At 33.1% G+C, this 144,179-nt stretch overlaps 6 protein-coding genes and 3 long non-coding RNA genes across 23 annotated transcripts; 6 read left to right on the forward strand and 3 right to left on the reverse strand.

The window, feature by feature from the left end:
- The first annotated feature begins 20,744 nt into the window (after window positions 1–20,744).
- LOC146922369 (protein SRG1-like) lies at window positions 20,745–42,236 on the forward strand. The gene is made up of 4 exons (XM_085715340.1): window positions 20,745–21,258; window positions 23,060–23,307; window positions 40,861–41,185; window positions 41,820–42,236. The coding sequence occupies exons 1-4, from the start codon at window positions 21,034–21,036 to the stop codon at window positions 42,057–42,059; spliced, it is 1,038 nt and encodes a 345-aa protein (XP_085571466.1). The 5' UTR covers window positions 20,745–21,033; the 3' UTR covers window positions 42,060–42,236.
- On the reverse strand, window positions 23,835–26,023 carry LOC146922370 (uncharacterized). Its single transcript, XR_015012427.1, has 2 exons — window positions 25,523–26,023; window positions 23,835–24,056 (listed from the first exon to the last, which is right to left on the reverse strand). It is a non-coding gene; the product is annotated as an uncharacterized LOC146922370 (long non-coding RNA).
- Window positions 42,237–43,404: 1,168 nt separating the features above from the next.
- Window positions 43,405–51,739, forward strand: LOC146922371 (uncharacterized). Of its 7 annotated transcripts, none has more exons than XR_015012430.1 (7): window positions 43,405–43,873; window positions 46,603–47,829; window positions 49,505–49,617; window positions 49,724–49,842; window positions 50,435–50,673; window positions 50,814–50,926; window positions 51,706–51,739. It is a non-coding gene; the product is annotated as an uncharacterized LOC146922371 (long non-coding RNA). The 7 variants fall into 7 exon arrangements; XR_015012433.1 differs by lacking the exons at window positions 49,724–49,842; window positions 51,706–51,739 and having other exon boundaries at window positions 43,413–43,873; window positions 46,603–46,783; window positions 47,123–47,225; window positions 47,705–47,829; window positions 50,814–51,643; XR_015012429.1 differs by lacking the exon at window positions 51,706–51,739 and having other exon boundaries at window positions 50,814–51,643.
- Window positions 51,740–55,477: 3,738 nt separating this feature from the next.
- LOC146922372 (uncharacterized) lies at window positions 55,478–56,961 on the forward strand. The gene is made up of 3 exons (XR_015012435.1): window positions 55,478–55,528; window positions 55,620–55,717; window positions 55,828–56,961. It is a non-coding gene; the product is annotated as an uncharacterized LOC146922372 (long non-coding RNA).
- A 34,009-nt stretch (window positions 56,962–90,970) lies between these two features.
- Window positions 90,971–92,781, reverse strand: LOC146922373 (protein SRG1-like). Its single transcript, XM_085715341.1, has 4 exons — window positions 92,399–92,781; window positions 92,072–92,319; window positions 91,583–91,907; window positions 90,971–91,386 (listed from the first exon to the last, which is right to left on the reverse strand). The coding sequence occupies exons 1-4, from the start codon at window positions 92,630–92,632 to the stop codon at window positions 91,126–91,128; spliced, it is 1,068 nt and encodes a 355-aa protein (XP_085571467.1). The 5' UTR covers window positions 92,633–92,781; the 3' UTR covers window positions 90,971–91,125.
- Window positions 92,782–95,732: 2,951 nt separating this feature from the next.
- Window positions 95,733–97,812, forward strand: LOC146922374 (general transcription and DNA repair factor IIH subunit TFB5-like). Of its 2 annotated transcripts, none has more exons than XM_085715342.1 (3): window positions 95,733–95,883; window positions 96,321–96,520; window positions 97,413–97,812. In XM_085715342.1, exons 2-3 carry the CDS (start codon window positions 96,486–96,488, stop codon window positions 97,588–97,590), a joined length of 213 nt encoding a protein of 70 aa, XP_085571468.1. In that variant the 5' UTR covers window positions 95,733–95,883; window positions 96,321–96,485; the 3' UTR covers window positions 97,591–97,812. The 2 variants fall into 2 exon arrangements, with proteins under 2 accessions (XP_085571468.1, XP_085571469.1); XM_085715343.1 differs by having other exon boundaries at window positions 95,757–95,883; window positions 96,346–96,520.
- Window positions 97,813–110,111: 12,299 nt separating this feature from the next.
- LOC146922375 (uncharacterized) lies at window positions 110,112–113,437 on the forward strand. Of its 8 annotated transcripts, XM_085715349.1 has the most exons (7): window positions 110,112–110,574; window positions 111,046–111,099; window positions 111,200–112,323; window positions 112,410–112,615; window positions 112,716–112,862; window positions 112,957–113,046; window positions 113,137–113,437. In XM_085715349.1, exons 4-7 carry the CDS (start codon window positions 112,597–112,599, stop codon window positions 113,355–113,357), a joined length of 477 nt encoding a protein of 158 aa, XP_085571475.1. In that variant the 5' UTR covers window positions 110,112–110,574; window positions 111,046–111,099; window positions 111,200–112,323; window positions 112,410–112,596; the 3' UTR covers window positions 113,358–113,437. The 8 variants fall into 8 exon arrangements, with proteins under 8 accessions (XP_085571475.1, XP_085571470.1, XP_085571471.1 ...); XM_085715344.1 differs by having other exon boundaries at window positions 110,112–111,900; window positions 112,001–112,323; XM_085715345.1 differs by having other exon boundaries at window positions 110,112–111,099.
- An 8,796-nt stretch (window positions 113,438–122,233) lies between these two features.
- Window positions 122,234–126,732, forward strand: LOC146922376 (subtilisin-like protease SBT5.3). The gene is made up of 11 exons (XM_085711522.1): window positions 122,234–122,314; window positions 122,518–122,627; window positions 122,709–122,806; window positions 122,922–123,083; window positions 123,674–123,788; window positions 124,334–124,907; window positions 124,981–125,078; window positions 125,213–125,458; window positions 125,548–125,662; window positions 125,753–125,966; window positions 126,052–126,732. The coding sequence occupies exons 1-11, from the start codon at window positions 122,234–122,236 to the stop codon at window positions 126,597–126,599; spliced, it is 2,361 nt and encodes a 786-aa protein (XP_085567648.1). The 3' UTR covers window positions 126,600–126,732.
- Window positions 126,733–128,723: 1,991 nt separating this feature from the next.
- LOC146922377 (glutamyl-tRNA(Gln) amidotransferase subunit B, chloroplastic/mitochondrial-like) lies at window positions 128,724–137,438 on the reverse strand. Its single transcript, XM_085715352.1, has 8 exons — window positions 136,615–137,438; window positions 134,739–134,948; window positions 134,497–134,637; window positions 134,183–134,386; window positions 130,597–130,794; window positions 129,994–130,062; window positions 129,158–129,274; window positions 128,724–129,068 (listed from the first exon to the last, which is right to left on the reverse strand). The coding sequence occupies exons 1-8, from the start codon at window positions 137,224–137,226 to the stop codon at window positions 128,994–128,996; spliced, it is 1,626 nt and encodes a 541-aa protein (XP_085571478.1). The 5' UTR covers window positions 137,227–137,438; the 3' UTR covers window positions 128,724–128,993.
- Window positions 137,439–144,179: the final 6,741 nt, after the last annotated feature.

Consider the following 144,179-nt stretch of genomic DNA (forward strand, 5'->3'; position numbering starts at 1 on the left):
GCAACATTACGATCTAACCTTCGATCTCGGTGTTAGATCTTGAATTCAAATGTCCTTTTATTTCTTGATTCTTGGTATGATTTAAACCTTGCTCTGTCTTAGTAAAACACTCAAGAGCACAAGTTAAATACCAAGGAAATAATCAAAGTCCATTAATTCTTTAATCATATTGGTTTATTATCTTTAAAATTAATTTAGGGATTTTGCCTCAACAACATTTTGTTATTCTTAGCATGTTTCTTGTTACGGACCACACACACGGCTACACGTGTGCAATAATACGCCGCTTTAAATATGTGCACTTGAAAAGAGCACACCTCATTGCCGATATCACGCTACACATGTCCTTCCCCGCACCTAATCATATGTTGCATAACCCGAGAGACGGTTATGCCATGAGCGCGCCTATATAAGGGTGAACTTGCTTTACCCTCAAGGTACACAACACTTTTAACAACACTTCTTAGACTTTCTCTCTCGGTTCCATTACCGACTTGATCGTCGAGTGCTAACGTGCTGCGGGCACCTTTCATTCCACCGCGAGAAGACGCTTCATCGCCGTACCGGAAGCCGTTACCGATCATCGGAGCCTTCTCTACAACCGTTGCAACTCAACCGTTCTCACTGAAAGATCATTTTTGAGTCATTTTCAGTAGGTTTTTCATCCGGAATATAGGACTATTAGAGAAATTGCTTATGATTTCGCGACATTTATAATGTTTTCTATATTTGAGTCATGTAATTCTAATTTTCTAAAACATAGAAATTCTAGGGTGTTTTGATGTTATTCACGAAAAAAATCATGCAAATCTGAAAAGTTGTGAAGACTTTGGGAATATCATGAATTAAGATTCAAGAGGCCTTGGAAGACATTATAAAGAGAGGAATTCTATTTGCAAGTCCCAAGAAATCTTATATGGAAGCAAACACCCAAAAAGACGAAGAAACAGACATTTACATGCAAGAAAATACCTTGGGGTGTTCGAAGCATGGATCATGCGCCCCGAGGATGGACCATTCGCACCAAGCATGCCCATGTGCCCCAAGTACGGGCTAAGCACCCCAAGTATGCAGAAAATTGCACTTGCCCATCCGCGCCCGAGCATGGGAAATGCGAGACATAACTACTTTTGCTACTATTAAGTGGAAAAGTCCGGTTTTTAAGCTCAAATTTAATGTGGAAACTCTCCCTATAAATATCACTCCTCTCATAATTTCTCATTCGGAACGAAGGGGTTCAAAGAGGAAGGCAAGCACTAGGAGCTTCAAGGGAGGAGTTTCTCACCTCACTCCAAGTCTCCGGGGTATGTTTTATTTCTTTTGTAATTTGTGTTTAGTTACAATGAGTAACTAAATATTTTTAGGCTAGGGTTCTAAGATGAACCTCTATTCTGTTTGTTGGATATTTTATTTAATTTAAAGTTTTTATTCAATTATTTTTTGAATCTTATTTAATTTCTTGTCATGCGTAAGATTTATCTCCTCTCGAAGTGAACCACCCCGAAATAATGGTACCTATGAAGGTGACATACCTAATATTGGTGCATACATGCCCTAATCGGGAAGTAACTAAGATAACGAGTCGGTAATTAGCGAAACACATTGACTTCATAACTTAAATCAGCCTAGTAACTTCATTCTTCTTTCATCCTTGGTAGGGTAGATGATATATGGCTGCCTCGTTTGTAGAACTACATAGTGTGTTGATGTCCTTCTAAGATTTAATAGAAGAGGGTACATTTAGGACACCGATAATTTTGGAACCCTAATATCCGTTATTGTTTCCAATACCTCCGAGAAAGTAAGAACCTACACGTACCTCTACGCTCGGATGTGTATCTCCCTTTAGAACAGACAACCTTAAACACCGAAACCCGTAGTAACTCTAGTGGAAGGTTGAAACCGACAATTTGGAGGGCGATGAACCCAAACCTCTAAGAGAGTAAGACCCCACATGTACGAATTTGTGTTATCAAAAGGTGCAACTTGACAGCTAGTAGGTAGTAAAACCCCACGAACTCATCACTTAGATAGAAAACGCTAAAAGCTGAATAAGGCTTTGTTAAATAATTCTAACAAATGAATATAGGGAATTCGAAGAATCCTAACCGCCGCTAACATTGTGCAATAAAAAACTATGTAAACTCTTAAATTCTTGCTCTACTACAAACATACTAAATTGCAAACCTCTTTACCCCCTTTATCTTTTGTTTTGTTTGTTTTATTTATTTTAATTGTTCCCAAATAAGTAACGTGAATTGCCTAGTTAGAACGAAAATCCATGTGTATACGATACTCTACTTACACTTTATTATTTGGTAAACGATGTATACTTGCCTAAATACGACCATCACTCGTCATATCATAAATACAATGAGGGCTTGGCGAGCAATTATTTGAGATCAAACTTTGGCCCATTATGGTGGGCACATCAACCAATTATACCACCTTAAGGACGCTTAGGGAAATGCCTTTCTACATACAAGCATAGTAGTAGGACGATCTGGTTGTTCAATCAATCTCCAACGGTCTTCATAATCCACTCCGGATTTCACGGAAACGATTACAACGAGCTCATATTCATAAGTGTGGAATCATCACTACGCCCGATTACTGTTTTGAAGGTATCTTCCCCCACCGTCAAAGGACCGCCTCCTCCGCTCGGGAACTCCTCCTATATCGTACCGGATTGTCACTAGCACGAGCATTGAGATCGCATCTTCCTAAGCTATGCTCTTAGACATATCAAATTTACAAGGCTCTGTAAAATATATATCATAACTTATGTTCTAGGTTAGTAAAACTTAAGTATTGATGGTTTAAACATCACAAAATATAAAAGAATTTATAAGAAGAGATAAGATCACTAAAAGGTCATACACTTGGTATATAACAACGGAAAAAAAGGAATCAAAACCCCTTTCAATCCTTTCATTTGTGATTTTCTTCTCAACTTTTTGAACTCTTGTTTTTGTCCATAGCGCTTTCACTTTACGACTCTTCGATATGTCCAAAAACATACCAATTGGTAATGGTGGGGTCCAAGGTGGTGAATCACAAAAACTAAGAATGATCTTGAGATCGAGAAAACATGGATCTTAAACCAATATTTCCAACAAACATCATGGGAATGGATCTACTAGTAAAAGGCTTATTCTAGATCTTGAGAGTAAGGAGGAAAACATGCGCAACAAAATTGTTGATAGGAACAAATGGGAAAAGGAGCAACAAAAATTAGGGTTTCCATCTACAACAGTGGTAGATGAGTATCATCAGAAGTTAAGGTCGGCAAAAGGGATATTGGAAAAAATTCACATTGAATTATCGAAAAGTGATATTGAGGAAGATCTTATCATAATGACGAGGTCAACCTCCATCGCGAAAGATGATCAAAAGGCCCAATGTTGTTCAAAATAGATTAAATGTAAGTTTTTTATGTTTTCTCGTAATCACCCATGCTTTTATATTTCAATAAATGCTCAAAATTGGATATGAATTCAGAAATGGATAGAGATATTCATATTTTTGTATCATAATCATCTCAAAACATCCCAGAATTAAGCCCATTTACAACTTCTGATTGATATTTTGATTACAGGATCTCTGAATTAAACCTAATTGATAACGATAGATAGGTTCCACATCGGCCTCAATTAAATACCTTGACTTAGATTCAATTAATATTGTTTAATTAGTCTTATTTGCCCATATTTTTTTGAGTGCAATTTTAAAATAGGGTTAATAGTGCTTTACCCCCTGTAAGTTTTCATTTATTTAGATTTCATCCTTGTAATTTGAAGATTCTTTGGTTTTGGACCTTATGGCATCAAATTACATGATTTATGGTACTTTCGTCTCTTGTAATTTAAGCAAATTTCAGTTTACCCATTGTCATATCATCGATTTTGTACAACCAAACCCAAAGAATCTTTAAATTACAAGAATGAAATCTAATTTTTTTTTATAGGGGGTAAACCGGAAATGACCTATATTGCGGGGGGATAAAACACTATTAACCCCGAAAAATATTATCATGGGTGTATGCCTATTTGATTAACTGAATAAATTTCATTTTCTTGTTGGAGTGTGTTATAATGTTTTGTTTAAATGAATAAAATGGTATTGGTATATAATGCTTTGTTCATGTTGATGTTTGAAAGCTTTGAGGTTTAATTATAATTTTCTCAAACAATAAAAATGATTAACTTCAAGATTTAATTCTTGTGTAGACCCTTTTTCCTGGTACATCATTGGCCAAGGTTACATCTGATTCATACAATGTACATGAATTCGCAGAGCCTCGTGCAACAAAGACAAAGACGAAGAAGTGCAAGAACAACATATAGGGATGGATGGATGAATGTTTTTCAGATTTTAATGTTGGTATAAAAGCATCTTGTTTATTCATATGTTGCCTTCAACTTTCATTTTAGTTTGTTATTTCATTCTCAAAAACAACTTTTTTTAGTTCATTTTTTTAAACTACTGTATTTTCTCGGTACTTTCTAGGTTAGACAAATGAATTATTGTTTGTGTTAAGCATAATAGCCGGTCTAGAGCTTTGTTGTTGAATTTATTTCAGATATTGTTTATTTGTTTTGTGCGACTGACTATATTTGAGAAATGTTTTCCGCAGCATGTAAGATGTATGTGCACATATTTTTATGGCTTGAGTTTTGTGAATTCAATTTTTTGTGAATACAATTTCTAGTGATTTTTGGTGATGACATACAAATATTCATATGTTGCTGAAATATTAGAGTTATGAGCGAAATTATACGTGTTTACTAAGAAATTTGGGAACCAAATTATTATTTGGTTTATTAATATTATATTAGTGAAAGTTTTTCAGAGGATTATATTAGTTTCATATGTGGTTAGAATTAAACCCATTATTATTTGAATGAAGACTTGGTGATCATGATTGAATAAATGCCTTAGATTAGAAGCGTACAAGAAGAATTGTGATCAAGTAGCTAGGAATGTAATGAAGCAAATAAAAGTCATTCCTTCCCTCTTTGAATCATTTGTAGCCTTTTTTTTTATCTAGTTTTTATTTTAAGGTAAATGTGAGTAATTAATTTTTAGATTAGTTTTTCTCCATGGCCTCCAACTTCTCTTCCTTAGTTCTGATTAAAATTTATCTTATTGAGAATTTTATATCATTTATTATTTAGAGAGAAAATGTTGTGCCACAAGATTTTAGAGTTGTGAGCGAAATGAGGTGTGTTTTCTTGCTTAGAAACTTGGCGACGAACATGTTAAGTCTAGGTGATCACGGTTGATTTATGGCTTAGATTAAAAGCGCATGGGAAGAGTTTTAATCATGTGGCTAGGAATTTAATCAAGCTAAGAAAAATTACTCCTCCCCTCTTTGAATCAGCCATAGCCTTACTCTCTCATTCTCTTTTATTTTCTAACTATTGGTTTTACGTGTTGGTGATTGTTGGAACACAAACATACACCTTATTTCCTATGTTATAAAAAGATACAAGTAGTGTTAGAACTTGTAACACCCTAAACCCTTAAAATGATAAATCACGCAAATAGTACAAATCATACAAAGGATTTAGATGCTACTTCTTCAATAAGTTTCAAACATGCATAAATAATGTTCTTCAAAACATCGCGGCGGAATATAATATCATCATATCTCATCAGCAGCTAATAAAAATCTCCATGTAGCCATTGCATATAAATCTCAATAGAGTACCAATATAAAACCTCACCTCAACATACCGAGTGATAAAAATCTCATCAAGTCAAAACATAACACATATATACACCCTAATCGAGCCAACACACTAAGACTCCGAAAACAAAAGATGGCGTAGCTCCAAAGCTAGCCTCTAGCATACTCACCAAGCAAAGCAACTACTCCTGCACGCTGTCTACCCATCCATATGAATAAGGTAGGCGGTCAACCAAACGTCCACTTTGGGGGTTCGTCCATATTCCACAATTAAAATATAATCAAATGAAAGTAAACGACATAATTAAATTCAAATGATTATTCAACAAATAATTAAATCATTCATAACAACTCAACATCATTAATATTCGTCAAGCATACAAGTATAATACAATCCACAAGTACAAACATTCACATCGTCATATATTCACCAAATTTCACCAAGTTCACCTATGCACATAACTCACCAAGTTACACCAAGCACATAATCAACTATGACACATTTAACCAATTATCAAATGTATGTAATGCGCCTAGACATGACTCTATATGCATGTGGTACCGGTCATCGTCAAGGTCGTCACCTCAAGATACAAATGTATCATAACCGTCGTCGTTGAATACAAAGTATTCTAGTCATCGTCGTTGGATGTAAACATCTTAGTCATCTTCACGGGATATAAATATCATACTTATGAATGCATGAACACATGACACAATAATGCATACGTTCACTAAAAAATCATCGTCATTAAACATCGTCATTTTTCAAACATCTTGTCATCATCAATATCATCGTCATTTGCATGTAAGAATTCATCATCATGAAAATAATCACCATGAACAATCATCATAATCATCATTAACAACTACCACCTTAAGGAAACATTATCGTTTCAAATTCACATTTCGCACAAAAATACATAAGCAACAATGTCAAGACATTCATCATTTTAAACTCCCAATTATCATTCATTCATTCATCATTATTCTATCATATAAACATGAATTACATTCCATTTACAAGTTTTGGTATCATCAAACTCAATTATGGTAAAGTTTGTCTATTTCGATAAAATTGTCGATTTTCAATTATTTCACCCAAAACAAAGTTTCAAGTATCAATCATGCAGTCAAGACACCCACACATATCACCTATCATTTTTGTTTCACAAAGTTACTTAAATTTCCAAAATTTCACAAGTTCGTCTAATTTTGAACATGCATTTAAATCAATACTTTCCCTCAAGATTAAGCCATGTAAAACCATTCATAAAACTCCAATTATACATCAATTAGACAGGGTTAGGTGTTTGGAATGCATAGGGATACTTAAAAAGTCGCAAATATGCGAAAAATCGAGGGTCCAGATACTGATTGATGCGCACGGTCGTGCGGCCATCTGCGCGGTCGTGCCGACCAAGTGCGATTGATATGCACGATGCGAGCCCCCAATACGCATGGCCATGCTCGACGTGCGGAGTCGAACTTCCGATTTTTCTCGTTTCGCGCGTAAAATTCTATCCGTTAATCCGATTTCGATTTCGTTTTCGTCAATGCGTTCCATTCACCGAGACATATCATATTCTATCATAAAAATAAATTTTCCCCATCGCAAAACAGATTAGTCAAAACCTCTCATAATCACTTATTTTCCAAAAACACTTAAAACAATTTTTCAATCAAATCCCAAGTTTTCTCCCAAACAACTTCATATTCAAAACTTATGATTTAAAACAGAAGTTCAATCAACCAAACTCAACACAACTACATCATAAATTCACCTCAATTCATCAAGAATCACAATTCATTATTCATGACCCATTTTCATCAAAACTCATTAAAACAACAACTTAATCATAACAACACATATAACAATACCCAAGGCATGAATTATCATCAATAACATAGCACAACATCATTCAAAACATAATTTCATAAGTTCATCAACAATCAACAACAACAACTTCATTTTCACCAATTTAAGCAAAAAAAATCATAAAAACGTTCATATTATCATACTTCAACCATGGAAAATCAACAACAACAACAACAACAACAAGCTTAGCATCAATTTAATGTACCCAAACTTATCATCAAATAAGGAGCACGAAAATTGACATTAAAATTCCCAAAAGTCACAATTCACAAATAAGCACTTATTCACATAAGTAGAAAAAGAGATTATAGCTTAATTGTGAGAAAGGATCTATCCCCCTTACCTCTAGCTTCAATGATCCTAGTTATGGCTTCAATTTAGCTCCTCTAACCTCAAGTCTCTAGCCTCCTTCTTCACTTCAAGCTTTTCTTCTCTCTAACCCTTTTCTCTATTCTTCTCCTCTTTCTCTCTCTGCCTCTCTCTAAATATTTTGTGAAGTGAATGGATGAATGAAAAACTTAGTTTTCTCTTGAGAGTTATGTTTATATGCCACCATCAATTGGGCTAGGTTTTTTAATTGTCATAATGGGTCTAACATCCTTACTAACTAATTATCAAAAGTTACTACACTTAAACCGTTAAAATACCGAATAATTACCATCTCTACCATCTCTAAACTCAACTCACTAGTAACTTGGTAAAAATAATCATTCTCACAAAAATACCAAAATAACCTTTTTAATAAAAATGACTAATTTACCCTTACTTGAGAAATGACCAAAATACCCCTTAGTCTAAAAATGACTAAAATACCCTTTTAGGCCAAAAATCTACTAATCCCGAATTAAATACACCTAGAGTCAATTAATCACACATAAACACACATAAACACATATAAAAACATATAATAAATAATTAAAATAATTGTAGCGAAAAACGGATTGTTACAAAACTCATATGAAAATACAAATACATAAATTCAACCACAATCTGATAGATTAGACCACCATTAATTTAGTTGATAACCAAAGTGTGCTGATTTTGCTTTGAGCTAAAAATCAAGTATGATTATTCACCTTGTCCATTATATGTGCCATAGACAACTCATTTTCGCAAAATAATCTACTATTACTTCTTTCCATAATGTGGAAACACAACTCAACCAAATGACTTAATATTTTTTAGCATGACAAGATAACAAAATTGGATAGTAGAATTATTAGCTTTGTTTTATAAAGCACTATAAATACCAAACCATCTTTTTCTCTCAATTTCAATCTAAATAAGTGATTTTCAAATAGATCTAGGTTTTTCTTCGTGATTTCGTCATCTGTGTGTGGTTTTGTGTTGTTCGTCGACTTGTGCAGCGATGTTTGATTTCCCGTTTTGTTGTGGTGTTCATTTGATTCATATTGAAAGATCGATTATTCAATCAAAGATTTGGGCGTCAACATTGTAGATTATGAGACGTGGGTATTATAGTCACTTTCATTTTATCATATATTTTTGTAGGCATTATGTTGTTATATTGTTAACTTGGATGTTGTGAGTTTGTTTGCGATTCATCCTTTACGTTATTAGCGGTGTTGAATGATGTACTCCATCAATTTGAATGAATGAATACAGTTTGTTTTTATAAAAAATGTACCCAACCATTTAGAATTGCAATCCAAATAACTTAAATATATCCACAATAAAAATATAAGTGATACAAATCTCTGTTTCATCCACAATCTTCCACGCAAGTTAGAGCACCATTGTTCAAAATATCGCGCCAAATTATCTTTAGTAAGTAACATTTTCTCCAATATTCTCCATCCACAGAGAGAAACTTTGTACTACGCGTGCATAAAAGTAGACATAGATCTCTTACGTTGCCTTTTTGTGAAGTACTTGTGGAAAAGGTGGGTTTTGCTTTTAATGTGGAGGTTCAATATGAATGGTTACTAGACTTTTGTACTCACTGCAAAAATATTGGCCACAACATTTCTAAATGTCGTTAGCTGCACCCTTAGCAAAATGGGAAGATCGACAATGAAACATTAGTGAAATTAGACAAAGGGAAACTACTACAAAATATTTAGAAGCAAATATTTCATGGTTGTCAAGAAAAGGAAAATCCTGCATGCATCAGTTCATCTTTTGAAAAACTGATTAATAGGAATGATGATGATGATGTGAACTCAGGTCATAGTTAATGATTGATAGGAATGTTTGGCAGGAAATTGTTGTGGTTCAACCTGCTACAGATGAACATCATGTCATAATTAATGCGCAACCTCAGGCTATTGTTAATGAGGATCCTAAAATTGCCACAATTGCGCGCATTATAAATGATGAAACAATAAAGATCCTCTATGAGGCTCTTTAGACTAAGAATGATATTGGGGAACAACAACAAGTTGTTATGATGAAAAGGACGCATTTGAGAAGAATCAAGATGCAGAGATTGTTCATGACACTGGTGCAGTGAATGGCATGCATGAGCTGTTGGAATATTTCAATATTTAATAATATTCCAATATCATTATGTGGGCAAATATCGTAATAATAATTATATTAGTTATTTATCAATTTAGAGCCTTAATTGATTAGTGATCAATTAAGTAATAAGGCTAATTAGATTTCTATTTTGGATAATTAATTATTTAATTAATTGATATGGACTCAACATGAGTGGATGTCCGGATGGCCCATTAACGGAATAATGGGAAACCCTAATGGCCATCCAATATAAAAGAGGCTATGGTCCCCAATACACCGTACACGGCAAACTCTCTCTTCTCCCCATCCGAAGAGAACTTGAGGCATAAAGGTACCGGTTGAGGAAGAACCAAATCAGCCGCCGCTAACCCTTCTTCGCTTGTTTCGAGATCACCTCCTCTCTTTTCGTTGTTGTTGAGAGGACTGCCATGAAAGCTCTATCCAGTATTCCTAACACCTAATTCTTAATATCCTTGATAAATCAAACATGTCGTAGATCCGATCATAATTCATGTTCAATGATCAATTTGCTTCCGCTATACTTTTATTTGTATTGAACATATTTTATGAATTAAGACCTAAATCTCCAACAAGTGGTATCGAGCCACTTCATGTTTGGTTTATTGGATTTTTTATTCAAATTATGTGTTTCGATTGATATGTATATATCATCGATTGATGAGTATTGCTTTATTTTTCCAATCGATGGCATTTATGTGGCCTGGCTTTATTTTTCCTTGGCATATTCATGTTTAATTGTATATTGTCATGCGCACTTGTCATTGATGGCGGCTGCATGTGTTGACGCATGTATATGGTCTTAGTTATTTATTTTTCTTCCATTGATGCCTATTTGTGAACTGCATAATCCATGTGACTTGGACTGAATTTCAATTATTGATACTGACATATAAATTTTTTTTATGAATCGGTGTTAATAATTTATTTATTTTTTCTGTTCGATAGCATCGTTGCTGGTTTTTTTTTAATTGAAACAAATTCAGAAAAAACCTTTTTCGGCATTTTTGTTTTGTTTTGTTTGTTTTATGGATATATATGATTTCATATCCTTTTAGAATAAAATATGTGAATATGAAACATGCTCGTATAAACAGATCAACTTTATAAGTTTTTTTTGAGTCCTCTTTTGGAATTCGGGACTGGCATATGTTTTCGGTGAAAATCGATTAATTTGGAAATAGATTGATTATGGTGTCATCAAATTTTATTTTCTGTTATTTTTCTTTCATTATCCCATTAATGGCTTTGTCTTGTTTCAAGTTTAATAATGAAGAAAACTCTTGTGTTCAATTGTTTTTTTCTTTTGTGCCATGCATATGCCATTGACACTATGTGAATTGTTTTCTCTGGCTTCTTCTGTTTGATATGTATATCCCACTTGGCATGATATCTGCTCATGATTATTTCTGTTGTTTTCCATGATCCAAGTATTTTAAGAAAAAGCCTCTGTTTGCATTTGTGAACATATCACGTATGGGTTTTTGACATCAAGCCGGTCTATATTTGATTGTTTGTGAGCATTGTGATTTCATCGATTTAGTATATATGATGAATAATTGTTGTAAATTTTCTGAAATTTTGTTACAATGATTCATTAAAAAAAAAAAAAGTCAATCCAGTATATGACGTTTGGAAAATTGAGATAAAAATTTTGAATTTTGATTTGGTTATTTGATTTTGAATCAAATAGTTTAGTTAATATAATTTTCAAATATCATCATCATATCTTGCAACTTAATTCCTATTTGAAATTAATTTTGATTCACATTCATTTTGTACTTTAAAGTTTATTTTGAGAAATAGGCAAATAAAGATTAAAATATACTTGTGATATATTTGTTGCCTTTTCATAATGAATCTCAAAATATTATGAACATTTTTTTTTTGTACATAAAGTAAGAAATTGATTCTTTAAATTTGGGAAATAGTAATTCTAGTTTTGTTTGTTTATTTATAGACATATAAAGTTTGTTTCCTTTGCCTAGGAAAACATTTATGCTAGAATTATGTTTTATTTTGTTTAAAGAATCATTCGGTATAGATGTGAATCAATTATAGCATGAATATTTTTGGGCATATAAAGATTCAATTATTATTTGATTTGAAATTGAATGTCCGGTTTATAGCATGATTATTATGTTTGAGTTTATTGTTATTAAGTTTTCTACAATAATATTTTGTCTTGATCATGCATTTTGAATATATTTCATGCTATGTTTGTTGTTGCTTTTATGCGATATATGTAAATGTATTGTCATACACGCATTGATGTGATTTGTGACTTGCATCTTCTTTCAAATTTGTGAATTTGTCTTCACACTTAAGAGTTGTTGAGTGGCCTTATGATTATTTAGCAACATAATGAACTAATTCAGCCTACATTATGTCAGGTAGTGCCTTGTAAATTTAAGACCATTCCCATTTAATTTACGGTGAAATGTCTAGTAATTGCGGTTGTTTTGGTTGAAACAACATGTTGCCAAAGTAACCTCTGTTGCGTAGGTTTGATTCAACTGAACTTACAAAAGACGTAGTATGAAATTATCCATGTGAGTTGTCGTCGGCCCCAAGGAAGGCACAACTTGACCGGATAGTTACATACATATGATAGTAAATGTGTGGTGATTATAAAGTAATTTTCCATGTGAATAATAGGATACTCGAAAGTGACTATTATTTGACAGGGATTTATCACCCCGTTTAATATATATTAAAATTGTCTAGTAAAATTAGTTGAGTCGGTTGAAACAATAATGTTGCCCAAGTAACCTCTGTTGTGTAAATTGATTTCAATTAAGCTTACAAAAGATGTAGTGTGTAATTATTTATGCGAGTTGTCGTCGGCCCCAAGGAAGGCACAACTTGGCCGAATACTTACATACCGTGATGGTAAATATGTGGTGATTATAACGTAATTATCCATGTGGATAATAGGACGCCCAAAGGTGACTATTATTTGACAGGGACTTATCACCAATGTTTGATCATTACGTTGAGAGTACCGCTTGCAGTTAATTCTTAGCAATCCAAAGATTGTGTTTTAATGGTGCGCTTGGTATCTTGTTAAGGTCTTTTATTTACAAATAAAGAAGCACATTTCTTTAATATTTTGCTGACATGTGTGATGATGTTGTGTTAGTGTAAACTTATTTAAATATTTAAGAGTTTACATTCACATACATTATGATAAACATATGACAATTATAAGCAATTATTCTTTGTCAAAGTAAATTGTCATTGTTTGATTAATATTGTAAAATACCGCTAGCAATTGATATTATCGTTTAAAGACTTCATATTGATGATGCACTAGGTATTTTGGTGAGTACATTTTGCTACTATTGTTCTCTTTAAACTAATATAGTTTATGTATCTGTTAATTTGAGTTAAATTTTAACTCTTAAAAGTTCTTTTAGGAATTAAAGAATAATATTAATATTGTTCTTGGATCTAGCCCTTAGATAAGGTTGGTGAAACTCACATTCTCTCACAAATTCAGCAACTAATGTGAGAATTAAGTTTGACAAGTGAGTATACACCAAATCCCATAGGTCACGTGAGATCATAAAGCTAAAATATCATATGTATTAGAGGTGTTATTTAAGATGACAAAATTTTTGTCATATTTTCTTTGCTTAAACTAAGGTGCTTTTAAAGCAATATAGAGAAAGACAAGCTCTCATTGGAGAGTGAGTATTTCATTAAGATTATTAGGCAAAGAAAATGTTAAGAGCACATTATGTAAACATTTAGTCTTGCTAAGACACTATAATTTCGACTATCATGTGACTTGTTCGAAAATTCGGTAATTTCGACTATCATATGACTTGTTCGAGAATTCAGTATTTAGTATTCTCTTTGCACAATTAAGTTTATAATCGTTACAGTTAGAAATGATCATTTAAATGATCAATTCATAAAGTGTGCAAATAAGGAAAGACTGAAGCAAGAGAAAATAAAATAGTGCTCATTCGGAAAATACCTCATAAGGGCAAATAAAGAAAGGTAGTTTTGACTGACTTATGTCCAATGATGTTGAAAGATATATCAATTTAGAATGGACAAAGTCGATAAAGATTGCTTTATTCATTTTTTTAACTATTTTTTATATTGTCATTAATGGATTATTTTTGTATTTAAAAGACTATTTGGTGAATCATCACTTGGATTTTTTGAATTATTTTTGTTTTAATTTCTTTTTAAGAAATCAAGATATTTTGAGTTTTATTTTCAAATGATGATTCAATGTGTCTTTTAAGTTCAATTATTAGAGTCAGTTTAGTTATGACTTGTGACATTCTATATTGTTTAAGGTTTTGAATACTATTAGTTTTTCGTCCCACAAATTAAAAAAAAAAATTGAGACATAAATTGTTAAGCTTTCTTGAGGATATTGAGTTTGGGGGAGAGATATGGTTTTAGAACAAAACTGAATGAGGAAGAATTAGTTCTAAACTAATTCATATAATTACTGTTATTATAGTATATTTGGATTCTCATGAGGACATATTGTTCTTCCTCTCAATCAAGTTAAGAAATTATTTCATATAGATCAAACTCAACACCCTCAAGAACTAGGGATTCTAGTGTCATTAAGAATTGACTGAAAAGAGAAATTCTATTTAGTTTAATTGAATGACTCTATTAGGACAGTCATGATACTAGTTTGCTTACTATAATTTTGGAGCTGCACAAGATGGATTTCAATATAGTGTTTCTTAATGGTGACATTAATGATGCAATATGGTGCAACCGAATCAAACTTGTGTCAATTGATACAAAATAGATGGTTTGCAAAGTCATGAAATCCACTTATAAGTTAAGAAATTTGTCTCTTTAATGTTACCACAAATTCTCATAAAGTAATTGTCTCATTTGGTTTTGAGATAACATTATGGAGAATTGTGGTTTTATTAAGCTCGGTGGGAGTAAATTTATAGTTCAAGTTTAATGTGTCAATTATATTTTGTTTAGTCAACATTGATATATTAGTTATGTGAAACCAAGAATATCTCTAATGAAAGTTTAGCGATGAAAGATCTTGGGGACACTTCTTTTGTATTAAGTTTTAAATGTTTAGAGATTACTCTCAAAGTATCCTTCAGATGTCACAAAAGGTTTATATCAATAAAGTTGAAAATAAATTGACATAATAAATTATATGTGACATTCACCGAGAGAAACTTTCAGTCTCAAATATTGCCAATTAGAAAATTTATAAAATTAAGTATTTTCCTACGCTTTGACTATAGGATTTTTTATGTATGATCTTATTTATATGCATTTGGAAATAGCATATATAATCAGATTGTTTGCAGATACTTGAGCAATTCAAAGTTTGAATTGTTGAAAAGCAACCTTAAGGATTATTAAAGAGAACAAGAGAGCTTATGCTCACATCGAGATCCGACAATTTGGAGATCATTTGTGTGTCGGACTCGACTTTTGGATGTCAAGATATAACACACATCCTAACTCAAGAAATGATTTGTAAGTATTTATGTCACTTGGTTGCATATAGTAAAAGGTAATGAAAGACCACTCAAGATATATAGTGACATAATTTAGTCATAGAGTTATTCAACAACTTTCATAAAGTTTATTGCCTTATAGATTATTGTTGTTGAAAGATAGAACAAGTTGAGACAAATTTTATGCTAGCTGATCCACTAATCAAAGACATGACACATAAGGTCTTTCATATGGTTGTTGTCATTAAGGATGTCTTGGATTAGTGGGAGTCTCTTTAATTTTATGTTCTATACTTTTGTTTTGGTATTGATACGGACTTTATGCTATGATTTTCTGCGAAATAAAGTTCATGAGGTTATATTTATTATAACCATTTATGTATCATTTTGTGCAAATATTGAATTTGCAAACTTCGGTTTTTGATCTCACTAAAGTTTTCAGTTGGATCAGTTGGAAATAGGCATGATTTAGAGATCACATTACATGAAATTTCCATGCCACTCATCCATATCAATCTATGTCATCAAGTGCATTGATATGGTGGTCGTCGGGGTTCCGTCACGTTATATGTCGGTGACGACGGCCGCGGTGGTCCCATTATTAATGTGTAAGGTGGACCAGATTGTACGGTTGAAATCTAAAGATAAATAACATTCGGACGCGCGCCTAAAGAATTCGGTATAATTATTAAGATATGTAGCCCAAGTGGGAGATTGTTGGAATATTTCAATATTTAATAATATTCCAATATCATTATGTGGGCAAATATCGTAATAATAATTATATTAGTTATTTATCAATTTAGAGCCTTAATTGATTAGTGATCAATTAAGTAATAAGGCTAATTAGATTTCTATTTTGGATAATTAATTATTTAATTAATTGATATGGACTCAACATGAGTGGATGTCCGGATGGCCCATTAACGGAATAATGGGAAACCCTAATGGCCATCCAATATAAAAGAGGCTATGGTCCCCAATACACCGTACACGGCAAACTCTCTCTTCTCCCCATCCGAAGAGAACTTGAGGCATAAAGGTACCGGTTGAGGAAGAACCAAATCAGCCGCCACTAACCCTTGTCGCTTGTTTCGGATCACCTCCTCTCTTTTCGTTGTTGTTGAGAGGACTGCCATGAAAGCTCTATCCAGGTATTCCTAACACCTAATTCTTAATATCCTTGATAAATCAAACATGTCGTAGATCCGATCATAATTCATGTTCAATGATCAATTTGCTTCCGCTATACTTTTATTTGTATTGAACATATTTTATGAATTAAGACCTAAATCTCCAACATGAGCATCTTGTTGCTAATGTTTCTAATGATAGTGAGCATGAACAAGAACCTTTATCGGAGACGCCGCTTGTAGTATAGCCATCACATCCAATTTTGAGTAACGTTGCTAAAAAAGATCTTGCAATTATTTAGAAAGTTTTTGACTCTAGAGATGCCGAAGAAAATGTTGATAATATAAGTTTCTCTACTTGTATTTGAAAAGTCATAAAAAGAAGATGTCGTCCAAAATTGGGAATATCAAATATAATACTTGATACAAGGGTGAGCATAACAAGCATTACTCATAAGTTTCTCTTTTGGAGTATTAGCAGTGTTGGCGTTCAACATCATTACTTCTTCTCTGACTGCAAGTGTTATGGTTTTGAAAAATCGATAAAAGAGGAAATTCCTTTGTTTTTAAGAGATATATTTTTTATGGATCGACTAGGATGACCTAAATATACTTAAATATTCCTTTGTGTTTGATTATAGCTACAAATAAACTTAATTTGAATGAATGAATGAATTGCAAATTAATAATACACATTATTTTGATTTTAATTTGTTTTGTTGAATTTTTGTTGTTGATAGATGTGTGTGTTTGATCTAACTTGTCTATTTACTTTTTATTTTTCTCAAGTAATAAGTGTTTGATTTAGAATACATAATAAAAGAAAATATTATCTTACATCCCAACAATTATATTCATACCTCTACAAATAATCCCCATAAATTGGAGGCTCGGCTCCGTAAAACTCATTGCACATGCCAAAGAATGGCGCAGTTAAATATGGAATTGCAATGAGTTATATCATTCTATGTAATGGTCTCTTGCTCCTCTCATGACCGACTCTATCAATAAAGACCCACTCTATCAATAAAATGATATGCATGTGATGTGACTGTCCATTATGTCTTGCAGCTAGTACATCAAGGACTCTATCAATAATTTTGGTTTCATCCTTTCTTATGTTAATGTGTCAGATTTTGAACGTGAAAATGTAAATAATATTTGTACACAACTCATTTTCAAACACTCATTTAATATTTCATTTTTTCATTTAACGTTTTTTGACATAGGATAAAAGATTTATTGTGCTAAAGGAGACGCGTGAAAAGATTAAAACGTAACGAAAATTAATTATAAGATCAATATAAAACATCATAAATAGTTAAGAGATTAATTATCTAATCTATCCTAAGGTTTTGTTTGAGAGTTTGGAGGTAGGGGAAGACTTTGAAGGGTTAAAAATATAAGAGAAAATGGTAAAAAAAATTACATTTTTAGAAAGAATAATTTTTTGGAGAATGACAAATTAATTTACGAATAATATATTTTTAATTTGAAGAATTTAGGTAAACCCTCCAAAACTCTTCCCCAATACAATTTTTTGATTCCCCAAATGAGGAGGATTTTGTATTATAAAGAAACATTAACCCCCAAAACATTTTCCTCTCAATGTCATCTATTGCTTCCATTTGCTCCTTTTTTTTTTTTTTCCAAACTCCTCCTCTTCCTTTCTTTCCAAACTCGAAAACAAAAGCTAATATAATTATCCCCTCTTCCTTTATGGAATTGCTATGAGTTCTATCATTCTATGTAATGGAATGAAAAAAATAAAAGAAAAAAAACCACAAACTTCACTTGAAAAAAAAAAGTACCGTATTACGCACACATGTATCAGTTACACAACTGTTAGAATATGTGTGGAAATTAAGTTAAAAGAATAAACACAAATTTTTACGTTGGGTAGAACTAGTGTAGGGTGAATTGAAAAGAGTGGAAGTCTCACATTGGATAAATCAGACATGCACATTAGTAGTCACTAGAGAAAAAAATATACATTATTAATTTTGGACGAAGTAATCACTAGCAAAAATAATATACATTATATATTTTATTATTTGAAAATGTTAAAGTAAATGATTAATTCAATTCACTATTAGTCCCCAAGTTTTGTTAAAATATTTTGAAACACAATCTGAAATATTTTGATATGCAATCTGAAATATTTTGGTATGCAAATTATTTGTTTTCAAAGTTTCACACATATTAGTTGTGAATTTTCTCTATAACTAGAGAGTTCACATAGTTCATTCCACACACCGAAAAATATTCTTAAACTGCGAATTCATTTCTTCTCTCTTCTCTCTCTCTCTCTCTCTCTCTCTCTCTCTCTCTCTCTCTCTCTCTCTCTCTCTCTCTCTCTCACTTGTGTTAATGAGTCTTTATTCTCTTAATCTTTTTTTTTCTTCGGAATTAAGAGTGTTCTTAAGACCATAGTCATTTTTGGAATAATGTTCCTTCGAAATTAAGAATTGTTTTAAGAGCATAGTCCCTCGATAATCTATGTCCCTCTAGAATAAAGAATATTTTTAAGATCATAGTCCCTTTTAAGGAATAATGTCCTTTCGAAGTTAAAAATGATCTTAAAAGTATAGTATCTCTTGATATATCTTCCCTTGGAGAAGTTATATGTTAGAATGGTGAAAACACCATACGAATGGTTGAAATACCATATTGAAATATGGAGATGTTAAATGTTAGAATGATAGTAACACCATATTTCAGTTGATCCCAATATCATAGTAGAGTGGTCATAATACCATAACTTATTGGTTTCAACATTAAAATATGAGAGGTCTTAGTACTAGGGGTGTTCGCGGTGCGGTTTGGTTCGGTTTTGAGGCTAAAAGTCATCCAAACAGGCAAAATAAAAAAGCATGCGGTTTGGTTTGGTTCGGTTGACATTTAAAATAAAATCCGAACCAAACCAAATCAAACCAATGTGGTTTGGGTTGGATCGGTTGGTGCGTTTTTTTTAAGACAATACGAGTTTTTTGTTTCCAACATTAAAAAGAGTTAAAAAGGTAAAACACATCATATTTTCATCAATGTTTTCGACAATGTTTTGGATTTCATTCCACATTACAATTTCATTTTCACCAAACAACATAAACCAAATTAAAACGTGGACAAAAAGCAATTCTATTATGTAAGAAATGTAAAAAAAACTAACATTTTATGATCCTATAAAAGTTCAAGTAGCACATAAATACATTTTTGAAATAAAAAAAGCAAAGAAGAAACTTAACAAGAGAAAAAAATATGTCATTTTATAAAAATTTCCATTGAGTTTCTATGATTATTGGTCTAGGTAACATAGATTTAATTACTGTTTTTCTTATGTTGCGGTTTGGTTCGGTAGATAAAATGAAAACCGCAAACCAAACCAAACCAAACCATGCGGTTGAGAAAAAAGTGATCCGAATACATCCGAATCAATTGCGGTTTTTTGTGGTTTCGGTTTGCAGTTTTTCTATTGGATTAGTTCGGTTTTGAACACCCTTACGCTTAGTACCATATTGAAGGTGTAATTCTCGAACGATTTTTCTATAATGCATTAGTTAATCGCACAATTGTGGTTGTGCTTGTTTTATCCTATAGGCGACGTAGTTGATAGTCTGTCTTGCACAACTTTTAACAATGCCATGAAATGTTTTAAAGATAGCAATCTGATTGTAAGTCAATCTAGTAACAACTTCGGTAGATAAAAATTCATTTTCAAATAGACCTTAAAAATCCAAATACAAAAGCTTAAAAATCTAAAAACAACAATTTTAATTAAGATGGAACAATTACAACTCCAACAACAAACTTGATTGTTTTACAAGTACCACAAACCACTCTATCAATAATATGATTTGCATCTGGGTTGCAAATAAGAGATAGAAATCATACACCGTTTAAAAAAATGGAGAACGTATACTTTGGATAAAAGTGTAATGGCACACTCATTTTTGGAATTGCTATGAGTCTCTGGCTCCTCTCATGACCCACCACTCTATCAATAAAATTATAGCATGTGATGGACTGTCCATTATGTCTTGCAGGTAGTACCTCAACCCCTCTTATCAGTAATTTCGGTTTCCTCCTTTCTTCTTTGAATGTGTCCGAATTTTAAACGTGAAATTTGTACACAACTCATTTTCAAACACTCATTTAACGATATTTTGCAGAGGATAAAAGATTTATTTTGTTATAGGAGACGAGTTAAAGAATCAAATCGTAACGAAAATTAATTATGCGATCAGTTTAAAACCTCATGAATAGTTAAGAGAGTAACTATTTAATTTATCCTAAGATAATTTTCCCCCTTCTTTACTATTTAAATCCATCCAAACACACAATCAGTCTCATCAAATGGCTGGCACTTCTGTTGTCCTGGCACCTTCAGTCCAACAGTTGGAAAAGGAAGGCATTGAAAAAGTTCCAAAACAATATCTTCAACCAAATCAAGACCCTATTCTTGTATCTAACACTTCCTTACCACAACTCCCAGTAATCGATCTTAGTAAACTGTTATGTGAAGATTCAATTGAGTTAGAGAAGCTAGATCATGCTTGTAAGGAATGGGGCTTCTTCCAGGTTTGGTCCGATTATCTTAATTTTCCTTTTTTTAGGGTTAAATGCACTTTTCACCCCTATATTTCAAAAGTTGCGATTTTCGTCCCCATTAAAAAATGGATATTTTGACCCCTAACTTTTGGCCCTCTTTTGATTAGCTGATTTTATGTCAATTTCTCAATCTCCGATGGTGTAACCGACATGGAGATAGAAGGATGCCGATAAGTGGCGTCCAAACTTGTATGGTGTCCAAACCGACATGATAAGTGGAGTCCAAACCGATAAGTGGATCCTTCTTTAAGGGGGCCAAAAGTTACACCATGTCGGTTTGGACTCCACTTATCGGCATCCTCCTATCCCCATGTCAGCTTACACCATCGAGACCGAGAAATTGTCATAATCTCCATCAAAATCGGCTAATCAAAAGAGGACCAAAAGTTAGGGGTCAAAATATCCATTTTTTTTAAAGGGGCCAAAATCGCAACTTTTTAAAACATAGCGGGTGAAAAGTGCATTTAAGCCTTTTTTTTTATGGCTAAAAATTTAAGGTGAAAATATTTTGTCTTACAGATAATGAAGGCCTTAAGATTAAAAAAAATATTCAATGGCTAAAAATTTAAGGTGAAAAGATTTTGTCTTACATATAAAGGGAATTAGTCACTTTAGTCCCCGAATAGAAAAATAGCAGTCATTTTAGTCCCCGAATGCGAGAGAAATTACAAAACGGTCCCCGAATGTAGACTCGTTGGTCAATTTCGGGGACTAAAGTGACTAACGGAGTCTACATTCGGGGACTAAATTGACTAGCGGAGTATTCATTCAGGACTAAATTGACTAACGTAATTTACATTCATGGACTATTTTACAATTTATCTACATTCGGGACTAAAGTGACGACTTCTTTCCTATTCAAGGACTAAAGTGATTAATCTCCTTATAGATAATGAAGGCCTTAAGGTTAAAAAAAATACTTTGTTTACAAATTAGAAATTAATATTTACTTTTTTCAAGGGCCACCGGCAAGGTTCGAGCTCTGAAACTCGAGATACAAGGCTGAGTTTTATCACTAGACCAAATCCTTAAAAATGTAGTAATTTAATAATTTTTTCCTAAAGTTTGTTTGTTTTAGATTCTTTAAAAAAAAATTAATTAAAGTAATTTTTTTTGAAAGATTAATTAAAGTAATTTGAATATTACTCTTCAGAGACTTTTAAAAAAAATTTAAATCATGGTTGAAAAAACATTCAAGTTGTATGCATGTTATTTTTTTATTTTTTTTGTTTTAATTTCATTGAAAAAACGTAAACACAATATATAAACTATAGTTTTCTCTCCCTTCTGTAAAAATAATTTTCTTCAAAAGCTAATTAAAATGGTTATTTCATTTTCAACATAAAACTCATTTTTCTTGTTCAAAAAAAAAAACATAAAACTCATTTTTGAAAAAAATGATTTTTGAGAATACCATATAAACATAACTAGAAAATCAAAATTGGTTTTTAAAAAATCTGCAACAAACGGCCTCCCTTCTTTAATTTATTACTACATTTTACAAACTTCAAAACAAGTGAGATTTAATGAAATTCCTTACTTAGACGTGGGCTACCATTTAGTATGTATTATAAAAGTGTATTTTAGACTTTGAATGATCTCTACACTTATGCTGAGGACATATACCATTTAGGAATTAAGACAGTATGGTAGATAACCAGTTATTACAATTAGAACTATTTATGAAGGAAACATATTCTTTCAAAAAAAATGAAGGAAACATATTAAGCATTATTTTCCCTAATAAAATTTTCATGGAAATAAATTACAGCTAATCAACTATGGAGTCAACCCTTCACTAGTAGAAAATGTGAAAATTGGTATTCAACAATTCTTCAACCTTCCAATAGAAGAGAAAAGGAAGCTTTGGCAAACACAAGAGGAAATGCAGGGGTTTGGACAGGCTTATGTTTCTTCAGAGGATGAAAAGCTAAGATGGGGAGATATGTTCTTCGTCAGAACTTTCCCTTTGCACATAAGGCACCCCAATCTAATTCCTTTGATCCCACAACCATTGAGGTATTTATTCCATTTTGACAAAATAATATTTGTGGTTTTTTATGTTTGATCCATCAGTGTGTCTAATTAATATGTAATAGACCCTTTACCATTTTTAGTAAGAAATAAATTTTATAATAATAAAAAATCAGAACAAAAATGATATTTTTTTAATGATATTACATTAAAAACAAAAATTAAGAAAAAATGATATTTTTTCTCTTTCCGAAATGATACTTTAGGATTATTTAACTTAAACTTCATGTTAAAAATTTGACTCATCCCTCTTAATATAAGAAAGGAATATGTTGTGGAAAACTTATTATTACCCTAACCTCATTGGCTGCCACATCCCACAATTAGGGGTAAAACATGTCTAAAAATTACTTTATGTAACTAAATGACCTCACTTAACTAATGTGATGTCATGTAACCGAAAACAACTAATAGTCTAGCTTATTTGCTCATGAGACTAATGTTTCCATTACATGCCAACTAAACAAAATGAAAAAAAAATTCTTTTGTAACAAAGGACTAAAAGTCAGATCTACATCAATCAAATACCTTACTCTTATTACATTTCCCAATGTCACTTCAAATTCAAATTTTTGTTTCCCTCCCTTCACTTATTTCAAATTTTCTATTCCTATAAGATACTCTCTTCTCACATAAAATATGTGGGAAGCTATCTTCTCTCCCACTTTTCATTATTTAACTTTTGTCTCTTTTCAACTTCTTGTCTTCAATATCTTTTCTTGTCTTCAATACCTCTACAAAAAGTAAAACGGGGTAAGTAAATGATGAAAAACGAGTAAGTAATTGATGAAAAAAACACGGGTAAGTGAATGATCCTTTTATTTTATTTGTTTTCATTTCTATTGGATTTAAGCAATGTTGTTTTCAAAAATCTATGTAACAAGTAATTTGTCAAAAAAAAATTGAAAGAAAATCTACACAAAATACATGTTTTGACATATTTCTACTTTCTTTCATATACATACTTTCTTGTGTTAAAAAACCAAATCAATAGTACACAAACACACAAATTCCTTACTGCACTTTTTCTTTTTTGTTAATCTCATTATTTGTCATTTTCATCTTCAACTTCATTTTTGTGATCATGGAAATGTTGTTTTTTCCAGGAAAGTTGAACGATGTTTTTATCTCACCAACAAACATCAAAGAAATATATGGATAAATAAATGATGAAAAAATAACTAGAAGAGTTTGATTATGAAGTTTTCTATGTAGTTATATATGTGTTTTTAACTTCTATCAGTTTGTAACAACGGTTGTTAATAAGAAAATAAATATATATGCAAAAGGAAGAAAATAGTTCGGTTATAGTTGTGCCACTTCCAAAGGTAATCCACAATGGATGGAAAACTAATTTTTAAAAATGATAAATTTTAAAGGTAACTCCTTTTGAAAATTTGATTTGAAATACAAATAGAGGAGAATGAGATGATGAGTAATGTGCAATTTTTTTTTTTAAGTCACATGAAGGAGACTGGTTGTGGGTGAAAGGTGGTCGGTGTTGGTAGTACATGGTGGAGATGAAGAAGAAAAAGAAAACTAGAGAGGTTAAGTTGTTTTGGGTTCAGAGAGATTGAAAATGATAATGACTTTGTTTGGTTAAAAAAATTACTATTAATTATTATTAAATAATAACATTAGATAAAAAGTTTGTGTATTTTTTAAGAAAAAGTTGATGTTTGGTAAAGAATATCGGTATATCACGTGTGAACAGTTGATAAATGTGATGATAAAAAAAATTAAATTAAGCAATAGAATGTAATTTTTTTGTGTATAAGGAGTGGTCGAAAAAATTGTTGCAATGAAAGATGAAGTGGGAGATAAATCAATGCCACTATCGCCTTGTGATGTCTAACGAGAGGGAGAATAAAAAATTTAAAAGTTTCAGATTTAAATTTAAATTTATGCCATAATTATAATAGCTGCAATGCCTCTAAAAATATAATAACTGCAATGAAGGGTAATAAATCAACAATAGATACAATGCCTTTAAAAAATTGTGCACACCCGAAGAAGAAAATAGAAAACATGCATGTTCCAAACAAAATAAACAAAAAGAAGGAATATAAGATTTGTCTCATTTCGAGACAAAGTTAATAGTTTAACCAAATAAATGAAGGATCTAAAAAAATGCATATTTACCAAAAAAAAAATGCATATTTTAAAAATAGAGAAGGAAAAAAACAAGACCAAATTCGACCTAGATTTGGACCAAAACATACAAGATGGGAGAAAAGCTCTTTTCCGGCATGGTGGTTGCAAGCTCCGGCGCGGTGGTCAACGACGAAGGTAGTCCGATCTTGATTTTTCTTAATGGGTTTTGTAGAGGAGATGGAGGGGACTCTTTTTATGATGATGATTTTTCAAAATCTTGTATGTGGTTGTCGAGATCTAGCCAAAAAGATGGTTGTAGGGATATTTAAAAACATCTTTGACCTGAAAATAAATTTGATAGAATAAAACTATAGATGAAAAGGAGAGGATGAAGATGGTAGAACAACAAAACGAGGCCGGAAAACACATTGAGGGAGGCCGTAAAATTTGTTGCGGCGGCTAGGGTTTGATAGAGGGTTGGGAGAGTTTTCCGAACTTCTTTGATGAAGAGAGAGAAAAATAACATTGAAATGAATATTGTGTGTGTTGGATAAAGTTAAATGAAAAATAATAATAATAATAAAAAGAAAATTATAAAAAAAAGACTCTTTGAACCGAGATAGAGAGGAGTATATGCTTTTTTGTTTGAAAATTTGAGAAATTAGTGTAACATAATAATAATAATAATAATAATAATAATAATAATAATAATAATAATAATAATAATAATAATAATAATAATAATTCAATTTACCTAAAAAAATAGTTTAATTAATGATATTTTACACATATGTCTAACTTTTTTTTTAAGGAACACATATATGGAGTGATTAAGGTTAATTGCGACTCCAATCTTCGGATCAAAGGCTGGTGGGGTTTAGGGGCGATTTGCCGTAATGAGGAAGGGCTGGTGATGGTTGCATTGCAGCAGCTTGGAAACGACAAGGAAATGATGAAGTCATCGTCGCTGAAGCTTTTGCTATGTTGGCTTCGCTAACGTTAGCTTTAGATCGTGGATTCAGGAAAGTCATCTGCGAGGGAGACAACGAAAGAGTTACTTCCGATGATCTAAAATGAGAAAAAGGAGATTAGATCTTATCTTGGTGAGATTATAAAGGAATTCCGTCAAAGGAACTTCCCTAAAATGCTTAAAAAATGTCACGGGGACTAAAAAGTGTGATTTTATTTTATAGGGACTAAAAACAAAATTGTGAATATTTATAGGGACTAAAAACTTAATTAACCCTTTAAAATATCAGCTCACTTCAATTTTGTAAAGATATTGAATCTTCGACAACTAAAATGTACGGGATACATGGGGTTTGTACGAAGTTTTCTAAATAACTTAAATGCATGTCGAATTGTGCATTGACAAAATTTTCAAACGTAACTCAAATACACGGGATACGTTGTCACCGACTAAACTAACTTTGTAACACGGGACAAGTTGATATTTACGAAAAAATTGTTCTTGCAAAAACGTTTATATTATTTAGAATATCACCGGCTTTAATTTTACAATTATATCGAACCTTCATCAACTAAAATGTGCGGGATAAGTTTTCATTGACTAAACTAACCTTGATTTACATGACAAGTTGTCATTTATAAACTATTGTTATTGCTAACACATTTAAACCATTTAGAATATCATCGCCTCACTTTAATTCTATAATGATATACAACACTTATCAACTAAAATGCACGGGATCGATGGACATTGACTAAAATTTCGTAGATAACCGAAATGCATGAAAGAAGTGGGCATTGGTCGACATTTTTAAAGGAACGTAAATGTATGGGATAAGTTGTCACCGACTAAACTAACTTTGATACACGGAATAAATTGTTATTTATAAAACTTTGTTCATGTGAAAACATTCCGGCTATTTTTAATATCACCCCACTTCAATTCTATAATGATAATGAACCCTCATAAACTAAAATGAACGGGATAAATGGGCATTGACTAAAATTTCAAAAATAAATCAAATTCACGGGATAAGTTTTTCATGCTAAATCGTTTAAATTATTTAGAATATCATCACTTCAATTCAATTCTACAATGATATTACACACTTATAAACAAAAATGCATGAGACTTGTCGACATTGATTAAAAATGCATGTTAATGTCAAGTCAAACTAATTTTGATACACGAGACAAGTTGATATTTACGAAAAAAATTGTTCTTGCTAAAACGTTTATACTATTTAGAATATCACGTGGCTTTAATTCTACAATTATATCGAACCTTCATAGACTAAAATGCACGGGGATAAATTTTCATTGACTAAACTAACCTTGATTTACAGGACAAGTTGTCATTTCTAAAAAATTGTTCTAGCTAAAACGTTTAAACTATTTACAATAGCATCGCCTCACTTTAATTCTAGAATGATATTGAACACTTATCAACTAATGATATTGAACTCTCATAAACTAAAATGCACGTGATAAACGAGCATTGATTAACATTTCAAAAATAAATCAAATTCACGGGGTAAGTTTTTCTTGCTAAAATGTTTAAACTATTTAGAATATCATCACTTCAAATCAATTCTACAATGATACTACACACTTATCAATTAAAGTACACAAGATAAGTCGACATTGATTAAAAATGTGTGGGAGAAGTGAGCATCGACAAAAATTTCAGAAGTAACATAAATACACGGGAGAAGTTGTCATTGACTAAACAAACTTCGATACACATAACAAATTGTTATTTATAAAAAAATTGTTCCTTTTAAACCGTCATGCTATTTATAATATCACCTCTTTAAATAATTATTATGCACATGACAAGTAGTCACCGCTAAAAAGTTAAAAGTAATTGCTATACACGGGACATGTTTTTTGAAGGAAAAAACTAAAAAAAACAAAAATACACGGGTCATGTTACTAATATAAATTTTAAAATAATTATGATTCACGGGATAATTCATCGCCGATACATATTATAAAATTATTGTTATATACGATTAAAACTCTATAAATTAATAATGTGAGGACCGGAGAAATTTATTAATTTAGAGAGTTATTAATTTATCGATAAATTAATAATTATTAATTTAAAGAGTTTTTAAGTAATTATATTGTACATACCAAACAAAAGGGCAAATTAGTCTATGCCTCTTAGAATTACGTTGCGGCGAACCTTGGGACTCAACGTAAATTAGTAACTACCGTGTTCATATGCATTAGAAATCAATAATGACTTTTGAAGTACGGTAAATGTAAACAAGAGGAACAAATGTGTTCAATGTATTCTTGATATATTTTTTTCAGTTTCTTTGAATTATTAATTTATGATTTTCTTGAGACCGAAAATTATAAAGGGATCTCCCGAAATATTAGTATCTTATTATTTTATCAAGTTTTTCAATTTTTTACACTGGCCCAAGTCGGGACCGGACAAATTTATTATTTTAGAGAGTTTATTAATTTACCGAGTATTAATTTAAAGAGTTTCTCTTGTATATAATTATTATACAACATGTGACAAGTCATCGCTAATACATATGATAAAATTTATTATACACGGGACAAATTATCACTTCTTGAAAGTTAAAAATAATAATTATAACCGGAAAATGTTGTCATTGATAAACTTTTAAAATGATTATTGTACACATCCTTGAAAAAAATGATTATTGTACACATGACAAGTTGACAAACATATTTTAAATTTTTATAAGTCGATGTATTTTTCAAGGAAAATTAGATAAATTGATATTATTATTGTTTAAACCTGCAAATAATTTTTTTTTTGAAATTATATAAATCGTTCGCACCGTGAATAATACCGACAAGTTAAGAAATAAATAATAAACGGTAAAAATTAATAATAATAATAATAATATCGACATTTAAATGGTATAAATATATATATATATATATATATTATAAAATTAGTAATAATTAACTTTTAAATGGTATAAATTTAAACTATTTACAAATATTTAATGACGAGTTCAAACTATTAAAAATCATCCCCGATCAACTAGCATTCGCGTGCGGATGCACGGGTATTTTACTAGTACCTACAAAAATAATATTCACAATGGATAGGAATTAAATCCATAAAAAGTAAATTAGAAGTATCTTTCGGCTGGTGGAAGTACGATTGCGATTCCAAGCTTTTGAAACCAATCATAATAACAACATGCGATTGCGATTGCGGTTAATTGAAACTTCATGCGATTGAAATTCTTCAGGTTGCGATTGCGTTAAGCATACAAACGCGTTGCTTCTATCACTTCTGTGTTGCTTTAAGTGCTTCTTCTTCCTACTTCCCAACATGCGATTTGCGGTTGCGATGGGTTCGATTGAAAAGAAATTGAATTAACAAACACAGCTAGTCTTGCAATTGGTCACTCACGATTTGCAATTGTTTCTGCAATTTGTTGCGATTCAACTACCTGAGTTTTCATTACCGTAAGTCACCGCTTACATGAAAGCGATTTGCGATTAAAAGTAAACACAGCTTCTGCGTTTTGCTTCTCGACCTGCGACTCCCTTACATGAAATCGTTTTGCCATTAAAAGTAAGCACCACTGCGATTTGCTATTCAATTGCTTTTTCTGCGATACTGCTTCTGTGATTTGCGATATCAATAAAATTAACAATTCACTCTTCTGTGATGTGATGTGCGATTAACAAACGTAAGCGACTGAGCGATACTGGTTTTCTGTGATGTGCGATTAACAATACTGAGCGATACTGGTTTTCTGCAATTGGTTCCAATTGCTGAAGGTTTTCTCTCCTTTGTTGTGAGAGCTTTTGTGTTTATCTTCTTGTAAGAGTTTGTGGTGCTGGTACAATGACAGAAGTGAGTTTGGAAGACTTATCATTAAGTGACGATGAAGGACTGTGTTTTGACATTGAGGAGGAAGAGAATTCTGAACATGATCCTCGCCTATGTTTGGTGGGCCGTTTTCTTGTCAATCGTCCTATTCGACTTAAGGAGATGAAGACACGGATGTCCGAGCGGTGTGGCGACCGGTGAAGGGGTGACGGTGAAGGAAGCCCAACTAGGACTATTCTTGTTCCAATTCTTTCACAACCGGATATGGAGGAGGTACGAAAGCGGTCCGTGGACATATGACAACCATTCTTTGGTTTTGGAAAAGTTGCGAATAGGGGTGTCGTTGAAGGATATACGGTTGAACTTTGGGTTAGGGTTTACAATTTGCCAACCGGTATGATGAAGGAGAAAGTCGGAATGGGGCTAGGAAACTATATTGATGAGTTTTTGGAGTATGATGGAAATAACAATTCTAGCTTCGGCGTGAGTACATGAGGTTGAAGGTGAGGTTTGATATCGACAACCATTGAAGATAGAGAAGAAGATCAAGGCAAATGAGGGAGAATGGTGTGTGGTGAATTTCAAGTATGAGAAGTTAGGAACCTTCGCTTTGTGTGTGGGGTGCTAGGACATAGTGAGAATAAGTGTGAGGTTAGGTTCTATCGGCCAGGATGTTACGATTCCAAAACGGTGGTCAAACACTATTAGGGCAAATCCAAGGAAGCCCGGGGGGAAGGCGTCATCACGGTGGTTGCGGGAAGATGGAGGTTCTAAGGCCGATGTGGTAAAGGAGGGAGGGAGGAGAGCCGAAACGGATGGACGGTGCGAGTCCACTAGGCGGCATGCATGTCCGACTTCGTGGAGAGAGTGACCACGTGTCGGGTTACGGCGGGTAAACAAATTGGTTCTACGCTTATGTCAAGTGGGGCCATCATTGGTGTGAAGGAGTTAAGGCATGCAAATGCTCCTTTATTGACTTTTACTAAAGATATAAGCTCGGGTACATCATGTTCGATCATTTCCTTAACTATTGATAACCAAAATCGAGTGTACAATACTAGTGAGAAGGAAAATAATGCGGACATGGAATATCGAGTTTCGTAGAAAACGTATGCGAGAGGACAAACAACTGTCGAGGATTCCACAAATCGGACAAACCGGCATTTTTTATCGGCACGTCCCGGCAGCCGGGATGCCGGGACCAATGATTATTTTGAGTTGGAACTGTCGTGGATTGGGCAGCCCGAGTGCGGTTCCAAATCTACGAAACCGGCCGGGGACACAAACCGGACATTCTTTTCCTCTGCGAAACGTTGGCTAATACACGAAGCATGGAAAATATTCGTGTCATGTTGGGATATGACTCATGCTTAGCAGTTGATGTGGAAGATAGGAGCGGTGTAATGGAGTGTTTTGGAAAGATGTTTATAATTGTCGTGTGTTAAATTACTCTCGAAATTTCATTAATATGATTGTGGAGGATAAAGAAGATGGTGATTGGAGATTAACTTGTTATTATGGCTTTCCCGAACGTGCTCGTCGACGTGATGCTTGGGATTTACTTCGGGAGTTGCGGGATATGTCATCTCTTCCGTGGTGTATCATTGGGGACTTTAATGACTTGTTGTCTCAACAAGATAAGGCCGGTATTCATCCTCATCCTAATTGGTTGTGTATGGGTTTTCGTGAAGCGGTTGATGATTGTGCCTTATTCGATATTAAATTGCATGGTCACCCATTTACGTGGATCAAGAGTCCGGGTACTAATCGAGTGCTAGAAGAAAGATTGGATATGGCTATGGGAAACTCTTAATGGCTGCAACGTTTTCCGAAGTCAAACTTACAAACTTGCTTACTTCTCACTTAGATCACACTCCAATACTTCTTGATATTGTCCATACGATTCGTCGAGGTATAATTATTCTTTTAAATTTGAAAACGAGTTGGCTCTTAGAGGAAGATATTGAGGAGGTGGTGGTGGATGGTTGGGGTGGGACTATGAGGTTAGAGCTCGGTGATAGAGTTGTGAATTGTTCTACAAAGTTGCAAAGTTGGGGTAGGAGGAAGAGAGTTCGGTTTAAAGAAGAAATCAACTTTGTGTTCGTATTTTAGAGGATCTTCGTGCCCAACCGAATGGTATGATCCATACGCAATACGTTGCAACGCGCGAGAAGCATGCTCGACTACTTGTACGGGAGGAGGCCTTTTGGTAGCAAAGAGCAAAAATGCACTTTGGTTGAAGGAAGGGGATATGAATACTAAGTTCTTCCATACATCGGCGATAGCGCGCGGCAAAGTGAAGAAGGCTAGTAAGCTCCGCACGGATGATGGGAGGACGGCTACGTCGCAAGAGGATATGTGTAATGTAGCTCAAGGTTATTTTGAGCAATTATTTTCTCGCGAATACGGAGTCCATGAACCGGTGGCCGGAATTGATGAGCCGGTGTGTTTCGATGGATGACAATATAATGTTTACAACACCTATTACAAAGGAAGAATTACGTCATGTCCTTTTTTAGATGCAACCGGACAAGTCCCCGAGTCCGAGATGGCTTCAACCCGGCATTTTATCGTAGATTCGGCATGTGTGTGGTGATGATATTTTTCGGGCGGTGGTTACTTGGTTGGATCGTGGTTACTTTCCTTCAAACCTTACGAAACAAATATTTGTTTGATCCCGATGTGCGACGACTAGGATAATATGAAGGATCTTAGACCTATATCTCTTTGTAATAGGTTGTATAAGATGGTGTCAAAGTTGCTCGCCAATCGGCTGAAACGATGTTTGGATAAATGTGTGTCAAAGGAGCAGTCATCGTTTGTCGAGGGCCGCTCTATATTGGATAACACGTTAATAGCTACCGAGATAATGCACTCAATGTAGAGGAAGACGAAGGGTTGGAGAGAGGAATTGGCTCTCAAGATTGATATTAGCAAGGCTTATGATAGAGTGGATTGGGGGTTTCTTCGTGGTGTGCTTATGCGAACGGGGTTCGGTGAAAAATGGATCCAGGTGGATGATGATGTGTGTTAGTTCTGTTACTTATTCGGTGCTTATGAACTTTGACAAGGTGGGGCCTATTGTACCCGGCCGAGGGTTGCGCCAAGGTGACCCATTATCACCATATTTATTCATATTAGTGGTCGAGGGCCTCTCGACTCTTATACATAAGGCGAGTTAACGAGAGGTGATATTCATAGGGTACAAGTATGTCGCGGCGCACCGGTGGTGTCCCATCTATTGTTTGCGTACGATTGTTTCTTGTTTTGCGGGGCCAATGTGGTGGAAGCACAACATTTACTTGATATTCTTAAAACTTATGAGACATCGTACGGACAAGAAATTAACTTATCAAAGTACGAAGTGTTTTTCGGTCGCAATATGAGTGGGGCGGCGCGAAAGGATTTGTCACGCATTATTGGTGTCCGACATGTGATAGGTACCGGAAAGTATTTGGGTTTACCTTCGATGATTAGTCGAGATAATAGGTCTGTTTTTTCTTTTATCAAGGATCATATTTGGAAACGAATAAATGCATGGAGGGGACGAGCATTATCGAAGGCGGGCAAGGAAGTTATGACCAAATCTGTATTACAATCTATTCCTTCTTACATAATGAGTATTTATCTTCTCGCCGAATTCAATTCTAGATGATATTGAGAAGATGATCAATGAATTTTGGTGGGGAGGAAGGAGTAACAACCGAAGGATTAAATGGATGGCATGGGAACGCATGGCATGCCCCAAAGAATTTGGTGGAATGGGGTTTCGGAATTTCAAAGTTTTTAATCTCGCTATGGTAGCTAAGCAAGGATGGAGCTTTACGTTTAAACATGAATCACTTTGGTTGCTAGATTCTTTAAATCGAGGTACTTTCCCCATTCTTCTTTTTTGGGTGCTAAACTCGGATATAACCCGTGCTTTGCTTGGAGGAGTATTTGGAATTCGCGTCGGTTACTTTTATATGGATGTAGATGGACAATTGGAAATGGGCAACAGGTCGGCGTGATGAATGATCCCCGGGTTCGAGGTACTCATGGAAACCGGATTCAATCCCCTCAAGGCCATGGTGTCCATAATTTACGTGTGTCCGATTTGATAGTTGACGAGGAACGGGTTTAGGATATTGATAAGCTTGAATCTTTGTTTCCGGATGATATGGTGCAAGCTATTCTCGACACACCACTATTTGTGGAAGTTCATAATGATAAAATAGCGTGGATGATGGAACGTCGTGGGAGGTATACTTTTAAGAGTGGTTATAAACCGACTATGATGGAGTTGTTCCATACCGATCGGTTTCATGTTGAAGGAGAATGGCATAGAATACGGAAGGTGAACTCCCCTCATAAAGCACGTAATTCTAGCATACAATCACGACATGTACAATGTGAGATGTTATGTCCATGGTGTGATATGGTTGTTGAAGATGATTGGCATGCTTTTATAGGTTGTACGGCGGCGCGTGAGAGTTGGTATTGGGCGGGGCTTTCGACCGTGTGTTGCACTCACGAGTTGGCACCGCAAGTAGTTTGGCGATTTTATTTTTGACATATGTTGTTCCGAAAATCGAGATGTTGCTGGTCGGGTGGCTTTACTTCTTTGGTAAATTTGGGCTGCACGTAATGACGTCATTTGGAATGACGCTCATCACACTTCAACAAGCCTTGGGAGGACAACACTAGATGCATGGCAGCAATGGCGGGAGGTTCATAAACAACCCTCATCATTGGTTGTGCATCACGGGCGAGAATAGAGTGCAAACTAACAACTCGGTTTGGGAGAAACCGCGTGAGACGTGGTTGAAGTGCAATGTGGATGCCGCGTTTCATGACCATCAACATATTACATCATTCGCGTGTTGTGTTAGAGACTCCCGTGGGCAATTCATTCGAGCTCAAACGAAATGACAACGAGCAAATACGGTTTTGGAGGGGGAGGCGGTTGCCTTACTCGATGCCATTCACTTTGCCTGTTGGGAACAGATGGGACCGGGTTGTCTTCGAGTCCGACTCGCCTACTCTAGTGGAAGCGCTACCGTCTCCGGGCCATGGTGATTCAGAATTTTATGCTATTGTTTCTAGTATTATTTTTCGGTTATCTTTAGATTCCAACTTCGAGGTGAAGTTTGTTAGGAGACAAGCAAACATGGTTGCTCATAGCTTAGCTAGGGCGGCCTGTTCTTGGGCTAGTCACCGTATTTTTGATTCTTATCCTTCTTGTATTGAACACTGGTTGATTAATGATAATAGTTAACTTTGCTTTGGTCAAAAAAAAAAACTTATACTTCATGTTTTTTTTTCCTTTTAAATTGATCATTTATGTCTTAAAACGTGCTTGCCATGATATATTGTTTTGAACTTATGTTAAATGTTGGTTTTTTAATAAGCACTCTAGATCTCCATGTTCCCATTACGAGTGGGTTGTGGAACCGGTCCTTTGTTGGAGTCGATAATCTCTTTGTGGGGGCCTTGCTTGGACGCCTTTGAGTGAGGTCTTTGGAATCTTTCCCGATCTTCGTATCTTCCGTCTTTGGTGTTGTAGGCTTGGTTCTTCACTGTCCTTTTGTTGTTTGGGTCCTTGGTGTTTTGGTTGGTGTTGTTTCTACCTGGTGGTTTTGTTGTGTGGTGATTTTTTTTTGCTTTTTATTGGTGTTGTAGACGGTTTTTTCGTTTTTTGTTTCCTCTTTGTCCGGCGATGTTCTACATTCGGCTAGCTTTTCTCTTGTGTGTTTTGAACTGAGCTAAGGCCAAATCCGGTTAGACTCAAGGGAAGTAGAGTTGGTGTCCTCCGAGAAAGCAAGGAAGGACTGATCATACAAGTATCTTTGACCTTCAACTTCACCACTACAAGCAACCGGTTAGAGTACAAAGCTTACCTTGCAAGACCGAGACTCGTGGAAGAGTTGGGTTCCCAAGAAGTGACCATGCAATCAGATTTTCAAGTGGTGATATCCTAGATTAACGGAGAAACAGAAGCTAAGGTGTGAGCGATGTAGAAATACATGACCTTTGTTAGAATAACAACAACAAATTTTTCGGACATCCACTTTGAACATATTGCCCGATAACAAAACATTAAGGCAAACACCCTTTTGAAATTTGAAAGTTATAAAGACAAGGGAGGAAAGAAAGGTACAATCCACAAAATCTTATCCATTCCAAGTTATGAAGTGGAAATAAACAAAATACCGACAACAAGGGCTCTAATCAAAGATGGGATGACACCCATTGTAAAATACCTACGAGACGAGAAGTTCCCAAAAGAGAAAAATGAATACACCAAAGTCCAATGGACGATATAGTCCTACTAATTGATAAGGGGTAAGTAATACAAGAGAGGATATTCCGCCCCACTCTTGAAGTGCATGACAAAGGAGGAAGGAACGAATGTGTTAAGATAAATCCATGAAGGCATGGACGCATACCCGAAGAGAAAGCCGTAAGAGTCGGATATTACGGGCTCACAATGAACCAAGATGCAAAAATGAACGTCTTAACATGCAAGAAGTTTAAAAAATACGGATACAAGCACATTCCCCCCCAAGTGAGTTAAACGTGTTATTACCCCCATGGCCGTTTGCGCAATGGGTCATGGACATCCTAGGTACCCAAAAGCCTTGGGATGAGTCAAAAACCTCATAGTATAAGTGTAATATTTTCCCAAAATAGAACGAAGTGAAGGCCTTAACAAAGATTACAACAATGGAAGAACATCCTCATAAGATTTAGAATCCCCTACAGGACACAATTCACCGATTAAAGATTCAGAGAGCTAATGAGAGTCCTCAACTTTAAACACCATTATACGTCGGTCGAGAACCCCCAAACAAATAGGCAAGCTAGATATACTAATAGGGTGATGCTAAGTGGAATTTGAAGAGGACTCTTTAAAGCTATGGGAAATGGGTCGAGCAGCTCCCCCACATGTTATGGGTGTACAAGACAACACGCTACTCAAACACCGGGGAATCCCCCTTTAGGTTGACATACCGGGCCGAAGCAATCTTCAAAGTAGAAATTAAAGAACTAAGCTAGAGGATGACTTACCTACAAATCCCCAAATAAAACAAGCAATTGCAAAGAGGGGAACTAGATTCCTTAGAAAAAAGGCAAGACCGCCACCCTCGGCGAAGCCATCGTCAAGCAAAGGATGGCCATCAAATACGAAAAGAAAAGTCATACAAAGAGACTTCGAGATATGAAATTTGGTTCTTTGAAGGGCGAACATCAAGAAAGACAACACATCCTAAGGGAAGCCGGTTCCCGGTGGGGAGGAGCCACGTAAAGTAAACACCGAGCCGAGAACTTGAGAAAAAAATAGCATAAAGCCCATGGAAAAACCATAACAAGGGAAACTAAACACATCTAATGATGTATGAGCCTGGATCATGTTCGAGGCAGGAAATCGAGCATATCCCTTGCGAACAAAAAAATGCTTGCTACATAAGAAAAAGCCCAAATAGAGTCCCATGTATAAAGTTGAGCATAACCCTAATAGAAACATAAGTGATGTAACAAGTTGCAAGCGCAAAAATTTTTTTTGAGGCAAAACTAAGCGCAACCTTAACAAAGTACTATGTCTCTTTAACGAAACAATACATATGCACGAGTTGGCACAACATGATAACTACCAAGCATGGACATGATTGAGCTTATGAGCTAAATGAATTCAAATTGCAAGCAATAAGCATCTAAGGCAACAAAATCTTGTTAGATGGTCCGGGTAAAATGCATGTCGCACCATTAGTAAAACAAAAGCTAATAAAGTAGGAAATTACAAAAACAAAAAAACAAAAAAAAAGGCAAATATGCCCCTATTTCAGCATCATGACACAAAATACGACTCCTTAGAAGGCTCCTTATGAACAAAGATGCCATTCGCACTTCGGAACATGTCTACACGTGTCTTGTCCAAGATTGTCCCCCTAAAGAACTCAGATGAAAGCCCACTTTGAGTCTCTTATTCTCATATTTCAAGGCCTCGTTCCATTTCTTTAAGGCCAACAACTACATAAGGAGAACGCAATTCGAAGCTACCGAAAGCTTGGAGCACCCGATAGCTACGGTTGAGCCTAGCAAGAGCCCGACAAGATTAAGTCCGCAAATGAATGGGATTATTACACTCCTCAATCACAACTTCCTTTTCAACTTCCTTATCTTGCGTGTTCCTCTCACCGTTCCCCACCCACGCAATGGTGTTCTCCCGAATTTTGCCTCCTATACAATGTTCTAATCCAACAACTTGTCGTCATCTATACTAAATTCTTGGTCCACCATCAACAAAGAAGAACTCAACAAAACTAGTTTTAAGACATGGGGAACACAATAAGCAATTGTTGAATGACTAGATGAAGTCTCTAGACTAGAGATACAATGAGCGTCGGATTCGTTGAATGTGTTCCTAAGGGAAATAGTAATTGAAGGATTCGAACGAGAAGAGAAGGGTTCAAACTTACCATAACGCAAGTCATCTCACAACCCATCTACCAATTGTTGTAGCATGACCTTCTATAAAGCCACCTTCCTCTTATTCAACTTAGGACCAACGAGAAGAAGATCCATAAGACTCCCTTTCATCATCCTGCGGAGAAACCGAAGAGTACGAAGAGGTCATCCAAACATATACTCTAGAGTCCAAAGGCTTTCGCCCTTCCTCAAATAAGAAGTCTGGGGCGTACGAGATTAAATAATGCATACAAAAAAGGTCTAAAAACTACCAAAGAAATAAAAAGAAAGGCAAACAAGTATGTTCAAGGGAAAAACAAACCTAAAAAGACGAAGATTCATAAACAATACGACATTTGATAAGGCGAGGAGTGTCAATTCCCTTATTCGTCTCGTAAATCACTCCGAGCTTTTCTTACTCATCACTTGGAAAAGAGAAAAAGTCTCGACAACTTTTTCTTCTTAGTAAAGAAAGGTGGTTGAGCAGGGGCAAAGCGCCACCCATGCAACGGGAATATGATCATTACTATTTACAAATGGCTCATCGTACGAGTAACATCATAAAGGTCGAGGCTCGAGACCATCATCTCCCATAGTGTTAACACAAACATCGAGTGGGCCGTAGGGTAGCTGTGGAGTCACGACCGTGTACTTGTACTTAAAGTTCTTTATCAATTCCTCGTTAGGTGCCCACAATGGTTGAAACCCTTGATGATATCCTTGTGAAGCCGAAACATAAAGAATGTCCCTAATTCGGTAATGATGAAGCATCATATATTTTAGGCTATGTTTTATTAGTTTTCTTTGCATTTGAAGACAAATAAGATGTAATTTAGAGGAGTTGTCAATGGTTTGAGGAACATATTGTATTGTTTTCATTCGAGTCGTTGTAATTCACTTTTATCCTAAATAATGAAATTCCATAGGTGTTTTGTGCGTTGGTAAAATGAGGCTAGGAATAAAAACATCGGGCTTGATATGTGGTTAGTTTGACATTCCGTAATTTGGAGGGAGAGAAATGATAGAATTTTTAATAACCGTACAAAGGAGGTGAATGAAATTGTGGATACTATAAAGATGGTATCTTGGTGGTGTGGTTTAAGTCGTCGTAAGACTGTGGCATTCTTATACTACGGGCGGTGCTAGAATCCAAGGGACTACCTATCTAGGTACTAGGTGAGGGTTCTTGCCATATGGGTTCGTTTTGTTTGTTACTGTGATGGTTTTTTCTTGTTTTCGTGTACGGTCGTGATTGGGTTTATGTCAATGACGTCAATCTGTGGTGGGGTTTGTTTTGTTATAGTGGTGTGTGTGTGTTTTTAGAGCCACTTCGTTAATCTGTTGTGTGTTGTGGTTGTCTTGTTCCAACATGTTTGTATCGAGAGGCAGAGCTAGGTGGGGATTGGGGAGGGTCATGACCTCCCCAATTTGAAATTTTCTCACGTATCGAATGAATTCAATAACATATCCAAAAAATTCTTGTGGATTTCTAACAATTAGAATGGTTGGTCGTGGGTTTTATTTGAAGGCCCACTCAACCTTAAAATAATATTTAATAAATTATTTTCGATCACTAATTTGGTTAAGACGAATTTTACATTTGACTAGGCAGTGAGTTTGTCAAAATTACAATGACATCGTAATTCTTTTGGAAGCTTTAAAGTGTAGCTTTACCAAAATCACGGTAACACATTGATTTTACCGTCAATCATAATACACACTAGTAAAAGAAAAATTATACTTATGTTTGGAAGTTGGAATCATTTTTTTGTCACAACAAGAGATTTTGAAACAAGGGTTTGCTTAATATATATGAGTGTCATAAAAAGAGGTCAAATGTGGACATTTACTACCTTTAGACTCTTTTTTAGAGGTTCATATTAGATGGATACTTAAAATAAAAGATATCGAGGTTATAATGAAAATGTCTCCTAAAAAAAATTATAAAGTTTAACCAATAAATCATCTTTTAGATCTGTTAAGTTATGTATTCTATGGTTATGCATATTAAATATTTGTATATCAATGGTAAACTATATTTTAAAATATATTATTTTTACAAATCATTATATCAATGGTAAAATAAAGTATTTGTATATTGTGCATCCTAAAAAGACAACTTCTAAAAGTATGCCTTGCATAAATATAACATCGTTATTAATAATGTAATTTGTAAAACATTGCAGAGATAATTTAGAGAGCTATTATCTAGAACTGAAAAGATTGTATGTCACACTCATTGAGTATATGACTAAAGCTCTAAAGCTTCAACCAAATGAATTGCTAGATTTATTTGAAGAGATGGATCAGTCAATAAGGATGAATTACTATCCTCCATGTCCCCAACCAGAACAAGTGATTGGACTTAATCCTCACTCTGATGGTGTTGCCCTTACCATCCTTCTTGAAGTAAATGAAATTCAAGGACTTCAAATCAAAAAAGATGGAATATGGATTCCCATCAAACCCCTTTCTAATGCTTTTGTGGTCAATATTGGAGATATGTTGGAGGTAACCAACACAATTACTTACAAATCGTTTTATCATTTGGATTTAGATAGTTTTCAACAAAGTATACTAGAACTTTGAGTTTAATTTTGATATAGTCTTAGTGTAAAAAGTTTTACTCTATAATCATCTTAACTAACTAAGCATTTATTATATATGCAACTTTAAAAGTAGTCATTATAAAAGTTAAAGATTTTAAAAGACCGTAATTGATAGACACTTTAAGCAAATTTTTTTTTTTAAGAAATGATATGTATGACGATTTTGTGACAATTTTTTTACAACTATTCATCTCATACTCACATTACGTTGTTATTCTTTATTTATTTTTATCTTTCTATTATTTTTGATCAATAAGAAGAGAGTAAAAAAAGATTGTCACAAATGGTTGTACAAATATCACAATTCTTTTTTTTCAATGACTAAGGATTTTATTAAAAATGTCTAAACTGATATATCAAGAATAATATATTTTTTCTTGTACATTTTTCCCTTTTTTTAATAAAATTTTCTGAACTAGGTAATAGAGTGAAAGGGAAAATTTTCAATCCAGTTGGGATGTCAAGATACCCTCTGATGCCTTCCTTTGCTCTTAGATTCAGAAAAATAAATAAATATTTTAAATTTTGTGTGGCAGATTCTAAGCAATGGAACATACCAGAGCATCGAACATAGAGCAACAGTAAATTCAGAGAAGGAGAGGATCTCATTTGCTGCATTTCACAGTCCTCATAGGGGTGATATAGGTCCAGCACCAAGTCTTGTTACTCCTAAAAGTCCTGCATTATTTAAAACCATTTCAATTGCAGATTACGTCAATGGATACCTCTCAAGCAAGGTAAATGGGAAATCATACTTAGATGTTGTTAGGATTTAAAATTCGTGAATAATATTGTAAGTCCATGGCTTTAAATATACTGTTATATATTTTATGAAATAAGAGGACTTAGGCTTTGGTCATTGTAAAGAATTAACTTGGTTAGTTGGTTATCATCACTTTAAAATTTGTAGTAATTGTGTACGGTTCCTTTCATCATACACGTAATTTTGCTTATGAATTTTTTTATCAAACTAACTTGTGTTTTAAGGACACATGTTAACAATGACGGTAAAAATTTTGAATAGTAGGAACAATATTTTACATATATAATATTAAAAATATAATATAGTTTTAAATAGTATAAATATACATATTGTTAAAAAATACCGCGACAACAAAATGATTAAGGGAACACGCCTCGATTCACCGACTACACCCCGCTGAAATAGTCACGGAAGATTATCCTTCAAAAATTCATCAACACGGAGTTCAAAGGAGGCACGCATCAAACAACCTCAATCATCGAAAGAATCTCGCCAAGACGGATAGGTCCAAATTCTTCTATTTCCATTGATGCCACGGTCATGACACCAATGATTGCTACCGGCTCGTGGACGCAATCGAAGAGTTGATCAAGAGGGGGAAGTTGAACCGCTTCACGAGGTACTCCGGCCGAAAATATGAGAAACGAAAGATGGATTCACCATGGAAAACCTCCCGGTGAAGTGAATCCCCTAAGAAGAGGTGTTCCCCCGGACGGGAAGAGTCACGCCCGAGGAAGGTAATAAGCGTCGTGGACAGAGGGGACAAGGAGCCATCATGGGAGGATTCGCCACTCCGCGGAACTTCACTAATGGCACGACCAGGAGGAAATGTGCCCAACTCATGGCAAGACACGCTGCTACGGCGAGACCAAAGGGCGGGACAACTAGACCCATCCTAGGTTTCACCGAAGCGAAGAAAAGGTGAACGAGAGGCTCCAATGAAATGTTCCCGCATTTCATCATCACGAGAACCTTAGGGCATGACGTACTGTGTGCATAATTTACGAGGGAAGTTCCGTGGACATCTTGTATCGGGATGCATTCGAGAAATTAAGCCTAAAGAGGGTGGATTTGAAATCATATGATGAAACAGAACTAAATGGATTCAATGGGACGAGCACCCACCCATGGAGATACATCAACCTAAACGTGACCTTTGGCGAAGGGACCGAAGAACGAACAGTGGAAACATCCTTCCTAGTCGTTCATGTAATGTCCCTATACAACCGCATAATGGGGCGCCGTGTAACAACCCGTTTTTTGCTAGAATTATTTTAATAATTTATTATGTGTTTATGTGTGTTTATATGTGATTATCTTCTTATGTGTGTATTTGATTTGTGATTGGTGGATTTTTGGCCTATAAGGGTATTTTAGTCATTTTGAGACAAAGAGAATATTGGTAATTTATTAAGCAAGGATATTTTAGTAATCTTAAAATTTAGATTATTTAAGTATTTTGAGGTGAATATTTTTTTTAATATTAGAGGTAACTGGCGGTAATTATTTTCGAGATGGTAATAATTAGACGTTTCACTAAGTGGAGTGAGTAGTAACATTTCTAATTAGTTGGTTAAAGAGAGTTAGGCCCAATATGAGAGTTAACCTAACCCACTTGGTGATATAAATGGATACTCTTGTGAGAAAATTAGGTTAACATCATTCATTCATTCACGTCACAAAACATTTTGAGAGTGGTAGAGAGAGAAAGGGGAGAAGAATAAAAAAGGGTTAGAGAGAAGAAAAGCTTGAAGAGAAGAAGGAGGCTAGAGATTTGAGGTTAGAGGAGCTAAATGGAAGCCATAACTAGGATCTTTGAAGCTTGAGGTAAGGGTGGTTAGACTTTCTCACAAATAAGCTAAAACATTCATATTTTCAATTATAGGTATAAGTGATTATTTATGAATTATGACTTTTGTAAAATTTGATATCAATTTTCATGCTCCTTAATTGATGCTAAGCTTATGTATGTTAAATTGAAGGAAAATTGTTGTTTTTGTTTTTTATTGTTGAAGCATGTTAACACTTAGTGATTTTTGTTTAAAATAATGAAAAGTGATGTTGTTGACGTTGATTGTTGATGAACTCATGAATTATGCTATGAATGTAGTTGGGTATATGTTTGTGATGATAATTCATGCATTGGGTGATGATAAATGTGTTGTTGTGGTTAAGTTGTTGTGTTTTTATGATTTTTGTGAAAATGAGTATGATTATGATTTTGGATGTGAAATTGATGATTTGAAGTCGTGAAAGTGTTTATTACAAGTGTTATGATCATGGACAACGTTTTGAATTGATTTTGGAGTGTTGTAATTGAGTTTAGTGATTTAAAAGTGATTATTGGGTAAAAAACATATTTTGAAACTGATTTTTGAACTATCTGTTAACCTAAAATCGGACCCCAAAATGCTAAAATCTACCCCCGATTTTGAGCGGCTTTTCACACTTTTGGTTCAACAAAAATCGGGCCCCGAATTTTGAAATTCGGCCCCGTTTTTTGTCGGGCATGGAAGTTATCTTTCTAATGAATTTGGTTTGACTTTCATATGATTTCTATATTTTGAGTTATGATGAAAATACTACAGTAGGTATTGATGCATTTTTAAGTGAACCCAAAAGTTATGCTTTGGTCCCAAACCCCAAAAATTGATTACTAGGAGTTTAATTCAGATCCGTAGGTTTAATTAACTCGCGATATGATGGATCAAAATTGGTTTTGAAAATGATCAAAAATAGACGAACTTTACCGAAATTGAGTTTTATGGTTTTCAAAACTTGTGAATGGTTTGTAATCATGTTTATATGATGGAATGGTGACGAATCAATGTTGAATAGGTGTTTTATATGATAGATATCATGGTGTTTTAATCTCTAATAGGGATAGTTTGCGTGAGAAAACAACTTTTTATTTTGTTGGAAAATGTGGACCCATTTAACCTGAATGGAGATTGTTAGCAAGGCAAAGAACACAAAATTGCTTCTTATGGTGGTGTCGAATGTAGGTCACCTGAGAAATTTCAGCATCTTAACCCCATAAAAATGTCATTTATTAAAGATAAAACGAATGATGTTCCTATACTATTAAGACACTAAAATTTCTCAGTTGAACCTCATTCAACACCATCATTAGAAGCACTTTTGCGTCCTTTTCCTTGCTACCTACCTCCTTATTTAGTTTGAGAATGTCCACATTTCACAAAAAATTAAGTAGTCTTCTCACAAAAACAATCAATGATTAAAACCTCAATAATTAAAGACAATTTAAATCATTATCTTTCAAAGAGTGATCTTTCGCAAACTGTTGCCAACGATAAAGTGAACAATATCATCTCTAGGTGTCAGCCCTATATAAACAAAACCCAAATACATCATCACTAAGCGTATAGATATCAAAGAGTAATGATATTTTGACATCATTTGATGACAACTTTGTTGACAACCTTGTTTTTCTCACTTCTTATTGGTCAAAAACAATGGAGAGAGAAAAAGGAAGAGAGAGTAACAACATCATGTGAGTATGAGAGAGAAAGTTGTCCAAAAGTTGTCAAAAGTGGTTGTCAAAATATCATTTCTCGATATCAAAATATTCAACCGAGTGATCTAAAAAACATCATCTTTTTTCTCTTGAGGGGTCCTATTGATTCTCATTACTTGGAGCTAAAAAATGACATCTTTGAATAAGGAAATGAATTTGAAGAAAATATTGCAGAAATTTCGTTTTTTTTTTTTTTCAGTTTGAAGAAAACAATTTTTTTTTTCTCTTGAGGGGTCCTATTGAATTTGACTTTTATTAATATATACATACATTTTTTAAGACAGCTACTTTTATTAATTATACATAATTTTTTTCCTCAAAAAATTATTTATATAATTTTTCTAAGTAAATCTTATAATAAGAGATAAGTATTATCTCCGGCCTTTAATGTTAACAACAAGTCAAATGTATTTCTACTAAAAAAAGTCAAATGTATTTAGTCCAATTTAAAAATCAAATACATTTTCCTTTTTAATTATATTTAAGAAATGTGTGTTTTCTTTAGTTTTTTTTGTTGCAGCACATTAGAATGATAATCACATTTACTTAGCAGGTTGTGTGTGCAAAGTACAATGATAAGCTAGGAAACAACACTAAAACAAAAAAATAAAACCAACACAAAGTTCTCTCTCTCTCTTACTGTCACCTTGTTGTCTATGAACGTTCACTAAACTAAGTTGTTTTCTCATTAGGTTATAAACAAAAAATATATCAAATTTTTAACTGAAAATTAAACATCATTCTTTTGTGATCTCATTTTTTTGTTGAGGGTCATTTCATTCTCATCAATTGGATCTGAAAATATGGAATCTTTGAACAAAGAATTGGTGCAACTCCTTCTTCAATTTCTTGAGGAAGAATAGTTTGAAGGAAATCATGTCTAAGCAAAGATAATTTTTTTTTTATTGTTTAAAATATTGTTCTTTTTTGTTTCAGTTATTTTTTACATGTATGGTGTAATTAACAAGAGTGGTAAATTAATATTGGAAAAATGTGTTTTTTGTGTGCATGTGTCTAGGTTGGAGCAAGAATCTGGTCTCTTGTTCAATTTGAAGTATTTTAAAGAGAAGATCCTTACTGGGATTGAGATGAGTGTGAGAAATATCTCAATGGCCTTACAAAAAAATTAATGATAATCAACATTCGATCGATATGTTCTTTGAGATTAGGACGCATAAGTATTTTGAAGCCTTGGACAGGTAGTTCTCTACATCTTTATCATCATCATCTTGAAATCATTATATATCATTAATATTTTAAATTACAGTCACAATAAGGATAGTGTTCTTATGCCTCGATCCTTGATATTATGGAGAATCACAGTAAAAAGCGGCCTGAATTGAACTGTTGTTTTAGTTTTAACAACATCAAAAAACTGTTGTGTGGTGGCATAGATCTCAGTCGCACAACTCTATTTAAAATCTAAATTAAAATTAGGATTTTAAATACTAGTTACAATAATGGTTGCTGTCAATTCTTGATATTGTGGAGAATCGTACTCAAACGCAGCTTTAATTGATGCTATGATGTGGTTTCAGCAACATCAAATACCATTTTGGTTAGGATTGACAAACAAAGAGCTCTTTCTTGATTCTATGGGTGGTGGTGCATGACCGGTTAGTTGGTGGAGCGATTTGTCAGGTTAATTTCGTTAACAAACGAAACCTCAGCCTGTTAAATAGCTATTTAAAATACTAACTATGATCATTGTTAGTACAATTATTTTTGTTATTACGGTCTTATTAATCACTGCTTGAATCATAAACAATAGGTTTCTAGTTATACACCTAATGCTTTTTTATACAAGTATTTGTTCAAGTGTATTAGAATATTTTATTCCACTGAACTTTCATTGCTTGGATTTTGGTATAGTACCTGCACCACAATAGTTGTAACTTTCTTTTTATTTTTTTTATATTAATAATGTCTGTAAAATATTATATGGTTGTTGTGTTTTCTAATGTTCAAATGATCTCGTTTGTGCTCAAGAATGACAGAGCGACCACAGTTAAAATTATGGTGAAAGATTTGAAATCTTTTCAACATTTAATGAGGGTTTGTACAGTTAAATTTATCACAGTTTGTAGATGGTAAAACATCTAGAATCCTATTGATTGCAGAGCCCAAGAAATTTACTGACATGAATCCTTGCTTCAATGATGAATTACATGAATCCTTGCTTCAATGATGAATTGAGGTCTCCTTCGTTGAATTCCTTGCGGCTGCGACAACTAATTAATCAGAGGTAAATAAAGTTTGAGCTAGAATAGCAATTGTAGTTCAAAATAAACACATGAAAATGCAAATGGAGATCACACGAGATTGGGATTTGACGAGTGTTTTGTCGAATTGTACTGTCTACTTCTTTGACTGCATATCAGCTTTAGTACCTTTCTATTATGTTAAGAGTTATAAATTACAACTTTCTATTATATTTTCTAATGTGATTGTTCTTTTGACACATTGCTTTAACTCTACACAATAAAATATTTAGGTTAGGTTTTGATGCAGTTGAATGTAGTCAAAACTGTAACATTATACAAGAAATTGTAAAAAAAAAAAAAAAATCTTGATAGTTTAAACGGTTGTGATAATGTCACACAAAATATACATTATACATACACGTTATAGTTTTGACTACATTCAATTGCATCAAAACCTAACTTAAATCCTTTCAAATACATTCCTTCATAGATTGTTCTGATCGAACAACGATGAAGCGAAAGAAAAACTCTCTCAAATCCTCACAACAAATTGTTTCTCCCACAAAAACAATTGTAGATTTAAATGTACTAGACGAGTGTTGGGAATCGATCTTTAAATTTCCCATCCACGCTCACCAGCGCTACCTTGAGCTTCTCTCAGTTGTCTCAAATCAGTTCCTCTCTATCACTAACTGTCTTTGATTTTCTCACAATATCTGATGCAACCCTCCCATTCTTCCCTCACCTATTTGACATGTTCCCAAACCTTATCTCCCAGCAGATGTTGCCAATTCAAAGATGATATTTTTATTTTTTATTTGAAATATTGTTCTTTTTTTGTTTCAGTTTTTTTACATGCATGGTGAATAATTACCAAGAATGGTAAATTAATATTGGAAAAATATATTTTTGTTTGTGTTTTTTGTGTGCATGTGTCTAGGTTGGAGCAAGAATCTGGTCTCTTGTTCAATTTGAAGTATTTTGAAGAGAATATCCTTGATGGGGATTGGGATGAGTGAGAGAAATATCTCAATGGCTTTACAAAAATTAATGATAATCGACATTCGATGAATATATTCTTTGAGATTAGGTAGCAAAAGTATTTTGAAGCCTTGGACAAGTAGTTCTCTTTATCTTTATCATCATCATCATCATGAAATCATTACATATCATTAGCATTTTAAATAATAGTCACAGTAAGAATAGTGTTCTCGTTCATCAATCCGATATAATGGAGAGTCGCAATCAAATGTGGCCTCGATTGAACTTTCGTTTCAGTTTCAACAACATAAAAAAATGTTGTGTTGTGTTGCCCAGATCTCAGTCGCGTAAATCTTTTTAAAATCTTAATTATAATTAGGATTTTCAATAGCAGTAACAAAAACGGTTGCAGACACAATTCTTGATATTGTGGAAATTGTAGTCAATTATCCAATTTCATTTGATGTTGCAATGAGGTTTCAACAACATCAAATACCATTTTGTTTTGGCCCAGATCCTTGTTGCATCACTCTATCTAAAATCCTAACTATGATCATCGTTATTACAAGTATTTGTTTAAGTGTACCCGCACCGCAATAGCTATAACTTCCATTTCATTTTTGCTTATTAATAATGTTTGTAGAGTGTTATAATCTTGTTTTTTAAAAATATTTTAGGATATTTTATGCTTGCTGTTGGTTTTCTAATGTTCAAATAATCTTGTTTGTGCTCAAGAATGGCAGAGCGACAGCAGTTGAAATTCTGGTGAAAGATTTGAAAATCTTTTCAACATTTAAAGAGGGTTTGTACAAGGAATTTGCAAATCTTGTCCCCTTCGAAAATATTAGGTAAAGATTTGCTTTCTAAATTTTTTGTATGATGCTATTGACTTTTTCGATTGAAGATATATTAAAATTTGGTTACATATTAAATATGGAGTTGGTTTAAATGTAGGGAGAATGAACATTTATCACATAGCTCAAGAAATTTATTAACACCAATCCTTGCTTCAATGATAAATTAAGGTCTCCCTCATTGAATTCCTCACGGTTTCGAAAACTAACTAATCAAAGGTAAATAAAGTTTTTGCTAGAATAGCAATCATAGTTCAAAACTAAACACATGAAAAATGCAAATGGAGAATACACGAGATTTGGATTTGATCAGTGTTTTGGCCAATTGCGTTTACGTCTTTAACTGCAAATCGACTTTAGTACCATTCTATTATGTTAGGGGTTATAAATTACCACTTTGTGTTTATATTTTTTAATGTGATTGTTCCTTTCACACATTGCTTTAATTCTACACAATAATGTACTCCCTCCGTTTCAAAATACATGTCCAAGTCAACCACTTCACATATGCCAAAACACAGTTTTGACCGTTAATATCTTTAATTATCTAAAGTAAAAAATTATAAAAATTTAATATTTTGAAAATATTTGTCGAGACAAATCAAACAACATCATACATGCTAATATTTGTATTTATACATTAGTAAAAAAGTATGATCAAAGTAAGTCAAGTGAATAGTGCACATTGCAAAAATTGGACATGTATTTTGAAACGGAGGGAGTAATTAATATTATTTCTTTTAATGTAATTAATATTATTTGTAGCTTCATTAATCATCAACTAAAATTTTTGACAATGTCCTCTATCCAGTTTGAATTGGCAGCCTCGTTTGTGCGTGAATCCAAAGCAAGATCCAGACATCAAAACTTTGTTAACCGACCATACTTGTTCCCCGTCTTAAAACGGACCTCACACACCTACTGTAGAGGCCACAAATCATCCATCTTGTACCACTGAAGCAGCGCAGATGGTAAATAGAAATCCTTCGTCATCTTCTCAATCACTTTATGCGTTCTCAGCTTCCTCGCTACTTGGACCTTCCGATCGAGGTATATCATGACATAAACTTTGAGAAGTATTGATGCTATTTCTACAACTTCAACCTTCTATTGTCAATTGATGGGATTTTCGTTTGTATGTCAAGTGTCAACTCCATTTCAAACTCACATGTTATTTTAATTTTTTGCAGTCCCTATTTCCAAGCATTCAAGAAAGCTAAATACTCATCCACCGATGGATCACCAAAGTAAGGACCTTGATCAAGAAATGAGACGGTTTCAAAATCGACAATCATGTGAAAAGGTACATGAAAAATTAGTTTGCCATGTTTTAATTTTCTATTTATTCGCTAGAATTTCTATACTCACAACTCTTTACAAGCTTAGTAGGTCGCAGATACCGTTACTTCTCAACCTGCGCCTTGGTTGTTTGATGGACTTCATAGAACTGTTGTTTGTAAATTACGTCAGGGATCAATTGTGACAAGTATGGAGTTTCATCCGTTCATAAATTCTACCCTTGTCGGTAGATTAAAATATCAACGACGTGTCTAGTTCGTATTTTCACAGAAACTTAATTAGTCTTTTGTTTTTACTGACCTAGAAAATTTCATTAAAACAGTTTGTAGTACAAATGGTGAACACTTTGGGAAACAAGGCTGAGAAAGAGGTTACAAATATCAGAGTCGTCCAAAATATGGAATATTTCTAAATGTTCGGTCAAATTTCAGGTTTATTCGCAATTATTAAACGACACAATTGCATATATGGATCATGCACATATGTTCCAAGAATAATCTTCACAAAAATTAAATTTAGTGCTATAAAAAAAACTTGATTCTTGTCGAGTATGAAATGATGAATGCACTGCTAAGGCATTAATACAAAGTAAATTTGTTTTTATATTATGTAATGCTAGAGTTTTGTAACATGATCTTTTGTACTGGATACAAATTTGAAAGAATTGTGAATATCCGTCAATCATGTATCATGGAGCCCGGACTCAAGTTTTATTTGTAAATGTTGTAATTTCTTTTTCTATTTTGGTGTTCGATTATTAGTTTATAATATATTTCTTTTCAGGTGTTACTTTTTCAAAGTATTTGATTCATTTGTAGGCCAAGGCTTCCGTGAGAGAGCAAATCAAGTCCCTTACCGTGAGAGACCTTCATTATACCACAAGATATATTACTTTTTAATTGGATGTCCAAGATTAAAGAAAGGCAACCTTTTGCAACAGTGCTACAATGGTTTTAGCATATTATAAGGTTATTATTAGATGAATATTCAAATATTGGATTTTTTTTCTTTTTTGGTAATAAAAGGAATGAATATGTTTTTGTATTTCACCTAGTAAAGATTCGAAAACGTTGTGGGGGAAATTGCAACCCAGAAATGAAAATGTAACACTTAATTCTTTATAGAATTTTTTTTCTTTTTTCCTTTCAAGTTTCATAATTAATAAAAATAATAATTTCTACATCCCCGTAAGTTTAGCTCAATTGATAGGGATATTGCATATTATATGCGGGCGGGTGGTCCAAACACCGGACATTCCACCTCTCCACATTTTAATGTGTGGGCTCTAACCACTACGTTATTTGACAAAAAAAAATATCAATTGATTTTTTTTAACAAAAAGAAACGATATTCATTCATTCAAATTGATAAAGTACATCAATACAATACAATCCAAATTCGTTAAAAACAATATGGATGAATCTCGTGAACAAACTCACAACATCCATGTTAATAGCATAAAACGGCAAAGTACATATGCATACAAATATGACTAATATGACTATATTTATGTCTCCGGATTCTGTAACGTTGACGGTGCCAAAGTCATTGTCATTGATCGGATCTGCAATTGCTCAAAGCTAATCTTTCAACCCGAATCAAATAAACATCGCACTAAGACGGGAAATCAAAAACACACCGCACAAAGACAGGAAATCAAAACAAACATAGTCGTTCAGAGACCACGAAATCACAAAAACAAAAGAAAGAAAACGAGAAAATATGTGAAATCACTTATTCAATTAGGATAGAAGGAAAATCAAGTCTCCCGTGGTGAGAGAGCTTGATTCTACCATAAGATATAGGGTTAAATATGTTTATGGTCCCTATAAAATGGCGACCTTCTAAGTTTAGTCCTTACTTAATTCTAATAGCTTTTTTAATCCCTACAAAAAAAAATTACTTATAATTTTAGTCCCTGCTAAAATAAATTTTGTTTAATTATCCTTAAACTCTTAAAAATTTTAACGATTCTTTTTATACAAGTTTAGAACACTATGAAAGGTTTATTTACTAAAATCTATAATTTTTTAACATGAAATAAATTAAATATGAATTTTTTAAAACGACAAAAGTTTAAGATATAAGTAACAAAAATATGGACGTAGAAATCAAATTTTTGCGATATTTTTTTCGGAGGACCTTTTAATAACGTTTTTAACACGCTGTAAAAAATTGTTGAAAAACTTAAAAGTTTAAGCATAAATTAAACAAATTTGAATTGAGTAAGGACTAATATTGAGTGCAGAAATTTTTTGTAGGGATTAAAAATACTATTAAAATTAAGTAAGGACTAAACTTACAAGGCCTCAATTTTGTAGGGACCAAAAACATAATTAACCCTAAGATATATTGATTTTTAATTCAATGGGCCAGACTTGAGAAGGGAAACTTGTTTCAACAGTGGTAGACGGCTTTTATCACATTTATCACATAATAAGGTTATTAACGTGTTAATATTTAATCTCTTCAAAAAAAATGTTAATATTTAATACTGTTCTTCTCTAAAAAAAAATAGTTAACCGTGTTCTCATAAAAAAAAACTGATTATTTTTTGTCATATTTCATAATTGATTAAAATGTTTTTTTAGGAATAATTTATAAAAAATATTAATCCAATTAATTTAATACCTTTTTTATTAAATTTAAATACTTGTCCTATTAAATTCATAACTGAACAACCTTTAATTGAATAACCTTTTTAGAATTATTCATCATTTATTAGTGGTTAATTCCTGGATTTTTCAATTATGTTCCACGAAGAACATACTTCTTCGAGGGAAAAAAACACTCATAATTAGGTTCAAACTTTAATCTTCATTGTAGTTCCCAAGAATCGTAATACAAAAATAGTTCCGAGTAAACCATTCAACACTCTTGCATCATTGATTTCAACACTCATAAACACCAATCAAGGTGACCTATTAAGCCTTTTAAATGAATTGTAGTTATACTTATACTTATACTTAAACTTTTCATGTCCATCTTTAAAATATCACCGATGCCATTTATGACTATAGCATTCCCATTAGACTTGGATGAATCGCTACTCGCTTCTAAATCTCCATCACACTCATTAGCCCCATTGTCATCCATATTATCTCCTTCGTCCGAAGCTTCGTCCATTTCCTCGATGTTAATATTGTCATTACCGCTACCTGAACTTTCGTTACCTCCTCCATAACCTACAATAGAAGCATAATTTTAACAATCATAAATTTGAAACCTCGCTTCAAATGTAAATACCTAATAATCACTTTTTACTTACTTCCTCATCATCCATGCATCCATTCATATCCGATGAATTTAGAGACCGATCACTTCCTTCTACTCCCCGAATCAACAATACATATGATTCAATAATTATTAATCACTAACACTATTTAGTAAAAAAAAAATCAATTTTGAAATTTCATCTACTCTGTAAATCTTAATGTTGAAAATGTGTCTAAGGAGATCAAACTAGGTGCCACAACATTGAGGTAGTTGCAAATCGTGTCATCTATAATATCATCGGTAGGAAAAGGAATGAAAAAGGTTAATGGGAAAACAAACGAGTTTTAGAGATAAAATTATCTCTTTTTAATTAATGTGGGAGACAAATAGTCTGCGAAAATACTTTACCAATACCACATTTTCAATATATACACGGTGAACTGTCACATGGATGAAGGAATATGCACACGAGTGAGCAAAACAAAATTTGTCTTTACTAAACACCAATAATTAGCATCAATTTATTTTTTTTAGAATCAATAAGATGGGTTCTCATAACACAGTAGTCTCTTTGTTACGGTGTTTTTAAGAGATAAAAATTTAGAAGTTTGTCTTTATTTGTTACACATTTTTTTTAAAATGGTGAGAATTGGAAGAAAAATAATAAAAAGCTGTTTAAAATTATATAAGTTGTTTTGAGTGTCTTCAAAAAAAATTGCGCTTAGTACTAGTTACATCTAAGAACAGATTCCGACACATAAATAAGCACCGCACACACATATGGCCATCAATGTCAAATATAATGGTGAAAAATCATGAATTTAGACTTAAATTTCAAAAACAAAGATACAAAAACATAAATAACGAGAAGAATTCAGTTTGAAGGAACATAAAAAAAAATAAAAATAAAACTTAATTTTGGTAAGTACCTAACAACACAAAGAGTCCCTTAGCTTTGCTTGGTTTGGATCTCGGGATGCTACTTTCATTTGAACTCGGTTTGAAAGACAACAGGAACATATTTGTTCATAAGGAATGTGTTGCATATTTGTTTGTAAGAAGATGGAACAGATCTTGATTTTTGTAATTAATATATGTTTTTTTTCTTAAAACTCAATTTTGGTTGTTGAATGAGAAGAGGATAAGGACGTGTGTGTTGTTTTTGGACAAAAGTTATGGATGTATGTAATGAAGATTTAAGTGTTAATTTTAATTTTCATTAAATAAAAGTAAAAATGGGAAAATATATATTATAAACCTATTGAACTTGTAATTGTCGGTAAAAATCTACTTGCTCACCATAGGGGATTTGTAACCCTCTCTCACGGTAGAAGGCGCCTCATTTGTATACCTATGAAGTGTCTTATGGCCTACAACAACATAATTGGAGGTATTTTGATATCAATTTTTTGACATAAATCTGATAAATTTTTATTTATTTTTATAATTCCTGATTAATAATGTCTTTGTTTCATTATTAGAGACTCGTGCTCATGATGGTGGTGTTAATGACTTGGCATTTTCATATCCAAAAAATCAGTTATGTGTTGTAACTTGTGGAGATGACAAGCAAATTAAGGTGACATGAAGTTTCCTAGTCTATAATAGATTGTAATATTTTTTTCTTTAAATATTAATAATGAAAGAGTGATACATATATGTAACCAAAAAAAAGAGTGATACATATAGGTATGGGATTTAAATGGGGAGAAGATATTTAGCTTTGAAGGTCATGTAGCTCCTGCTTGTTCGATTCTTTCTCACTCGAAGGGAAATATCCAGGTTAAATTCTTCACATTGTGTATTTTTTGTTTGATTATGAGGCATCTTCTAATGTTGAATTTTTTAGCATTACATTTGATTAACGGCGTGATTGTTTTCATTTTCAATATACATCGAAGAGTCAATGTGTGTCTCTTTAACATGCTACCTTTAAACTGATGTGAGATTTTTTAACAAGGATCGAGTGAATGTTACAAAGAAAGAGTAAAATAACTTTACTCGCCTAAAAAGCTAGATCAAAAGCTCCACCATGAATCAACTTTGAAACTTTTCTTGAGATTTTACTTGTATCATGTTATAACGTAAGGATACAGTGTTTGTTTGAGTTCCAACACTTACCAACACATAAAACCAAGAGTAAGAAAAGCAAAGAAAATGAACTAGTAAGGTAGAGAGAAAGGCTATGTCTGGTTCAAAGACGGAAGGAGTGCCTTTTGTTACCTTGATTATATTCTACCGATGCGCTTTTAATCTTAGCCATAAATTCAAACGTGGTCACCGAGACTTAACATGTTGGTCGCCAAGTTTCTAAGGAAGCAAACACGTCACATTTTGCTCACAACTCTAAAATTCTTGCGGCACAACATTTTCTCTCAAAATAATAAATGATATAAAATCCTCAATAAATTAAATTTTAATCAAAACTAAGGAAGAGAAATTGGAGGTCTTGGATCCAAACCAAAGTGAAGAAAAAAAAAAACTAATCTAACAATTAATTACTAACATTTACCTTAAAATAAAAGATAGATAAAAAAGGCTACGACTGATTCAAAGAGGGAAGGAGTGACTTTTATTTGCTTCATTAAATTCCTAGCTACTTGATCACAAATTGTCTGATACACTTCTAATCTAAGGCATTTATTCAACCGTGATTACCAAGACTTAATTAAATTAATAATGGGTTCAATTCTAACCACAACTCTCACTGATATAATCCTCTAAAAAAAAAACTCTCACTAATATTAATAAACCAAGTAATATATTGGTCCCCAAGTTTCTTTGTAAACATGTATTATTTTGCTCACAACTCTAAAATTATCACCAAGATACTTTCTCAAAATAATGAAATGATATAAATTACTTAATAAAATAAATTTTGATATTTCGTGACATTTATTTTCTCCGACTATGATTTTGATCTATAAGTTTTACCATCATAACAAATTAAGATTATGACTACAAATGATGTATAAAAAATAAATATTTTGTGATTAGTAAGTATTCAAAATAGAAAAGGAAATGAAAGTTAAATACGGAAATGGTTGAATCAAAATAATTCCCTTTCAAGTTATATATATATATATATATATATATATATATATATATATATATAGAGAGAGAGAGAGAGAGAGAGAGAGAGAGAGAGAGAGAGAGAGAGAGGATAATATGAATGTTCTATTATGTTATATCAACACAATAAACAAATTCTATGATATACCTACCGTCGAAGTAGGTCAACATTTCTATCGGCAAATAGGGGATTTTGAACTGCATGCTCAAGTACATATTACCTCTTGGGTTGCTTATTTAAATTTTAGTGACCAACATAGGTTTGTAAAATTTAAGAAACAATTAAATATTTGTCTGTTGTCACCAAAAATCACCGAAATTATTTTCGGACGGAAAATTAATTCACACAACTCAAGCCATAAAAACATGTGTACATACATCTTATATGCCGAGGAAAACATTTTTCAAATATAGCCAAGATCGTGCAGAACAAATAAACAATATCTAAAATAAATTCAACAACAAAGCTCTAGAGCAACTACTATGCTTAACACAAACAATAATCATATGTGCCTAAGCCGGAAAATACCAAGAAAATACACTAGTTTAAACAAAAAATAAAAAAAGAACTTAAAAAAGTTGTTTTTGAGAATGAAATAACAAACTAAAATGAAAGTTGAAGGTAAAAGTTGAACAAACAAGATGCTTTCATGCAACCTTAAAATCTGAAAATCATTCATCTATCCATCCCTATATGTTGGTCTTGCGCTTCTTCGCCTTTGTCTTTGTCAAATGAGGCTCGAGAGAATTCACGAACGTATGAATTTGATGTAACCTTGGCCAATGATGAACCAGGAAAAAGGCTGTACAAAAGAATTAAGTCTTAGAGTTAAAACTTTCTTTTGGTTGAGAAATTTATAATTAAACCTCAAAGCTTTCAAACATCAACATAAACAACAAATCATTTTTGAGCAAGTGAACAACAAACCTTATATCAACACCATTATATACTTCTAAACAAAACATTATAACACACTCTAACAAGATAATGAAATTTATTCGGTCAAACAAATAAGCATACACCCACGATAATATTTTTAAATTGCACTCGCAGAAAATTTTGAACAAATAAGACTAATGGATATTAATTGATTCTCAATTATGATATTAAATTGAGGCCGATGTGGAACCTATTTATTGTTATCAGTTAGGTTTTAAATCAAAGAAGATGTAATTAAAATTGTGATATGAACTTGTAAATGCGCTTAAATTTGGGGTGTTTTGAGATGATTCGATATATAAATCTGAATATCTCGGTCCAAATACAAATTCATATCCAAATTTGACCATTTATTGAAATTTAAAACAACGGATGATTGCAAGAAAAAATTAAAATACTTACTTTCAATCGATTTTGAACAACATTGGGCCTCTTGATCGGCTTTCGCGGTGGAGGATGACTTGTCATTAAGATGAGATCTTCCTCAATCTCACTATGTGATAATTCAATGTGAATTTTTTCCTAATATCTCTTTTTATACATTTGATCTTGACCTTAATTTCTAAAGATACTCATCTACCACACAGTTGGAGATAGAAGCCCTAATTCATGTTGGTCTTTTTCCTATTTGTTATCATCGGCAATTTTGTTGCACATGTTTTCTTGCTTAGTCTCAAGATCAAGCATAAGTCTCTTCCTAGTAGATCCATTCCCACAATTTTTGTTGGAATCTTCGGTCCTAGATCCATGTATTATCGATCTCAAGATCATTATTAGTTTTGGTGATTCATCGCTGGAACCCCACCATTTCTAGTTGGTATGTTTATGGACATATCGAGAGTCGTAAAGTGAAAGTGTTAGACACAAAAAACAGAGAAAAAAAGTTGAGATGAAAATCACAAATTAAAGGATTGAAAGGGGTTTTGATTCCCTTTTTGTTGTTATAGACAAAATGCATGACCTTTTAGTGATCTTATCTCTTCGGTGAAATTCTTTAATTTCTTATGAGATTTAAAAACATAAATTACTTTAGGTTGACTAACCTAGAACATAAGATATAATATTTCTTGTAAAAACATATTATTTAGGTTGACCAATCTGGAGGATATTGTCACTAGCACGAGTGTCAAGATCACAACATCTTAGGCTCTGTTCTCGGGCATATTAAATATCACATATACAAGTGTTTTTAAATCTCATAGGAATTCAATGAGGAGATAAGATCACTTAAAGGTCATGCACTTTATATATAACAACAAAAATGGAATCAAAACCCCTTTCAATCCTTTAATTTGTCATTTTCATCTCAACTTTTTCTCTCTCTTTTTTGTGCCTAACGCTTTCACTTTACGACTCTCCGATATGTCCATAAACGTACCAACCGGAAATGGTGGGGTTCCAGGCGATGAATCACCAAAACTAAGAATGATCTTGAGATCGATAATACATGGATCTCAGACCGACGATTCCAACGAAAATTGTGGGATTGGGTCTACTAGGAAGAGACTTATGCTTGATCTTGAGACTAAGCAAGAAAACATGTGCAACAAAATGGTTGATGATAACAAATGGGAAAAATACCAACGTGAATTAGGGCTTCCATCTGCAATCGTGGTAGATTAGTATCTTTAGAAATTAAGGTCAAGATCAAATATAGAAAAAGGGATATTAGAAAAAATTCGCATCGAATTATCGAATAGTGAGATTGAGGAAGATCTTATCATAATGACAAGTCATCCTCCACCGTGAAAGCCGATCAAGAGGCCCAATGTTGTTCAAAATCGATTGAAAGTAAGTATTTTAATTTTTTTTCTTGTAATCATCCATTGTTTTAAATTTTAATAAATGTTCAAAATTGGATATGAATTTCTATTTGGATTGAGATATTCAGATTTATATATCAGAATCATCTCAAAGCACCCTAATTTAAGTGCATTTACAACTTCGATAGCAATTTTAATTACATCATCTTTGATTTAAAACCTAACCGAAACAATAAATAGGTTCCACATCGGCCTCAATTTAATATCATAATTGATAATCAATTAATATCCATTAGTCTTATTTGTTCAAAATTTTCTCGCGAGTGCAATTTAAAAATATTATCATGGGTGTATGCCTATTTGTTTGACCGAATAAATTTCATCATCTTGTTGGAGTGTGTTTTAATGTTTTGTTTAGATGTATATAATGGGGTTGATATATGATTTGTTGTTCACTTGCTCAAAAATGATTTGTTGTTTATGTTGATTTTGGAGCTTTGATGCTTAATTATAAATTTCTCAACCAAAAGAAAGTTTTAACTAAGACTTAATTCTTTTGTACAACGTTCATCATTGGTCGGGGTTACATCAAATTCATACAAAGTTCGTGAATTCTCTAAGCTCATTTGACAAAGACAAAGGCAAAGAAGCATAGGAACAACATATAGGGATGGATAGATGAATGATTTTCAGATTTTAAGGTTGCATAAAAGCATCTTGTTTGTTCATCTATTGATTTATTAAGTTTTTTTTTAACTAGTGTATTTTTTTTTTTATATTTTCTAGGTGAGACACATATGATTATAGTCTATGTTAAGCATAGCAGTTGGTATAGAGCTTTGTTGTTGAATTTATTTAAGATATTGTTTATTTGTTTAGCGCGACCGGCTATATTTGAAAATTGTTTTCCTCAACATATAAGATGCATCCGCACATGTTTTTATGGCTTGAGCCGTGTGAATTATTTTTCGACCGAAAATAATTTCATTGATTTTTGGTCACAACAAACAAATATTCAAATGTGGACCGGGAAAACCCGGATCAAAAACATTACACCCTTCATAAGGACTCAAATGAGAGTAAGCGCCCCTCCCAAGGTTTGAAATAGGCTAAGGCGACGGCTTTATAGGCACCACCTATGAGCGCATTCTAGAATCATCCTTATCCCCGTAACTACACGCCTAAAATAGAGGGTCTATCCGACCCTATACCGACTATAAATACCAACCTTAAGAGCATTATCAAGAACTTAAAAAAGTTGTATTTGAGAATTAAATAGCAAACTAAAATGAAAGTTGAAGGCAAAAGTTGAACAAACAAGATGCTTTCATGAAACGATAAAATCTGAAAATCATTCATCTATCCATCCCTATATGTTGTTCTTGCGCTTCTTCGCCTTTGTCTTTGTCAAATGAGGCACAGGGAATTCACGAACGTATGAATTTGATGTAACCGTGGCCAATGATGAACCAGGAAAAAGGCTTTACAAATGAATTAAGTCTTAGAGTTAAAACTTTCTTTTGGTTGAGAAATTTATAATTAAACCTCAAAGCTTTCAAACATCCCCATAAATAATAAATCATTTTTGAGCAAGTGAACAACAAATCATATACCAACAACATTATATACTTCTAAACAAAACATTATAACACACTCTAACAAGAAAACAGAATTTATTTGGTCAAACAAATAGTCATACACCTGCGATAATATTTTTAAATTGCACTCGTAGAAAATTATGAACAAATAAGACTAATGGATATTAATTGATTCTCAATTATGATATTAAATTGAGGCCGATGTGGAACCTATTTATTGTTATCAATTAGGTTGTAAATCAAAGATGATGTAATTAAAATTGTGATCGAAGTTGTAAATGCACTTAAATCGGGGGTGCTTCGAGATGATTATGATATATAAATCTAAATATCTCTATCCAAATACAAATTCATATCCAATTTTGACCATTTATTGAAATTTTAAACCATGGGTGATTACAAGTAAACATTAAAACACTTACTTTCAATCGATTTTGAACAACATTGGACCTCTTGATCGGCTTTCATAGTGGAGGATGACTTGTCATTATGATGAGAACTTCCTCAATCTCACTATTTGATAATTCAATGTGAATTTTTCCAATATCACTTTTTCTATATTTGATCTTGACCTTAATTTACGAAGATGCTCATCTACCATCCTTTGCGAGATGGAAGCCCTAATTCTTGTTGGTCTTTTTTCCATTTGTTATCATCAACAATTTCGTTGCACATGTTTTCTTGCTTAGTCTCAAGATCAAACATAAGTCTCTTCCAACGAACATCAACAATTTCGTTGCACATGTTTTCTTGCTTAGTCTCAAGATCAAGCATAAGTCTCTTCCAACGAAAATTATGGGAATGGATCTACCGGGGAAGAGACTTATGCTTGATATTGAGACTAAGTAAGAAAACGTGTACAACAACATTCTTGATGATAACAAATGGGAAAAATACCAACATGAATTAGGGCTTCCATGTGCAACGGTGGTAGATGGGTATCTTCGAAATTACGATCAAGATCAAATTTAGAAAAAGGGATACCGGATAAAATTCGCATTGAATTAACAAATAGTGAGATTGAGGAAGATCTCATCATAATGACAGGTCATCCTACACCACGAAAGAGGATAAAGAGACCGAATGTTGTTCAAAATTGATTGAAAGTAAGTGTTTTAATGTTTTCTTGTAATCACCCATGATTTTAAATTTCAATAAATGGTCAAAATTGGATATAAATTTTTATTTGCATAGAGATATTTAGATTGATATATCGAATCGTCTCAAAGCACCCTCGATTTAAGCTCATTTACAATTTATGATCGCAATTTTAATTACATCATCTTTGATTTAAAACCTAATTGATAACAATAAATAAGTTCCACATCGGCCTCAATTTAATATCATAATTGAGAATCAATTAATATCCATTACTCTTATTTGTTCATAATTTTCTTCGAGTGAAATTTAAAAATATTACCATGGGTGTATGCCTATTTGTTTGACCGAATACATTTCATTTTCTTGTTAGAGTGTGTTATAATATTTTGTTTAGAAGTATATAATGATGTTGATACATGATTCTTTGTTCACTTGCTATAAATGATTTGTTGTTTATGTTGATGTTTGAAAGCTTTGAGGTTTAATTATAAATTTCTCAACCAAAAAAAAGTTTTAACTTTAAGACTTAATTCTTTTGTAGAGCCTTTTTCCCGGTTCATCATTGGCCGTGGTTACATCAAATTCATACAAAGTTCATGAATTCCATGAGCCTCATTTGACAAAGACAAAGACAAAGAAGCATAAGAACAACATATAGGGATGGATAGATGAATGATTTTCAGTATTTTAAGTTTGCATAAAAGCATCTTGTTTGTTCATCTATTGCCTTCAACTTTTATTTTAGTTTGTTATTTCATTCTCAAAAACCATAGTAGTTAATAGCGGCGCTATAGCGGCCAATAGCGGCCGCGCGGTGCGGTGCGGTCCAGGACCGCTATGCAATAAGCCAAGGCGTAGCGTTATGAGATAGCGGCGCAATAGCGGCCGCAACACCGCATAGCGGTTTTGCACTCTTGCACCGCTATTTCATTTTACGTGAAAATACAAGATTCTCCTTGGTTTTAAATAAAAAACAAGGGTATTTTTGTCAAACCCTAATTAATAACTTCAGTTTCTCTCTTCTTTCATTCTTACGGCGCCTTTCGGATACGTACGCATCTGCTCTCTCAAAAAACTTCCTCTCTTCATTAAATCTTCTCTCAAAAGCATCAGATATGTACCTAAAAAGCATCTTCTCTCAAAAAAAAAATTTTTGAGAGAAGTTTATAGTATTATTTATATAATTTGTCCAAAAAGTTATATGAAATAGCGGTCATAGCGCTAGGCGCTATCCCGCTATAGCATTTTTGGGGTCGGCCGCTACGCGCCGCTATCCGCTATTAACTACTATGACAAAAACAACTTTTTTATGTTTTTTTTTTTAAATTAGTGTATTTTCTTGGTATTTTTCGGGTTAGACACATATGATTATTGTTTGTGTTAAGCATAGTAGTTGGTATAGAGCTTTTTTGTTGAATTTATTTCGGATATTTTTATTTGTTCGCGCGATCGGCTATATTTGAAAAATGTTTTTCCTCAACATATAAGATGTACGTGCACATGTTTTTATGGCTAGAGCTGTGTGAATTAATTTTCTGTTTGAAAATAATTTTATTGATTTTTGGTGACATTAGACAAATATTCAAATGTTTCTTAAATTTTACGAACCTATGTTGGTCACTAAAATTTAAGCAAGGACTTTATACATCATTTGTAGTCATAATCTTAATTTGTTATGATGGTAAAAGTTATAAATCAAAATCTCGGTCGGAGAAAATAAATGTCGTGAAATATCAAAATGTATTTTATGAAGAAATTTATATCATTTTATTATTTTGAGAAAGTATTTTGGTTAGAAGTTTAGAGTTGTGTGCGAAATGATACTGTTCACTAAGAAACTTGGGGACCAATATATTATTTGGTTTATTAATATTAGTGTGAGAGGTTTTTTAGAGGATTATATTAGTGAGAGTTGTGGTTAGAATTGAACCCATTATTTATTTAGTTAAGTCTTGGTAATCACAGTTGAATAAATGCCTTAGATTAGAAGCGTACGAGACGAATTGTGATCAAGTAGCTAGGAATATAATGAAGCAAATAAAAGTCACTCTCCTTCCCTCTTTGAATCAGTCATAGCCTTTTTTTTTATCTATCTTTTATTTTAAGGTAAATGTTAACAATTAATTGTTAGATTAGTTTTTTTCCTTTCATTTTGGTTTGAATCCAAACCTCCAAATTCTCTTCCTTAATTTTGATTAAAATTTAATTTATTGAAGATTTTATATCATTTATTTTTTTGAGAGAAAATGGTGTGACGCAAGAATTTTAGAGATGTGAGCAAAATGAGACATGTTTGCTTGATTAGAAACTTGGCAACCAACATGTTAAGTCTCAGTGATCACGTTTGAATTTATGGCTTAGATTAAAAACGCATTGGTAGAATATAATCAAGCTAAGAAAAGACACTCCTTCCCTCTTTGAATCAGCCATAGCCTTTCTCTCTACCTTATAAGTTCATTTTCTTTGCTTTTCTTACTCTTGGTTTTATATGTTGGAACTCAAACATACACCTTATCCCTACGTTATAAAGAGAAACAAGTTGCGTTGGAACTCAAACACCGTTTTAAATAGATACGAGTAAAATCTCAAGGAAAGTTTCAAAGTTGATTCATGGCGGAGCTTTTGATCTAGCTTTTAAGGCGAATAAATTTATCTACTATTTCTTTGTAATATTCGCTCGATCCTTGTTAAAATATCTCACATCGGTTGAAATCTTCGATATGTTCATTTACATGTGCTATGACGTGTCTTAGTTATAACCGCCAATAAATTTAATTAACCGAGATATAACTTAGGGGGAGCATACATACCTCATGTTAGGAAATATCAGATGAGACTTGAGGGGAGCTTGTAAACCTCTCCTTATTGGATCATAGGGGGAGCTTACAAACCTCGTAACACGAGACCGTCGGACTCGGGGAAGCTTGCAAACCTCGGACCACGAAGTCTACCTCGTTAATTAGGTTAACAAAAATTGTTTCAAATACTTGTGTTTGTCGTCATCAAAAAGGGGGAGATTGTTGGAACAAGAAGGGTCTTGTACAATTCCTCTAAGGTTTTGATGATAATAAAGTATTGAATAACAATTGGACATACTAATATTTTTTTCAAGTGTGCGGGATCATAGACTATATCCATCAAGTATTAAACAAGTATGAAAGTATTAGAAGCACAATAGAAGCTCAAAGACTTTGGTAGAAGATCTGAAGAAAGGTAAACCGAAGTCAACACACTAGATCGAGAAGATAAGGACACCTCTTCATAAGCCGAAGAGATAATCGGACTTAGAAGTACCCGGCGGGACAAGTACCGGCGGGACACATAAGACCTCATGAGACTTGTGAAGTAGCAATAAACGTCACAAGAAAGGGGGTTTGAATTGTGACCCTTGTAAAAATTATTCCCGAAAGTTAAGTTTGGATTTATATACTCAAGAATGTTCTTGGTGTACGTTAGTTCAACAAGTTTAGAGTATATAACAATTTAATCAAAACGGAATGTTCTAAAGAATGATTATAAGCGAGAATGAGAAAAATGATGTTAAGTTAAAATATAAGTTTATTTTAACAAAGACTAGAATGTTACTGGAGAATGATGACGAGAATGATAAAACAATATTATATGCTGATTTTAAACCTTAGTTAAATATTTAAGTAAATGTTTTATCTTGGACCAATGTTACGGAGATTAATGTAAGTGTGATAAAGTGTGTGTGTTGTGTAACTTTAAATAAAGAGAGAGAGAAAGAAGAATAACACGGGAGAGTTATCTGGTTCACCAAACCCGGCTACTTCCGGTCCCCACACCTCGTGTGAGATTATCCACTATAGTTTTCTTGCTAACGTAAACTTCGACTAGCACTATAAGATCTTGATCACACCGGATCGATCCGTTACACTGTATTATCAACCTCGGCGGGCTTCTACAATTCTTTGCGCACTAGCAAAAGAAAGGTTGGAATTTTCTACCTCAAACTATTAAGCCCAATAGACTTGAGAAGAATACAACACACTTTGTATAATGAGATTTGTGTGGATCAAATAAAATACTCAACTCGTAGTTTGAGTTTTACAATAGCAAATTCGAAAGAGAAGATCCAAGAGATATAGTGAGAGAGCTTGGAATTTTCTTTGTTTGCGAAGAGCTTTGTTTGTAGTGATGATTTTCACTTAGAAAGATATTAGCTTGCAAAACTCTTGCTTATAACCTTCAAAGGCCCTTGTATTTATAGGTGAGGAGTGTCTTGGTGATCAAGGGAGAAAATAGAGCCGTTGGACACGTTTTTGATAGCTTGTCCAAAGACTCAATTGATTTCTCTTTTCTTCTTTAAAATAGCCGAACGTTCTCGAATGTTCTGTATGAATAGCCTGGCTTTTACAAAGATCATTGTTGCTTGCTTGCGCATGAGATAACCAACATTGTTATGAAATTTGTATAACTTGTTGCCCAATGCGAGATGATGTCATTGTCCTTTGTTTTAGTGATGTCATGCTTTTAAGCCATGTGCATTTATTCTTTAACGGGCTTCTTGGATCCAAATGGGTCGAACCCTTTTCCTAAGGCCCAAGAGACATTTATTAAATGCTATTTTGCCATGCTTTCTTGCTTTGCGTGAGACTTGTTCACTTTTGATGTCTTGTTTCATTTTCATCGTATTTGCCGAACGTTCTCGCATTGTTCTCATGAAACAAATTCTCACAAAATGAATTAGTAGATAACAAGATTAAATAAATATAATATGTTTGTAATCTTTAAAACATCAAATAAGGATTTTGTCTCAACAATCTCCCCTTTTTGATGATGACAAACATTTATAATTTATTTTGATTTTGATTTGAGTTTTTTGAAAATTTGTTAAAAACTCCCCCTCAACTTTAGCAACTAAAATTTTGTGCCATTTTGAGAGTATTTCAATTTGTTTATGGCAATTGAGTTTGATAATTTTATCAAAGAACTCCCCTCAATTCATGCATTCAAGATTCATATGCAAACATGAGAATATATAACATAACCAACATATTCATTTAGATAAAAAGATCATAAAGATCAATACAAGGATTCATATCAAAACATCGAGAGATTCACCAAAATGCAATGTTCACTGCGCATATACTAGCGAGCGGTTTTGATCCTTGTTCGGACATATTTAAACGCATAAATAGAGAAATAAAAACGAGTTTTTAAAACATCAAAATAACATAATAAAACAGCATAAGAAGCAATCTATTCTTCCCTAGATCCTAGGTTGTTTTCTGGTCCTCCTAATTGGTATTCCCCTAACTCCCCTAAATCATCTCCCCTTTGTCATCATGAAAAGGGGCAGCGGCAACAGAGCAAGATGCAGCGGGTGGAATGGTTGGTGAGGAAGCATCGGATGATGAAGAGATGGTAGGCATAAACATGGGATACATGGGAACGGGAAAGGGATTCTGTTCTCGAGGTTTAGGTACCTCATTCTTGTCACTCATGGTGTTCTTCCATTTCCTTGACGAGTAGCTTCATAAGTCGGCCAAGACGAGATAATGCAAAATAGCATTATTCCCTTCAATAACCCTAGTTAGATCATTGCGTGTCTTGCTGCAATCTTTCTCAACTTTAGACCTTTTAGTTGGCCTTTCATTGTTCTCAACAATCCTTTGTGCCATAGAAGGAGACTCGGTAAACCTTGAAGGAAAAGTGAGATTGGTTTGAAGAGATTTGAAAGAATCCATACGGACAGATGTATCAAAACCTTGTGGAGCAAAGAGTTTGTCCACGGAGTCGAGTTGGAATAAAGCGAATATTCATGCTTTTGTGGAGAGATAAACAAGTTTGATGATTTTGTGACCGGGGGTTTTTCTCGTGAGGCTTTGAAGGATCTCGAAGCCTTGACATTCGAGAAAGACGCATTGTTGCCAAAATTAGCAAGCAATTCCTGATCCTCCTCCATCACGGGAGAACGTTACGGAGAACGTTCGGAGGGATGCAGTGTTCATCGAGGCATTTTCTCGGAACGAGATTTTGCAGAGCGATTCATCTTCCCTCTTTCTTTTGAGGTCGGTTGAGGCTCAACATCGGGTTCTGCTTCATGTGACTCGCATTCTTTGGGGTGAATTGAGAATACTCAAATAGAGATTGTTCACCCTCAAAAGGAACATGATTTTTGATGAAGATTTTAGTGAGAGCCATTCCATATGGCAGACATGACTTTTTGTTTCGAGATTGAATGACATTGATCATGTTATGAATTATGATATGAGTGCGAGACTCAATTTTTCTTTCATGTAGAGATGATACATGACTAAAAGATCATTTGGACTTACATTTTGAAAATTGCCATTTCTAGGTAAGACACGAGTGTTGACTTATACCATGGAACATTTTTGGTTTAGGCGAAGGTTCGAAGAAACAAACTCGGTGACATTTGGTTTGAAAAGGAGTTTGAGAACATTCTCGAATCTACTTCGAGTTTTTCAAACCAATCATCACCAAAAACAAGACGACCGGTATTAGAGATACCAAGAGTGTCAGAGATTACTGTGGAGTGAGACGAATCTCAACATCCTTGATCCTAGACAACATCGAGGCTTTCCTCGGGGTATGCTTCTCGCCATGAAGTAGAAAGCTTGAATAAGCTTTGGGTAGTGTCTCTCACGAAGTTGAAGAAATTTGGTCCAGCCTTGCTCATCCACATATTCCTTAAGATCAACTTTGTCTTTTTCAAGTTTGACAAAGTCATAATACCTTCCAATTCCAATAGACTGTTTTCCCATTTCTTCTTGAAATCCTTTTTCAATGTTGGATCAAACAGGGGTACCTTCTTTCCTTGAGAGATTTTAATGTTCTTTGGTTTTGAGGTAGTTTTACGCTTTGGAGAACATTCTGGAGAATAATGCGAAGACAAGCTTTGTCATCTTCATCCGAAGAGCTTTTACGAAGAACCTTCGGAGAACGATGCGGTTCAGCAGTTTGCTTCGTTTTCCTTTGTCCTTCACGGTTGGTTTAGGCTTTGGTTTTGGTACGAAGTCTTAACAGAAGGTTTTGAGACCTTTTTGCTACTCTTAGGCTTAGGCTTAAGAGGAGAAGGAGTTTTCTCAACCAAAGGGGTAGGTGGTTCGGTTTCTTCATCCGAATCGGAGATTTCATGGACGGTTGTGTCCACACCGTTGGTTTTCCTTGTTCCAACTGCAGAGCGAAGCCTTAGAGATTTTCTAGGTCTTGGATTAGGAGCGATTTAGCCTTCTTTGGAGGCATCTTCCTTTTGGTGGCGTTCCCGAGATGAGGAGCCATTTTGTTCGAGTTTGGAGGTTCCCGAGGAGCGGTTTGTTGTTCTTCAACCGCTTCTGTTGGTGGGTTGAGATTGAGGTTGACAAATGTTGGTTGTGGTTCAACATACACAACCATCGCAAGTGGATGGAAAGATTACGGGTCGGGGATGAAAGGAAGTTCTTCATCATTCTTCGATGGAGTTTTTTCGGTGTGGTTTCGGTGGTGAGATAACCATCTTGCATGGTTTGTTCAACGGTGTTTTTGAGCGGAGATTGTGGTGGAGTTTCGAATGGAGTAGTTTCTTTGGTTGGTGGTGGAGTTAAATCAAAACGTGGTGATGTGGGGGATGACGGTGGTTTCGTCGGAGGAGACGGTGGAGAAGGAGAACGAGTTGGAGATGGTGAAAGCGGAGATGAGTTGTCGGGGTTAGTGCTTCCGGCACCTTTGGTTCGAGCCATGTGAGGTGAAGGAAGTGGTGTACGGTGGTGGTTTGAGAGAAGAAGATGAGACGGTTCGAGAGAAAGAAGAGAGTGGGAAGTTTTAGAGAGAGAAAGTAGAAACCGGTTTTGGGAGAGGGAAAAAGGTGAGAAGTGACTTTTAGTGGTTTAATGATGAGAGAGGGAACAAGAGCATTAATGAGTTGTAATTTTTCTTGATATTGGTAATTTCTTTTCTACCTAGAGACTAGGTTAAATAGAAGAAACTATTTTGAAAGGACATGGTTGAGACGTGTCCCACAAGTCTGTCTTGGAGGGTGTTTCTTTCAAGAATGTTTTTAGAACATTCGATGAAGAGAAGACTCTTCCTATTTGGACCTTTTGCAAGGATTTTGAATAATGTGTAATTTTTCTTTAATAAAATTAAAGTGATCCTCAACTAAAGGTTTAGTAAAGATATCAGGCCTAATTGATTTTTTGTATCAACAAAAATTAATTCAAGTTCCTTTTTATTAACATGATCTCTAATGAAATGATGTTTAATTTCAATATGTTTTGATCTTGAATGTTGAATGGGATTCTTTGATAAATTTATTGCACTTGTATTGTCACAAAATACTGGAATATTTGTGTACCTTATAGAGAAATCCTCAAGTTGATTTTTAATCCAAAGAACTTGAGAACAACGGTTATTTCTTGACACATATTACGCTTACGTAGTTGACAGAGCAATAGTGTTTTGCTTTACGCATGACCAACTTATAAGTGCGTTCCCAAGAAACCGACATGCTCCACTTTGTGCTTTTTCTTTCTATTTTGTCTCCAGCATAGTCGGCATCACGGTATGCTATAAGATCAAAACAAGAACCTTTGCTATACCAAAGGCCAAGATCAGTAGTACCTACTAGGTATCTAAAAATTCTTTTTACGAGCGGTTAAATGGGATTCTCTTGGAGAAGTTTGAAAACGTGCACATAAACCAACAGCAAAAACAATATACGGTCTCTGGCGTTAAGTACAACAGAGATCCAATCATTCCTCTGTATTCTTTTTCGAAATAGTTTTTCCATTTTCATCTTTATCTAGGTTAGATGTTGGATGCATGGGAGTTGCCATTATTTTGGCTTCATTCATTTTATATTTTTTGAGAAGATCTTTTATATATTTTTCTTGACAAATAAAAATGCCATTTGATTCTTGCTTAATTTGTAAGCCAAGAAAGAATCTTAATTCTCCCGTCATACTCATTTCAAATTCACTTTGCATGAGATTGGAAAAATCATCGCACATTTTTTCATTTGTTGAACCAAATATAATGTCATCAACATAAATTTGAACAATTAAAAAATTTGTGTTGTCATCTTTTCTAAAAAGAGTTGTATCTATTTTTCCTCTAGAAAAATTATTTTTGATTAAGAATGTACTTAACCTTTCATACCAAGCTCGAGGAGCTTGTTTGAGACCATATAGTGCTTTTGTGAGTTTAAGCACATGATTAGGTTTATTTGCGTTCTCAAAACCAGGAGGTTGATGAACATAAACTTCCTCATTTAAAAATCCATTTAAAAAGGCACTTTTGACATCCATTTGAAATAACTTAATATTTTTATGAGATGCATATGCAAGAAGAATTCTAATTGCTTCTAACACAGCTACGGAGCAAAAGTTTCATCGTAATCAATACCTTCTTGTTGATTATACCCTTGTGCTACCAATCTAGCTTTATTTCTGATAACTTTTCCTTCTTCATTTAGTTTATTTCTAAATACCCATCTTGTTCCAATGATGGATTGATTTTGAGGTTTAGGAACAAGGTTCCATACTTCATTTTCTCAAATTGAGAGAGTTCTTCTTCCATGGCTTTTACCCATGATTCTTCACATATTGCTTCTTGTATGTTCTTTGGTTCAATGTGAGAGATCATTGCCATGTTGACATCATTATTTATGAATGATCGTCTTGTTCTTATTCCATCAGATGTATCTCCAATGATTTGTTCGGGAGGGTGATCACCAATGGTTCTCCGGCTTCTTGGAAGAACTTGTGGAGAATGTTCTTGAATGTTATCATCTTCCTTTTGAGAGATTTCTTCTTCATCTTCTTTGTTGATTATTAAATCATCGAACTCATCAAAAATAACATGCATGCTAATTTCCATGGTTTGATTTTTCAAATTATAAATTCTATATCCTTTGGAATTTGTTGCATATCCCAAAAATATTCCTTTATCGATTTTGAATCAAACTTTCCTAGATTTTCTTTATCATTTAAAATATAACAATAACATCCAAAAATGTGGAAATATGAAATGTTAGGTTTTATATTTTTCCAGAGTTCATATGGGGTTTTGTTTAGAATTTTTCTAATTGAAACCCTGTTTATGATATAGCAAGAAGTATTTATAGCTTCGGCCCAAAAGTATTTTTCACGTTGGACTCATTTAGCATTGTTCTTGCCATTTCTGAAGAGTTCTATTTTTTCTTTCAACAACTCCATTTTGTTGTGGAGTTCTTGCACATGAGAAGTTATGAAAAATTCCTTTTTCATCAAAGAAGTCTTTAAAGAATGCATTTTCAAATTCTCCTCCATGATCACTTCTTATTTGAAATGATTTTGGATTCTTTTTCATTTTGAACTAATGTACAAAAAGTTTTGAATGCTTCAAATGCTTCATCTTTATGTTTTAAAAATAGAACCCAAGTATATCTGGAAAAATCATCAACAATAACAAAACCATATTGTTTTCCACTTAAAGCGGCGGTTCTAACGGGACCAAATAGATCTATGTGAAGTAGTTCAAGAGGTCTTTTGGTTGAAATAAAATCATTTGTTTTAAAACTGCTTTTAACTTGTTTACCTCTTGTACAAGCTTCGCATATCCTATCTTTTTCAAAATCAATTTTTGGAAGTCCTCTTACAAGATCGTTTAGATATTTTTGAAATAGTTTTCATACTTATATGTCCAGCTCTTTTGTGCCAAATCCATTTATCTTTTTCAAGAGTCATAAAACGAGTTTCAATTTGGAATATCATCTAAGTATAAAGCATATAGGTTTTTCTTTCTAGATGCGGTAAAGAAAATCTTACCCGAGGATGTATGTTTTACTATACATATGTTAGGTTTAAAAACAACTTCAAATCCACTATCACATAATTGACTTATGCTTAATAGATTGTGTTTTAAACCTTCAACATATTGAACATCCTCAATTTTTGCGAGTCTTTCTTACCAATAATACCTTTACCTTTAATTTGTCCTTTGTCATTATTTCCAAAGGTTACTAGACCTCCTTCCTTTTTTACGAAGGAGATGAAGCATTGTTTATCCCCGGTCATGTGTCTAGAATGACCCTTTGTCCAAGTACCATGGCTTTGTTCTTGCATCTTGTGAGGATCCCTGCATTTTGAGTTAGTGGTTCCTTAGGTACCCATGAAGATGTGGGTCCTTTTTGGTTAGCTTCACAAATCTCAAGGTGTTTAATCTTGAGAAAACGGTTTACTTCTAGATGACCTAATCTTTTGCAATATGAGCATTCTTTTCTTTTACCGAAGAAGAATGTTCTTGAGAATGTTACGAGATAGTCGATCTATTTTTATTTCTTGTTTTCTCTTTTTATGAAAACAAATAGATTCATGATGTCCTTGTTTCTTACAGAATGAACATTTTAATTTTTGTGGTATAAGACACTTTTCATAAATTTGATTAAAACCTAAACCGAGTTTTTGTCAAATTCGCCATTTGTGAACCTACAATTTTTTGAAATGTTTACTGTTGATTTTATAAGCTGTGAAAGATCATTTCTAAGTTCTTTGACTTCTCTTTTAAGAACAATATTTTCATTCCTAGAGTTTTCGGGAAGTTTGGTTTTTCCAAAGGCTTTTATTTTTTCAGTTGCTTGAAAATAAGAATCTTGTAAACTTTGAATAGTTTTCTTTTGATCATTATTCAAAGTTTGAAGCTTTTCTTTTTCTTCCTTTAAATCGAAATTTCTTTTTGTAAAGAGTGACATTTGTTTGTTAAAAAATTTGAATCAAATAGAAGACTATCAAATTTATTTTCTAACTCTTTGTATACTTGAGGTTGGTCAAAAAGAATTACCTCTTCGTTTTCCGAATTCGCCATTAGAACCATGTTGGCTTCGGTGTCTTCATCTTTTGGTTCTTCAAGATCATCCCATGTAAACATCGATTTTGAGTAGGGAGATTTCTTCGAGTCTTCTTGTTTAATGGACATTCATTTTTGTAATGCCCTAGTTTGTTGCATCCGAAGCGGTTACTTGACTTTTGTCAATTTCTCCTTTTGAGTTGTCTTTCTTGTTAGGAAAGTATTTCTTTATCCGATCTCTTCTTCTCATCATTCTTTGAATCTTCTTTGTGATGAGAGCTAGTTCGTCTTCTGCTTCTCCTTGGATGTTTTCTTCTTCATTGGATTCTTTGATTCCTTCGCTTTGTGTAATGGCATCTTCTTGTTCGCTTTGAGATGCTTTGAGAGCAACCATCTTTCCTTTCCTTGATGGTTTATCATCTTGAAGTAACGTCTCATGAGCCTTTAATGATCCAATGAGATCTTCAAGGGCTAAAGAGTTTAAGTCTTTAGCTTGTGTGATTGCAGTTACCATGGGTCTCCATGTGCTTGGAAGACATCTTAATATTTTTCTTATCCGATCATGAGTGGTATAAGTTTTTCCAAGTGATCTTAATTCATTCACAATGGATGTGAATGCGGAGTACATTTCATCAATGTTCTCATCTTCGTTCATTTCAAAGATTTCAAATTTTCTTACACCAATGTCTATTCTTGTTTCTTTTACGTGACTAGTTCCTTCATGATGGATTTTTAGAGTGTCCCAAACCTTTTTTGCGGTATCACATTCATCAACTCTTTCACTTTCTTCCATGCTTAGTGTGCATGATAGAAAGAGTCGAGCTTTAGAGTTTAGGAGTATTTTTTTCTTTATCTTCTTTTGACCATGATGCTTCTGGTGTAATTGTTTCCACCTTTGTTGTTGCATCGGTTGTCATGGGTACATGATTCCCATTTGTGATTATTTTCCACATATCCACATCTTGGGATATGAGGAATAGTTCCATTTTTCCTTTCCGAAATAATAGTTCTTTCCATTGAAGAATGGTGGTCTTGTGCATGATAGACCTTACGGTATATACTTTTCTTTTGACATTGCCTTCTTCTGAGATCTTTTCCTCCAACACTTGTTAGGTGTTTTTGTAGAGCCCGGGCTACGATGCCAATTGAAGTAGCAATAAACGTCACAAGAAAGGGGGGTTTGAATTGTGACCCTTGTAAAAATTATTCTGAAAGTTAAGTTTGGATTTATATACTCAAGAATGTTCTTGGTGTACGTTAGTTCAACAAGTTTAGAGTATATAACAATTTAATCAAAACAGAATGTTCTAAAGAATGATTATAAGCTTAATGAGAAAAATGATGTTAAGTTAAAATATAAGTTTATTTTAACAAAGACTAGAATGTTACTGGAGAATGATGACGAGAATGATAAAACAATATTATATGCTGATTTTAAACCTTAGTTAAATATTTAAGTAAATGTTTTATCTTGGACCGAGAATGTTACGGAGATTAATGTAAGTGTGATAAAGTGTGTGTGTTGTGTAACTTTAAATAAAGAGAGAGAGAAAGAAGAATAACACGGGAGAGTTATCTGGTTCACCAAACCCGGCTACTTCCGGTCCCCACACCTCGTGTGAGATTATCCACTATAGTTTTCTTGCTAACGAAACTTCGACTAGCACTATAAGATCTTGATCACACCGAGATCGAGTCCGTTACACTGTATTATCAACCTCGGCAGTTTCTACAATTCTTTGCGCACTAGCAAAAGAAAGGTTGGAATTTTCTACCTCAAACTATTAAGCCCAATAGACTTGAGAAGAATACAACACACTTTGTATAATGAGATTTGTGTGGATCAAATAAAATACTCAACTCGTAGTTTGAGTTTTACAATAGCAAATTCGAAAGAGAAGATCCAAGAGATATAGTGAGAGAGCTTGGAATTTGCTTTGTTTGCGAAGAGCTTTGTTTGTAGTGATGATTTTCACTTAGAGAGATATTAGCTTGCAAAACTCTTGCTTATAACCTTCAAAGGCCCTTGTATTTATAGGTGAGGAGTGTCTTGGTGATCAAGGGAGAAAATAGAGCTGTTGGACACATTTTTGATAGCTTGTCCAAAGACTCAATTGATTTCTCTTTTCTTCTTTAAAATAGCGAACGTTCTCGAATGTTCTGTATGAATAGCACGGCTTTTACAAAGACTTGTTGCTTGCTTGCGCATGAGATAACCATTTGTTATGAAATTTTGTATAACTTGTTGCCCAATGCAGATGATGTCATTGTCCTTTGTTTTAGTGATGTCATGCTTTTAAGCCATGTGCATTTATTCTTTAATGGGCTTCTTGGATCCAAATGGGTCGAACCCTTTTCCTAAGGCCCAAGAGACATTTATTAAATGCTATTTTGCCATGCTTTCTTGCTGTGCAGACTTGTTCACTTTTGATGTCTTGTTTCATTTTCATCGTATTTGCCGAACGTTCTCGGAGTTGTTCTCATGAAACAAATTCTCACAAAATGAATTAGTAGATAACAAGATTAAATAAATATAATATGTTTGTAATCTTTAAAACATCAAATAAGGATTTTGTCTCAACAACTTGAACGACCTTCGACTACGAAGCATACGAGGGACCCATAATCTAATTCAACTTTGTCATCTTCTGTAGTTGTCCACATCAAAGGATACGAGCATAGTTTTATCTTCTTCGACCATTCACACTTAGGATTTTAGTTTTATCTTGTGTAATCTTAGAAATCCTAGAATTTTTAAACAATTTGTTCACTTTGTTCGGTCTACACCATAAATTGTTAAATCCGGTGTAGGAACAAGTTTTTTATATTTCTTGTTAACAAACATAAGTCTCTTCCTTGTTAAGTGATGGTCGGATTAGTGGCAAGTGTACCAATCGTTAACCAAGTAATAAAGTGATAAGTAAAGTATCGTATTCACATGGATTGTCATTTCGTCCGAACAATTTTTGTTACTTATTTTTGTAAGTTTGACGGTATAAAATTTATGTTGCAATTTTAATCTGTTTGCAACGAGCAAGTTTACTGTTTTGGTTGCGAGAAAAGTAAGCAGCGGTTAGGATTCTTCGAATCCCCACCGTATATATGTTGTTGGATAATAAATAATATAAATGTCGCGTTTATTTATCACGGAGGTAGACTATACAAGTGATGAGGTCGTTGGGAGTTCCTACTTAGGTAAGGCACCGCCCGACTCAATGGGCATCATCCACGAGTACCCTTAGGTCTATCCCTCCGATAGCTAACTACACCCGCTGATCGCACGGTGATCCTTACGTGTGGGGTCTTGTTATTTCAAAGGTAATTGAAATATAAACTTTATATTGACTTTCCAAGTGTTTCCCAAGGCAATGAAGGCCAAGGTTCCTTTAGGTACGCCCATCTATGAATCTTAGGACACTCATAGCACACTTTATCTATGCGTTCTTAGTAGTTCTACAAACGAGTAGCCCTAATCTACGTATACCTTACTAAGGGTTTCAAGAGAATGGTCTTATTAGGTTATAGCTTTAAGTCGGACAAGCTAGGTGCTTGTTTCCCTAATTACTAATCGGTTAATTCCTAGATTTGGTAAGGCACCACTGACTCAATTGGCATCATCCACTAAGTACCTACGTCTACGGTCAACAATTCCTATGGTATATTTGGCTAGTTAACAATCACTTACTTCCTAGACATATAGTTATCGGTAAAGGGATATAAATATCAAGATATAAGCATTCGGTTAGTGATAGCAATATTAGGACTGTCATAACCTAAGTACCTAATCTAGGGTTGCACCTATCACGAAATAAAACTACTATTCCTAATAAAACTTAATAGTGAACAAAAGAATAAATAAATAAATAAATGACATATTAAATTCAATAAATATCCAATAAAAATATACGAGAGGTTCATCTTAGAACTCTAACTTAAAAAGATTTAATTACACATGGTAACTAAAAATAAATTACTAAAGATAAAATCGTACCCTAGAAAATCAAGGAGAAGATAGATTCTCTCTCGAAGCTCCAAAGTAGCCTTCCTCTTGAACTGCCACAATTACGAACGAGAAATTCTAAATGATGAAGGCTAGTATTTATAGTGGAGATTTCTAACTGGGTCTAGGCTAAAAACGCGGGTTAAACCCACAAAAACGAATAAAATTACATTTGCAACCTCGCATTTTAGGATGCTTGAGGCGCATGCAATATGCTTGAGATGCATATTGCCTCTTTGCCATGCTTGTGGCATACTCTTGATGTCGTAGGTGCATGGTAATGTAATTACATGCCCTAGGCGCATTTGATTGTGCTTCGGGACCCAATTTCTTCAATCTTCGTCTTCAAATAACTTGCCTCGGAACTTGGAACCATAATTTATTTCCTATGTAAAGTCTCCCGAGGCCTCTTGAATCTCCATTTTTGTCTTCCCAAAGTCTTGACAATTTTTCTTTTTTGGTAAATAGAGATATATTTCATTAACCAAAATAAATATTACAAACTTCATGGAAACTAGAAACCCAAAACAAGGAAACTCTATTCTAAGTTCTATGAGAACAAACAAAAAAGACAATAAGAAAAGCCTACAACCTTACAAACTTAACACTAGACTCTTTAGTTTCTTAAATTGCAGCCCTCTAATGTAGACAATCATTTTGATCCGGCAAAGGAGCTCTGCACCGACCGATACAAGTTACGAAATCTTCTGCTATTTCTCTCTTTCCAAATCAAATTCGAGTCACACTCACAACCATTCTCGCTTAACCGATGCATACCACTATTCCCATTGTATTGCCTTAGGATACATTGTATCACTAACTGCCAGTTGGTAGTATTAATGCTTACCTTACTCCACCGCAAGATACCAGTCAAAAACGGCTTCGGCATATTCACACTAGAAGAAAAGGTGAGGATGAGTTTCATTCTCCTTTTTACACAAAATACACAATTGGTCACAATGAATACCAACTTTATTTAACCTGTCACAAGTTGGCAATCTAGCATGAATAGCTAACCAAGTACCAAACAAACGGTTTGGAGGGGCGAGGTTATTGCAAATCATTTTCCTCCAACAAACTTTTGTAAAATCTCCTCTCAAGACATGATACATTTTCTTAATAGAAAATTTTGGTTGTTAAAGAACATTGTCATAAGCATTTACAAAATTTTTGCCGCTTCGAAGACTTTTTTCACTACCCATGAAGCTTGGGGAGGGACTTCAATAAGTAGTGCATTCCTCCCTTTTATGTAATATTCATGAACCCATTTTACCCATAAAACATCCTTCTTGTTAGCCAAGTTCCAGAATTGTTTACTAATAGGAGCTTGGTTCCAACATTTCAAATCAATGACAGTCACCCACCAGTTGTCTTAGGCAAACAAATATACTCCCAAGCAACAAGAGCTCTTTTGGAAACACACGATCTTCGGTCCGGAGTAACACTCTACACGCGGTTTGAATTAATTTGAGTACTTTTTGAGGAAGAGCAAATACTTGGCTCCAATAAGTTTGTACTCCAAACAACACCGACTTTATAAGTTGCATTCTACCAACATAAGATAACAACTTTGAGGACCAGTTTTCAATCCTACTAATTATTTTCTTCACTAAAGGCTAACACCGCATAACAGTTAGTTTTTGGAGGATAAAGGTACCCCAAGGTATCTAAAAGGGAGCTCTCCTTCGACAAGATTAAATTTAGTGAGAATAGCCTCTTGAACACTCGGTGCTACTCCACCAAAGTAGATTGAGCTTTTAGCCTGGTTAGCTTTGAGTCCAGACACAATAGAGAACTGTTCAAAAGCTTCAAATAACCGAGTGACAGATCCCAAATCACCTCTAGAAAACAACGGTAAGTCATCGGCAAAGCAAACATGAGTTAGGTCTAGTTTCTTACACCTAGGGTGATACCTATACTACGAAATGTTCTTGAGGAGCGAAGACATCTGTTCAAATATTCCATACATTACAAAAGGTAAGGAGATATGGGGTCTCCTTGTCTAAGTCCTTTCTTCGTTGGAAAAGAACTAGTCGGATCACCATTTACATTGAAGGTATAAGATGCGGTGGTAATAACGGCCATCACCCAATTCACAAACTTGTTTGGGAAACCAAACTCAAGCATTAGATACTTAATAAAAGGCCATTCAACGAGAATCATAGGCCTTTTGCAAGTCAATTTTCGGCATACATCTTGGAGAGATACCTTTCCTACCATAACTTTTGACAAGTTCATGACTTATATGATATTATCAAAGATAACTCTTCCTTTAACAAAAGCAGATTGATTCTCACAAACAATGCTACTCAAAACACCTTGCATTCTATTTGTGATAACTTTTGAGATAATCTTATAAAGCACAGACGGCAAGCTATAGGTCTAAAGTTCTTAATAGAAGTAGCATTTGGTACTTTAGCAATCAATGTCACATAAGTATTATTGATAATTCTAGGCATAAATCCAATCCTAAAGAACTCACCAATTGCATCAATGACACTATCTCCTATAATATTCTAAGTAGTTTTGAAAAAATGAACATTGAAACCATCAATACTGAAGCTTTAGCAGAATCCATACCAAACAAAGCATTTTTAACTTCAATGCTTGTGACCTGCGAACAAAGGAAATCCCGTTGATGTTGAGTTAGAATTGGTCCTCTTAGGATAGCATTCCTATCCAACACAAGCAAAGAATCAGCTGCGGTACCCATCAACTTCATATAAAACCCCCTAACCTCCTCTTTTTATGTGTTCATGACTTTGGATTTGTTCCCTTCTTCGAGATAAGATATTTGATGCGGTCTTGACAATTCTTCGGTTGTTCTTGATTTGCCGATTTGCATGATTTCTTCGTCAATTACTTCAAAAACCCTCTAAAATTGCTATGTTTTAGGAAAACTAGAATTACATACTAACATATAGAAAACATTACCAAAATCTCGAAATTATAGGCAATCGTTCTAATACTCCTCCTTTTTCTTGCTAAAACATACCGAAAATGACCGAAAAACATGCTAAGAATAATGTAAGATGACTTGTCATCATTAAGTTTGAGCATATAAGCCTCTTGGTGAAAACTTGAGCATCAAAGTCTCCACCGGTTGTGATTGAGCACCGAAGTCTTAATCGGTTGCAATTAAGCATAGAAGTCTCTTAGTGAAGCCACTTTGAGCAAAAGAAGTCTCTTGCATGCGTGCTTGAGAAAAGGAAGTCTCTTGGAGTTGTCCTTGAGCATTAGAAGTCTCTTGGTAGTGACCTTGAGCAAAGAAGTCTCTTGCAAGTGTGCTTGGGCATAGCGAAGTCTCGGAACAGTCCTTGAGCATTTGTAATCTACGAGGTTATAATGAAATCACTTGAAAGTGTAAAAAGACTGGACTACTCTGTGTTGTGGGAGGAACCAATATAAAATTGCTTGTGTTCCGTCTCTCTCTCTCTCTCTCTCTCTCTCTCTCTCTCTCTCTCTCTCTCTCTCTCTCTCTCTCTATACACACACACACGGACATATATTTTATCGTTGTGTTACGTATTTTAACAACTTTTTAGTTATATCTTTCTTAAAACACACCTTAATAAAAACTAGTGGGTGTATCCTAGCAAACTACATATATATATATATATATATATATATATATATATATATATATATATATATATATATATATATATAGAGGACATATCAAGTGAGAGGAGTGGTTATAATGAGAGATGAGAGGCTTAAATAATAACCATTAGATCATAATCAATGGTTAGGATTAAAGTAGTCATAAAAATTGCAAATGCACGGGATCACTTATCTCCAACTATCTTCTTCCCTCTCCTCTGCCTGTTTCCATTGTTGAAGATTAATGTTGAAAAATCAATTGGAATTCTGAATTTGGAAACCCAATTCGCCACTTCCCCATTGTTTACAAGCACATAAAAAGCATTATAATGCTCAAGAATCATCTCATAAAAAAGAACTATCAGCGACCAAAAAATACCGAGATACCGTTACGACGGTGCTGCAAATGGCTTCCTGAACAGGGTCCGCCCCTCTTTTCTTGATTCAATGGAAATAGCACACACCATAAATGGTTCATTAAGCTGTTTTCCTTTAATTCTTTTAAATTTATTAAAAAGAAAAAGAAATGGGTCTTAACCATTCCACTATCTCGTCAAAAAGAAATGGTTCATCAAAAATTAAGAAATTCAAAGGACGTAGCTTTTTCATTTTAATCACTGTTTCATACCAATATAGTTCTGGATCCAAAATCTGAGATGTAATTGTACAGGAACATTTAAATCAAAGCTTTTGTTTATTTGATTTAGGAAATTGTGTGAGTATTTAGGTAAGTTAAATCTATCTATGAATTTTGAAGAAAAATATGTGTGGAAATCGATGGAAGAACGAGAGAGAGAAGACGAAGAGTCCACCCAAAATCGCAGAAGACGACAGGATGAAGATGCAAGAGGAGAATGGATGGAGGTGTGTAAAAATTCAGCTGCTGTTATTAAAATTAGATATCACCATAAGGATTGATCCAAGGGTTATTATTTAACCCTCTCACCTCTCACAATAAAAACCCTCTCACTTGATATGCCCTCTATATATATATATATATATATATATATATATATATATATATATATATATATATATATATATATATGGTAACTTACACCCACCTAAAAACACTAAGGTGCAAGTTAGCAAGCCGCACCCACTTATAATTTACTAAAACACCCTTTTGTTTATATTCTAATTAATTTTAAATAGAAGGGAAATTTTGTAACTAGCTTAAAAAAGATCCTTAAAAAAAGAAACAAAAAAGACAATGACATGCTTAAGGTACAAAACATGTAATAAAGACAAACTTTTAAGGAAACAATATTTGGAATGATGAAAGTGGGTGTAAATTAGTGAAGGTTGCTAACTTGCACCTTAATAATACTTATAAAAATGATTGTAAATAATCAAGTGGGTGTAGGTTGCTAACTTGCACCTTAATAATTTTAGGTGGGTGTAGCTTGCTAACTTGTACCTTAGTGTTTTTAGGTGGGTGTAAGTTAGCAGTGCCGATTCAGTACCTTCTTTTCCTTTACTTACTCTAATTGTAATGACAATTAGAGGATAAACTATTGTTATGGTATAGTTAAATACTTAGTTAAAACTAAGTATTTGAAACAATGTCATGATTATATTACCTTTTGATTAAAACAAAAAGAAGTTTGGGACGAATGCGGTGTTCTTGTTCATGACCGTAAACTCTTTTTTCGGGGAGGAAGTATTATGAGTTAGGTTTCTTTTGAACGAGAATTTTTGTCGGATTAACGTTCGAAGTCTTACCGAGAGCTTTTCTCTTCTATCCCTACAGGTTGATAGGTTTAAAGACTTTTAGAAAAATTTTAATGTTTTAAATACTTGGTGATAAGATCATGAGAAAGTATCATATACTGTTTTTACTTCGTTGTTTAACTAACCATAACACCGTTTTTACGTCTTCTTTATGGAAGAAAATTATGAAGAACGGAGGATCGAATAGTACGATCAAAAATCAAGAATTAGTCGAATATCCAAAAAATTTGGAAAAATTAAACAAATAAAATTTAGAATCTTTTAAAAAATATAATTTTATTCATGTTGGGTTAATACAAATTGCTATTAAGCCCCTAACTTTACTCGGATTAAATACCGGTCTCATGGCGTATGTCACGGATGGTAGATGTAATAATTTTCAACAATCTCTTGCTTTGTGATTGAAACTAGTCTTTGTCATGGTGCAGTTTATTTTAAAATAGCTCCAATTTGAGCCTATCTTTAACCGATAAGCATTTATTTGATGCTTTACAAATGAATATTCATACGAATAGGTATGATTTTAAAGCTGGCAAGTGAAGTTATGGCGGTTTGTTATAGGGTTTATTATAAAATTTTAAATACCCTAAATCCTAAAGCAAAACAAATAAGTTTTCGTGGACATACCACTCTTGTTCAAACAAATTTGTTGACTTCTAATATTGCAACTAATAGGTTGATAAAATGGAACGACATAACTTTTCTGAAACGTGGACTTTGCCACATGCGATTGAACCCGAACCTATTATTAATAGAGAAATAGGTCAAATAACCCGGACATTGAAGGGGAAGTTGAGATTAAATTTAATTCTCAAAGAAGTTTTAAGATACCCGAAGTATATCTTCCGGGTATTCTTCCAATGATTTTTATTACGCATCTAGCAATTTACTTAGACCTTCAACTTCTAGATCTTCAATTTGAACATATCTAAAAATAGTGAGGATTTAGAATCCGTTGAGCACATAATAATAAGTGAAAATAAAATTCCCCGGGGTATATATTACGGTACTAATGAAGGTAGGAAATCACCTACGAATGCGAAATGAGTTTTCATGGATTTAAGACCGGGGAGTGAATGGAGAAAACTCGTCAACGATGAGTTTATGACTAATAGATATTCTGAATTTCGAAAATGGTATTTCAATAAGTTTGCTGTGGGAATTAGCCCAATTCAAAGAGGATTATTATAACAATCTTGTTATTACGCAAAATTATATTCCTTTTGTTAATTGGTTCGTAAAATATTTTCTTGAAAAAACTAAAACTGAAATCGTGATTTTAAAATCTAAACCTTGGAATATTTTGGGAGGAGATTCTATTAACCATCCTTTTTCCCCACTTTGAACGAATTATTAATTTAGGAAAAAATGCGGAAATTTGTGGCGTATAATAGTACGTACCTTGGTCAAAGAGTTGAGGATGCTCATATAACTATTCAAGAGTTAAACTCAATTATTAGATCTCAAAATTTTACTAATGCCTATTTAACTTGTATAGGAGATCATTTTTTCTCTTGATAAGGAAATTACCGATCTAAAAATTTGTATGGATAAGCAAATTGCTAACCAAAACTTGATTTTAGAAAAAATTGAGAAAAATACTTCTCAAAGTTGTAAAAATATCTCTACTCCTATTGCTAAGGAAGCTCCTATTATTCAACCTCCTACTAATATAGAAGGATTTAAACTTGATAGTGATTCTAATGAATTTATCTCTATTCTTGAAGAGAAACTTAAGAAAATAAATCTTAATGTTCTTACTCATAAAAATGATTCGATAATTCTAATAATTCGAAGATTTTGATAGTTACGAAAGTGAGAAAGAAATTGATCAATTAACTTGCCATGTTTGCTAATCGGGACATTAATAGAGAAAATGCTGAAATAAACCCGAGTTTATACCAAGAGGTACGTTGACAAATATTATTACGAAAGACCTTCACCTCAAGATTTACTTTATGAAGAAAATGTTTTTTTATCAAAACTCTTATTCGGGAAGATCCATTTATGAATGGAACATAGATGGGTTAAATGAAAAACAAATTGTTGATGTTACACAAAAAATGCTCATGTATTCTACTATATGTAAACAACATGGCAATTCGATAGCGCTATAGTTGCTTTTATCACCACGGGATTTGTTGGCCAACTTAGAGGATGGTGGGATCATTATCTTACTTGATTCTCAAAGGAAAGAAATTCTTTCCCATAAAAAAATTGTTAAAATTGAATCCTCCAATAGTGATAATCCTATTTATAGTACTAATGAGGAAGATGCGGTGTATACACTTTGTGCCTATCTATTTTACAAAATTTTGTCGGAACTAGTATTCCAAAGAGGAGAAAGAATTAACACTTTACTCCAAAATCTTAGGTGTCCTTCTTTAACACATTTTAGATGGTATAAAGATACCTTTTTATCCAGACTTTTTATGATAGATAACTCCAATAGTAGCCATTGGAAAGCTAAATTTGTAGATGGCTTACCCCATCTCTTTGCCGAAAGAATTAGGCAAACCTTGAGAACTAAAAATGATGGTATTAATATTAATTATGATAATCTTACCTATGGTCGGATAACAAATACATTTGTATTCGGGAAGGATTAGCTTTATGTAATAACATAAAGCTTAAAAACCAATTAAAAAAGCAAAGGTTAACCGAGAAACACCAATTAGGTGAATTTTGTGAACAATTTGCTTTCGATCTTGGAAAACCACCTGGTAATAAAGCCAAGGGTAAAGAAAAGCGTTCTAAAAATAAAGCTTATAAACATCGAGAAATTCTCGAGGGAACTTCTAAAAGCAAGAAACATAGAAAGGATTATTCTAAAAAAAAACCTAGAGAAAAAATTCCTAAATCGATAGGAAAAGGAAAGCTAATAAGTTTTCTAAAGAGATTGTCAATGTAATAATTGTCAATGTAATAATGAGATTGATTACTGGAAATCAATTGTTGAAATGAATGGTCTAAATGTTCTTCTTGAAGAACATGATAAAACCTTAAAAATATTAGAATCTATTCCAGATAATAATCTGAAGAGAAAAATGATTGAGTTTCTCATAAAAGAAAATTCTAAAAAAGAAGCTCCTCAAATTATAGAAGCTCCCTATCAAATTAGTGAAGTTTTATCTAGATTCCAAGAATCTAATATTAGAGAAAATCCTTGTTTCTACTAATGACTTAAAAAGAGAAATAAATCTCTTAAAATCTGAAATATCTCGGATTAAAAAGGATAATAATATATTATCTTCTAGACTTAGTATTTTGGAAAAAACTAAATCAAAAGAAATTGATACTTGTAAGGAAGATAGTCCTTCTAGCTGCGAAACTTATTTAAATGCTCTTCAAAGAGTAACTTCTCAAAAGTGGTTTATAAAAATCACCTTAGTTGTTAATAAAAAATTTATATTAAAAGATGAAATTGCTTTGGTTGATAGCGGTGCAGATCTTAGCTGCATTCAAGAAGGGATTATCCCTACTAAATATTTTTCAAAAACCACTCAATCTCTTACTCAAGCTGGAGGAGATAAACTCCAAGTAAAATATAAACTTCATAATACTTATATTTGTAATCAAAATATTTGTTTACCTACTCATTTTATTTTAGTTAAAAATTTAACTCATAGAATTATTTTAGGCACTCCTATTTTGCAAAATATTATGCCTATCACTAATATTGATCAAAGGGGTATCACTACCTCTATTAATAATCAAAAAATTATTTTTGAATTTATTTCGAATCCTCATACTAGAATGTTAAATGAGGTAAAAGACCTTCTTCTTAAAAAGGAAAAATAATTATGTTTTCTTAAAGAAGAAGTTAATATTTTAAATATTAATGATCAACTTAATAAAGAAGAAATCAAAAGACAAATTAAGTCTTTAGAACTACAATTTCGTAATGAAATTTGCAATGATTTGCCCAATGCTTTTTGGGAAAGAAAGAAACATGTTATTTCTTTACCTTATGAGGATGATTTTGATGAAAAACATATCCCCACTAAAGCCAGGCCGGCTCAAATGAATCAAGATTATACTGATTTATGTAGAAAAGAAATTCAAAGTCTCCTTGATAAGGGTCTTATTAGAAAATCTAAGTCTCCTTGGAGCTGCACCGCATTTTACGTAAACAATGCTTTAAAAGGAACGAGGAGTTCCTAGACTTGTTATAAATTATAAACCCCTTAATAAGGTGTTAAAATGGATTAGATATCCTATTCCTAATAAAAAGGAATTACTTGATAGATTATCTACTTCCTTAATATTTTCAAAATTTGATATGAAATCCGGTTATTGGCAAATTCAAATTAAAGAATCTAACGGCTATAAAGCTGCTTTACTTGTCCCTTTTGGGCAATACGAATGGATTGTCTTGCCTTTTGTGCTAAAAAATGCCCCTTCGAATTTCGAAATATTATGAATGAAATATTTAATTCATGTTCTCGATTTTATAATAGTTTATATTGATGATGTTTTACTCTTTTCTAAAACCATTGAGCAACATTTTAAACATTTAAAAATATTTAAAGACATTATTAAAAGAAATGGTTTGGTGGTTTTGCTCCAAAAATGAAATTATTTCAAACTAGAGTTAGATTTCTTGGTCATGAAATTGATAAAGGAACTATTATTCCTATTCATAGAAGTATTGAATTTGCTTCTAAATTTCCCGATGTTATTACGGATAAAAAACAATTACAAAGATTTTTGGGTAGTCTAAATTATATTTCGGATTACTATAAATACTTATCTAAGGACACAACTATTTTACATAATAGACTAAAAACTAATCCTAAACCTTGGACAGATGAACATACTCACGTTGTTCAAAGAATTAAAAACAAAGTAAAATGTTTACCTTGTTTATCTTTAGCCAATCCTAAATATTTCAAAATTGTTGAAACTGATGCTTCTAATTTAGGATATGGAGGAATATTAAAACAAGTGATTCACCGATAATAATAAAGAAGTTTTAGTTCGTTTTACTTCCGGAAAGTGGAATTCCACTCAATCTAAATATTCTACTATTAAGAAACAAATGCTTTCTATTATAAAGTGCATCTCTAAATTCCAGAGTGATTTATTGAACCAAAAGTTCTTACTTAGAATTGATTGTAGTTCCGCTAAGTCAATTATTGAAAAAGATGTAAAAAATTTAGTTTCAAAGAAAATTTTTGCTGGATGGCAAGCTCAATTATCTTCCTTTGAATTCGATATTCAGGTATATTAAAGGTGAAAATAATTCACTTGCCGATTATTTAACCCGTGAATTTTTGCAGGGAGAATGACAACCCCTTATTGGGGTAGAGGAGGCCACGGACAATATGGTCGTGGTCGTGGATTTGGGAGTAGCAATAGGATACCTCAACTTGAAACCAACATTCCTCTAATAGGGGATTGGACAACGGTTCATTACAATAAAGGAAGGCAAATGCCATTACCTTCTAAGAAAGAAGAAGCATCTTCTTCTTCTTCCACAAGTAAGATAATATCTTACAAACAAATTAAAGTTGAGGAATCTCCTCAAGAAAAGATTTACTGAATTTTTTGAAAATCCCGTTACGAAGATGTCATGTATATTAATGATGAAGATTTAGATTTGACCTATAATGATAGCTGGTCAATCAAAGAAAGATATCTTGAATCCAGAGGATATCTGGTCTCTTTGGTAAATCCGGACCAAATCTAGAGATTTTCTTGATAGTCACCGGATCGATGACAATTACTCACAATTACCATAACAAAGATCCAGGAAGCTTTATAAGCTTCTCAAAATGTCATATTAATAAAATATTATCACCAAAAGATTGGGATCTTAATCCAAATAATGAAAAGGCCATAAAAATTGAAGAAGGTAAAAATATTTACTTCAATTGCTGGGATTATATTGATGCCTTTACCCGAGGCTTTTTATTATCAAAACCCAAAAAATAAGCATTCATGGTTCTTTTCTATTAGTCTGAAATTGTGGAAAATCCCATACCAAATTGGTTCTTTGATTGGTGGTTAAAATTTGGACCATCTTTAGAAATTCTACCGGAAGAATTGCAAAATTTGTACACTTCCCGGTGTGATAAAAGCCCCTTAATTACTAAAGTGGAATCCGGTAAAATGATTTTTGGACAATGTCCATGTCTTTATTTTAGTAAATTCCAAATACCTTGGATTTGGAGATGGTCTATCATCATCTCAAAGAATAAGTATAATATTCCTATTATCCAAAGAAACTTTTTCTTTAAATGGTGGACAAATATGAGTCTTGAAGACATTAAAGCAATAGCTTCAAATGTTTCAACCACCAACAAAATTGATGAGAAAAGTTCCACTAAAGAACAAAGCTCTCAGAGCTTTTCTTTAGATGAAATGAAAAAATATTATCGAAGAAATATCCTCGGGAAAATGAAGATCAAATTAGAATGCTGAATTTTGGATTACATGAAAAAACAATTTTTTAATTCTTTCCCAACAAAGGCTTCATCCAATGAAGATGAAATGTCTACTTCCTCATTAGGATCAAAAGATTATTTTGAAGAAGATTTAGCGAAGAATCTCAACTTGAAGAAGAACCAATTACGGAAGAATTTTGGGATTCATTAAAAGCTCATGTAGCAAAATAATTCCAACAATAATAAGAATTCTATGTCATGGATTATGTCACCTAGAGACAATCTCTGCACCACCACCAATTTTCAAAAGGGAATCTTTCTTTAGTCAAAAGATAATTATGGTGAAGACATCGAAGTGGTATGAGTCACCAAGACAATTATTATGGTGTATAACTATGTCACCAATAATGGTGAAGACATAACTTTGGTGTCACCAATTATTGTGGACAATAAGTCACCGAAGTGTCTTTTCTTTTTGAATTTTGTAAAAGTTTTTTGTTTTGTTGTGATCATTGTGAAAGTGTCGATGGGGCCCACAAGCGTACCCGGCTTAAACGATGATTTTGTCATGTTGTAATAATTTAGTTAACCGGTTACCGGATTATTCGTATCTTTTTACGGGTTCAAATAGTGAACCATTTTTCCCTATACAAAGGGAGTTAGTTTTCATTTTTAAGTACGCTTTTCTTTTCTCAGTTTTAATATCTCAGTTGTAATCCCTCTCTTCTATAATAAAATCTCTTGTTTAAATACTCTGCATATTTATATATATATAATTGGCTTCTTAAAAAAAAAACAAATACTTATATAACACCACACATATAATGATTTTTTTCCAATAATTAGGGAACTTAATTTGGGAATATAAATTTCGATTCCCGTCATATTTATAAATCCATACTATTGAATTGTTGCACCTTAGCCACCACATATGGTAACTATTTTATGAGAGCATGTTTATTTTTATAACCCAAATAGTCCTCCTATGGTACTATTATCACTTACAATTCTCTTTTTGAATTCTCATAAGATCAAGACATGATTTCCCCTCTAGCTGGAGGGAAATCCTTACTTTGTAGTAATCTTCCACAGTAACTGTTTTGAACAATGCAGGCCTTTCAGGGGTTACAAGTCTTGGTGTTGGACCTATAACTGTGTTCATTTGAGGTCTGTGAAAAGCTCCAATGGAAATCCTCTCTTTCATTGAGTTAACCGTAGCTCGATGTTCAATACTTCGATAAATTCCATTGGTCATTATCTACACAACCATTTCAGATGAAGTTATAAGTTCTTAAATTTCATAAAGTATTGTTACTTTTATCTGTTATGCCTACAAATCCATACTTTGCGACATTGTGAATGTTGTTAACGAGTGAATCACCATTCTTGGTTCTTCACACTCATAAAATTTGTAAAATAATAAGAGGATATATGACTAATTTTCTATCCATTACCTCTAAAATGTCTCCAACATTTATGACAAAAGCATTGGGGAGTGGTTTAATAGAAATCCACTGTCCATCTTTTCTGATTTGAAGACCTTCAGTGTCATTGGCTTGTAGAAGGATAGTTAAGGCATTTGCATCAGAATGAGGATTCAATCCAATGACATTTTCTGGCAGGGGACAAGGAGGATAGTAATTCATCCTCATTGATTGAGTTATATCATCAATTAAGTCTAGCATTTCATTTGGTTCAACTTTAAGAGCTTTGGACATGTTTTTGATGATTGTGATGCAAATATTTTTCAATCCTAAACAATAGGTATCTAAATTATCTCTGCAACATGAAACAATATGTTAGACATAAGAGTAATGTATCTATAACCACTCAATATGTTAGACGTAATAGAATTTGAACAAAGATTTATTTTTGACGATCGATGATTGACAACATTGAGGTTAATTATCAAACAAATATGTAGCGAGAACAAGATATAAAACCTGAATGGTTGAGGAATGTTTGGAAATAAGCGGGGATTCCTTGCATAAGAAGGAAAAGTTGTAGTGAAGAATACATCTGCCCATTCTAACTTTTGATTTTCAGATACAACAAACAATTGACCAAACCCCTCCATATCTTCCGGCGTTTGCCACAATTTCTTCTTCTCTTCCACCGGAAGACTAAAGAACTCTTGAACACCTATCTTCACATTTTCCACCAATAAAGGATCGACTCCGTGATTAATCAACTGTAATCATTTTGAATTTTAGAAACCTTACAAAGTTGATAAAATTAAAGTATAATAAAGGAGGAGTAATAGTTAAAACCTGGAAGAACCCCCATTCTTTACATGCATGGTCTAGCTTCTCTAGCTCAGTTGCATCTTCAGATAACAATTTACTTAGGTCAATGACCGGAACTTGTTGTAAGGGATTTGTATTTGACACATTAATAGGGTCTTGATTTGGATGAAGATATTGTTCTGGAATTTCTTCTATGTTTGGCTGCTTTGCAAGCTCTTGGACAGAAGGCACCAATAATGAGGTTCCAAACTTAAACATTTTTCTTCAATTGATGAATCCTCTCTCTTAGCTTGATAATATTGTACTGACCTATAAAATGTTTAAAGTATAAAGGAATTTAATTCCAGCGATGCATTATTACTCGTATATGAAGTGAAACGCTTGAATGAAACTATTCAAGTTGACTTGAAAGTGAAGAAGTTATTATTGGTTATGATTAAGAGAGATTATTCCTTAAAAAAAAAAAAAAAAAAGATTAAGAAGACTTCTTCAACGTCGGTGTGAAGAACAGAAATGCCACCAACTCAATTAAAAATGCATATTATGTACATTATTATTGTTTGATAGCTCACTTGTTAAATCAATTGATCTTTTTCTTTACAAGTTGCCGGCCTTAATTTTTATTTTTCTTTATTATCAAGTAACCTCGTAGCTAAATTCACACACTTAACTATGAAAAGTGAGAAATTCGAGGTTCGAATTTTGATCTTTGTCGTGACGCTTTGTGGAAGAACTCATAAGAAAGTGTGATAGAACTCAAAAGAAAGTGTGTGGAAAGTTGTGAAATTATGATCGTATCTTGGTCATGACGCTTTGTGACTCCTTAAATCCCAAAATAATTTATTTACTATTTAGAGGTGTTTATGTCTCTGAAAACTATTAATTAAAATTGTGGATTTTCAACAAAAAAAATTGAGACAAGAATTTTTTTTTTTTTGGTTACTCTTGCTGAGACAAGAATATTTAATATCACAACTCATAGATACAACTCATACTTGATTATTTGAAAAATTTAGAATAATAAAAATTTGGTTTCCCACCTAACATTAGAAAACTCTAAATAATTTACAAGTTTGATTTTAATTACAAATGAAAATTATAATACATTACTTAACCCAATGTCACCTATCAGAGTGTTTACTAGTATTTTAGGTAAATAATCATTGGTTTTAAATTAATTATTTGCATGATCAAACTAGTAAATCATGACATATTTGTGCAATATTTCTCAAAAAAGTTCGAATGTTCATCATGTTCATATGTTTGAATGTAAAAAACATGAAGATGACTGCTTATTTGGACTGGGTCAAAATACTTTCAAGTAAAAACAAAACAAAACAAAAAAAAACTTAAAAGTATAGGTAAACAACTTTAAAGAAAGCATTTGATTGAATAAATGAAGAAAGTTGGTACATCAAATTTTACATATATTTTCCTGAGACTCTTTTCTCGTTGTAACTTGGATAATTTAAGTGTTAATGTTTTCTCTAAATGATTTGTGACCCTTATTTCCTATACATAACCACTATATATACTAAGAAAATAACTTAAAGTAATAGTCACAAATAAAGCCTTCGACGCGTGTCTTGATGTGCTCTCAAATTTCTTGACAAGCTCCCACGTGCCTTCGACCTTTTGATACTGTCTTTTCTTCATAAACAATTTGAATTTCTTCGGTCAAAAGCCGGGATGTCTTGGCAATCTCAAATATGTCAAGTATTTCCAAATCTGTTGAACCAACAATCATACGGAACATAATCAAATTACCAATCCCAATTTGACATATTCTTTCTTGTCGAATAAGGGTGTCGAAAATATAGTCTAACTGTTAGCTTTGTATTTTCGACATATTACAATAAATATGGTCAATAAAGTTTGACCTAGATTTCGAAGAGAATGAATCGAGTTCAACTCTCAAGTTCGGCTTGTTGAAGCGAAGTCCGGAAGATATGTTGATCGAGAGGATGGTTCGATAGAGTGAAGAAGATGTCGAAGGAAGATTGGCGTCGAAAAGAGGAGCTAAATAGCGGTTTCTTGTCGAAGAGACATTATTTGAAATTCAAATAAGTCTGGAATTTTCCAAGTTAATTCGGATTAATAGTAGTAATTAAGGCGTGTTGAGATTTTTTCGAAAATAATTTAAACAATTTCAAATAATTTAAAAAATCTGATAATTAATTTTCGAAAATAAAAAAAATCATAATAAACAATATATTTTCGAAAAAAACGAATTTTCTAAAATAAAATTTAAAATTTTGGAATTTAATTTTTAAAATAAAAAATACAAAATTTAGAAAAAAATTTGAAATTAAAAAAAGTTCAGATTTTTTCGAAATAAAAAAGTTTTTTAAATTTTTTTCTACCAAAAATTAAAATTCTGGAATTATTTTTATTTTTTAAAATCTGAATATAATTTTTTTATAATTCAGATTAAAATATGAAAATAAAATTTTGAAAATTATATAATTTGAAAAAAAATCGATTTTATTTAATTTTCAAAATCTTAATTTCAGATTTGTTTTTATTTTTGAAAATAAATCTTTTTTTGGTAACAAAAGGGAAGAAAAAAAAACTAAAAAGGACCCATACTAGGGTCGAACAAACTCAACACCCATGACATCTCGCTAAGAGGATAGAGGTAATATCGGGAGGGGCTTCATTCAAAATAACAAAACTACCACCACTAAGAGCACCCTTTTTAGCTAGAAAATCATTTAACGGCGTTACCCTCACGCAAAGTATGTCGTAAACTAACCACCCAATTTCGGATTTTTGAAAATAAATGCGAACTTGTTTACGATTTTTCGAATTTTTTAAATTTCGATTTTTTCAATTTTGAAAAAAATAATCTAAATTTTTTTTCTATTTTTAAAATTAATTTTCAGTTTTTTTATTTTTAAATTAATATAAATTAAAATAAAAAATTAAAAACAAAATTAATTATACGGTCGTAGCGCCACATCATCCAAAAATGCCGACTCGAGTGTGCTACGTCATCATGTTTGCACGGTCGGATGACTTCGGGGTCAAAAACGAAAGAATCTTCAAATTACGTCTATTTCAAAAGATTTTCAAATTAATGGGTTGGAATCTAATTTTTTTTTTTTTAGAGTGGAGTAAACCGGAACTCCTCAAATTACGGGGTAAAGACATACTTCCTCCGGTCACATTTATAAGCAAAAAACAACTTTTGAGATACATTAAATAACTAATGTATCTAATATATAAATGTGATCGATACATTAATTATTCATGAACCTAAAAAGTAATTTTTGCTTTATAGATGTAATGGCCGTTGGGAGTATTAACCATAGAGATATGGACAAGAACTTGTTCAACCATTTAAAAAAAATACACCAATACCTCTGTATTTCATATTTTATTTTGAACCCCTGGTTTTTATTTTTGCATCACTCTTCTCCTTCCTTCCCTCTGGCGGGAGGCGCAAGTGCAACCACTCTCACCCCTTCTCTCTCTGCGCGCGAATTCAACGTTGAAACAACATCAAGGTAATTGATTTTGTAAATCAAATTTTGATTTGGGAAAATTCTGCAATTGTTTGTTTCTTGAAATCTGAATTGTTTTTTTTTTTTTAATGTGCAAGTGTGAATTGGGTTAATCATATTTGGTAAAGTGATTTTTAAATTTAATCTAGTAACCTAAGAAAACTAATGGTAATTATGTGCTTAATGAAGAAAAATTAGGGAACAAAGAACAATTAAGGGTTGCAGCAGTAGGTATGGATAAGTTTGTGAAGAACTTGTTTATAGAACCGACACGAAAAATTTGTTCGTTTTGATATGAGAATACATGCTTTGATTAAAATCTAGTCATGGTTTCTATTGGGTTAGTGTTCTTAAAGTGTGAGCTTTTGTAGTAGCTTGTTAAAACATCATACATGCTAAATTATGTAACTTACACTTTGATTTATTAAAACATATTTTAGTTCCACTTTGGTAATGAGGAATCAGAAACAAGTTGGAGTTGCACTGATCTGATCTCCATCTAGCCGGAATAATCGCGATAACCGCCACTTCAAAAGGAATTTTGTTGCAGCAGAGCTTCTCACTAACTCGATTCACAAACTTGTCTTCCTTTCCAGACATCCATAATGGTCAATGCAACTAAAGGCGTCTTTATTTCCTGGTTTGTAATCGTAACACCCTCTTTTCCTTTCATTTCTTCATATGCATTCTTATTCCAACTGATTTCAAAAAATAATTTGTAAGTTTTGTCCTCAAAAAACCGCGAGTGGTTTAGGCTTATGACCTCGGAATGTGATCCTCTATTGGGTCTGTTCATACAGGCTTTTGTTCAGGCTTCAATTGAACCCTCTAGTGGAATGTAGGATTGATACTCGGTCCCTAGGCCGGATACCGAGTTTTTAAAAAATAAATAAAAAAAATTAGTCCTCGACTGTGTAAAGCCTTAACACTTAGTTAACCTTAATTACAGAGATATTCTCGACTGTGTCTCTCGTTAGTTGTTATGATCTCGAATGTTATTTTTTACAGTTAATTTGGTCTTCAATATACCTTTCATTAATCAGTTCAGTCCATCAAATTACTAACCGGAGATGCGCTCAATGATGTTTTTGTCATTCTGACACCTTCAAGAAATATAATGACACCGCCTCACACATTTAAGTACCTAAAGATACATTCTTGTTGCATCCTTATTCCCATTTTCTATTATGAAGGAATAAATGACTACTGCTATGTTGAATAGTGAATTTCAAAACATCTTGCAATTGTTTTATAGCATAAACAAATAAATTATTAATTGCTAGTTGTTTTACAATTTTTGGATCATTTACAACAATTGAAGGACTGATTAACCTTTCATTCTTTATTGGAAAGACAAGAGTAATGGTTTCTTCATTTTTGGTTCAGAATTTCTTAATTTTTTATATTTACAATTGAATATGCAAACAGCTGTCACAAATTCTTTCCACATAAAAAAGTCAGTGGTAATAGACATCATGCTATAATCCTTTTTTTTTTTGTTCTTTGAATTTTGTATTCCTTTTGATGTGCAGTGATATACCAATGGCTCAATATATCATCAATATGAATGCTTCACTGCCTGCTTCTGACAAATTCATAATACATGTATTGGATAGTACTCACATGTTTGTTCAACCCCATGTCGAGCAAATGATTCGAAGTCAAATTGCAAAGTTTCGAGAGGACAACACATATGTCAAACCTTCTTGATTCATTCTCAGGACTATATGTTTCTTGTATCTGCTGAATTTCATCTTTAGAATACATTTGATATTAGTTGTTAATTATGTTTCTGTTCTATTATATGTCAAGAGTGATTCGCCGTTTGAAAAGTTCTATAGACACATAATACAACTATTTTGATTAAATTGACGAGGAACTGGTGCTTTGTTAACATGGTCAAGTTGCTAAATAAATACCATATTTTGTCAATTTTTGCAAGCCAAAAATTTGGTGGAATGTGTAGTGTGAAACTTCAGTATATTGTATTCAAATTGATCCCACTAAATCATGTAGCGTGTGTGTGTGTTGAGAAGAGTGTGTTAACTAGCAGAGTTCATTTACTATAAGGAGTGTTAGCAACACACTCACTAACATACTGTTCTCAATACACATTCAAATATTGTTAGATTTTATAGTGTCATAAATTGTGTTCTTTCACTGTGTATACATTGTAATGTGTATGTATAGTTGAAGTCGAAAAAATGGGTACAAGTTATTTTGGTGGAATCATAGACCTAACACATATATAGAGCAGTTAATGTCTACTTTCTCTTCTGATAGCTCTAATTCTTTAACAGGTTATTAATAATAAAGCCTTTCTGCTATTTAATTTTATAAAAGTATGTATGTTGACAGCATCTTTGTTTATCATGAGTGGATATACTTCAATTCATTGAACAGTGATTCTATGGTGTGTTGTACCTTATACAAGATGTTAGCCATTTTCACTTCCATTTTGTGTTAAATCTGTCACTGCTTGGCGAGATTGTCTCAGGCATTTCCTGGCAGAAGGAGATGAAATGGTAGAGAAATGTAAATAGAGAAGTTTTGGTAGTTAAAACGATTGGAAAGAGAGGCTAACTAATTAAAAAGTGTCTTCTAGAATTCTAGTTTTATGCATTTCAGCTATTATAATTAATTTCTTAGAACCAACTTGATTGTAAACTACTGTTCAACATGGTGTTGTGTTCATAGAAGATGCCTACAAAGAGAATCATGTCCGGAAAATTGACAACATGCTTTAACAACTTGTCAGCAAGAGTAGTTCGCCTATCTATATAAATTCCTTTACATGAAATTTTGTTTTCTCTGTCATTCTGAATTTTAAGCTATTTATTATTATGATTGTTGTATTCTTTCTATGCTGGTGTGCATCCAAATGCTGGATAGAAATAGAATAAAGAATTATTCTGTAATATTGCCTTGTTAAAGGTCATTACCAGATATTATTTCTATCTTCTATTGATATAACTTAGTTTGTTAACTGTATATAGAAAAATTACACATGCTTGGTATACAACATTTTCACTTTGCTCTTTTAATTATCTACGCCTAGTAAAGATTACTGGTTTATGATACTTTATCATTTATTTTTGCTCCGCTATTTATAGGGCTTATATTTGTCATTTCATTACAATATGAATAGTGATTGATTAAGCTTGTTTATTGACACCTTGATTATATAGATGTCTTAAAATCTTTGAGTTAACTGATATAGGATTTTAGTTGCCCCTTTGATTGTAAGTTACTGTTTAATATGGTGTTGTGTTCATAGAAGATACTTACAAAGTGAATCTAGCAGCTTGGGGGTGACTTATAAAGGTTTTGGAATGAAAAAGAAAGCCAAAAGTTTATTACAATGGATAACTTATGTTTTTCGCTGGAGTTTATAGCTATAACACCATCAACTGAATATTTAAATCTTCAAGGGCATGGTGTACTTTTATGTGTTTCATTCGGTCCTTTACATTTAGGTTAAAGGAACACTGTGTCTGTATATATGATGCATCCCGGATTTCAAATGGGATCCATACCTCGTATGCCATTAGACAATCCCTAGGCAGCATCTTTAGTTTTTTATAAGGTCGCATGCACGTGTTTTTTTCTTTCCTTTACATTTTTATTGATCATTTACTTTGCTTATACTGGCTTGAAGTTTAGATTATAATTGTCTCTTTTTTTGAAAGTCCAAGGTTATTCCTCTTATTTTTAGTATAAGGCAATTATGTTAGTTAATACTTTGTTTTTCCTAAGACATGCATCTCTTACTTTCAATAACCTACTTTAAAGCTGTTCAAAAGGAGGCCCCGGCCTCAGAGGAAAGATTTGGCAATGATTCTGGGTTAGATCATGATTTATTTGTACTGAAATTGATGACAAAATGATGATCACAGGACTGGCCGTTACATCTTCTCGTGCTAAAATATTATCAGGTATGTATGTATATCATACTATCAGGTATGTATGTATATCATACTTTATTCACATCAGACTCTTCTGTTATTTCATTAAAAACTACATAGGTTTAATAATGACTTTTATGCCCAAAATTAATTACCAAGCTTGTGACTATCTGTCAGATCTTGTAATCAAGCAATTTGATTAGATTTTCGGTAGACTAGTAACCAATGTGTAGATAGGTCCATACCATAGTCATGCAGCAAATTTGTTGAAGAACTAAAACCTAGCTTGAGGTCATACACTAAGCAGCACTGAAGATCTGCAAATAATACCAATGATGCTATCAGAGTGCATCCAATTTTACATATCCAATAAAACAGTTTGCTAGATAAGCCAAATTATGTCCTCATGTACACAGTAGTTAGAATTCACACCATATTTTTGTCAATTATCTCACGAAAATCTGTATAGTTGTGCATAACTGTTTACAAAAAGTTATATTTCCAAGTTAAGCTTTACATATAAAGGGTCAAGTCATTAGACAAGTCTTAATCGAATTGGACCTCAGAATTCAAAATACACAAATTAGAAACCAAAGTAGGATTACAACAACAACCACCAAAGTAGGATTGTTTGTAGAAAATATAGCTAGGAGCAGAATTTGATCTAGAGATATAACACACAATATTGAATGTATTTCGGTTCAGTTTTCATATTTACGTTGGCCTAATAGTTAAGATCCACAAGAATGAATACTTGAATGTATTTCAGTTCTTTCTTACAATCGTCTTGAATACGAGTTTGAGATTTTAGCTTCTTTTTAGGTTCAACTTAAGTCATGTGGTTTAGAAGTTTCCTCTCTTAGGCGAGCTTCTTCTCAAGGTTTTGATTTTATTTCTTGTCAACTAGCTTACCTATAAATACATCAAGATTATGTTTGGATAAGCATTTCCACGGCTTGGTTCATGTCCCAATTCCATATTATGTGAGAAGCAACTACTTGCATTGTGTTATTTCTTCCTTTTGGCAATTACTTTGATAGGATTTTTATTTTTCTTTGAATGAAAGATGATTGTGCATTTGACAAATACATGGACTCAAAATGAAATAAGCTATATATGATAAGGAATGGAACGAGAAGTTATGTCTCTGTTGGCAGAATTTATCTATTGAAGTTTTGTCCACGTGCCTGTCATGCAAAGAAACTAATACGTGCCTGTCATGCAAAGAAACTAATTATTGGAATGTGCTATCATGCAAAGAATGGAATTTGAAACTGAGCGCGAGTTAACTCACGCAACTTACGCGAGGTGTTAATTCTAGCGCGAGTTAACTCACGCGAAATTAACACATGCGTGAGTTAACTCACGCCGCGTGACTTAAGTTGTGCATATTTTTACACTTGCGTTAGTTAACTAGCGCGAGAGGTATTTTGGTCGGTTTGGCCGGATGCGAGCGAAAAGTGCGGCGGGAAGAGCGGGAATTCGGATCTCAATCATGAACATGTACTAAATTATATGTGCCTAAAACATGGGTTTGTATTATTTTATTTCCCCATGTTTAACAGATCATTTGGTGTTGGCTAAAGATGTTTGCTCTTCCCCCGGCACATTTCGCTCCCGGCCAGTGAAAATACTATAATGCCCCCGCGTTAGTTAACTAACGCAAGAGCAAAAATTTGTGCAAGTTAGTCATTCTCGCGTGACTTAAGTCACGCAGTGCACTCACATTTTTTTTATTTATTTACTATATTTAAATTATTTTATTTACGTTATTCTAATTTATTTATTTATTTACTTTATTCTAATTTATTTTTTCACTTTATTCTAATTTATTTGTTCACTTTATTCTAATGTATTTATTTTCTAAATTATTTGTTCACTTTATTCTAATTTATTTATGTTATTCTAAATCATTTATTTACTTTATTCAAATTTATTTATGCACTTAAAATAAATATTTATTCGAATTATTCATTAAATAATTGATACATATAACAAAATTCATTAAATACAAAATTAGAAAATAAAAGCAAATATAAATAAAAAAAAATGAACAAAATTAATACATTAACAACATCTCATTTTATTAATCAACTTCATACAATAATTGATACATTGATACATTTATTCGAATTCAATAAATAATCTTGCTTATTTTCTTTTTACCATCTTGAGGTAAAAAGTTTTTTACCCTCGAGGTAAATAGTGATCACCTTGGGCTAAATAGTGAGCAGCCTTCTTGGAGGAAATACATCATCAACCATTAGGCTAAATTTAAATCTGGTTCTTTTTATACCCCAAGAAGATTCTTTTTACCCACGGTAAAAAGTTTTTGGGGTAAAAAGAAGCGAATTTAAATTTTAAATCTGGTTCTTTTTATACCCCAAGAAGATTCTTTTTACCCACGGTAAAAGTTTTTGGGGTAAAAAGAAACGAATTTAAATTTATCCCAAGGGTTGATCACTTCCTCCAAATTGGCTACTCACCGTTTAGCTCAATATTGACCATCATTTACCGCAAGTGACTAGAGATGTTGAAAAAAAAAGTAGAGAAGTAGACGGATAGAGTGAGGAGGGAGAGAAAGTGATATGGTGTGAGGAAATAGGGAAGTATGGAGGGGTATTTATAGGTGTGAATGGTAGTATAGGTTATAACCACCATAAATGTGGTCAAAAAACATGTAAAATTTGGTAAAAAAATGTGTGGATTGAAGGTTGAAAACTCGACCACCGTCCAAAAAACTTTTGTTCTTCGGTTTTGACCACCGGCCAACGTGCGTAAGTTAACTCGCGCACGGGCCGGTGGTGCGTGACTTAAAGCACGCAGATGTTATAGGGTGCGTTAGTTTAACTAACGCAGGGGCATTTTGGACAAGGTTGCGGGTGGCGCGAGTGTTTTGTGTCTTTGGGTGAAGAGCAGAAATCTTTGCGTAATCGAGAAACATGTTGTTGGAGAGGTTTGGGGTATATGTTGTTGGCTTGTCATGGGATTAAGTTTGTCCGAATGGTGGAATTCCAAAGCATTCAATATGGAAGTGATGAATCATTGGAAATGATGAATCATTTCTTAATGTTGCCGCATGTGATTTTGATTTTGAATTGATTCATCCTGTTTTCATATAATTTTAAAATAAAATACCATGCTTATCCAAATAAAAAATTATGATCATTTTGATTATAAAAAGGTTATTTTATCATGGAGAAAAAAGATAAAAAAATAATGTAACTTTCTTTTGAGTTATTTTGGGGAAAAAAAATCAACATGTTGTGTCGATCCGCAAGCCAAACCAAGCACAGGAAATTCTAGAGTCAAAATATAAAGAACTCAAGTGTAACCCACCCAAACCAAGTTACTATCCCCAAACCCACACACATTCTCCCTGTACTGTTAATGCTTAGAATATTGCTCTTCTCCAATCCAAAATTGTTCACTCCCATACAAACTTACGAAAATATCTCCACATGACTTAAGTCACGCAAGTGCTATAACCCGTGACTTTAATGTGACTTAACTCACGGCCGATTACGAGTCAACATAAGTTAACTCACTGCGAGTATCTTGGTATAGTAGCGAGAACATCATTAATTGCATGCAACCAAACCATTAATGATCCGTAATCATATTTTAACGCTCATAATCACATAATCACACATAATCAATCTAAATTACACAAATTCATCGTTAATCGCACAAATCACACAAAAACGATCCAAATTACACTAATTCGTCGTTAATCATGCATAATCACTTAATCAAACTTAATGACACATAAACGATCCAAATTGCACAAATTCGTCGTTAAATACACAAAATCACATAATCACACATAAACGATTCAAATTAAACAAATTCATCGTTAAATACACAATACAAAAGTTCATTAAAATGCAACATTACGGACACACAATTCGAACACATTACACTATTACACGTTAATAAATATTACACTTTAATGGATCAGTACACGGATGTAAAATGTTTTCAACCATTAACCTAAACATGTAATCAATGTCGTTATCATCACGAATAACTTGTGGAAAATACACGGTCTTCCAACTGTCTTCATCCTTATCCTCCTCTAGGTTCACGCATGGCATCTATACAAATACATGAGATGTTCTTTGATTTTCACCAATATGGACAAAGCATACGGTAAGTTGTGCCTTCAACTTGTCCAAATTGTCCGTGGGAGTTAAAAAAGACCTTAATTGTCTTCGTCGTGATGCAATATCGGACATGACTTTCAACTTCAACTTGTGCATCTTCATACATGTTTCACTTCACAAAATTTAATGGAATAACAAGTATTAGAATAAAACTAAATGAAAGATAAAATAAATAGTTGAATAATTAGAGACAAAAAAGTGCGAGCAATAATTAGCGTGACATAACCTACCACCAAAAAAATAATATATATAATGTTAGTTACATATTGGCCACAAATATCGGTGTAGCAAATTCAACCAAATATTTTCAAGCCCTCATGATTTTGTCAACAACATCACTATGCTTCTCCTCCTTCGTTTCCTTCGCTTCTTTCTCATCAACTTTTACATCTTTAGGCTTCGCTTTGACTCTAAAATTCGTGATGCACTTAGCTCTTATATTCTTTCCAATATGAAAATAACAAAGTATAACGTCGGTTTCAGGGAGAACTTTTGCAACGGCATTCATCGGAGCATTGTCCCTGTCGGTGACAACCATCTTAGGCATGTTGAGTTTTGATGACAAAAGACCAACCAACATCTCAAGTGTCCAAGTAAAGTTATCCTCTTGTTCAAAGAAAAGAAAGGCAAAACCAACGAAATATGTCATGTTGGTAGAGGTGACACCAACAATCTCAAATAAAGGCATTTGGTAGAAATTGGTTTTGTAAGTGGAGTACATGACCAAAACGGTCGAGAAAAGTGTTAAACATATTAATTGACTATAGATGAGTAAAAAATATGTCTTCAAGAGTGGTTTCCTCACTATTTGCTCTTGTGAAATAGACATAATTATGCTCCTCCAACTTGGAAATCAAGTATTGCACCTCCGTCTTGTTACCTCTTATATCCTTGTGTCATCTAGTTCGCGCATTGTACACTTGTTTGATATTCGTCAAACTTTTTTTTTATTTTTTTGCTTCAAATCCGTGAGAATATTCCTAGGCAACGCCAAGCTCTTTGTGATGTCGAAAACTTTTTCTTTTCCTCCTCTTTTATTCTACCCGCATTAAGGTGATCGGCTAACTTTGGCTCCAAATCATGGTTGTGAATTCCACCGAGCATTGTCAACCACCAATCATTTGTATCCTTCTCAAAGAAACGATGGAACCTAAACGGACAATCACATTTCATTGAGCATGTGCCTTCAAGCTTCGGTTTCTTCCTCATCTTCGGTGGTTTGTATACACCACTCCTTTCACATTGCAACGTCAATGTTGGCCTTTTCAAACTAGATTTATTTATACATATAGTAAAATCCCGCCCTTGCCGCTTGTCGACAAACCCAACCAAGCAAATCATCTCTCTCTGGCCATCCTTACTTTAAAAAATGAGGTGGTGTCTACTTCATAACTGCGAAGCTTGGCAATGTAACGCCCCAATTTTCCGTTTCTATTTAATTCATTGATATTTAATAGGTGAAGTTTTGATAAATATTATCATTGATGCTGCTAGTACTTGTAACGTCCTACTTCTATTAAAGCGATAAAACACGCGAATAATACATATATTCAAGAAATAGACGTCACGTCTTCAATAGTTCTCAAAAAATGCATACTAAAAATTTCTCAAAAACGTCGCAGTGGATAAATAGCATACATCTCCAAATAGCCATGTCATAAACATCATAAATACATCATCAAATAAAATCTCCAATTTCAACACATGAGTAAAATCTCAACAACATAGTCAATACCAAAGAAACGAAAGACCGACACCCTAAATTAGAGCCCTATACTAAGACTCCAAAAACAATTTACGGAGGAAGCTCCCGCTACCCTCAAACACTCACCAAGCAAGCAACAAAACTATTCCTGCACGCCGTCTACCCATTCATACAAATAGGTAGGCGGTCCACCAAAGACCAGGGGGTTAGTTTCACATCATCATAATTAAGCATATAATCAAGCATAAGCATTCAAGGATTCATGCATAACACACACACATACTAAACATTCCTATAATACTACCATCACATACATATTACCCCCGGTTCGACATCAACCATGTTATCATACTTCTATCATAACACATCAAGCATATTCATACCTTAATTCATCATCAAGATTCATCACTTAACAACATCAATTAATATAAGAATTACTCACCTTATTCCTCATTTAGCATAATTAACTCAACAAATACAATTCATCATTTCGAAAGTATAAGCAAGAAAGTCGTCGTCGCCAAAAAGATAGTCAAATCACATTCATATAAATCACACTTCATTATTGTCACCAAAATAAACATCGTCAATTAAAAATCATCATGTGTGCAAGTATAACAAAACATCATCAAGTACACGATTCACCAATTTCACCAATGCACATAAACATTTATGCACATATTCAACTAAATCACATAATTCATCATTCACAACATCCACCAAACACATAAGCAATTATGACTCATGACAAATTATGCAATGCGCTAGACCCGACACTTATATGCATGTGGTACCAATCATCACCAAGGTCGTCACCTCATGATGCAACAAAAACATCATATGCATGTGGTACCAATCGTCACCAAGGTCGTCACCTCATGATGCGACAAAAACATCATATTCACCTATGTAAGAGTACACCTCCTCTTACAATTCACCTATGTAAGAGTACACCTCCTTTTATATTTCACATATATATGACTCAATATGACTATGATGCATGGACATACAAGCAAAGACTCGACATGCAAAATCACCTCACATATGTATTCACAAACAACAATGTAAAAGTACACCTCCATTTACATTGATTAATTCACCACCAATTGCATTATCAAGTATTTACGTCCGCACAATCAACAAGTCAAAATTCAAACAAGAGTCATCATCATAATGAACACCAAAACATAAACATGCTTATCACCAAACATTTATCAAATAGTCATCACCAAAAAGAAACTCCTTCACCTCATAGTTCACGAGTTATATTCAACAAAAGTCATCACCAACTATCAATTCAAAATCACCAAAGAATCATCATCAACAACTATCGTTAACAACAATCAACATTAACAACAATCAACTCAAGAACTAACAAATTCAAAATCACATTTAGCACCAAAGGCGGACTATTATCCAAATCTTAATATTCCAGATATTAGACACCTAATCATCATCAATTCATTCTCATTCTATCATATAAACTTGAATTCAAAGTCTCATATAGGTTATCCAACCATAAAACATTAGTTTGATAAAGTTCGTCTAAGTTTATGAAAACAAGCATTTCCGATAAATCTACTAAAACCAACGTAAACGAATTCAAGTGCCTCAACCGAGTTTACACACAAATCACATATAAGTGCAGTAGCGTGTACACATATGTTTCATAGGCAAAAGCCAACCATTGCTCAAAATTCCCAAGTTCGTATCGTTTCTTTCATTTTCCCGAGTTAAGCAACAACCAAATCAAACAAGCTCAAATGCCTCAACTAAGTATATACACAATTCACATATGAGTGCAATAGTGTATACATCAACGTCTCATAGGCCAATACACCCCAATTCCAAAGTTTCACAAAGTTCGTATCATTTTACCGTTTTTCAAAGAATTTAAGTTTCCAAAGCAAAACCAAGTTAAAGTCCATGAATCCCATCCAAAACATTTTTACAAATCATAACAATACTAGACAACCTTAGTCCTACCATTTTCCCTTGAGAAATCAAGTTTTCGGAAAATTCATGTTCTTGAACTATTTTCAAAAAGTTATAATACGATTCACAAAACCAAGTCCAATCTAATTCAATTGATGTTACCAAAGGTTTAGAAAGCTCAAATACATTTAATTACATTAAAAGAATCAGTTTGGAACCACCCGGATCGACCCCCGGATGCCTGGAACGCAAAAATCATGAGTTGCTTTGCATTGAGCAACTCACCATGGCCACATTTACTCGCCATGGCGAGTTTGACGAAAAACAAACCAAACTCGGCTCTTAGGAATTCACTCCAATTTCACACCAAAATCCCAATTTTGATCCCCTAACACCCAAATTCGACCACAAAACTTATACAGGATGATTACAAACATCCAAAGGCATTCAAAGCAACAACAAACATCGGATTAAAACACCAATTCATCTCAAAATCATCATCTAGTTCACCTTCACAAAAACTCTCAAACAACTCAATTCACACTACAAGTCTATAATTATGAATACCCATGGCATAAATCAACAACAACAACATCTCACAACAAGAACAACAACATTTAACCATGAATTCATCAACAATTACAATCACAACATCATTTCACACCAATTGGAGCAAAAATCAACAAAGTTTCATATAACCACAATTCAAACAAGCAAATTCAACAACAACATGTTTAGCATCAATTTCACATACATAAACTTAGTATCAAAGTGGGTACACGAAATTCAACTTTTAAATCCACAAAAATCTCAATTCACAAAATAAGCACTTATGAAATTAAGTAGAAAAAGAGGTTCTAGCTTAAATTATGAATGAACACTATCCCCCTTAGCTTAATTGAGCACAATCCTAGCATTGATTTCACTTTTGCTCCTTGAATCTCTACCCTCCTCTTGCTCTTCAAGTTCTTATCTCTAACCCTTGTTTTTGCTCTTTCTCTCTCTACCTCTCTCAAAAGTTTGTGAAGTGTGTAAATGACCTAATTTCTCTAAAGACTAGAGTTTATATAGGCTCTACACAAATGGGCTCAACTTTCAAATGTCTTAATGGGCTCAAAGTTCTCATTAACTAATTCACAAAGTTTCTACTCACTTAACGGATAAAATAACGAATAGTTACCGACTCTTAATTAATTACCCCGCTTTACTAGTAACTTAGTAAGAATCATTTACTGCCATTAAAACACTACAAATAATCCTCACAAGTGAAATAACTAATTTACCCTTGCTCTCAAAATGACGAAAATACCCATGAGTCCAAAATCCACTAATCCCGAATAAAATACACACAGAGACAAATAATCACATACAAGCATATATAAACACACATAATAACAAAGAAAAATAAATCTAGCGAAAATCGGATTTTTACGGTGCTTGAGTATTATTTTGTTGTTGAGAAAATGGAATATTGATGATGATTGAGAAGTAATATAAGAATTTAAGTAGAATGAAGGGAGGAATCAAAATAAAATGATATAAAGTTGGGGGTGTAGAATATAAGTTTTATATAGGTGGAGGAGGGGAGGAGTAAAAGAATAATCCTTATTATCTAATCCTAATGTACAATGCACACAAGACCTAAAAAACCCTAATCCTTGATTTTTGAGCGGGAAAAATTTGCTTTAAATGCACTTACTCTCAAATTTGAAATTCAAATTCCCCCACTATATAGTTGCAACGAACCAAGTGCACCTACTAACTTTCGAATTCCAAGAACATTGAGGGTGTGTTTGGTTTGGAAGAGAAATTGTGAAGAGAGAAGTTGGTAAGAGAGAGTATGAGAAGAGAGAAAAAGATGAGAAATAGAGTAGATTTGATGTATTGTTTGGAATAAGAGAAAAATGAAAGAAATAGAGAAAGAGAGAAATGTTAATTCTTTATGATAGTACCAAAATACCCCTTGATATTTTAAAATCACAAATAGCAATTAAAAAAGCACAAAAATCCATTGATCACTCACTCCACCATCGGGCTTACGATTGTAATTATTATTTTTTATTTCTAAAAGCAATCCAACCCATAGCTATCAATTTCACGGCTTTCAAGTGATTTACTTACCATCCCATTTGATGTACTTCTTCTTCATTCATTCCCCTACGTCTTTTTTTTTCTTTTTCGAATTCATATGTTCTCTATTGTCTTATTTAAGATTCGATAACGAAATTAAACTCCTAATTATCCATTCCCCTTCTCATCTCAAGATATATACATTAATTAATAAATAAATAAAAAATGAATGATACCCATTTTTTCACATAGGCCTACACTTCCTCAACTTACTCTTTGATGCATAATCACCGTGTTCGAGTTGGATTGTCTTCTTTATTTGCGGTTTGTAATTGTGTTTTTGCCTCATCTTTGTTGATCAAGAAAATAAGGGCAAAAAAGGAACAACAATGAAAAACACGGTTTCTCTAGACTTTCTACGCAGTTTTGTGGAGAAGAGGAAAAGCGCGGGACCCACACCAAATTGGTCTCTCTTCCCAATTTCTGCGGTCTCCCAAACAGAAGAAGTGCAGCATCTCCTTCCTTTTTCTCTCTTCAATACTTCTCTCGCCTCTATTTCTTGCTAACCAAACACAGTGTGAATGTTGGTGTCTTTCCAAGGTGCCAAATACTAATGAACTTCCATGTTCAACTAACCCATTTCAAACTCTCTCTTCACAAACCCATAAAACCACAAACTAACATTCAATAGGGGACAGTGCTCCACGTCCTCTCTCTCTCTCTCTAAACCCACAAACTTTCTTTAGCAGAAAATTTTCAGCAATGGATAATCCAAATCCTTCTCAATAAAAGGAATTTCGGTTGGGAATAGACGAAGAAACAGAACAACAATATTCACTTCACTCTAATTTACTTCAACAATTCATCTCAATCTCTTCCATCGACAAATCATGGATTTTCAATTCAAACTCAGGTAAATTCAAATGCAAATCCACTTCCAAATTTCAATTTCATTTTATTCTGTTATTTTTTCAGTTATAGCAGATTCTTCATCACAAGGAATGATGGTATATTTTGCTCTAATGCGTGAAAGTTGAGCCTCATGAATAGGAGAACGTTTCATGTCCCAGTTATTCAGCTACTATGTTGCATCAGCTAATTTATTTTGAACTTTTTTTGGATGTTGTCATTTCCGTGTTTACCGCAATTGTTTTTGTTGTTTCAAGTACTTTATGTTCGTTTCCTGTTAACCGCCGTTTAAGGTGTATGAGAATTCTTGGCCATATGCTGATATTTATGAATATTATCTCAAGATTCTTATTAAATATAGTATATACTACCTTATTATTCAATTAACTTCATTCATGTTTCATATGAGTGAAGTCCGCCTAATATCCTAAATTGCGGTGAACATTCATTCTGAAGCTTTTTTTTGCGTCTGTAGGCACATGAAGGAATATGGTCTGCCATTTTGTTATTTACACCTCTATATTTTAGTGTATGTTTCTGACATCATTATTTGTAAGGCCACTTCATATGCTTATATAGTGTCTAAACCCCTTAAAAAGCGGTGGCTATAACTATTTCCTATATTGCAGTGTCGTAACAATTGCTGCCATTTCAATGATTGAGATGCTTTTCATAGAGATGACCTGTACTATATCGCGGTGTCATGACAACTGTTGCAATTATTGACTGCATCAGTGATAACACAGAGATCTGTGGACGTATCATCATAGACCATCTAACATTGAATCTCATTGTTTAATAAGACAGCTGCAATTCCATTTTAGCTTTGTTTATGATTGAGCTAATAACTTAAAAGGCTGCCAAAGTTAAATATTGCAGTTTATATTCACTTAACAATTACTAGATATTTTTTGCATCTTATTATAAGCCATTAATCTCTAAACAGCATTTGGTTTGGAAGGACAGTTCCCTTAAATCATGAAATTGCACTTTTCCTCAAAACTGATATTTTTTAGAACAGGAAAGCATATTCAAAAACACCTATGATTATTAAGCTTTTTGTACATTGTGTCACATGTCAGTTTAACTCATGTCATTACCCATATCTGTTTAGCTTTGCAAAATCAGGAACTAATATGATAGTTTTGCTATTGAATTACAACTGATGTATAGGTAAAAATGACTAACAAACACTTTGATACGTTCATTTTAACCAATTGTACCCAAGGATTAAATAAAATATCATCTATGTGCACGTGAATGTACATGTTCAGTTACACCAAACTGAATGCCAGTGACTGGGAGAAGTGCAATGAGGACAAACTATGCTGTACGGTACTAAATGCACATTATATTTTTTATTCACATTGGAAAGCAACACAATTTATTGACACGTGCTAATTTGTGTTCCTTGCATGCATTCAATGAAGTTATATGATTCATTAGCCTCTAATTAATTGAGATGCTGTTCATTACTATTGGGCTTATCCAACCTAAAAGCGTGCAACTCTGCTCAATGCAATTTTATCTTTCACATAAGTTGGGAAGCATGTTCTAATTAACAGACAAATAAGATTGTCCTAATAGTATCCAACTGTAATGCTGATGTCCTTATGCTAAGACACAAGCACACGAGTTACAACCATTATTACTTGCTTTGAGTTTGAAACTATCAGAACAATACAGGTGATGTTGCCCAATAAGAAGCGTAAGACAGATAATGGTGGTCGTCCTTTGTCTGTGTTTAGCAACGGTGAGTATGTTTGAACCTGTTTATGTTCTATAACCCAGAACTATCTTATACTGTTTGTAGTCTAACCTACGTACGTGATTTTGCAGTTTAAAACTCAGTTATTCACACGAATGTTGCTACAAAATCCCACCTAACTCGGATTCCCCAGTTGCTCCTGCAAAGTTTGTTTTAACAAGTCGTATAGGCCGTACATTACTGGACAAGAATGGAACCCCTTATCAGCTCCATAATCCACATAAACGTAGGAGCAATAATGAGACTCATCATCCTTTTATGTGTGAATCAGTTTCAGGTATGGTTGGAAGCATTTTGTATATTCTGCATAATTTATTAACATATCAGATGTATGCTGATTATTGAAATTATCTGTTTTGTACCTCACTGCAATTTAGTTGATAAATTGGAAGCAAATGCATCCAAGGCTGACTGTACGATAGTGAATAAAATATATATCATAATTGATGAAGAGAATAGCGAAAGCAAATATCAACAATGCAATGAGAATGGTGAAGATGACGATGTCCCTGAGAATGTTCATGGTATGTGGTGAAACGTATTTTTAAATGTCCTATAACATTTGCATTGATCATATTTTATATATTAATGGGTAGTTGAAAATCTTTGTGCCAACAGTTCACGGAAAATATGATTTAGTTAAAGAACTATATTGCTCATCATCATATGGATTTAACAATTCAAATCCGGAGATGCAGACTACTGCAGGTTAGGAATGGTCAGATTTTAGTAGTGACCATATTTTAATAAGTCTCTAGGAAACGTATTACTTTAAAATAACTGCTGTTGCAATCTCAGAAGGTGCATTCCCTACGTTGCCGCAATTTACAAAGGCCAGTCATCTCTGCGAAAATCTACAAGTATCGATGGAGGATGCTTGCAAAACGACCCATACCAATATAGATGACGATGAGAGCTTGCACCAAGCCTCTAATCCTGATGTGTTTGTTATCCATCAAGATATAACAAGTATCATATTTTTGGTTAATTCCATTCTTCTGTTTTCAGGTGTTTGGTAATTCGTAGCCGTATGTTGTTTAATATGGATGTTATTGTCGATCAATTTATCAGTTCTAGCTTCAATTACCTTATTATTCAATTACCTTATTGCATGTTATTTATGCGTTAAGTCCGCCGAATATCGTAAATTGCGGCAACTATTCAATCTGATGCTTTTTGTGTGTTCATATGCATATTAAAAAACACATTTGCCTTTTTATGATTACACTACCTTATATTCATGTTAAATTCAGTTATTAATGTAGCATTTGTTCTTATTGTTTCAGAAGTGAAGGTAACTTCACACCTACTAAGTAACATTTCTTGAATTTGTTGTTATTATTCAATTGCGATTGAACACTTAATTGCTCAAATTTTATATTGTTTTAATATTTAGTTTAAAATCACCGCCATTTTTTTCTTCGTATTTTAACAAAAACTGAAATTCATCTTTACATAAATTGTTTGATATATAGGTCTTTATCCAGAAGGGATTAGGCTTATTTTAGGAAATCTTAATACTATTAAATTATGGAATTCTTCCGCATGTGCAAAAACACCAAAACTGCTCTATATAATGAACAATTTTTTTCTTTATCGTTTTTTCTTTATCGAAATTTACACAATAAGTTATAACAACCCCAAATATACTTTTTTTTTTTATATTTTATTTTTATAGTTACCCCAACTATAGTTTTCGAAAAAAGAGTAGTATTAATCTATTGATACGGGAATTCCATTTAAATTTCAACATAGACAATTTCCTATATATGTATGTTTTGCAATTACTATTAAATCAAGGGCAGTCACTCAAACAAGTTGGAATATTTCTTCCACAACCAATTTTCTCGCATATCAACATCAAGAGTAACTTCAAGGAATGGTCCGAAAATTTTGCTGCTAGATGAAAATGGTCATTACATTGATAGTACTTCGAATATAGTGTTTAACGAAGTATTACGTAATTTGTAATGAAAAAACCGAATGAATATTTATACTCAAAATGATGACATTAAAATTACAAGTTATAATTGTGCTATTAAACTTCTCTTTTGTCCACTACGTTTACATTATTTTCTATTTATTTGAATGTTCTATTTGAATGTTTGTTACTTATAACGTGTATTATAATTTTTAACATTGTTTTTGGATCCAAAAAATTATTAATTTGCCACCTAATAGCATGTTTTGTTTGCAATCAATATGACCCGTGCGGCGGCACGGGTGCAAGGTCTAGTGAGTAGAGGATAAGAGAATCTTAACAAGTGACCGACCCAAATATAAATAGAAAGTTTAGGAGTTAGAAGTGTCGGTATTGCTGAACATGAAAAAGAATGGAAAAGAGGAGCAGAGGAGAAGAAAACCCTAGCCTCCAAGAAGAGAACCAAAAGCCGTAACTTCGAAGAATTCAAGGTAAAGGGGGAGAATCTTTGCACTTTAGGGTATCTTAATCTATGAAGGATGGATTGTCCTAAATTTTAATATGTTGTTGTTATGATGTGAATTTTGATGAGAGAATGATGATGAACGAATTAAAATATGATATTGAAATATGAGAATTAAGGAAACTAGTTTAGGTTTTTGGATTGAGTTTTTAGCCTTAAAGAGAGTAGATCCGGTAGGTTAATGAAGAAGTAGTGTTTGGATGATAGGGTAACCCTATGTAATGTTTCCTATCAATTTAAGATCAAACAGGATCGAAAACAGGGATTTTTAGCCAAGTTAGGAGCAAATTTGAGGGTAAAAGCGTTGTTTTATGGGTTACGAAAGCTGTCACGGTCGTGCCACGATTGAGGGCTAACGTGCCGTGATTTTTCCAGCAACGAAAATCATTTTCAGGCTGTCGAAACGTGCCACGATTGGAACTCAATGTGTCACGATGCGGTATGGACATAGACTGATTTTTGACCCACTTTATGCCTCGAAAGGATTCCTAAGATGTATAGTAGGGTCCCAACTAATAAACTTAGATGAGATGAGTTTAATTAAGGGATTATTATAAGAGTAGTTTCATAAGTCATAATTAATTTAAAATCAGACGAGTGTCAAGAGTATTAGAGAAGAACTAAGGAGAGGCTTGAATAGTCGAGTAGAATGATAATGATGAGTATGCGTATACTTGATATAATAATGATGATGAATATGATGTTTACCTTTAATGAAGATGAAAATAATGACGATATAATTATTGTGATCAAACTCGAATGCTGTCAATTGACTCAACAATAACTAAAACTCATCAAGGATCTTAGTTCAATGAGATAGGATAGCATTTACCTTTTAAAAATTTGGCCAAAATGGAATTAACATACACCATGAACCCTATCCCCCCTGTCAGATTTGGGCTTGCATAAATGATCCCTCATAATCCAATGAACTTTACTCTCAGAGTCTTTACTATCCCACCAAAAATTGCATACTATATCCTCCATTTTATGGCAAAACCCTTCAGGTAGGGATAACTTGAATCACGGCTTTTATAAAAAATGCAGGAGGAAAGATGATCTCCTTGTCTAAGACTTTTTTGAGAAAAACTCTCATTTCACTTCATCATACGCCTTGGCCATATCAAAATCTGACTTCCTGTTACAATTCTTCATATAGCGAAAGATGTAAAAAGCGCTAAGGGTAGTTTCAGATATTAATCTTCTTGGCACAAACGCACTATAATTGTAACCAATTATATAAGGTAAAAATAAAATGATTTATATCCTATAGTTGTTTTCGTAATAATATTTAAAATCACATTACATAGAGAAATGACTCTAAATTCACTAGATAACTTACGATGTTTAGTCCCCGTGAGCTTAACTCGGTTGGTAGCGACATTGCATAATTTATACGGGGGTCGGGGTTCGAACCCCGGACACCCCACTTCTCCACATTTAATTGTGTGAGCTTTAACCACTAGGCTACCGGACTCGATGTTTAATCTACGAAGTAAGGCATATGTAAGTCTTATTCATTTCACCAGGTCCCTATTGTTATTCAAAACATCAAGGACAAAATTAGAAACATAATTACCAATAATCTCCCAATAATTGTGGTAAATCATCGTTGGAAAGCCATCTAGTCAGTGATAATACACAAATGGTTTTTTGATGGCTTCAATGTTTCTCTTTTTCTTTCATGAGAGACCTTCAGAATGATTTTATTTACGTATTTATTTTTGTCTTCATGTTAGATCCAAAGGTTTATGGATCTTTGGTGCCACCACGTTTCTTTGCAATTTCAAGGTATCATAATCTAGCTCCTTACTAACACTATTTGATCGTATCCATGAAATTGGGGTTTTCATACTCGATAGGAGACCTTCAATATCATTTTGGAGCTATTTATTTTTTTAGAAATGTGACCAAACAACCCATTTGGGTTGGCCTAGTGGTATTGGCTTGGGTCTTGGGAGTGTGCTCCTCCGCAAGGTCTCGGGTTCGATTCTCTCCGGTGCCAATTTAGGTGGGCTATTTAGAAAGAAATGTGACCAAACTTCTTATTGCCCCAATTAGATAAAATTAGATAAAGCCTTCATAGTCTGCTCCAGTTTTATAATGGTATGATTGGTACCAGAGAACCAAGTTTCTTTGATGATCGTTGTACAATCCTTGCCACGAGCCCAAATTTGTTTGAATATCTTAACGTAAGCATTTATATATTATATATACTTGTTATTAAAATTGGTGTTATTGATGGACAATATAGGCAAGTGTGTGAAATCGTTACCAAGTAATAAAGTCATATGTAGAGTATTGTATGCACATGGAGTCGTTTTATAATGGTATGATTGGTACCAGAGAACCAAGTTTCTTTGATGATCGTTGTACAATCCTTGCCACGAGCCCAAATTTGTTTGAATATCTTAACGTAAGCATTTATATATACTTGTTATTAAAATTGGTGTTATTGATGGACAATATAGGCAAGTGTGTGAAATCGTTACCAAGTAATAAAGTCATATGTAGAGTATTGTATGCACATGGAGTCGTTTTATAATGGTATGATTGGTACCGAGAGAACCAAGTTTCTTTGATGATCGTTGTACAATCCTTGCCACGAGCCCAAATTTGTTTGAATATCTTAACGTAAGCATTTCTATATACTTGTTATTAAAATTGGTGTTATTGATGGACAATATAGGCAAGTGTGTGAAATCGTTACCAAGTAATAAAGTCATATGTAGAGTATTGTATGCACATGAGGTCGTTCCAACTAGGCAATTTCGTTGCAAGGTCTCGGGTTCGATTCTCTCCGGTGCCAATTTAGGTGGGCTATTTAGAAAGAAATGTGACCAAACTTCTTATTGCCCCAATTAGATAAAGCCTTCATAGTCTGCTCCGGTTTATAATGGTATGATTGGTACCAAAGAACCAAATTTCTTTGATGATCGTTGTACAATCCTTGCCACGAGCCCAAATTTGTTTGAATATCTTAACGTAAGCATTTATATATTATATATACTTGTTATTAAAATTGATGTTATTGATGGACAATATAGGCAAGTGTGTGAAATCGTTACCAAGTAATAAAGTCATATGTAGAGTATTGTATGCACATGGAGTCGTTCCAACTAGGCAATTTGTGTTGCAAGGTCTCGTGTTCGATTCTCTCCGGTGCCAATTTAGGTGGGCTATTTAGAAAGAAATGTGACCAAACTTCTTATTGCCCCAATTAGATAAAGCCTTCATAGTACGCTCCAGCTTTATAATGGTATGATTGGTACCGAGAGAACCAAGTTTCTTTGATGATCGTTGTACAATCCTTGCCACGAGCCCAAATTTGTTTGAATATCTTAACGTAAGCATTTCTATATACTTGTTATTAAAATTGGTGTTATTGATGGACAATATAGGCAAGTGTGTGAAATCGTTACCAAGTAATAAAGTCATATGTAGAGTATTGTATGCACATGGAGTCGTTCCAACTAGGCAATTTGTGTTACTTATTTAAAACAAAAAATAAAAGTAAACAATTAAATATGGGGGAGTTTGTGCAATTTGATCTATTTGCTCGGAGCGAGAGTTTAGTTGTCCCCTGTCTTTTGTTGCAAAATTTTAGCGGTGGTTAAGATTCTTCAAATTCCCTCTTTCTATTTTTTGGAATGAAATAACAGTCAATCTATTCCGAGATTTTTTAAATGGTACATATCCGAGTTGATGAGTTCGTGGGATTTTATCCCCTCCAGCTTTTGAGTTGCACCAAATTCACACGTGGGTTAAGGCGTTATACGGTTGTAGGGTCGTCAATCCTAAAGTAGTTCCGTATGCATTCACTAGCTTGTAGTGTGGGGCTTACTCTTTCGGAGGTAATTGAAGCATATACTTAAATTAGAGTTCCTAAATGTTCCCTCATATATCTATGAATCTTAGAAGTTCATCAACTCACCCTCTCTTGATAGTTCCAATAACCGGCTCAACACTTGTTTCTTCTGCCACTTACCAAGAATGTAAATGGTAAAATTAACCCCAATAATCGGCTCAACACTTGTTTCTTCTGCCACTTACCAAGAATGTAAATGGTAAAATTAACCAAGGATGTAAAGGGTAAAATTATTATGCTATGACAATTAGGTTTTTGCCTGATCCTAGGTTCATTCCCCATTTTATTAGGTATTGCAATTTCACTATTTCGGGTGGATTATCCACCGTTATCTTAGATACTTCCTAATTTGAGTATGTATTCATTGTTATCTTAGGTATGCCACCTCCCTAATTCGAGTAATTAATTACCGTTATCTTATGTATGCCTTAATTCAGGTGAAATCATTAAATATTTAGCATAATAAAATTAAATATGACTCATAAAATAACTCAATAAAAATACTTAAATTATATAAACCCAACAAATAAAACGAGTTCATCTTATAACCCTACACAATATGGTTTAGTTACTCATCGTAACTAAAGACAAATTACAAAAGAAATAAAACATACCAAATAGACTAAGGATGAGGAGAGAGACTCCTTTCTCGAAACTCCTAGTGTTTGCCTTCCTCTTGAACCGCTTTGTTTTGAATGAGAATTTGTGAATGAGAGAAGTTATATTTATAGACTTGTTTCCAAGTGGGTTTGAGCTGAAAAACTGAGTCTTTTCTACCAAAAAGCAACAAAAATTAGTTATTTCTCGTAACATCACACCATGGGGCGCGCGAGATCACACCCTAGGGTGCATGAGTGTATTTTTGTGCACCCGAGGGCGCACAACACTATTGTATGCATGTAATCGCCTGGTTCTTCGTCTTTTTGGGTGTTTTCTTCCATGGAACTTGTCTTGGGACTTAAAACATAATTTCTTCTTCTTGTAATGTCTTCGGAGGCCTCTTGAATCTTCATTCGATGTCTTCCCAAATCCTTATAAGATGTTTTGCTTTGCCGATTTGTATGATTTTGCCTTGAATTGCATCAAAAACACCCTACAACTGCTTGATTTTGGAAAAACTAGAATTACATAAATTGAAATGAAAGAATTACAAAATGTCTCGAAAACCATAATCAATTGCTCTAAAACTCCTCTAGTTTAGATCAAAACTAAATAAAAATGACTGAAAAATATATTTGAAATAAATTAAAATGACAAGTCATCATTTATACTGAAGCTGAACAGGGTCATGATCGGAACCAAATCTAATGAGATGAGTGTTAGAATAATTAGGGAAAGTAGATGTCCAATCTAGCCTTAATATGGGTGCACTCTTGTTAATTATTTTCCAAGTGAAAATATCAACAATGAAACCAACATCCTAAAAGTTACACATTTAAATGGTATTACGAAATAAACAATGGCGAAAGCTAGCAATTATTTTACAAGGCCAAAATAAAGAATATTTTAAAAATTTGTATATTAAATTTAATCTATATGTAAAAAAATTACAATAATTTTAAGGGTTAATTGTTCAAATTGACGTTGTAATATACACTATGTTTGAAAACAGATTTTGTAAAATAAAAAACATATATTATTGTCTTGTAATTTGATATTCTTCTTATTTTTTATGCTATAATATATGCATGGTCCAGACATATTTAAGACGTTAAAATATGACTTTACACAATAAATTAGATTTTTTCCACTAAAGACAGGTAATTAAGAATTTTTTATTCTCCATAATTACACTACAAGAATTTATGGATTTTGCGTGGGACAAACTCCCACTCAAAGGGTAAAAAAGCCCACGTAAATAGCATTTTGCAGCGGAAAATAGCCCTAGCAAAATAATAATAATAATAATAATAATAATAATAATAATAATGATAATAATAATAATAATAATAATAATAATAATAATTCCTTCCTTCAAATAATAATAATAATAATAATAATAATAATAATAATAATAATAATAATAATAATAATAATAATAATAATAATAATAATAATAATAATAATAATACATATTTTATTTTTTGTAATAAAAAATTCCACTATAAACATAATCAATTTATACTAGTACTTTTAACATAATTAAAAAAACACTTCATTTGTACCCAAAAAAAAAAACACTTCATTTAATGTTATTAAACCATATTATTAACCATAAGGCATATTATAACTATTTTATTACTAATAAACCAAAATTAAAAAGTTGAAGTATAGAAGTTGTAGAGAGAAAGTAGAGAAATATTTATAGATAATTTAAGGCTTAATTGCATGTTTGATCCCTTATGTTTATTTTAGTTTCAAGTTGGTCCTTCATGTTTCAAAAGTTTCAAGTTGGTCCCTTAAGTTTTAAAAGCTTCAAGTTGGTCCAAAAGCGAGGAACTTAACTTATTTAAAAATTTAGTTTGAAAACATTTTTTTTTAATTTTTTTGTTTTATTAAACTCAATATCATGTCGTGGAAAAGGACTAACTTATTCCAACGTGAGTAACGTTTTGGACCAACTTGAAACTTTTAAAACGTAAGGGACCACCTTGAAACTTTTAAAACATAAGGAACCAACTTGAAAACTAAAATAAAAATAAGAGATCAAACATGCAATTAAGTCATAATTTAAAGTATAGAAGATGTAGTGAGAAGATAGAGAAGTTTTAGAGAGAAATAGTGGTGTAAGAATGAATGAAAGAGGCAGAAGTTTTGCGTGGGTACCCGACTGTCGTAAATCCAATTTTAATTATTGTTGGTGTTATTTTCTTCGGACTCTAGCCCGCCGAAAATTTTAAGTTCGATAGGGTGTTTTCTTTGTTTCAATTGTGGACAGTGTCACAGAGGTGTTGTTTAAGGGGGTTTTAGGTTTGTTTTGTGATTCTCTTGGAGGTTTGGTTTGGTGGAGGTGTTTATGGTGGCATGTCACGCCTTGTGGTTGCTATCAAACTTATTGAATAATATCAAAATTTCTCTAATTCAAACAATCTTTACTTAAGTTTTACTTTTACTTGACCGAATTTTTGATTATTATGATTTTTTCTCCAAAGAATTAAAATCCGATAATATTCATACATGGTATCCAAGAAATAAACTTTTTTTTATTTGAGAACATAAATAACACATTATTGATTGCATTAATCTTTTTTTTTTTTTAAAGATGCATTAATCTATTTATCACCTTCCTTGTTTGAAAATAATAGTACCGATTTCCTACCATGAAAACTTCCTTGTTTGGAAATAATAGTACCGGTTTCTTACCATGAAAACAAAAATGCAATTTTTTATATTAATTAAATTAAATTTATTTATTTAACATATATGCCTAAAAAAATGAAGAATGAACTTTTTTTTTTCGAACAAACAAATGAAGAATGAACTTGACCACAACAGTTGACTCCATTACAAATAATGGTTGTTCACATGAGAAATTTGGTAAGAATCAATCACAGAAATTAGTATATAAGCGAGGGAAAGTACATACCCTTTGTACATCCCTAAAATTTATTTTGAAAAACAAACATCATTCATGAGAGAAACAATGTCTTCATACATTGCTCATGTGTTAATGTCACTTCTTCTTTTTGTTTTACTGGATGAACCTACCCTTGCAATTAAACAGGCAAGCTTATTTTCTCAAATTTTCATTATTCATTGCTCACGAATATTTTGTTTTTTTTTTTTAAATTAAAAATGGTCACAAAATTAGATTATGTAGACAACTCATGGTATTATTTAATCTCGTGCTTATCATAATCTAATTTTCATATTTTTAATGTTTAACTATTTGGTCTAATAATCAATCATGTGTTCTTTTTTTGTTAGTCCTATATTGTATACTTGGGATCACATTCTCATGGTCCAAATCCTTCATCATTTGATATTGAATCTGCCACAAACTCTCACTATGATTTACTTGGATCTTACCTTGGAAGGTATAAAATTCAATCTCCAAAATGCATAAAATTATGTGGTCAATTAAATTATGAAATGATGATTTTTTTTTTGTTACACAGCACCGAGAAGGCCAAAGAAGCAATATTTTACTCGTATAATAGATATATTAACGGATTTGCTGCAATACTTGATGAAGATGAAGCAGCTCAGCTTTCAAGTATGTAGTTTTGATTTAATTCTTACATGTATCTTCCTTTCGTATGATATATATGAAATTTTTTATACATTGTTTTATAATTTTTCTAATTGGTGTTATATTATTGGTGAATGCGAGCATCCGAATGTAGTATCGATTTTCTTAAATGAAAAATATGAACTATACACAACCCGGTCGTGGGATTTTCTTGGGTTAGAGAGAGGTGGTGGATTTCCAAAGGATTCATTGTGGAAGAGATCATTGGGTGAAGACGTTATTATTGGAAATTTAGACTCCGGTAATGAAAATATAAATAAAGTATTAATTTATTTGTGTTTGTCCCATGCAATCCGCCTCAAAAGACACTTTTTTTTATGATAAGATTCTTTTAAAACTTTAATTGAACTATTTGATTTACGTGAAACTTTATTATCATAGCTACTTTAATTATTTTCATTTATTTTAATTTTTTTAAAAAAATTCTATGCACAAATGGTGTAAAACATTTTTACATGTGCAATCAAATTTTTTTTTTTTTGAGGGAACATGTGCAATCAATTAAATTGCTCTAAATGATCATGTGTTTGAAGGGTAATCTAATGGATACATGTGTACTGTGTAGAGATATTTTAGAAACTAATATATAAATTTGACATCACATAGTGATTTGATATACGTATAAAAAACTTTACACAAATGTACGTAGATTAAATTCTACCGTTTTGGTTAATTATTATTTAAGAAAAAAAATCATAATTAACCTCGACAAATATCTTTGTTGAAATATTATTGAATACTTCATTATATAATTTTTTTTCAATATTTTTTAGATTTTTATAACCAAAGTTTATCAACCCTCTTTTTTATTGATGTTGTGACTTATGACAGGTGTTTGGCCAGAATCTAAGAGTTTTAATGATGAAGGATATGGTCCAATCCCTAAAAAGTGGCATGGAACTTGTCAAACTGGTAAAGGGAATCTAGATAACTTTCATTGCAACAGGTCTTTTACTCTTGATATAATTTCCCATATATTTAATTGTATTTTATTCAGTAGTTTAAGTCCTTAAAATGGTATTACATCATTCATAGTTGGCTTAATTACCTTTTTGGTCCTCTAACTATTTAATTAGTATCGGATTGGTCCTCTAACTAAAAATTGATTTAATTCGGTCCTCTAAGTTTCTCACTCGTTACTACATTTAGTCCTTTACGTTAATTTTATTCAAAAAAACGTTAAATTTGTGTTATGTGGGTCCTCTAACTTTATTTATTAGTATCATTTTGGTCATATACTTGTTAAGGTATTATGATTAAATAGTGAGCGATATTATTAGTAATCGTTATGGTTCATATGTATGTGTGAAACGGGAGGTCAAGTACCCACATAACACAAACCCTAACGTTTTGAATAAAATTAACATAAATGACTAAATGTAGTAACGGTGAGAAACTTAGATGACCGAATTAAATCAATTTTTAGTTAGAGGACCAATCCGATACTAATTAAATAGTTAGAGGACCAAAAAGGTAATTAAGCCTTTGTAGTTTTCTATGCTCATACTTTGAATTTTTATTACATCTTTGTAGGAAGCTTATTGGTGCAAGATATTTTAACAAAGGCTATCTAGCATTTCCAGTTCCTATTAGAGACCCAAGTGAAACATTCAATAGTGCACGTGACTTTGATGGTCATGGTTCACATACTTTATCAACTGCTGGAGGAAATTTCGTTGCTAATGCAAGTGTATTTGGCAATGGCCAAGGAACAGCAAGTGGTGGATCACCAAAAGCTCGAGTTGCAGCCTATAAAGTTTGCTGGGGTGTATGTCATGATGCAGATATTTTGGCTGGTTTTGAAGCTGCAATAAGTGATGGTGTTGATGTGCTTTCAGTGTCTTTGGGTAGAAATATTCCTGTTGAATTTCACAGTAGCAGTATTTCCATAGGGTCTTTCCATGCAGTTGCCAACAACATCATTGTTGTGGCTGGTGGAGGAAATTCAGGACCTGATCCTAGTACTGTATCCAACTTGGAACCTTGGACGCTTACAGTTGCTGCAAGCACAATTGATAGAGATTTCACAAGTTATGTTATTCTTGGTAACAAAAAAATACTCAAGGTATATTGTTTATATCTCTAATTTCCTTTGTTATTTTAATTCTTTAGTAATTGTTTGAAACTGTCATTGTTAGGGAAAGAGCCTTTCAGAGCATGAATTACCGCCTCATAAGTTGTACCCATTGATTAGTGCCGCTGATGCCAAATTTGATCATGTGTCAGCGGTAGAAGCGTAAGTATATATACTTTCATTTTAAGTTGACACCTTCTCAAATAACTTTTGTGTAGTTTGATCTTGTAACCTAAAGTAACAAATTTTCAATCTCTTCAGAGATAGTTTTCAAATGATTATTTCATTTTATGTAGCCTCTTGTGCATTAATGGATCTCTTGATTCTCATAAAGCAAAGGGAAAAATATTGGTATGTCTTCGAGGTAACAATAGTAGAGTTGAAAAGGGTGTAGAAGCTTCTCGAGTAGGTGCTGTTGGAATGATTTTGGCTAATGACGAGGCTTCAGGCGGTGAAATTATAGCTGACGCTCATGTGCTTCCCGCTTCACATGTTAACTTTAAAGATGGGAACGTCATTTTAAAATATGTCAATTACACCAAGTAATTTTTCTCCCATGATATGGGGCTCCATAACTTTTTCCATGCTTTGATTTTATAGTTTTCATTACTCATATACTTACATTATGTAGGTCTCCTGTAGCTTATATTACTAGAGTTAAAACACAATTGGGTGTAAAGGCATCTCCATCTATAGCTGCATTTTCATCAAGAGGACCAAATATCCTTGCCCCTTCAATCCTTAAGGTTACGATCGATATTAATCAATCTTTAAGCAATATTATAAAAAAAAATTGTAGGTGACCATGTAATTGTAAATTTTATTTTCTATTTCAGCCTGACATCACTGCACCAGGAGTCAAAATAATTGCAGCTTATAGTGAAGCTTTACCTCCTTCACCAAGTGAATCTAATAAGCGAAGAACTCCTTTTAATATTATGTCAGGCACTTCGATGGCATGTCCTCATGTTGCCGGACTTGTTGGGCTGCTTAAATCTATTCATCCTGATTGGAGTCCAGCAGCTATCAAGTCAGCAATCATGACTACAGGTAAAGTACATTACTTATACACATATAAGATTGTGTAACTCAATTTTCTATGCTTATTAATCATAAAATTTCAAACCTTTTCCAGCAACAACAAAAGACAACATCGGAGGTCATTTGTTGGATTCATCACAAGAAGAAGCAACTCCTAATGCATATGGTGCAGGGCACGTTCGACCTAATCTTGCAGCAGATCCTGGACTTGTGTATGACCTAAATATAACTGATTATTTGAACTTTTTATGTGGTCATGGATACAACAACTCCCAACTTAAATTGTTCTATGGAAGACCTTACACTTGTCCCAAATCCTTCAATTTAATTGATTTCAATTATCCAGCCATCACAGTTCCTGACTTTAAAATTGGACAGCCTTTGAACGTTACTCGTACTGTAACCAATGTCGGGTCTCCAAGCAAGTATAGAGTGCATATCCAAGCACCCACAGGATTTCTAGTTTCAGTGAAGCCTAGCAGACTAATTTTTAAGAAAAATGGTGAAAAAAGAGAGTTCAAGGTTATATTAACCTTGAAGAAAGGAACTACATATAAGACTGATTACGTCTTTGGAAAATTGATTTGGACAAATGGAAAACATCAAGTTGGGACTCCTATTGCAATAAAGTATCCACATTAGTGCTGCATTTTCTACCAACTGTTTAAGACAGTGTCAATATTTTTCTCCCGTTTTCAATAAAGGAACATGTTGTGTTGTGTACAAGTTCTTCAAAGTTTGTGAAGTGAATATATCAATGTTGTTTGAATGGTAATTTATGATGAATTGAATCAAATGAATAAGATAAAACAATATGAAATAAAATAATGTTTAACCACTCTGTATACAATTTATTCCTATAACGTATAAACATTAGAAAAATATTGTGATTTGACAAAAAAAAAAAAAAAAACACATTATAAAAATACTGCTAGATTATATGGAAAAGAGATTAATAAAATGTTTTAATTTTTGAAAGATAATAAAATGTTTTAATAACATTGAATTTTTTTGTATAAAGACTATGTTGGTTTAAGTATTTAGCAACATGTTAATAGAAACACTATAAAATAATTAGACACTAAGGAATTGAAGAAAAAAACTTTCCAACCATGATTCTGACAGTTATTACCGTTAGAGCATAGACGAATTGAATACAAGCATGTGTCTGTCTATCGATATGTTGTTTGCCTCATCCAATACCAGGAAAAAAAGGTCCCTACTATTTGAAGTATTTGGTCAATAATTGTTTCACTAATCAAACTCGAATGCTCTCAACTGACTCAACAATAACTAAAACTCATTAAGGATCTTAGTTCAATGACATAGATATATAGTATTTATCTATTATAAATTTGGCCATAATGGAATCAACATACACCATGAGTTGCCATCCTTGTTTTGTAAGGGAAAATTGCTTTGCTGACATAGGAAACTTCACAATGACACAAGTAAAATATATTAATGCCCCCCGGCGGTTGTTAACAACCGTTGGGCTAACGCAGCGATTAACAACCGGCGGCTCCAGTGCGGTTAAGCTGCCACTACGTGCGTTATAATGTGATTTTATATCTATTACTTGTGTTCTTAATTTTAGTTTTTATTTGCATTTATTTATATAAAAAAATTCAAATAAAAAATGTGTATTAAGGAAAAGTCACTTTTAAATCTAACGTGAATTCGAATAAAAGCGTAATGAATAAATACCGATTAAATCTAACGTGAATTCGAATAAAAACTAATTAAATCTAACGTGAATTCAAATAATTAATATTGCGTAATGAATAAATAAATTCGAAAAGTGAATAAATAAGATAATTATTGTTCCATTCAAAATAATTATCTTATTCGAAAAGTGAATAAATAATCATTTTGAACCCTAAATGCGTAGTAAGTTGTCACAATAATTCCTCAACGTATCAAAATTTTAAAATAGTCATTGATTTTGTACTTTCTTTGAATTAAAATAGTCTCGACATTAAAATGTTTCGTGAATATTGTCATATCGCTCATTCAAGATATTTACTTATTATCGTATCGATCCTTGTAACTACTTATTTACTATCAATTGAGTCCTTATATGAAAAGAGTTATTGTGAGTATTGCTTTGGATTATTTTAGCGACAATGACTATTTTGACTAACAGAGTACAAAATCATGAATTATTTTAAAATTTTGGTACATTGAAGAATTATTATAACTATTCGTTATACATTCAAGGACCATACCGATTATTACCCCAACAAAATTCACAGAATCGTCAACAACTAACACATTATTATCATAATCATCAATTAACATCAAATTCACATAAATATGACACAACATGTTATCAACATATATCACATCAAAAATAATATCATCATATTCATATTATACAATGTAAATTATAAAACAACACATCACAAAAGATCGATTCTACAGATCGCTCGTACATTATTCACTTAGTCTATTCGCTGAGTGACCTTCCCAAAGTTCTAATTTATTCTTGTTATTACCTTAATTGTATTTGGAGTTAATAAAATTCCAATCTCTCTAATATGTGTACGTCTAAATACTAAAGATTATTCATTTTTGGACTTTTGTCTTTAATGAGAAAGTATCAAGTGTGCCAAAGCCGAAATATCAAATTTAGAGTTCAATGAGTTTTTCGTCCATATACATATTCCAAATTTTGTTTGTCTCAAAAAAGTTTTAACATATTTTGATCCTCTAGATATTTTCCGTCACTGTTTTGATCATTATTGATATTCACTTAGCTGAAGCTAACATGGAAATGACGTGTTTTTTCTTTTCTTTCTAGCTCCACGTGGGTAATTCTGTACATGAATTTAAATTTTTTAAAAAGGAAAGAAATGAAGATATCCCAAAATAACCATGAATCCAAAATTAAAAACCTAATCCGTAGTTTTCTTTTGAAATATTTTCTCTCTTCGTCATGTTTTTCTTCTCCTTTCAATTTTCCAGATTTCTGCGATTCTCCAAATTGTGATTGGTTATTGTAGGCGTGCATATAGCAGTCTATTAACATCAGCTTTATGAATTCAATTTCTCCAAGAGAATCTTGTTAAGTAGACCTGGGTTTGCCTTGCCTTTAGATGCCTTCATTACCTGCATTTGGACAAATGTTAATGAGACCGTGACAATAAAAGGGGGAAAATAATATTATAACAATTGTTTCCAGCTCTACAAGTTCATACCTGGCCAGCAAAAAAACCTTGGAGTTTAGTTTTGCCTCCTCGGTATTGCTCAACCTGTTTCGGATTATCTGCGATCACTTTGTCCACCATTTTTTCAATTTCAACAGGATCTGTTATCTGTCATTTACAAAAATAATAATAAAGTTGTCAGAGTGGAATTTACCAAATGGTGTGCTGCAGTTTTACAGATTTGGAGGTGGTGCGAGATTTTTTATTTATTTTTATTTGATTTAGGAGGGATTGATGTTGTTTAGGGAGGATATGAATGGCTAGCTAGTTTGGGGGGATATTTTTTCAAATTTTGGTGAACAGATTCTGAGTGGAAGAGAAATGGGAAAACAGTGGAGGTTAGACTTAAAGAGGACCCAACTTTTTCTTGCACAGCAATGTCTCTGAAAGCTTATATGAGAGATGTAAAGCTGGGATTGAATACAACAGAAGTAGTAGGTAATCATTCCAGCAGAGGGTATATTGCAGCTGATCCAAATAAAATCACGGGCTATTCATGATTTCCATTGAGAATTAAGGGAACGGTTCTTTGGTAGCTGACAAGAATCAAACAATTTGGAACAAAAACAGAATTCAATGTGGCTGCAAAGGAGGGGAGGGGAATATGCATGAGAGAAAATGCGCAACGATTATTGGTAAGGTGTCGTAACAAAATGAGGAAGGAAGGAGGAATTCACCGGGCATTAGTGTAACTAACATCAAATATCACAAAATTGAAATATTGAAATTATTATGTTTGCATGTAAACTAGAAAATTCATGCAGAGTGCTGAGTCAATTATATACAAACTGGTAAAAATTTCAATAATTGTTGATGCTAATACTAACCTGAACCAAGTCCTTCTTTTCTATGATTTCCTTGACACTTCCACCCTTGGCTAACAGCTCAAATAGTATCTACAGAAACACAGAGAAATGTAAAAGTACATAATGCAAAACAAGCCCATTATAACAAATGTGTGATTGTTTTTCCTTTTCAAATTCATGGAGACAAATAAATGAAGCAGACATGACAACGCATGAACCTAACTGCCATATAGTCTCATCATGGAAGACATTAGTAAAGTCCAACAACAAACAAGGGATGAAACTGTTGAGAGAGAGGAGAAGTATATTTATGCTGATTGAATGCAACAGATATAAAGAAATAATTTTTTCTGAATGCTGTATTTACATGATTCATCGAGCCTAAACAAATAGTATATAACAAGAAGAAAGTATTAGCCCGATAAATAGACATTACAGGTCAACATACTTTATAAATTAAACCCATTGGTCAACAAACACAAACACAAACACAACAAACTTCCACACAGTATTTAAGTCTCTGGAAAAACTAATGAGAAAATCTAGAAGATACGAATATGATTAGACATACATTAGTATAAATGTATAATTATGCACCACTCATTAATGCCGAAGCAAACATACCTCCTTCCCGATCTTGCCACTGATGGTTCCATCTTTAATGGAAGCAATCAACTCAGCCAACTCTTCAGGTGTAAGCTTTACATCATTTATGGTCAACTTTTCGTTTTTCATGAAGCCAGCAATGTCACTCATTATCCAGTTGGCAACTAGCTTTGCATCAGCACCCTTTGCAAGAGTAGCATCAAAAAATTCTGCAATCTAATACATGAGAAAATTCAAATCATGTCAGACCATGACAGTGTAGTAATAATTAAACATCACTAGTATTCATATTTTAGCTTTCATATTTACTGTACTTTAATTAAATGAGTTCTCTTCCATTAAGCTATGCAGTATTTTTTATTTTCATGGAAATATGTTAGTTGTTTGTTGTATCTTTGATCATTGTGTATTTAAACAGTTAAAATATTATCTGGTTTTGCAAATACGTGAGAATACGTGTTCAGAACCTCTTGCCTACGTCCACAGAAATGTTCCAACAAAATATTCAGTCTCAAGCAAGATTACAAGCTTTGCAGAAACTTGTAAACCCATCACAAGTTGTCTATCACCCTACAAACCAAAGTGATCCACTCATGAGTTACATGGAGCGATAACTCTCACTCAGAGATATTCTCACTACACAAGTGATCATCACTTGCACTTTCTTAGATCTCAGGAACTAGGATTCATCAACTCTTCTGACCGTATCCCACTAGTTATAAAGATGAATGCTATTTAGCAGAAAGGGAAAAATAGTAATAAGGTGAAATAGCTGGGAGAGAGAAGAGAGGGTGAGTTGGTTAAGGGTGGACTATAGAATAGAGGGAAAAGGAACAAGCAGAGGCAGTTAGAACCATTCATGGTTCGGTTTAGAAAAGAAAGCCGATCTGAACTGCAAAAACAGTTTGGTAAAACCAAACCAAATCGCTCATGATATGTCCTGAACCAGACTGAGCTGATTTTTAGGTTCAGTGCACCAGGTTCTGAATTTTTTAACCTAACTGGTACAAAAATGAACTTCAGATTTACAAACCGAACTGTTTTTTATGCAAACCGAACTATTTTTTGTGTGCAAACTGAACTGTTTCTTCTTTTAAAATGATTTTGGAGTTAAGAATCGAACTGGTATTGTTTAACATTTATTTCTCCTCCAAAGCTAAACTATCTTATTAATTGTTCTCTAAATGCAACAATTGAACATCAAAATCATCAAAGTGAGTAATTGAATTCAACCTCCATCCAGGAATCAAAGGTGATTTCCATTCAATTATATTTCAAGGAATTTTAAACAACAAAGCTGAAAATTATTTATTTTGTCCCATGATTCTGCTACAAAAAATACAAAGAGGTTTCATACATATAAAAGAAACACAAATTAAAATATCAAAACAAAAAAAATAATGGATAAGGCTATTGCTAGCAGAAACAGGTTCTTAGAGCAGAAACAGGAAGGGAGATTCTGTAACGGTTAGTGCTGAAATGATAACACAAGGAAAGTGTTGTAAATAGTGAAATTTTACTATTATTAGTAGTAATTTGTAATTGGCCTATTAGTCATTAGTCAGGCCCATTAGGTTAGAATAGCCTATATAAACACATTAGTGGGTTGTACATTATTTATCTCTGAAATATAATATTCAGTTTTCACAGAAAGCATGAGTCAGCAACTTTATATTCTTTATATTCTTTATTACGAATCCTAACACCTCTTTCCTTCAAATTTAAATGCCTCGGCACAATTCTCTCCTCCAAACTGGACCCAACATTTTAGGGAAAATCTAGTTCATGGGGTCCTTCTAAAGCTAATAATGCAGCACATGAGAAATGTAGAAATGCAGAAATATGTACCAGTAATGCAGAAACGCCGAAACGAGTACCGGAATGCAAAAACGAAGAACCAATTAAATGCATAAACATTAGTTCATCAATTTTGTAACTTGGTTCCTTTGGTGAGAGGCGCAGTTGCACAAACGAATTAGTGAGGATAGTTCGCACAACTTACAGCTCCAAACATTTAGAGTTTGTGAACATTCATGAAGCTCTAATGAACTTGAGGTATTTTTTATTTAGGGTTCTTTCTGAAATGAGATTTGAAACTAAACTGTTGAGAAATGAGAATAAGTGAATGTTCTGCAATTCGATTCCTTCAGTTTGGTTCGGTTATATGGGGATCGTTTTAAATAAGTAAAGTGCGTGTTAAACAGAGGTGCAGTTTGTAAACTCATAGAAGAGCTCCGGTTAGTCTTAGTGCAGTTTGGTTTAATTTTATAGTTTGATTTGATTTTTCAGTTTGTTTGAACAGAACTAGAGGCAGGTTGTAAGAATAGGGAGAATTACGAGAATAGGCCTCTCAAAGAGCCTTTGTCATTCTGGTTCAGCTTAACACCATGCCTCTTAATGCTTTGTTTGTGAGTTTTGAGGGGAAGGAAAGGCAAGGCTAAGGAGGGGAAGGGAAAGGAGGGAAAACCCTTCCCTTCTTTGGGAGTTAAGAAACCAACAAGAAAGGGAAAAAGAAGGCTTATGTGATAATTTTACTATTTTACCCTTTTATTTCTTAAAATCAATAATTTGTGTTATACTTTATAATTATTATATATAAATAATATTTTTTTACCAATCTTATAAAAAATCTTGAAAACATTTTTAAACAAGTGATACAATAATGATAAATTAATTTCACTATATATAAAAAAATTATATTTCCTTCTATTTCATAATTATTATTTTTGGGTACAAATTCCATTAATAATTTTAAAATAATACAAGAATGATAAAAGAATTGGAATTTTGAATTATTGTGAGGGTAAAATTGTCAATTTGTATATTTAACCCCCTCCCCCATATTGGGGAACTATGAAATTGGACCAAGTAAGCCCTTCAAAACCTTTCCTTGTTTTTTTTAAACTCCCAAACAAGGGTTTATCTCCTCACAAGCCTTCCCTTCCCCTCCCAACCAAAGCCTAAAGAGATTGATTATATGCGACCTGAATCAATTAGGTCATCTTTCCTGACATGAAAAAGGGGAGAACACAATAGGATGGCATTTGCTATTGAGCTTTCAGCAATAGTCATTAAGTACAACAAGTAATAACTTTTGGATCTCTTCTTTGTCAGACATTTCTTGGATGCTGTTAAATCTTTTAATACTTTTTCCAACAATACTAACACAGAAGTGTAATATTGGACACCAAGTAGATTGTACTTGATTTTCAAATTATTATTTAATCTTTGATACATTCTTACTAAGGACTGATAGGACCATTGATAGCCTAAGTTTACAAGATTACAGAAGTGAAGGCAAAAGGACAAGTGAAAGACAAGAATGGGCTTAAAATCCACCAGGGGTTATTTTTCCACTTCCTAAATTACATTTTACCTTATCGTATGGAGCTTGGCCCAGCTATCATCTAGTTTTCATATAGCTTTTGTTTTGCTACTTTAAAAAGAGGCATGTTCCTCTGAATTCAGTGACTATTCCTTTCTAAATTTAAATAATATCTCAGCTTCTTTATCTAAATTCTGGTTCTATCGGGGACATAGATTTTCTGTCATGTGCATACTGGTAAAGAATCTAGTAACGTTAGAAAAATAGCAGGTAACTCACATTTTTATCATTAGCTAGGAAAAGAACATCTTGCATGCCTAATCCCATCTTTTCATATCTTCTACGTTTTTCTTCAGGAAGCTCCGGTAAAGAATTTTGAATACCATCTACATATTCTTGCGAAAGGATTACTGATGGAAGGTCTGGTTCTGGAAAATATCGATAATCAGCAAGCCCTTCCTTTTTTCTCATTGTTATAGTTCTCTAAACAGAATATAATGTAAGAAAATAAGTATGAGGGAAGAGAAAGCAATCTTATAGCTGCTACAATACCTAGAACGAAAACAACAACAAATTCACAATATAGTACTAGCCTGAGAGCCTTCTTCCCAGAATCGAGTTTCCTGTACTATCTGATCTGCTTGACCTTGGCTATGAAGTTGCACCTGCCTTGAAATTTCAAAATCAATAGCTCTGCTCATTGATGCAAATGAGTTCAAATTTTTCACTTCAACCTGCCAGAACAATAATTAATCATACAGCGCCTATTTGTTAATATTACATTGCACCATAAAAGCTCGACTAATGTCATTTTTATAGAAGACATAGCTAATACCTTTGTCCCAAACTTTGACTGCCCAATGGGTCGTACTGATACATTTACATCGCAACGAAGAGAACCTTCTTGCATATTTCCATTGCTCACTCCCAAATACCTAACCAACCTCTGTAATTCTGCTGCATATTCTGCTGCTTCAATACCATTTCTCATGTCAGGCTCAGAAACTATCTCTAGCAAAGGCACCCCTGCCCTGTTTAGATCAACCTGTGAAAAAAACCATCAAATTTAACATACTTCAACAAGGTTATCATACATCAGGGCAGTCAAACCTTTGGTATTAATTATTCAGGACAACGTGTGAAACAAAGCATTTTATGTCACAAAACATGAACTATAATCAGAGAAATAAGCGAAACTGATGCCACATAAGCTTTTTATTCCTTCTGATTGAAGCCCGGGGGTACTATTTCATTTATCAAAAACCTAAGCATAGATGGTAATAAATAAAGATAAAATGATATATGACAGACATGATGTCATTCTACATTATCTATTTATATGATAAATGAATTGTCCCATGTATTTGGTTCTATCCTGATATCATTCTTGGTTGGACACCATAGAGATCACAATTTAAAATAGGATTACACTTTTTTATATTTAACACTCCCTTTGTTGTTAAATACTTATTATTGGAGGAATTAGGCCAATGATCTTCCACATTGGCCAATGGTAATGTGGTCAAAGCATAGTTTGAGCAATGTAATGTGCAATTTTCAGCCTTGTGGCATGCATTTTAAGATTCAACATACTTCATAGACTCAGTAAAATAATTTGTCTAAACAGTTTCTTTTGTGAATGTCAATACTCAAAAAAATATGGAATTATTGTTTTAAATAGAAAAGACTAATTCCTTTTCACCGTTGCTAAAGAGTAGATCTTCACATAAGAATCACTGCACATGGATATTTGGGAGGTCTTTCTCAGTTTTCCCTATTCAATCTTAACAAATAGAGAAAATTATCATAACCTCCCCTTAGTTCTCTCTAAATATAACAGACCTCCCCTCTTTTTGTCCAAGCATCACTAACCTCCACTACCGTTACATCCGTCAAATTGCCGTTAGGAGAAAACACATTTTATTCTTTCCAAACCTTTTTGCTTTCCAGTTCAAAACACATGCCTAAACTGAAACCTTTTCATTCTTACATTACTTCCTCATCCCGGCCATCATCTTCGTCACTCGTCATCTTCGTTATTTGTTATTGTTCTCGTTAAATGTTGGTGTTGCGCTCTTGTCAGGTTTACGCATAACCGTTATTGCACTCGTCATTTTGTTGTACAAAACATGAATAATACACAAAGATATATACAAAACTACACAAGATTTTTCAATAAAAAAACTTTGAATAAACACAAATGTATCAATGAACATATGGACTCAGTCACTAATTCACATTTACCACACTGTTTTTTTTACTAATAAAAAGTTCAGGTGAGTTGACCTCTAAGGGCTCACCAGGGTTAGGGCAGACCTCAAGGCTCAGTGAGTGCTAACAAATGTACTTACACATCGCCAACCAAAAAGATCATCTGAGTGTCACATAATTTGCAATTCGCATTGGTACGCAATACGGGTTCACAGTACGCAACAAGTCAAAAATTCGGCACGCATGGGGGTATAAAGCTTTGGTACGCATGGATCCATAGTACCAGTACTCACTCACACCCTTGCGAGTATGAGTCAACTTCTTACCAACTGAACCAATTTTCGTTGTCACTTTCACCACATTTTTAAAGGACACCAAATTATTTAAACTAAATTAAATGCAAATTAGAAAAGAAAAACAAAATGCAAAACACACCAAAGTTAAACAAATACCAAAACCAAAAACCAATGAAAAGAAACAAAGAAACAAAGAAACACTACCTGAGAATAATTTCCATTTTCAGTATGCAATAACTTCCCAGCATCCTCTTCCATATGAACCCTAGTAATCCCAAACCTCTTATGCCCACCACCATACTCCAAAGGAATATCAACATCAAGAAACCCAGAACTCGCAATCGGAACATCAAATTGCGAAATCTGATACCCTTTAGGCAAATCAGGATAAAAATACTGTTTCCTATCAAACTTAGAATCAAACGCTAATTCGCAATTAAGCGCGAGTCCTAATTTAACAGCAAACTCAATAACCTTACTGTTTAAAACAGGTAAAGCACCAGGTAACCCCATACAAACTGGACAAATGCTGGTGTTTGGAAATGAGCCGTAATTGTAGGGACAGTTACAAAAGGCTTTGGTGTTTGTTGAGAGCTGGACGTGTGTTTCGATTCCGATTATTGGTTCGTAATCTTTTGGGAGGTTGTTAAGTTTTTTTGATTGTGTACTTGTTGAATGTTTCGTTTGTGTTTGTGTTTGGGATTGTGTGGCTTTTGTTGTTGTGGAATGGTGAAAACGGTTTTGTAGTTTGAGGATTGAGGTTGGGTAGAGTAGAAAAGGTTGAAGTTGGAATGTTCTGAAAATTGTGAAAGACATTGTAATTGAAAAGAGAGAAGAATGAATGAAGGAAAGTGATTAAAGTGAAACACGTTAAAGATGAATGTTCAGTTCAATATGCAGTTTCAAGTTGCATAATGTCGAAAATCCAAAATTGAAAGTGTGTTTATGGAATGGAATAAAATTATGGGAAGCTAAATGCAGAGATGAATGGCAATTTGGTTTGTACAAGACGAGCACCAAGTGTTTGTGGGTTTATCTTGTGTTGTGCGTGTATGTTTGATGGATACGCTTTTCCTTTTGATTACGTGGGACCAATGAAGGCCGGATACTTCAAAACCGAGACATTGCCTCGATACGTATTGGATACCGATACTCTACTTGACGGATACGTACCTACGAAGTATTGGAAATAATTATTTAAAATTTTAAAAAATATTTTATCGGATACTTATATGATACTCCACGTATACACATGGATAATTATAAGATACTTCAAATATACGTATTCTAGAAAAAGATGAAGGGTAAAAAAAGTGAGACAATGTCGTATAAATTCATTAGAGACGTATATGATTCAATTTTAGATATGTATTAGTAGAATCATTTATCAATGAACCACTTAAAATTACACTTCTTGTGGATGAAGGTAACAAGAGAGGTGATTCGATTAATCAACATTAAATAAAATTTGTGTTGAGTTCTTTTAATTATCTTTCTCTTGATATCCGAACATATGAAAATATAATGGCTTAATTAGTCCCCGAGTCCCTTAACTTAATTGTTTGTACCAAATTGGTCCCTTAAATTTAATTTGTACCAAATTGGTCCTCTACGTTTTGCTCCGTAACCACTTTAGGTCCTTTCGTTAGTTTTGCTCAAAAAACTTTAACTCATGTATATGAAATACCCAAAATACCCTTAATGCCAAATTAAAAATCCCAATTTATTTTCAAAAATAAAAAAAATTCTAAAAAATTGTAAAATTAATTTTCAAAAATAAAAAAAAATCGTAAAATTAATTTTCAAAAATAAAAAAAATTCTAAAAAATTGTAAAATTAATTTTCAAAAATAAAAAAAATTCTAAAAAATTAGAAAAAAAATCAGGAATTTTTTTTTAAAATCTGGAAATGTTTTTTACGGATTTAGTCAAAATGGATTTTTGTTAATTATAATTCAGATTTTTTTTCGAAAAAAGTTTTTTAAATTCCTGAATTTTTCGAAAAAATTTAATATTCCTGAATTTTTTCAAAAAAGGTCAGATTTTACAAAAAAGTTTTTTAAATTCCGAAGTTTTTTTAAAAAAGTTTTTTAAAAAGGTCAGATTTAAAAAACTTTTTTCGAAAAAAATCTGACCTTTTTTGTATTTTGAATATTAAATTACTGAATTTTGTAAAATCTTTTTTGTTTTGAAAAAAATCTGACCTTAAATCTTTTAAAAAACTGAATTATAATTCCTGAATTTAAAAAATCTGACCTTAAATCTTTTTAAAAAATCTGAATTATAATTCCTGAATTTAAAAAACTTTTTTTCGAAAAAAAATCTGACCTTTTCTGTAAAATTTTGATTTTTTGTTTTTTTTTGTATTTTGAATATTAAATTCCTGAATTTTGTAAAATCTTTTTAATATTGAAAAAAATCTGAATTATAATTAACAAAAATCCATTTTGACTAAATCCGTAAAAAACATTTCCAGATTTTTAAAAAAAAATTCCTGATTTTTTTTCAAATTTTTCAGAATTTTTTTATTATTGAAAATTAATTTTCCAATTTTTTAGATTTTTGAAAATTAATTTTCCAATTTTTTAATTTTATTTTATTTTTGAAAATTAATTTTACAAATTTTCAGAATTTTTTTTATTTTTGAAAATTAATTTTACAATTTTTTAGAATTTTTTTTATTTTTGAAAATAAATTGGGATTTTTAATTTGGCATTAAGGGTATTTTGGGTATTTCATATACATGAGTTAAAGTTTTTTGAGCAAAACTAACAGAAAGGACCTAAAGTGGTTACGGAGCAAAACGTAGAGGACCAATTTGGTACAAATTAAATTTAAGGGACCAATTTGGTACAAACAATTAAGTTAAGGGACTCGAGGACTAATTAAGCCAAATATAATATGATTTATAAGAAAACTTTACTTCTTTTTATTTTGATCACATGTATTATTTTTTAAAAGCTGTGATTTTTATATTAATATAATAATGAAGGGTAATCAATGTTTATTTTCTTCAAATATTTTACATACATATAAGTTTTAGTATAAAAATTTTGTTAACGTATCTTAGTTGTATTGTATCCTAAATTTAAAAAAATTCGCATATCCTCGTACTCGTATCGTATCGTATCCGCACCCGTATTCGTATCCGGGTTTCATGGTGTGGGACGTATGAGAAATAACTTTTTAAATCTTTATTTCATTTTTTATAATTATTTCTTATTTTCTTGAAAATTGATAGTAAGATATCCTACCCAATCAATCGTTTTAAAGAATTGTATCTAAAAGTATTTGGATGAGATGATAACGGATCTTTTCTACTTAATAAGGGGTCTTATTCGAATTCAACTCTTAGAATACAACAACATTGTTAGATCTTTTGAGTTAGGGTATGTTTGTAAAGAAATAATTAATGTAATTGCAAATATCAAAGTAGTCTTATAAAAAGAGACAATTTTATTTCTCAAAAGGGTCGTATAATTAGGGACGGAGGTGGTAGTTTCCAATTTTTGTTGGAATAGTATGTATGACTTATAGTTCTTTTTCATTAGGTCTCATTGTTTCAAAAAAAAAAAAAAAGGAACAAATTGTATTATAAGATATATAATTGTGTGTGTGTGTGTGTGTGTGTGTGTGTATATATATATATATCTTATAATTGTATTATAACCCCTTTCAACTCTTTTGGGTTGACTTTTTTCTTTCCAAAAATGCCCTCAATTTTCAATACAAATAACACATGTAATAAATAAATAAATAAGAATAAATTTAAACATTAAAAAAATGTAACAAACACTATTTGAATATATATGTCTGGTTTTTTTCCTTTATCATATAGAAAGTGTAACAAACTAGATGAGTATATTTATACTTACTTTTTTATTATCCCAATTATACCCTTAAATAACTTTTTCTATAATAAAGATTGTTGTTGGTGTCATTAAAAAAAATTAGATTATATTTGTTTGTTATATTATAATCATGGTTAGTTTGGTTTGTTATAACTTGAAAGCAACAAACATTTATATTATTTGTTTTAATTAAAATCAAAATTTCATAAAAAAAAACATCATTCATAATTTTCAAACTTTAACGCAATAAAAAGAGCGGAAAAACGGACATACGAACGCCCGTCTTTTCGGTAGTGTGTCTATAATAGATAACACACAAAATACACTGTCTAAATAGCTTTATATTCATAAGTTTTAGAGTCAATTATTGTGTTTTGCGTGGTACCCGGTGGTATTTTGTTGTGTTTCAGGAGGTACATATGGGTGTTAAAAGCAAAAACAAAGAAAAAGGTTGAAAAAGTAGTCATGAGCCCACATTTTAGTTTTTTCAAGATAATTTCAAGTCTCCTGCACGATTTTAGGAGGTTTTAGCTGAAAAATTACGCTATAAAAAGAGCAAAAACACTGTTGTAAACACACCTTTTTTAGTTACGGCACAATTTTATAATTTCAGAACCCTCGTTTTTTATATTGTTATTACTTGTTGTAAACACACCTTTTTTAGTTACGGCACAATTTTATAATTTCAGAACCCTCGTTTTTTATATTGTTATTACTTGTTGTACCAATTGTTTTCAGTTCCTCTGCGTGGTGATTTATTGGAAGTTTTATGCTACTGCCGTGACCTTTTCCCTTTGGATTGATTTCCCATGGGTTAAGGAAATTAACACTGTCGCCCTTGTGATTTTTGTGATTGCCGTAGCTTTTCTTGCTTTTCCGTTGCCAACTGTGAACAGGTTCGGTTTCCCTTTTTTTTTTTATTTTGCTCTTTAATATGAATTCAGCAGAGATATATTTAGAGAATTACTTATGTTTGGATAGTTTAAATTGAGTTCAAAACAAGAGGACCGTCGACGGAACTCATGTAAATTGCACGCCTATTTAATTATGACGATAATGCATTTAATGTTCTAAAAATTCTGTTTTTAACCTAAAGCGCTACGAGAGGAGGAAGATAGAAATATTGTTTACGCGTCCAAAAAGCGGAAACGATGTTGGACTTAGAAAATTCAGGTTATTAATTACATAAAGTAGGAAAAGCACTTTTTTCTAATAATTAATAACTTATTGAATGTTAAAAAGGAACTTTAGACGCATAATTAAACACGAAAGTAGGGAATTACACGATATAATCGATAACGGTTTGCGCTAGCTAGACGGTATCTCTAATTTAATACTCTCTCCGGTCCTATTTACAAGAGAAAGTTGACTTTTTAGATACATTGAATAATGAATAATGTATGTATCTAGTCAAGAACCTAAACCAAATACATAAATTATTTAATGTATCTAAAAAGTAAATTGTCTCTTGTAAATAGGACCGGAGGGAGTATTTTTCTACAAATATAATATTTTTCTCGTCATAATTAAATAGTGCAAATTATGTGAATGACTTAGATTGACGCAAACCATCGTTTTGGTTATTATCAAATTAAAATCATTATTTTATTTTTACATTCGAAACATAAATTGTTCTAAACCATCGCCTTAGATAAACAAAGAAACGACATATATCGGTACTTATAATTGGTCTATGTGGATTCGACAATCTTTTATACTAAAACCGATATAGTCGTACACTTACGGCCTATCAATAATTAATCTTGCTATAGATTATAAATAGACACATTTTGACCGGATAACTATGCACTTGTGATTGTAAATATGTGTCGATTATAAAAGTTATATCCATGTGAATAATAAGGTTACCATTATTTGACCGGAATTATCGTGAATATTTATTCATTACGCTAAGAGTATCACTTGCAGTTAATTTTCTACAATCCGAAGATTGGTTATTAATGGTGCGTTAGATATCTTATTTGGGTCTTATTTAATGGTGCGTTAGATATCTATTTTGGGTCTTATTTAATTTACATGTAAAGATTATTGTGCATGTCTCTATTATTGTATGTTGCGATGCTTACTAATGTTATTGTATATTTGTTGTTCTCATCTTTTAGTAGTTGTTGCCGCTCAAATTAATATTATCCATATGCTATCTTTTAGTAGTTGTTGCCGCTCAAATTAATATTATCCATATGCTAAGTGTGATGAACTTCAAGTCATGGAAGGATTCCCGCCGAGATTGTTTGGATTTATCCTTGAGAGAGGAACACACCATTGCAACTCTGAGAATCCAAATGAAGAAAAAATAGAAAAATAGGACCGATCAAACTGTATGTGTCGTATGATCATCAAAAGATCCATACTAGAGATGATTCGGGGCTCGATTCTTGGGAGTGAGAGTGCCAAAGGGTTCCTTGAAACCGTGGAGAAATTCTTTGCTAAGAATGATAAGGTTGAAACTAGTAGTGTTTTATCCGAACTTATTTCAATGAGTTACAAGGTAAATGGAACATAATTGAGTACATCTTGTAAATGTCTAATCTTGCCTCCAAACTCGAAGGCACGAAGTTAGAACTTCTTGAAGATTTAATTGTGCACTTTGAAGTTAGAACTTCTAGAAGATTTAATTGTGCACTTGGTTTAGATTTCTCTCCCACCACACTCATAAGGACAAATGGACACTAAATGAGCTGATATCTCACCGTGTGCAAGAAGATGGGAGGCTGATGAGCACTTTCACTCTTCTCCCTCTTCACTTGCCCACCTCTTGCACACGGTGAGATATCATCTAATTTAGTGTCTATTTGTTCTAAGTGTTAGAACTCATTTTGAACTCGTCCGAAGTGTGGTGGGAGAGAAATCAAAACCAAGGAGAGAAATCAAAACCAAGTGCACAACTAAATCATCAAGAAGTTCTATTGAGTGCCTTGAGTTTGGAGGCGAGATTAAACATTTCCAAGATGTACTCCCTATGTTCCCTTTACTTTTGTACTCATTGAAATAAGTTTAGATAAAACACTACTAGTTTCAACCTTATCATTCTTAGCAAAGAATTTCTCCACATTTTCAAGGAACCCTTTGACACTCTCACTCTTAGCAATCGAGCCATGAATCATCTTTGGTATGGATCTTTTGATGATCATAAGGCACGTACGGTTTGATCGGTCCCCTTTTTCTATTTTTTGCTTCATTCGAATTCTCGGGAGTAGCAACAGGGTGTTCCTCCCTCAAGTACAAATCAAAGTGCATGCATCCAAGAACAATCTCGGCGAGATTCCTTCCATGACCGGAAGTTCATCCCACTCGATATAGGGATAGTACCGATTTGAGTAGCAAAATTGAGAGCGGTGGCAGCAACAACTAAAAGAGAGAACAAACATACAATAACATTAGTGAGCATGTCGGCATACAATAGTAGAGACATGCACTATAATTTTTTCATGTAAGTTAAATAAGACTCGAAACAAGATATCTAATGCAAGTGATACTCTTAATGTAAGGATCAAATATCGACGATAAGGACGGTCAAATAATGGTCACCTTGGGGCATCCCATTATTCACATGGATATAACTTTTATAAACGACACCTATTTACCCTCACAAGTGCATAATTATACGGCCAAGTTGCGCCTTCCTTGAGGCCAACAACAACTCACATGAATAATTTTATACTACATCTTTTTTGTAAGCTTAACCGAAATCAATTTACGCAACGAAGGTTACTTGCGAAACATTACTGTTTCAACCAACTCAACTAATTTTACTAGACAACATAATAGAATTAAATGGAAAGTATATTGGTGTGATTAGACCTTCGTAAGATTTTGTTAGTTAGTAGCGGACATATTCGTGTGCTTTAGGTCTTGATAAGTTTTGACTTATTTAGTAGTAAGCTTATAGATGTTGCTA

Source organism: Medicago sativa, chromosome 5, assembly GCF_051527215.1.
Source record: "Medicago sativa cultivar Bolivia chromosome 5, Bolivia_mono, whole genome shotgun sequence".
Classification (NCBI taxonomy): Eukaryota; Viridiplantae; Streptophyta; class Magnoliopsida; order Fabales; family Fabaceae; genus Medicago; species Medicago sativa.

What these genes read in the sequence shown, in the direction of transcription:
- LOC146922373 (XM_085715341.1), bottom strand. Translation starts at nt 92,632, where the DNA reads ATGTTTAAGTTTGGAACCTCATTATTGGTGCCTTCTGTCCAAGAGCTT. An exon ending in AAGAATGGGGGTTCTTCCAG is followed by an intron (nt 92,320 to 92,398) that starts GTTTTAACTATT and finishes AAATGATTACAG; the next exon opens with TTGATTAATCACGGAGTCGA. An exon ending in ATGTTGGAGACATTTTAGAG is followed by an intron (nt 91,387 to 91,582) that starts GTAATGGATAGA and finishes ATGGTTGTGTAG; the next exon opens with ATAATGACCAATGGAATTTA.
- LOC146922369 (XM_085715340.1), top strand. Translation starts at nt 21,034, where the DNA reads ATGGCTGGCACTTCTGTTGTCCTGGCACCTTCAGTCCAACAGTTGGAA. An exon ending in AGGAATGGGGCTTCTTCCAG is followed by an intron (nt 21,259 to 23,059) that starts GTTTGGTCCGAT and finishes AATAAATTACAG; the next exon opens with CTAATCAACTATGGAGTCAA. An exon ending in ATATTGGAGATATGTTGGAG is followed by an intron (nt 41,186 to 41,819) that starts GTAACCAACACA and finishes TTTGTGTGGCAG; the next exon opens with ATTCTAAGCAATGGAACATA.
- LOC146922377 (XM_085715352.1), bottom strand. Translation starts at nt 137,226, where the DNA reads ATGTCTTTCACAATTTTCAGAACATTCCAACTTCAACCTTTTCTACTC. An exon ending in AAAATGGAAATTATTCTCAG is followed by an intron (nt 134,949 to 136,614) that starts GTAGTGTTTCTT and finishes TTTTTTTCACAG; the next exon opens with GTTGATCTAAACAGGGCAGG. An exon ending in AAGGTTTTTTTGCTGGCCAG is followed by an intron (nt 129,069 to 129,157) that starts GTATGAACTTGT and finishes GTCCAAATGCAG; the next exon opens with GTAATGAAGGCATCTAAAGG.
- LOC146922375 (XM_085715344.1), top strand. An exon ending in TGTCCCTGAGAATGTTCATG is followed by an intron (nt 112,863 to 112,956) that starts GTATGTGGTGAA and finishes TTGTGCCAACAG; the next exon opens with TTCACGGAAAATATGATTTA. An exon ending in GGAGATGCAGACTACTGCAG is followed by an intron (nt 113,047 to 113,136) that starts GTTAGGAATGGT and finishes TTGCAATCTCAG; the next exon opens with AAGGTGCATTCCCTACGTTG.
- LOC146922376 (XM_085711522.1), top strand. Translation starts at nt 122,234, where the DNA reads ATGTCTTCATACATTGCTCATGTGTTAATGTCACTTCTTCTTTTTGTT. An exon ending in CATGTGTCAGCGGTAGAAGC is followed by an intron (nt 125,079 to 125,212) that starts GTAAGTATATAT and finishes CATTTTATGTAG; the next exon opens with CCTCTTGTGCATTAATGGAT. An exon ending in AAATATGTCAATTACACCAA is followed by an intron (nt 125,459 to 125,547) that starts GTAATTTTTCTC and finishes TACATTATGTAG; the next exon opens with GTCTCCTGTAGCTTATATTA.
- LOC146922374 (XM_085715342.1), top strand. Translation starts at nt 96,486, where the DNA reads ATGGTCAATGCAACTAAAGGCGTCTTTATTTCCTG. An exon ending in AAAGGCGTCTTTATTTCCTG is followed by an intron (nt 96,521 to 97,412) that starts GTTTGTAATCGT and finishes TTTGATGTGCAG; the next exon opens with TGATATACCAATGGCTCAAT.